Source organism: Astatotilapia calliptera, chromosome 10 (genome assembly GCF_900246225.1).
Source record: "Astatotilapia calliptera chromosome 10, fAstCal1.2, whole genome shotgun sequence".
Classification (NCBI taxonomy): Eukaryota; Metazoa; Chordata; class Actinopteri; order Cichliformes; family Cichlidae; genus Astatotilapia; species Astatotilapia calliptera.
In genome coordinates, this window is record NC_039311.1 from 18,588,772 (window position 1) to 18,726,205 (window position 137,434).

Below are 137,434 nucleotides of genomic sequence, written 5' to 3' on the forward strand. Positions count from 1 at the left end.
GTGCGTCTCAACCCCATGCACATGCACACGCGAGCCTTGTGCTTTGCGATGGGAAGAGGGGGAAGGGGCGGTAGTTACACTCGCAGTAGCACAGGAACAGAGCAAGAGGGAGAGACAGAGAAAGAGAGCCAGGGACAACAACAACACATTAGAAAGGTATTGTAATCATCCACAACTATTCTCAGTTGCGGATGATAAAGGATTCAGAAAGTTTATTCATGCAGACCCATATGACAGAGAATGTGCATCTTCTTTTTGTTTTCACGTTTTCATATTTGAATTTAATTGTGTTGTGGTTTGCAGCGTTTTGTGTTGTTTCACTTTAAATTTGTTTAAAAGGAAAAAGCTGAAAATTTAAATAGTTAAAAGTTGAAATGTACATATTTGGTTTTTGTATTATATGTAGGGCTGGGCAAAACGATTATTTTCCTAATCGATGAATCTAGCGATTAATTTTTCGATGCATCGATTAATCTAACGATTCGTTTTTCAATCCGATTCGATTTCGATTCGATTCGATTAACGATTTTTTTCCCCCATTATTTGACTTGTATAGCAATTTCACATTTACTAATTTATGTATATAAATGAAAAACACAAATTTATTCATTTGAAGACCTTTTAATAAAAAAAAAATTGCAAAATAAAGTTATAGAGGTCGTACAATCAATACAATAGAGATAGCATTTAACAAGAAATGAAATGTGCAAACATATATAAAATTAAGGAAAAGTTAACAAAACATTTCAAATAAATAGCAACAATGGTGTCTTTAAACAAACAAAATGTAACATTCACTTTGCTTTCTGCCAAAAAGTGCTCTTCATTCACAAAACAAAATACAATAACATTGTACTACAATCTTCTGTTTTTAACAAAAAATTTAATGTTTTGCAAAACAAATATAACAAAGGAAATCATAGCAAAAAATTAATAATATACAAACAGCAGCAATGGCGTCTTTGAACAAATAATGAAATGACAAGTTACCCCTAAGTAGGACTCTGTGACCAGACTTGTCCAAGCATCAGTGGTAAGGGAGATTTTGGATGTGGCCTTTTTTAGTTCTTTCCTTAGTTTCTCCACTGAAGTTTCATACTTTCTCTCCATCATGCTTGTAAAATGACGCTTAGACGGCAGAGTGTAACCTGGTTGGAAAGTGGTCAGCATTTCTTTGAATCCCTCACCCACAGCAAGTGGTCTCTTGTCTTTTAAAATCATAGATAAGACGCTCTCAGTAAGTACAGCCACCTCCTGGGGGATGCATGGTGTACTTCTTCTCTGACAGTAGTCCTCCAGACTTTTCTGTTTATTCCTGAAATCATAAATCACACACAGCACACAGATGAATTCGAATAATTACAAAATAATTATATGGAAAGCATAATATCAAAATAATTTGATAAGGATCTGGTTGAGATAGATAGATATACACACACACACACACATACTGTTATGCCATGTGGTTTCATAGCATAACAGTAAGAGGTTAATAATAATCCCCAATGTTGAACATATGATATGCAGTAATCATGATGGCTGGAAAAGATAACGTTTAAATAGCCATAGCTGATGGCACCTTTACTGGTGCACTGCTTTCTAGTCATTAGATGGCATAACTTTGACCTCTAAGATCAAGCTGGAGAAGCATTATGTATTAAAACAGCGTTCAAATAGGATTAAACACATTAAATTTGACAAATCAAGAGTTCATTGTCATTTTGCTTTTGCAAGCACTTTAACAATGTTGTAATAGTGTCCACGACGGCTACGTTTAGCAGGTGGTGCATTATCCTTGTTAACATTTCTCCTGCGGCCAATTCGCTGTCTCACATTTTTGTCTTTCGCCGATTCTGATAATCAGCCTGCGTGCATTCCGACTCATTTTGCCAGCATGGGCCACAAACAAAAAAACAATAACAACTAAACAGCAGCTGCTATATGTTACTGCTAAGCAGCTTAAATGAGTTTTGCATTTACGGAGGTTGGGTGTTTATCTCTGTGTCTATGAGTGAGTGTACGTCTACGTGGGGGGGTCTGGATGAATTAACAGGTAAAAACTAGCGTTAGAAAAAAAGTTGAAAACTTACGGTGGTTTGTCCTTTGCAGAAGCTGCTCCTGGATGCAGTCGTTTGAGGTGCTGGTGCATAGCCGTCGTGCTTTTATGATAGGCCATTTCCACCTCACAAAGCCGGCAAACGACTGAATCACTTCCTTTTCTGTTAAAATATCCCATACTGTAGAACTGCGTGTTCGGGTGGAGTGATTTAAGTTGACTGCAACTGCCTCATTCATGATTCCGCTAGACCGAAGGCCGAGCAAGATGGCGGCGTGATGAGGAGTGTCTTTTCGAGCTCTCAGCACTAGAAAGATATAAAGCATTTTTACAACGCTTATTTGACGTCTTTGTAACTTTCAAGACTTTTTTGAAGATCAACGCACTAAACCTGCTAAACCTGAAACCAAATTCTGCAACAACAACATGTCGAAATCTGCTCAGAAAAGGCTGAGTAACTCGGGCAAACCACATGCAACTAGCATGCTAGCTAGCGACCATAGCTACATAAGAGAAATGGAGTGTCAGCAGATGGTTGAAGAAGAATTTCCACCCCTACCAGTTACGCCTTCCAAGCCTCCAGTGGCTAAAAAACCAACACTGTCTACCAGTCACTCTGATGACGATTCCCTGAAAGCTGATGCGGTCAACACTTTGATTAATCTGATCAACACCAGAAGTGACGCAATTGAAGAAATGGTAGGAACAGTTCGTACGGATTTAAAGGACATAAGTGATAAGATTATGGTCATTGAGAAAAGGGTTGAGAAAAACGAAACGCTTACACAGAAATGTGACGAACGCATATCTGAAGTTGAACGCTACAACCGCCGTTGGAATCTGAGACTGTATGGGGTACCGGAGTTGGAGAAGGAAGATGTGCGCGCAAAGGCGATTGGGATATGCCAAACGGTTCTACCTGCGGAGAAGGAAAAGTTTTCAGAGGTCTTAGACATCGCTCATCGAGTGGGGAAACCAAAACAAAATGACCCGAGACCCAGAGGGATCATCATCCGGTTCATCTCAAGAAGAATTCGTGATGCGGTGTGGAAAGCTGCCAAGAACAATACTTTCCTTCAAAATAATCATCTGAGGTTTACTGAAGACCTGACGAGAGAGGACAAAGAAAACAGACTGAAGCTGTGGCCCATTATACAGAAAGCACGTGAAGAAGGGAAGTCTGCTTACTTTATTGGAGGTCGAGGCTTTGTAAATGGTGCTGAAGTTCACACATAAACTCTTCAATATTCCCTGACCCTTAGTTCTTCTCAGGTTTGTTTACAAGGTGTTCTTTATATTGATGTGCCTGATATTTGTAGATATTAATAGTTGGCTGTCTAAATTGCTCTTTGGTGTTAGCAAAAAGCCAAATTACTGTTAAATAGGTAAAACTTTTTTTGTTATGCTTTTATTAGGCGTCTAAAGTTTTTTTTTATATATATATATTTACTCTATACTGTGAACATTCTCATATTCTAGTGCTGATCTCAGTGTTAGGTTAAAAAGTTTATCTTCGATTTACTTTTTAATACATATCTTTTCTTTGTCAACTTGTGTTCTTTGTTTTTTGTTTCTATTAATGCTAGGGGTCTTCGTAACAACTTAAAACGTAAAGCCACTTTTCTTTATGCAAAGCAACTTAAATCTGACTTTGTGTTTTTGCAAGAATCTCACTCTACTATCGACGATGTTAGTTTTTGGCGATCTCAATGGGGAAATTCTATATGGTTATCTCATGGAACTGAACGATCAGCTGGGGTATCAATCCTAAAAAACAGATATAATGGGGATGTTTTACATACAGAATGTGATTCTGCAGGTCATTACATATGTCAAGGCATAAGATATAATGACTTAGTCTTAATTGTTACTAACATATATGGGTTTAACACGAAGCTAGAAAATGATCATTTATTTTTGACGATTGAAAAAAAAATATCTAGCTGGTTAAATAAATTTCCAAATGCAAAATTATTACTAGGTGGAGACTTTAACTGTATTATGGATGCTGAATTAGATAAATTTCCTCCAGGACATTCGAAAAGAATTAATACCACGTTGAAGGCTGTTATGGTACGCCTGAAACTTACAGACATTTGGAGATTCAAATTTCCTCAGTCCAAAATGTTTACTTGGTGCAACAATTCTAACTCGAGACATTCAAGGATAGACTTTTGGTTAGTCTCAGAGAGCTTTGACAGCAATAGCATAGATGTAGGTGCTTGGCCTTCTCCAGCAACAGATCATAAAGCCATATATATTAAAATAAATCTAACTTCTTTACCTAATTCTTCTGTTGTTAAATTTACATACTGGAAACTCAACAGCTCATTATTACAAAAAGACGATGTGAAAAAGGATCTTAAAGAACTGATCTCAAACTTTTGGTCTATAGCTCAAGAAGATTTAAAATATGGTAATAACTGGGAATTATTAAAATTTGAAATTGGCAAATATTTAAGAAAGACTGGCAGCCTTAATGCAAAATCCAAAAGATTGGAGGAAGAAAATATAATCTCTCAAATCACACAGTTATCTAATAAACGAATTGACACTTTAACTGAAGAGGATAAAATGAACCTTGCTAAATTACAAGATAAATTAGATCGTTTATACACAGACAAAGCAAAAGGCGCTTTTATCAGATCAAGATCTAAATGGCTTGAAGAAGGTGAGCGTAACTCCCATTACTTCTTCAGTTTAGAAAAGAAACACTCAAGTATAAATAATATTAGCAAATTAATGATAAATGGAGTTATAACAGAGGATTACAGATTAATCTCTAAATATTGTAGTCATTTCTATAAGGAACTTTATAGTTCTACATTTTCTCAGGAAGCTGCAAATCATCTCTTAGAATCGCTGAATGTCAAATCTATCAGCCAAGAAGAATCTATATTATGTGATCAACCCATCTCATTAGAAGAAGTCAAAGTTGCAATTGGGCTATTGAAAAATAATAAATCTCCAGGTACGGATGGTCTTACTGCTGAATTATATAAAACTTTTTCTGAAGAGTTGTCTCCCTTTCTTCTTGAGGTATTTGCAGAAAGCATAGGAAACCAACAGCTTCCCACTACGATGAATCAAGGTCTGACTACATTGATCCCGAAGCCTAATAAGGACCTATTAATGATTGATAATTGGAGACCGATTAGGTTGCTAAATAATGATTATAAAGTATTTGCTCTAATTATAGCTAACAGACTTAAGATGGTTCTTGACTCTGTTATTGATGAAACACAATCTGGCTTTATGCCCAAAAGACACATAACTAACAATATCAGATTGGTTTTAGATGTTCTGGATTATTCTGACCTCATAGATTGCAATGGTTTCATATTATTTTTAGACTTCTACAAGGCCTTCGATACGGTGGAGCATGAATTTATATTTCAAGCTCTGGATAAGTATGGTTTTGGCTCTTACTTCTCTACAGCGATTAAAACATTATACCATAACAGTAACAGCAGTATTAAATTAACAAACGGTACTTCACCCAGATTTAACATACAAAGAGGGATAAGACAAGGCTGTCCCATTTCTCCATACCTGTTTTTGTTAATTGCCCAACTATTGTCTAACCATATGAAATCAAGCAATGTAAAAGGTATATCGCTAATTGGCAAAGATTTACTCATAACACAGTTAGCGGATGACACTACATTATTCCTAAAAGATGAACATCAAATCTCTATTGCTATTGACTCAATCTCCATATTTTCCAAAGCTTCTGGATTATACTTGAATATTCCTAAATGTGAACTTATGGCGATAAAAGACTGCTCGAAAACAGCTTTGTGTAACATTCCACTTAAACAAGAAGTTCGTTATTTAGGTATCATAATAACCAAGAACCAGGAAAGTAGAATAACTCAAAATTTCTATCCTATTCTAGAGAAACTCAAACACAGATTTAATCAGTGGCTCTTAAGAGATTTGTCGTTAAAAGGCAGAGTATTAATAACTAAAGCAGAAGGCATCTCTCGTCTTACATACGCTGCATTGGCATTGCACCTTGATAAAAAGCTTATAAAAGAGGTTGATAAGTTAATTTTCAACTTTATCTGGAAAAATAGGACACACTACATTAAAAAAACAGTTCTTATGAACTCCTATGTCAATGGAGGAGTTAATGTGTTAGATTTTGACACTTTAAATAACACATTCAAAATAAATTGGTTGAAAAATCTAATTACTAATCCTACTTCCATTTGGAATGCTATACCTGTGTTCATGTTTTCTAAGTTAGGTGGCACTGAATTTTTCCTTACTTGTAATTTTGATATTGATAAAATCCCTTTAAAAATCTCTGCTTTTCATCGTCAAGCTTTTTTAGCTTGGACCCTTATTTACAAGCATAACTTTAGTCCACACAGTTATTATATCTGGAATAATAAGGATGTTTTATTTAAAAGAAAATCTCTCTTCTTAGATAGTTGGTTTAGGAATGACATTGTTTTAGTCAACCAATTATTTGACTCAAATGGTACGCTTTTCTCCTATGAAGAATTTTGTTTACACTTCAATTTAGCTATAAATCGTCATGATTATACCAAAGTATTTGGCTCAATACCATCAGGGGTTTGTATGCTGTTTAAGAATCAACCTAATATCACTTCATTCCACAGGCCGTTGACATCTCCCATACAAACTTTTGTTGGCAAGATTTGCTTTTCTAAGCAATCTAAAAACAACAATAAATCGATTAGAGCTTTATTTCAGAGTACCATAACCACGCTACCATATGTTATTTTTTGCTGGAACCGGCTGTCAGATGGTATTATGTGGAACGAAGTTTGGAAACTCCCTAATCAGTTTTTAATTACCAACAAAATTAAAGATATTTCTTATAAATTAATACACAGAATTTATCCTTCTAAAGATTATCTTCGAAGCAAATTCAAATTAGACATTGATACAAGCTGTAGCTTTTGTAAAACTTCCAAGGAATCTACTATACTATACTATACATCTTTTTTGGTTTTGTAACCTTGTACAAGATTTTTGGCAGAGTTTATGTGTTTTTATTTCAGAAAATATATTTAAAGGATTTGTACTGTTTTGGAAATATGTTTTGTTTGGTCTGCACAAACATCAAAAACAATTCAATTTTGATAACAGATATATGATTAACTTGTTACTTTTAATGGCTAAATTTCATATTCACAAGTCCAAATATTTAGGAAGACATCCCTCTTTTTATGTATTCTCCTTTGAACTTGTACAGTATCTTAACTCTATTAAGAACTCCACTAACCCAAAAGCTATAAAAACTATTGGTGTTTGTGAAAAATTTAAGATCTTTCAATCACTTTATTCTTTGGCTTGATTAGTTACTTTCCCCCTAGCATGTTTATATTGTTGTTTTTGAATACTGTTCTTGTATTTGTTTATCTATGCATACAATTCTTCTGTAAGTACAACACCATTATTGTAATACTGCTTAATTCCATTTTGTATTGTACTGATGTTTAAATAAAGATTTGAGAAAAAAATAAATAAATTCATGATTCCGCTACTCGCTGCCGCCATGTCTTTTTTTGAAAGTGACGACGCATCGACGCAGATTTTTTTGCGTCTACGTAATCGATTACGTCGACGCGTTGTCCCAGCCCTAAGGCAGGTCTCCCCATCATGATGGTTCTAATGCTCATAAGTATTGAATTGTATGGAAATAAATGATTGTTGATTGAGCATTTATACACCGAGTACTGTCCTTCCTTCAGCCCAAAGATTCAAAGAATTGGGAGATTTCAACAGCTCCCAATATACATTGCGGCGTGACGTCAACTCCAAAGACCTATTAGCGTGAGCTTTACTTTTGTCTATTTTAAATTATGTAAATTTTGTAAATTATGCAGTAAATTTGGTGACTAATGATTGCAGGAAACATTTTTAGAGTTCTATCACAGCAAAATCTCCAGTGTTAAATTGAGTGTTAAATTAACACTTTTGACAGTGCTATATGTGTAAAAGTAACCTAGTCAGTTTTGAAGATTAACAATGACTAACACTGAGCAGTGCTGATAAAATCAGCACTGCCATTGTTGCACACACTGTGCATATAGTTATATTTTATCGTTATTAATTAATCAAACATAGTTTTTTCACCCAACAAAATACATTGTAACAGCAGTAGCCCGATATTAGACAGAACTGTCAGACGATATTAAACAGAAGATTCAGCTCTGTAGAGTTACAATGAGGTAGTTCATTTCAATTTGTAGATTCAAGGTGCTCTTAATATTTTTGGCCGCCAGATGTCAGTAAAGTAAAGAGAACCGTGTTGAAAAGCTTTGAGTAATTCGTTTTTTAGTACAAGAGTCAGTAGCTTCAGAAATCTTCATTTGCCGATCACAAATAAACTTTATACTAGATCTAATCACTCCATTCAGAAATGGAGCATTAAGTTCTTCTAGGGAAGAGCCCTCCTGTAGGCAGACCATCAGGCATTTATATTCCCTTTAGGTCTGAAGTGCATCGTTTTAGCTTCTGAATCTTTAAGACAAGCGTGGTTTGCGCAGGTGAAAGTCAGGAGTATTCCTTCAACAAGCTGTTGTTAGCATAAAAGTGTAGTGTTGCAGTGCTTGTGTCAGTTACTAGTGTAGTGTTTTTATCTTACAATATAAAGACTAATGCAAATATATTTGATCTGAATTAGAGAAATGTGAATATATCTTCACACCATTACAAGTACACGTGATTGTTTTTCCTTACATTTTCACACATATATTTACATTTATTCTCAAATGTACTGATAAATATATTAAAATGTATTAAATGTGCATAAATTCCTAGATTTTCTTTCAGTGTTCTGTAAAATAGAAGTAAACAACTGTCTCGAAGAAAAAAATGCAAAAAAGCCTGCAGTATTGCCCACAAACATAATTCAGTATTATTTGTAATTAAAAATTTTATGACAACATTCAACAAAAAAAACAGTCTCCAGTCTAAACTAAATCCTTTTGGTAGTTACTGTTTGACACAACAGATGTGTTGAAGTACAGAAACTGACACTTTGTCAACTCCGACTTATCTTCCACGACTTAAAAACCTAAAAACTTTGTCTTTTTTAATGTATCATTTGTAAACTTAAAAACACACCGAGTCAAGTCTTTGTTAACATCTTGTCATTTTATTCTAAAATGGGAAACTCTCAAATGATGAGTCTTTTTATAAAGTCATTCATAATATGTTATTGACCGTTTTCTGTAATATTTCTTTTTGGCCTTTTTCAACTTTTTATTCAATAGGCACAGTGTAAAGAGGACAGGAAAGCAGGGGCAGAGAGAGGGGAAGACATGCGGCAAAGGGCTGCGAGGGGACTCGAACCTGGCTGGCCACTGGCATGTGATTACCCGCTTAAAGCTAACCGGTGCCCTATTGAGTCGTTTTAACAAAAACAAAACAAAAACAAGCAAACAAACAAAACAAAAAAGACACAAAAAAGAGATGCAAAAGATTATTTTACATGCTCAAAAATATTATTTTCATTTGAGATCAATTTTACTTGTAAACAATCAATCAAATATATTTATATTAAGAACGAAAAAACAATTCCATGATCATCAATTTTGAGTCAATTTAATAAAGAGATGGTAATGAAATATATACCATAGACTTAAACCAGTGGATACATAGTCAGAAATCATAGCAGTTTACCAAAAAAAGTAAACGTCTGTCTCCAAGCAACAGAGTAAATAACAAAAAGAATAAATGAAAAAAAAAATAGGAAAGGTGGTTATAATGGTGTAGGATACCTCAAAATACATTCAGAAGCAAGTTACACAATCAAATTGTAAAGATTTCTATCCATTTTAATCAGATTTTATACTTTGTTAATCTACTCATTCCACTGACAAACTTAAGGTGAAAACTATCATAAAACCTTTTTCTTATTTCCAAATAACTGCTCGATGTATGAAAATAGGCCTTATTTTAAAAGCGATAAGTAAGGCCTTGCTTACACAGAGTTGGAGTAATGTTTTACTCAGTTCCATTTCTGCAGAAAAAGGAGCTGCAGACGAGGCCTCCTCCCAGGAACAGAAGGACGGTGGTGAACCAGCCAATGTAGAGCGCGGCTCCCAACTCCATCTTTCTACGTACCCCAAGATCAGGACCATAAGTAGACTGGGTATGATGAAAATAATCATTGATGGTGCTGGTGGTCCAGCTGACTGGTGTGAGAAAAAAGAAGCCTGCAATGAGGAAGGCAATTCCAGAAGTCAGAGCCATATTGCTCCTATGCCTTTCGTCTGGCACAAAGTTCATAAAATTTCTCCCAGCCGCACCAAGCAGGATCCCAAGGACCTCAATGATAATGGCAATGATGATAAGTGCTCTGGCAGCGTTCATGTCTGCAGGTAACCGTATATACTCGTTCCCCATGCAATGCATTTGACCTATTGGTAAGATCACACATGTCTTCCATAAACCCTCCACAATGCACACGAGCATGTTGTAATCTTTGAAGGCTGTCATGATTCTCCATGTGGGGAGAGCACAGCTTATAATGCTTCCCACGAAGGCGATACAGGCCAAAGCCAGGCCTAGAAGCTGTCTTTCGCAAGCCACCATAATGAAGCTCTGTGACTCTCTCCAAGGACCAAAGATGATGTGTTCAAAGGAGGTTCACAAATTTATCTGAAGAGCTCAGAAGGAAGTGGTTATCATTTCATCTTTTTACTCGGAATTTGACTGTGGCTTCCTCTTTAACTGTGAAAATGCAAGTAGTATTTGATTGCATCATACTAAATATGAATTATGAAAAATGCTACATCTTCATTACAATTATAGTTGTATTGTTAACTTTTTAATATTTAGAACTTCATGACAAACTAGTCACTAAGTAAGTTAATTCAGTGCAAATAAAGAAAATGTGTTCATTATCACTGAAATGTGTGAGATTTATTCAAAGAAGATAGTAACATAGAGTTTCCAGGAAGAATTTATATCTTTCAGAGTGACTTTATTGATGGTTGAGGGTCAACTTGTTGAAAAAAAGTTTGAACAATAAAGTGTGTTACATGGAGAGTGGCCAAAAGTTCCCTGGCTAGATGCTGATTTTGATTCCTAAGCAAAAAGTGCAGCCTAGCCTTGCTCAAAGCCCATAGAAAATGTAAACCAAGTACACCAATGTAACTTTCTGAGTGTATTGGCAAACCTGGGCTACATTTTTCATGGGATTTCGCTTTGCTGCATGATCATCAGACAAGCAATCATCTGTGGGCCAGGAGTGGTAATTTATGAAAAAAAAAACCCTCAAACAAACACTAATCTTCATTTTCAATAAGTTTAATAGCATTTATTACATCATAGACAAAGTATTGCCCACAAACATAATTCAGTATTATTTGTAATTAAAAATTTTATGACAACATTCAACAAAAAAACAGTCTCCAGTCTAAGCTAAATCCTTTTGGTAGTTACTGTTTGACACAACAGATGTGTTGAAGTACAGAAACTGACACTTTGTCAACTCCGACTTATCTTCCACGACTTAAAAACCTAAAAACTTTGTTGTCTTTTTTAATGTATCATTTGTAAACTTAAAAACACACCGAGTCAAGTCTTTGTTAACATCTTGTCATTTTATTCTAAAATGGGAAACTCTCAAATGATGAGTCTTTTTATAAAGTCATTCATAATATGTTATTGACCGTTTTCTGTAATATTTCTTTTTGGCCTTTTTCAACTTTTTATTCAATAGGCACAGTGTAAAGAGGACAGGAAAGCAGGGGCAGAGAGAGGGGAAGACATGCGGCAAAGGGCTGCGAGGGGACTCGAACCTGGCTGGCCACTGGCATGTGATTGCCCGCTTAAAGCTAACCGGTGCCCTATTGAGTCGTTTTAACAAAAACAAAACAAAAACAAGCAAACAAACAAAAAAAAAGGCACAAAAAAGAGATGCAAAAGATTATTTTACATGCTCAGAAATATTATTTTCATTTGAGATCAATTTTACTTGTAAACAATCAATCAAATATATTTATATTAAGAACGAAAAAACAATTCCATGATCATCAATTTTGAGTCAATTTAATAAAGAGATGGTAATGAAATATATAACATAGACTTAAACCAGTGGATACATAGTCAGAAATCATAGCAGTTTACCAAAAAAAGTAAAGTCTGTCTCCACGCAACAGAGTAAATAACAAAAAGAATAAATGAAAAAAAAAATAGGAAAGGTGATTATAATGGTGTAGGATACCTCAAAATACATTCAGAAGCAAGTTACACAATCAAATTGTAAAGATTTCTATCCATTTTAATCAGATTTTATACTTTGTTAATCTACTCATTCCACTGACAAACTTAAGGTGAAAACTATCATAAAACCTTTTTCTTATTTCCAAATAACTGCTCGATGTATGAAAATAGGCCTTATTTTAAAAGCGATAAGTAAGGCCTTGCTTACACAGAGTTGGAGTAATGTTTTACTCAGTTCCATTTCTGCAGAAAAAGGAGCTGCAGACGAGGCCTCCTCCCAGGAACAGAAGGACGGTGGTGAACCAGCCAATGTAGAGCGCGGCTCCCAACTCCATCTTTCTACGTACCCCAAGATCAGGACCATAAGTAGACTGGGTATGATGAAAATAATCATTGATGGTGCTGGTGGTCCAGCTGACTGGTGTGAGAAAAAAGAAGCCTGCAATGAGGAAGGCAATTCCAGAAGTCAGAGCCATATTGCTCCTATGCCTTTCGTCTGGCACAAAGTTCATAAAATTTCTCCCAGCCGCACCAAGCAGGATCCCAAGGACCTCAATGATAATGGCAATGATGATAAGTGCTCTGGCAGCGTTCATGTCTGCAGGTAACCGTATATACTCGTTCCCCATGCAATGCATTTGACCTATTGGTAAGATCACACATGTCTTCCATAAACCCTCCACAATGCACACGAGCATGTTGTAATCTTTGAAGGCTGTCATGATTCTCCATGTGGGGAGAGCACAGCTTATAATGCTTCCCACGAAGGCGATACAGGCCAAAGCCAGGCCTAGAAGCTGTCTTTCGCAAGCCACCATAATGAAGCTCTGTGACTCTCTCCAAGGACCAAAGATGATGTGTTCAAAGGAGGTTCACAAATTTATCTGAAGAGCTCAGAAGGAAGTGGTTATCATTTCATCTTTTTACTCGGAATTTGACTGTGGCTTCCTCTTTAACTGTGAAAATGCAAGTAGTATTTGATTGCATCATACTAAATATGAATTATGAAAAATGCTACATCTTCATTACAATTATAGTTGTATTGTTAACTTTTTAATATTTAGAACTTCATGACAAACTAGTCACTAAGTAAGTTAATTCAGTGCAAATAAAGAAAATGTGTTCATTATCACTGAAATGTGTGAGATTTATTCAAAGAAGATAGTAACATAGAGTTTCCAGGAAGAATTTATATCTTTCAGAGTGACTTTATTGATGGTTGAGGGTCAACTTGTTGAAAAAAAGTTTGAACAATAAAGTGTGTTACATGGAGAGTGGCCAAAAGTTCCCTGGCTAGATGCTGATTTTGATTCCTAAGCAAAAAGTGCAGCCTAGCCTTGCTCAAAGCCCATAGAAAATGTAAACCAAGTACACCAATGTAACTTTCTGAGTGTATTGGCAAACCTGGGCTACATTTTTCATGGGATTTCGCTTTGCTGCATGATCATCAGACAAGCAATCATCTGTGGGCCAGGAGTGGTAATTTATGAAAAAAAAACCCCTCAAACAAACACTAATCTTCATTTTCAATAAGTTTAATAGCATTTATTACACCATAGACAAAGTATTGCCCACAAACATAATTCAGTATTATTTGTAATTAAAAATTTTATGACAACATTCAACAAAAAAACAGTCTCCAGTCTAAGCTAAATCCTTTTGGTAGTTACTGTTTGACACAACAGATGTGTTGAAGTACAGAAACTGACACTTTGTCAACTCCGACTTATCTTCCACGACTTAAAAACCTAAAAACTTTGTTGTCTTTTTTAATGTATCATTTGTAAACTTAAAAACACACCGAGTCAAGTCTTTGTTAACATCTTGTCATTTTATTCTAAAATGGGAAACTCTCAAATGATGAGTCTTTTTATAAAGTCATTCATAATATGTTATTGACCGTTTTCTGTAATATTTCTTTTTGGCCTTTTTCAACTTTTTATTCAATAGGCACAGTGTAAAGAGGACAGGAAAGCAGGGGCAGAGAGAGGGGAAGACATGCGGCAAAGGGCTGCGAGGGGACTCGAACCTGGCTGGCCACTGGCATGTGATTGCCCGCTTAAAGCTAACCGGTGCCCTATTGAGTCGTTTTAACAAAAACAAAACAAAAACAAGCAAACAAACAAAAAAAAAGGCACAAAAAAGAGATGCAAAAGATTATTTTACATGCTCAGAAATATTATTTTCATTTGAGATCAATTTTACTTGTAAACAATCAATCAAATATATTTATATTAAGAACGAAAAAACAATTCCATGATCATCAATTTTGAGTCAATTTAATAAAGAGATGGTAATGAAATATATAACATAGACTTAAACCAGTGGATACATAGTCAGAAATCATAGCAGTTTACCAAAAAAAGTAAAGTCTGTCTCCACGCAACAGAGTAAATAACAAAAAGAATAAATGAAAAAAAAAATAGGAAAGGTGATTATAATGGTGTAGGATACCTCAAAATACATTCAGAAGCAAGTTACACAATCAAATTGTAAAGATTTCTATCCATTTTAATCTGATTTTATACTTTGTTAATCTACTCATTCCACTGACAAACTTAAGGTGAAAACTATCATAAAACCTTTTTCTTATTTCCAAATAACTGCTCGATGTATGAAAATAGGCCTTATTTTAAAAGCGATAAGTAAGGCCTTGCTTACACAGAGTTGGAGTAATGTTTTACTCAGTTCCATTTCTGCAGAAAAAGGAGCTGCAGACGAGGCCTCCTCCCAGGAACAGAAGGACGGTGGTGAACCAGCCAATGTAGAGCGCGGCTCCCAACTCCATCTTTCTACGTACCCCAAGATCAGGACCATAAGTAGACTGGGTATGATGAAAATAATCATTGATGGTGCTGGTGGTCCAGCTGACTGGTGTGAGAAAAAAGAAGCCTGCAATGAGGAAGGCAATTCCAGAAGTCAGAGCCATATTGCTCCTATGCCTTTCGTCTGGCACAAAGTTCATAAAATTTCTCCCAGCCGCACCAAGCAGGATCCCAAGGACCTCAATGATAATGGCCATGATGATAAGTGCTCTGGCAGCGTTCATGTCTGCAGGTAACCGTATATACTCGTTCCCCATGCAATGCATTTGACCTATTGGTAAGATCACACATGTCTTCCATAAACCCTCCACAATGCACACGAGCATGTTGTAATCTTTGAAGGCTGTCATGATTCTCCATGTGGGGAGAGCACAGCTTATAATGCTTCCCACGAAGGCGATACAGGCCAAAGCCAGGCCTAGAAGCTGTCTTTCGCAAGCCACCATAATGAAGCTCTGTGACTCTCTCCAAGGACCAAAGATGATGTGTTCAAAGGAGGTTCACAAATTTATCTGAAGAGCTCAGAAGGAAGTGGTTATCATTTCATCTTTTTACTCGGAATTTGACTGTGGCTTCCTCTTTAACTGTGAAAATGCAAGTAGTATTTGATTGCATCATACTAAATATGAATTATGAAAAATGCTACATCTTCATTACAATTATAGTTGTATTGTTAACTTTTTAATATTTAGAACTTCATGACAAACTAGTCACTAAGTAAGTTAATTCAGTGCAAATAAAGAAAATGTGTTCATTATCACTGAAATGTGTGAGATTTATTCAAAGAAGATAGTAACATAGAGTTTCCAGGAAGAATTTATATCTTTCAGAGTGACTTTATTGATGGTTGAGGGTCAACTTGTTGAAAAAAAGTTTGAACAATAAAGTGTGTTACATGGAGAGTGGCCAAAAGTTCCCTGGCTAGATGCTGATTTTGATTCCTAAGCAAAAAGTGCAGCCTAGCCTTGCTCAAAGCCCATAGAAAATGTAAACCAAGTACACCAATGTAACTTTCTGAGTGTATTGGCAAACCTGGGCTACATTTTTCATGGGATTTCGCTTTGCTGCATGATCATCAGACAAGCAATCATCTGTGGGCCAGGAGTGGTAATTTATGAAAAAAAAAACCCCTCAAACAAACACTAATCTTCATTTTCAATAAGTTTAATAGCATTTATTACACCATAGACAAAGTATTGCCCACAAACATAATTCAGTATTATTTGTAATTAAAAATTTTATGACAACATTCAACAAAAAAACAGTCTCCAGTCTAAGCTAAATCCTTTTGGTAGTTACTGTTTGACACAACAGATGTGTTGAAGTACAGAAACTGACACTCTGTCAACTCCGACTTATCTTCCACGACTTAAAAACCTAAATACTTTGTTGTCTTTTTTAATGTATCATTTGTAAACTTAAAAACACACCGAGTCAAGTCTTTGTTAACATCTTGTCATTTTATTCTAAAATGGGAAACTCTCAAATGATGAGTCTTTTTATAAAGTCATTCATAATATGTTATTGACCGTTTTCTGTAATATTTCTTTTTGGCCTTTTTCAACTTTTTATTCAATAGGCACAGTGTAAAGAGGACAGGAAAGCAGGGGCAGAGAGAGGGGAAGACATGCGGCAAAGGGCTGCGAGGGGACTCGAACCTGGCTGGCCACTGGCATGTGATTGCCCGCTTAAAGCTAACCAGTGCCCTATTGAGTCGTTTTAACAAAAACAAAACAAAAACAAGCAAACAAACAAAAAAAAGGCACAAAAAAGAGATGCAAAAGATTATTTTACATGCTCAGAAATATTATTTTCATTTGAGATCAATTTTACTTGTAAACAATCAATCAAATATATTTATATTAAGAACGAAAAAACAATTCCATGATCATCAATTTTGAGTCAATTTAATAAAGAGATGGTAATGAAATATATAACATAGACTTAAACCAGTGGATACATAGTCAGAAATCATAGCAGTTTACCAAAAAAAGTAAAGTCTGTCTCCACGCAACAGAGTAAATAACAAAAAGAATAAATGAAAAAAAAAATAGGAAAGGTGATTATAATGGTGTAGGATACCTCAAAATACATTCAGAAGCAAGTTACACAATCAAATTGTAAAGATTTCTATCCATTTTAATCTGATTTTATACTTTGTTAATCTACTCATTCCACTGACAAACTTAAGGTGAAAACTATCATAAAACCTTTTTCTTATTTCCAAATAACTGCTCGATGTATGAAAATAGGCCTTATTTTAAAAGCGATAAGTAAGGCCTTGCTTACACAGAGTTGGAGTAATGTTTTACTCAGTTCCATTTCTGCAGAAAAAGGAGCTGCAGACGAGGCCTCCTCCCAGGAACAGAAGGACGGTGGTGAACCAGCCAATGTAGAGCGCGGCTCCCAACTCCATCTTTCTACGTACCCCAAGATCAGGACCATAAGTAGACTGGGTATGATGAAAATAATCATTGATGGTGCTGGTGGTCCAGCTGACTGGTGTGAGAAAAAAGAAGCCTGCAATGAGGAAGGCAATTCCAGAAGTCAGAGCCATATTGCTCCTATGCCTTTCGTCTGGCACAAAGTTCATAAAATTTCTCCCAGCCGCACCAAGCAGGATCCCAAGGACCTCAATGATAATGGCAATGATGATAAGTGCTCTGGCAGCGTTCATGTCTGCAGGTAACCGTATATACTCGTTCCCCATGCAATGCATTTGACCTATTGGTAAGATCACACATGTCTTCCATAAACCCTCCACAATGCACACGAGCATGTTGTAATCTTTGAAGGCTGTCATGATTCTCCATGTGGGGAGAGCACAGCTTATAATGCTTCCCACGAAGGCGATACAGGCCAAAGCCAGGCCTAGAAGCTGTCTTTCGCAAGCCACCATAATGAAGCTCTGTGACTCTCTCCAAGGACCAAAGATGATGTGTTCAAAGGAGGTTCACAAATTTATCTGAAGAGCTCAGAAGGAAGTGGTTATCATTTCATCTTTTTACTCGGAATTTGACTGTGGCTTCCTCTTTAACTGTGAAAATGCAAGTAGTATTTGATTGCATCATACTAAATATGAATTATGAAAAATGCTACATCTTCATTACAATTATAGTTGTATTGTTAACTTTTTAATATTTAGAACTTCATGACAAACTAGTCACTAAGTAAGTTAATTCAGTGCAAATAAAGAAAATGTGTTCATTATCACTGAAATGTGTGAGATTTATTCAAAGAAGATAGTAACATAGAGTTTCCAGGAAGAATTTATATCTTTCAGAGTGACTTTATTGATGGTTGAGGGTCAACTTGTTGAAAAAAAGTTTGAACAATAAAGTGTGTTACATGGAGAGTGGCCAAAAGTTCCCTGGCTAGATGCTGATTTTGATTCCTAAGCAAAAAGTGCAGCCTAGCCTTGCTCAAAGCCCATAGAAAATGTAAACCAAGTACACCAATGTAACTTTCTGAGTGTATTGGCAAACCTGGGCTACATTTTTCATGGGATTTCGCTTTGCTGCATGATCATCAGACAAGCAATCATCTGTGGGCCAGTGGATTTTGTAACATAAGACTTTACTGTGACGGTGCTGACTAGTTATGATTTGGTGGTCTTTCTGAAAAAAGGTCTGAATAAAAAGGAATCTGATTTGTGAAATCAGGGGCTTTTGCATGCAATGTGTGCAAATGTGTGTGAATAAGAACCACATGTGGTCGTCTTTGCTCCAGTTTCACTGTGGCAACATGAAATGCTCTGAACAATCATTAATCTTTTTAATTTCTTTTTTTTTTTTCTCCTTGTTTGTACTGTTTATTGTTGTATGTTACTTTTAATCTTTATGTTTATGTTTTACTAAGAGTTTTCTTCTTTCATTTCCCTCCTGAATTCCCCTCTTTGCCCCTCTGTGTCTCTCTACGTGAGTGTGGTTTTGGTTCCTCTTTCTGTTTGTTTGATTCCTTCCTTCCTTTTGAACGTTAGACCCACATGTAACTTACAAAGACCTGAGTCTTTGTCAGGTTGTCAATGTTTTCTCATGCTGATGTTAAACGTGGGGGGAGAAGGGTTAAGAAAAAAATGAGTATTGTTGAAAAGCCATCTTTTTTGATGCAAGTTTTATATTAATGTTACTGTCAGACATTATTGAGATGATAATTCAGTCCAGTATTGGCTAAATTACTTGTTTATTCCCTTCATTCATCACTGGTTTTAACTAAAAGCTTTTATTAATGCAGAGCATCGTTATCAGTGAAGGACTGCAGCAGTGAAGACAATTCACGAATCAACATGCTGAGCTGAAGTTAGCTACCCCATAAAAGTGGTCAACTTTAAGAAGAAATAAGTCAAAATCTTATGAAATTAGAGAAACTTTGGGTTAGTATCTTTCCCAGGAAAAATGCAAAATTCATGCAGACTGAGAGCAGGCAGGGATCAAACCACCAACTTTCCAGCTCCAGTAGAATTTGGCATATCAACATTACAAATAAAAATAATAAAAATAATTATAAAAGTGCAACTTACATTACAAATAAGTAAAGTTTGTACAACAATACAACATGTTTGGTTTCCTGCATGTGTTTTCCAGAATCCATTTTGTTGTCAAATTTCATTACATTGTGCATTAGGTGCAAATTATAGATTTATGTATTGACTTCCTTGTACGGACGCTGGCAAAATCAGAGTCTACAGACAGACCAAAATGTTTCGGTCACAAGACTCTGAGGAATATTTTCAATTGGACCTTTAAATCCCCCACCACCACCAACCCCGCATGCAATTTTGTGCATCCCCAACCAATTGACATAGATTACCTGTCTAAGAATCTGATTTCACTGTTAGACTGTCAGACCTACCTACTTGTCTTGAAGAAGAACTCACTCATAAGCTAACTTTCAATGCTGCTGAAACAGTAAAATTAAATTCAGTTGTTCATTTATAGGAACATCAATTTTCAAGGCAGTCGGTCAAAAAACAAAGTTAAAGAGATCTAACCGTCTAGAATTAAATATTCAGCAGCAGTGCAAAGATGATTGAGAGCATATACACAGACCTTCTCCAACACGCTGTATGAAAAGTGGAGTTTGCTAATTACATGTGATGTGTGCAATTCCTTCTTTTGCTTTCTGAGTCTGCTGCTTCAAAGTCTTCTTACCCAAACACTTAGGACCACCACAGGTGGTCAGGACTTAAGACACAGAAAAGTGGAATTTGGACAATAGCATGAGGCTACACCTTTTTGGAAGGCTTAGCATAGCAGAAGAGTTGGATGAAGGCTATCAAATTATCAGAATAAAGCACAACAAAAAAATCACATCATGTCTAGACTCATAGTAGTAGAAGATACTTGCCCCAGTTTGACTTGTGTTGAAGTGTTTATGTTTATTTAAAATTTGTGTAAATATTTATGTTTTAAAGGGTTTTGTTTTTCCATAGCAAACATTTAAAAAATATTTGTGCTGATTTAAGATTTGTGCTTTTCTAAGATGCTTTACATTGTTTGACCTGTCGTTCACTCGCCAGCCAGCTAGCCCTGGTTTAGAAACACAATCAGGTACTAGGTCACCTGTCCACTCAACAGGATGTATTACTCCTGTCATGGGCCTGGGTCTGAGGACCCATGGTTCATGTGTGCGTTATGGACTTCTGTACTTTTGCAGGTCTGTTTTGGGACTGGCAGTCCCCGCTGGTTTACAGACCATGTTTATTTGTTGTGTCCTAAGATAAGATAAGATAAGATAAGCTTTATTAGTCCCACAAATGGGAAATTTGTTTTGTCACAGCAGGAAGTGGACAGTGCAAAAGTTATATAGCAAAAATTAGAATACAATAAGAATAAAATATTGTACACAACTGTACAGAATAGAATAAAATAAAATACTATATATGTCACAATACGGCTGTGTGCAGGCAAGAGTAGGACCCAAACGCAAACTCACAGAGTCAAAAGGTAAACTCAAAAAAAACACAGCTTTATTGCTGGCGTGAAGTGGGACATGAAAAACAATACAAAATAAACTAAACTGGGAAAACTAAAGCACAAGGAGCCACAGGGAAAAATCACACAGCTATGAGGGAGGACGCAACACTGACAAAGAGAAACACAGAGCTTAAATACACAGAGGGATAACGAGGGAATGAGACACAGAAGGGGAGCACAGCTGGGAGTAATCAGGCTGGACGAGACAAGGGAAGCAAAACTAGAAACACTCACATGAGACATGGACCTACAAAGTAAAACAGGAAACACACTGACTGGATTCTAAACATGCAACTTAACAGCAACAGGGGAGACAGAACATAGGAACCTGAAACATGGTACAAAACATCACAGTGGACATAACATGAAACACAGGGAATCCATATGACAAAGCCAAAGAACTAAACCTATGATAACCATAACTGAAATCTAGGGAAACAGGAAACAGTACAACAAAGGACTGAAAACATAATCCATAATATAAAAACACAAGATCTCTTCAAAATAAAACGGGAAACATGAGAGGCACACATGACAATATAAGACAACAGACATGAAACACATGAAGGGCAAGGGAGACTTCACAGGGGTAGAAAACACAAGAGGGAACTAATAAGCAAATGAACATAGGAGACATAATGAGCTTAAACATACTATAAACATCAAAATGAACTAAAACTCAAAACACTGGGCCATAAGACCCAGGACCGTGACAGAGCCCCCCCTTCAAGGGCGGATTCCAGACACCCTAAAACCTCGAAAACCAAAAACAACCCACCAAGGGTGGGCGGCGGGGGTCCAGGACGGAGGGCCAGAAACAAGGCCAAAAAAACAAAATGTCCATCAAAATCACAGGAGCGCAGGGAACAGTTCATGACTCCTCAGGGGCCGACCCGGAGGGTGACGGTCCAGAAATTCATAGTTCATGTGATCAGGGGGCCGGCCCGGAGGCCGACGGCACAGGAGTTCATGGTCAAACAGTCCAGGTGGCCGACCTGGACGACAGCAGCACAAGAGTTCACATGGTTCAGGTGGCCGACCAGGAGGCCAACGGTCCAGTAGTCCATAGTTCACGAGCTCAGGGGGCCGACCCGGAGGTCGAGAGCACCACAGGTCACAGTGCAACAGTTCAGGCGGCCGACCCCGATGGCAACAACGTCCAGCTGACGGCCCAGAAAGCGGCCGGCGATTCCGAGGGGCAAAACGTGGCTTGGGCGGCGGCAACACAGCCGCAGGACCAGGCGAGGCCGACACAGAAGCAGAGGCTGAAGCTGGACCAGGCGACGGCGAAGCAAGAGCTGAGGCCGAGGCTGGACCAGACGAGGTTGGACCAGGCGAAGCACAGGCTGAAACCGGACCAGGCGAAGCAGAAGCCGAAGCCGGACCAGGCGAAGCAGAAAACGAGGCAGAGGCTGGACCAGGCGTAGCAGAGGCTGGACCAGGCGTAGCAGAGGCAGAGGCTGGAACAGGCGTAGCAGAAGCAGTGGCTGGAACAGGCGTAGCAGAAGCAGAGGCTGGAACAGGCGTAGCAGAAGCAGAAGGTGGCTGGACGGGCTCCTCGGGCCCGCCAGCAGACATGGCATGAGGCCGGAAGGGCTCCTCGGGCCCTCCAGCTGACGTGGCGTGAGGCCGGAAGGGCTCCTCGGGCCCTCCAGCTGACGAGACGTGAGGCTGGTGCGGTTCTCCTGAACCCCCAGCTGACGAGGCGTGAGGCTGGATGGGCTCCTCAGGCCCTCCAGCTGACGAGACATGAGGCCGGATGGGCTCCTCGGGCCCTCCAGCTGACGAGGCGTGAGGCTGGTGCAGTTCACCTGAACCCCCAGCTGACGTGGCGTGAGGCTGGTGCGGTTCACCTGAACCCCCAGCTGACGTGGCGTGAGGCTGGATGGGCTCCTCGGGCCCTCCAGCTGACGAGACATGAGGCCGGAAGGGCTCCTCGGGCCCTCCAGCTGACGAGACGTGAGGCCGGAAGGGCTCCTCGGGCCCTCCAGCTGACGAGACATGAGGCCGGAAGGGCTCCTCGGGCCCTCCAGCTGACAAGGCGTGAGGCTGGTGCGGTTCACCTGAACCCCCAGCTGACGTGGCATGAGGCTGGATGGGCTCCTCGGGCCCTCCAGCTGACGAGGCATGATGCTGGACGGGCTCCTCGGGCCCTCCAGCTGACGAGGCATGAGGCTGGACGGGCTCCTCGGGCCCTCCAGCTGACGAGGCATGAGGCTGGACGGGCTCCTCGGGCCCTCCAGCTGACGAGGCATGACCAGTAGGTGCAGAGACCACCGGCTGAACAGAAGGCTGAGCAGGTGATGGAACTAATGACTGAGCTGAACAATGGGGAGCTGGCTGAGCTGCACAGTGGGCTAAGGGCTGAGCTAACGGAAACACAGGAAAGTGAACTATGGACTGGGCTGCTAACAGAGCTAATGACTGAGCTATAGACTGAAAAGCATGCAGTAGTGATGGTGGTGTCGGTTGCGGACTGAATTCTCCTGAGCCTTCAGTAGAAACAGGAACGGGTGCAGGCACCTGCTGGACACTAGCCACTCCCACCCGAGGAGTAGGTACGGGTGCGGAGACGGGCTGTATCCTGGCTGACCTCACCCTGGGGACTGGCATGGGTGCAGGGGTGGACTGGTTCACAGCCCCCCTCACCCTGGAAGCCGGGACAGGCACCGGCAACGGCTGGGCAACTGCCCTTCCCACCCGAGGAGCTGGTACGGGTGCAGAAACCGACAGAGCCTCAGCCGGCCTGGAAACCAGAGCAGGGACCAACTGGACCTCAGCCTCCCTCACCCGAGGAACTGGTACGGGTGCAGGGGTAAGCTGGGCCCGAGCCGCCCCGGGAGCAGGAACACGACCAGGCAAAGGAGCGGGCTCAGCAAAAACAGTCTTAGAAACGGCAGGCTTAGGGTTAATATGTATTGGGTCAACAAAAACAGACCTATCAAAAATGAACTTAGCATTCTCCCCACCATGTTTTTCAGTCTTTGTTTTAGCAGGTTTGGACGTCCTCGGGTTAACAGTCTTAGAGTGAGCTGACTTGGGGATGACTGAGCCGGACTTGACAAAACCTGAACTGACAGAACCTGAACTGAGTGTTTGAGACCTGGTGACATTGCTCACAGTGTTTCCTTTAAAAGCATTTACAGCCTTTGGCGAGTGCTTATTGTCTGTGATTTCTCCCTGTTCAGAGGGAGCAAAATGAAACAACCCTTCCCAGTCTACGTCATCATCCAAAAGGGAGATTCCAACAGTGTCTGGGGTGAGTTTATTGTTCTTTTCAGTTATGGCTTCGGGTGGGATATGTGAAAGGCAGTCATTATAACTCACCCCCGGGGGTTGCTCAGCAAGTGAAAAGTGACGGCGGCGTGAGCGTCGCTTCCTCTGAGGTGAGGAAGCTGACGGGGCATACAGCTGAGCCTCTGACGTGCGGGATGGCAATGCAGAGGCTGGAGCGTGAGCATCCGAAGAAAAACGGAACACTCCCATCTGAAGCGGCCGAGGCTTGGGTGCGAGCGGGGCAACAGGCGGAGGCTTTTGGCAACTTCGGGGACCTCCAAAAGCCAGCCGAGTTCCGCGGAATAAGTGTTCATAATCCGGAGCGCGCCACGGCTTCCAGCGGAGCTCCTCCTCCAGCTGGGCGAGGGCTGCCTCCTGGCGCTCATACAGCTGAGAGCGGTTTGCTGGGTCCATTGTCTGGTTGTGTCCTTCTGTCACAATACGGCTGTGTGCAGGCAAGAGTAGGACCCAAACGCAAACTCACAGAGTCAAAAGGTAAACTCAAAGAAAACACAGCTTTATTGCTGGCGTGAAGTGGGACACGAAAAACAATACAAAATAAACTAAACTGGGAAAACTAAAGCACAAGGAGCCACAGGGAAAAATCACACAGCTATGAGGGAGGACGCAACACTGACAAAGAGAAACACAGAGCTTAAATACACAGAGGGATAACGAGGGAATGAGACACAGAAGGGGAGCACAGCTGGGAGTAATCAGGCTGGACGAGACAAGGGAAGCAAAACTAGAAACACTCACATGAGACATGGACCTACAAAGTAAAACAGGAAACACACTGACTGGATTCTAAACATGCAACTTAACAGCAACAGGGGAGACAGAACATAGGAACCTGAAACATGGTACAAAACATCACAGTGGACATAACATGAAACACAGGGAATCCATATGACAAAGCCAAAGAACTAAACCTATGATAACCATAACTGACATCTAGGGAAACAGGAAACAGTACAACAAAGGACTCAAAACATAATCCATAATATAAAAACACAAGATCTCTTCAAAATAAAACGGGAAACATGAGAGGCACACATGACAACATAAGACAACAGACATGAAACACACGAAGGGCAAGGGAGACTTCACAGGGGTAGAAAACACAAGAGGGAACTAATAAGCAAATAAACATAGGAGACATAATGAGCTTAAACATACTATAAACATCAAAATGAACTAAAACTCAAAACACTGGGCCATAAGACCCAGGACCGTGACAATATACAGTAGAATAAATATAATAAAATATACAATAGGATAAAAATAGAATACAAATGCTTTATACAACTGAGTAAAAATACAACTTTGTCAGAAAAAGAGTATTGCACTGGGGTACAAGCTGGCCCTGCGGATTCAGTCTCTTCCTGTCCCCGACAGAGATGTTGCCACCCCAGCAGACCACACCGTAAAAGATGGCTGAGGCCACCACAGAGTCATAGAAGGTCTTCAGGAGTGGGCCCTCTACTCCAAACGACCTGAGTCTCCGCAATAGGTACAGTCTGCTCTGCCCTTTCCTGTAGAGGGCGTCTGGATCATGAGTCCAGTCCAGTTTGTTGTTCAGATGAACACCAAGGTACCTGTAGCTGTCCACAGCCTCAATGTCCATACCTTGGATGATCAGTGGTTGCAGTGGAGGATGTTTGTGCCTCCGGAAGTCTACCACCAGCTCCTTGGTTTTACTGGTGTTGCTCTGGAGGTAGTTCAGCTGGCACCAGTCCACAAAGTCTTGGATCAGTCCTCTGTACTCCTTGTCGTCCCCATCAGTGATGAGGCCGACTATTGCAGAGTCATCAGAGAACTTCTGTAGGAAGCACTGGGTGGAGTTGTGGGAGAAGTCTGCAGTGTAGATGGTGAAGAGGAACGGAGCTAGAACCATTCCCTGTGGGGCCCCCGTACTGCAGACGACCCTGTCCGACACACAGCCCTGAGTTCTCACATACTGTGATCGGTTGGTGAGGTAGTCCAAAACCCAGGTAGTGAGGTGATGGTCCACTCCAGAGTTCTCCAGCTTGTCCTTCAGGACCGAGGGAAGAATAGTGTTGAAGGCACTGGAGAAATCAGAGAACATGATTCTCACAGTGCTTCCAGCGGTCTCCAGGTGTGCGAGGGAACGATGTAGGAGGTGAATGACGGCATCATCTGCTCCAATGCCAGGCTTATAGGCAAACTGATGCGAGTCCAGTGATGAGCTCACCAGGTGCCGAAGCTGAGCCAGGACCAGTCGCTCCAGGGTCTTCATCAGCTGGGATGTCAGAGCCACCGGCCTATAGCTGTTGAGGTCCTTGGGGCGAGAAGTCTTTGGCAGTGGTACAACACAGGAGGTTTTCCAGAGCTGTGGAACTCTCCCCAGCCTCAGGCTCAGGTTTAAGAGGTGCTCCATCACCCCACACAGTTGGTCCGTGCAGGACCTGACGACCCTTGAGCTGATGCCATCTGGGCCAGCTGCCTTCTTGGCTTTAATCCTCCTCAATTCCCTCCTAACCTGGGTGGTTGAGAGAGACAGGCTGGAGCCTTGTGTTGAATGTGTATTGGATGCTGTTATTGGGGGTGGGGAGGAGTGAGCAGGGTGAGTAGAGGAGGTATGAAGTGTCTGAGGTGTCAGAGGTGAACAGCAGTAGTGGGGGTGGGTGAGTCTGCAGCCGATGTTGGAGACTGCCTCATAGACGAATCAAATCTGTTGAAGAAATGATTCCGTTCATTTGCCCACCTCACATCCCTCCCAGGCAGAGAGTTCTGATGTTTGTGGCCCGAGATGGTTCTGAGGCCTCTCCAGACTTCGCCAATGTTGTTTGGCTGAAGCTGGTTCTCCATCTTCTGCCTGTAGCTGTCCTTCCCATTCCTTATCAGTCCCCTCAGCTCTCTGCACCCTTTTCAACTCCTCTTTGTCTTTGGATTTGAAGGCCCTCCTCTTCTGCTTGAGGACAGCTTTAATTTCTGGGGTAATCCAAGATTTGTTGTTGGAGAAACACTGCACAGTTCTAGTAGGTACGGTGTTATCCACACAGAAATTAATATAGTCAGTAATGCATGTAGTAAGGCTGTCGATGTCCTCTCCGTAGTCGTCACAGATCACCTCCCACACAGTCAACTCAAAACAATCCTTAAGAGCCTCCTCGCTCTCCTCCGACCATCTCTGTACTGTGCGGGTGGCTGATGGCTCCCTGCGCACTAAGGGCTCATACACAGGGACAAGGTGCACCAGGTTGTAGTCAGATCTGCCCAGGGGAGGGAGAGGTGATGCCTCTCTTCTGCATTGGCATACAGTAAGTCCAGTGTGCTATTGTCTCTGGTTGGGCATGTCACATACTAGGTGAAGGTGGGCAGTGTGGAGTCCAGTGAGACATGATTAAAGTTATGAGAAGGGTTGGAGAGAGTCACAGGCTGCATCCGCGTTGGCTGAGGGGGGGGGGGGGAGACATACGCTGTTATCACGATAACATGCAAGAATTCCCAGGGCAGGTAGTACGGACGCATGCTAACGGCTAACAGCTCAATGTCTCTGCTGCAGAGTTGTTCTTTCACTGTGGGTTAGGGTAGGGTCCCCCTCCTTTCCTCTTACCGCTGTCTCTTGTCTTGTCTGCTCGCGGCAGCTGGGATTCCATGATGCTACATTACCAGTACTCCCTCTGTGACCAGGTTAGGGACGTGAACTCATCCATCTTATTGGGCAAAGATCTTACGTTTCCAATAATACTCGTTTTGAGCGAGGGAACCCCACAACCACAACCAAAGCAGACATGACGCCAGACCACCAACCTCTGACTCTCTCCCCCACCGATGTAGGAGCGGTGCTGAGCAGGATCAATGTCCACAAGGCTGCACGTCCTGATGGCATCCCCGGGCGTGTTCTCAGAGCGTGTTCTGGGGAGCTTGCAGGAGTACTCACAGACATATTCAATCTGTCCTTCGCCCACGCTGTGGTACCGGCCTGCTTCAAATCCACCTCCATCGTCCCGATACCCAAAAACTCCAACCCATCTTGCCTCAATGACTACCGCCCAGTAGCACTCAACCCCATCATCACTAAGTGCTTAGAGCAGCTGGTCCTAGCACACTTCAAATCCTGTCTCCCCCCCACCCTGGACCCCCACCAATTCGCATACCGCCAGAACAGGAGCACAGAGGATGCAGTCTCCATCGCACTGCACTCTGTCCTCTCACACCTGGACAACAACAACACCTACGCCAGAATGCTATTTATAGACTTCAGTTCAGCATTCAATACAATCCACCCCTCACAACTCATCAGGAAACTGACAGACCTGGGCATCAGTTCCCTCATCTGCAAATGGTTACTGGACTTCCTAACCAACCGCCCCCAACATGTCCGGCTGGATAACCACTGCTCATCTACCATCACAATGAACACCGGTGTACCACAAGGCTGTGTGATAAGCCCTTTCCTCTACTCCCTCTTCACCCACGACTGCAGACCTGCTGATGGTTCCAACACCATCATTAAGTTTGCAGATGACACCACGGTGATTGGCCTCATCAGTGACAACGATGAGGCCGCCTACAGGGAGGAGGTGGATCGTCTGGCTGAGTGGTGCGACACAAACAACCTGCTGCTTAACACCGAGAAGACCAAGGAGCTCATCGTGGACTACAGGAGGAATGCTGACCCACATTCACCCATCCACATTAAGGGGACGGCTGTGGAGCGTGTGAGCAGCTTCAAGTTCCTGGGAGTCCACATCTCCGAGGATCTCACCTGGACGACCAACTGCTCCAAGCTGGTCAAGAAGGCTCACCAGCGCCTCTTCTTCTTGAGGACTCTGAGGAAGAACCACCTGTCCTCAGACATCCTGGTGAACTTCTATCGTTGCACCATCGAGAGCATCCTGACCAACTGTATAACAGTCTGGTACGGGAACTGCTCTGCCTCGGACCGGAAGGCGTTGCAGAGGGTCGTGAAAACTGCCCAGCGCATCGCCGGAGCACCACTTCCTGCCATAAAAGACATCTACAGGAAGCGGTGTCTGAAAAGGGCTGGGAAAATCATCAAAGACCCCAGTCACCCATCACATGGACTCTTCACCCTCCTGCCCTCTGGGAGGCGCCACAGGAGCCTCCAGACTAAGACCACCAGGTACCGGAACAGCTTCTTCCCCACAGCTGTCAGACTCCTGAACTCTGCCTCCTGACATCTGACCCACGTTAACACATGGACTGAACATACACACACTAAAGCACTTCTGGATGGATGCAAACTGCATTTCGTTGCCCTGTACCTGTGCATGTGCAATGACAATAAAGTTGAATTCTATTCTATTCTATTCTATTCTAATTACAGAAGGAAGAGATGGTCGATAACGTCTCCTTCTCCTCATGTTCTCTGTCTGTGTTCTGGTCTCTCTGCAAGTCTGGGCCCAGAGAGTGGTGTCCCTGTCATGGGGCTTGTCGCACCTGGAACGCTATCACACACCTGCAGCTGATCAGCCTAATCTCAGGAGCAGTCTTACCAGAGTGGCTGAGCACCTCTCAGTGCTGGATCATTGCAAGACTTCCTGTTAGTTTCTCAGCAAGTCAGCTGAAAGGGTGAGTCTGCCACTATTGTAGACTTTCAAACAGCTGCCTATGTGAACATATGGCTTCAAAATAATCACTTTTACTTTTTCTATGTTATGACAACTATCATAACTATCATTTTGGATAGGCCTTTTTTGGGAGGTCATTTTGGGACGGTCTAGCCGTCCCATTTCACAATGTCCGTCACCAGCTGGACACACCCCCACCCAGGGTTCGTACGGGTGCTTGAAATCCTTGAAAATGCTTGAATTTTAATGTTGTCTTTTCAAGGTTTGAAAAGTGCTTGAATTTCAGATGTGGTGCTTAAAAGTGCTTGAAAGTGTAACTGTATTTCATTCACCACAAATAACTATCTGACTGAATAGTTTTCTTATCAGATATAAAAATAAAATGAGTTGCAAAAAGCAAAATTTCCCCGCCTGGGCTGCCTTGTACCTCTGTTTCAACATGTGACCCCGTCCCTCCTTCGGACAGTCGTTGATGAGTGCGCTAACATACCTGTAGGTTGCTGTTTTAATGAGTGTTTGATGGAAAAAGACAGTCACATGATAGGTGAGTCCTAGTAAATAATTTTCCAGTACGTGTACGTTACACATGCTATTTTTTAAAATTATGATTATTTTGCTAGCTATCAAACTCGCTGGAGCAATGATTGAAATACACTGAGTGTGATGCAGTATGGCAGTGCTATTATGGAATATGTTGTGAACTTAGCTAACATTACTTAGCAGTAATATGAGTTACTTTGCTCAAGTGAAAGCTTTAAACATTAGCCCGATACATAACTAGCCTACTTAAGGCTTTCTGATTAACCCTCTGGGGTCGACGGGCCCAGAGTCTCCATTTCAACTTGGGTCGAACATGCGGACTTCACAAAAAAACAGCTAAACATGAGAGGTTTTTAGACAAAGTTTGTGTTCTCCATTCTTTAAGCACCAGTTCGAGTACCGTTTAAGCACCGGCACCGTTTCAAAAGTACCGTTTTGGCACTAGTATCGGGTAAAACCTAAACGATACTCATCCCTAGTGTTATCAAGACAATAATTCTTAAGAACACAAGTTAATAAATGTGCAATTACTAAGAGTTGTGTGGTTTTTATTTGTCTACTGTCACTTTTGATTTCCTTTGCCTTAAGGATTACAAGTATCCAGGCTCAGGAGAGGGAGTCAGTGGGAAGCCCACTGCTGCTACTTGGCCCATCGCAGCCACTTAAAAATGTTATTGTTTGGCTTTTTTCAGTATTTTATTTGTTCTGGCTGAGATTAAAGTTATAGTTTTTACACAGCTGAATAAACGTCAAGCAGACAACTGATTATCAGAAGTGTGAGACGCTCGAGAATATACTCCGGTGTCCTGTTATATTTTAGAGCACGGAGCAGACGGCTGAGTTTATTAAACTCCACCGAAACAATCTGCAAATTTCATTAAAATTTAATAAACTATCATCTTGTCTTTATTTTTAGTTAGCACATACCTTAAACACTTAAAGCTGTAAGCTAATGATAGTTACATAAGAGCAGATGCATGCTGGTGCTATAAGCTGTACGCTTTACGTCCAATGGATGCATGATATGATTAGTCGACTAATGGCAAAAATAATCGGTGACTAGTCGACTATCAAAATAATCGTTTGTGGCAGCCCTAAAAGTACTTCACAGAAACTTGGCTCCTCCAGAAATTCTCTGAATACACAGAAGGGCTACCACAAATGATTATTTTGACTAGTTACCAATTATTTTTGCAATTAGTTGACTAACCAGATTATGCATCCATTGGACATAAAATGTACAGCTTATTGCACCAGCATGCATCTGCTCTTGTATAACTATCATCCGCTTACAGCTTTAAGTGTTTAAGGCATGTGCATCATAGTTTATTACACTTTCAATGAAATTTATAGATGCCGAGGTGTGCATGTTATTGGCTTGGTGACATTTCATCCATTCGAGACGAACATGTTGTTTAGCAGTACTGTAACGTAACGTTTACAGCTATCAATACGAGTAAGTAGCTCGCTGTTTACGCTAATGTTGGCAGTTAACTACCCAGTTACGTTATCGAGACAACTGTACCACTTTGTCGTCAGAAGCCACGTAGGTCTCTTCAGTTTTATTGCTTTTTAAGCAATAGTCTTCATGGACGATGAAGTCAGAGGCCCGTTTCTTCACTTTGTCAATGAATCCTTTACTGTTTTACGTGTGTCATGAGATTTTCAGCCTTGGTACACGTCTCTCCTGACTTTATTTGCTTGACTGTTTTGTTCATTTTCAAGCACCATCAGTGTAACAGTGGTGGCTTGGTTACAAGTATGAAATAAAAGAAATGGTTACAGAGGTAACACTAGTTCTATGAATGAAGGTCAGTGAACCAGACTTAACTGAAAATGAGTTGGCACAGCTGTATATGTGCTATATTAACAGGAGAGTGGTTAATTTGGTATTTTATTTCTTATAAACAAGTCACCCACAGGCTGATGCACACAGTGGCATTTCGTGCTTCATTTGAAAAACCACAGTAACGTCATCTGTTATTTCCTGACAGAAAAAAAGTGCAGCAAATAGTTTTGAAATACGGTGGTGTGAAAAAGTGTTTGCTCTCTTCCTGATTTCCCTTTTTTGTCAATGTTTGGTAGACTTGTAGTCAAGACCGCCTAAACCGAGACCAAGACAAGACCAAGTCGAGGCGAGACCAAGACCGCAACAAAAAAAAGTCTTTAAACTGCAGCCAGATGCTGCTTCGTTTACGGCTGTGAGGCATATTGATGTGTTTTCGCTTTTCCACAGCTCTCCTCACGGCTGTCTACTGTCTCACTCACTTACTGAGAGGACAGACACATGCTCCACTTGACTGTCGTGTCCATCACCCTCTCTGTTTTTCATGTAATGATAATATCCTATATTCTCGCATATGATTGGCCACAATATGGAGGGACTGGAGCATAGCTGAGCCAATGTCCGAGAGCTGAGCAGCGAAAGGAAATTAAGTGAGGAGCCGGCTCTCACTCAATGGGAGTCGACTATTCTGATTCACTACAAAGCACTCTCTAAGCACGGCTCTTAGACCTGACGCTTTTGCGCATGACACATTATCGAACGTTACGTTGTGTGTCATGGATACTGTTGACTCCGGAAGCGGAGGCAGACATTTTATACACCCAGGGCTTAGTCCTAAAGGGTAGTATGCATGTGGGATTTAATATGCTCTTGTTGAGGAGTACTTGGTGAGGGCTAGTTCTTTTAGGTTCAGCAGCTAACAAGATGGTGTATTGGTCAGGATACAGGAAGGAGGACAACAGGCTTCCACTTTGCTGGATTGTCACCGCCAGCTGTTTTATTGTCACCTAGATGCTCAGTGTTGCCAGCAGTCTGTAGTAACAAACAAGTTGCCATGAGTATATAAATATATACAGCAATAGCTTCACTAAGATACATATAAAGGATTAAATGAAATAAACCAACATATGCATCTGAATATACACATAACAGGACATATATAATTTGAACTATGCCAATCTTACATCTCTTGCTCCAAACACAGAAAGGACACAATTAAACACAGTGAGAATGTCATACATAGCCGAAACATCCACTCTAACTGTAAACAAAGGTCTTTGGCGCCATCGTGTGGCCGAATAAAATTACTACATAATGGCGGCGGCCGGCGGCACATGCTTCGAGTCACGAGATGAACAAATGCGGTGCTACAATGCGGTAGAATGTAACTAAAGCCGCGGCCAACATCAGAATCGGAAAATAAACATATTCAAGGAAACTTACTTCCAGTCATGAACTCAACACTCGGAGCATCACCGTGAAGGATGGCAACCAGGAACACAGCTTACGAGGTAAACAGAACTAACACTGAAAGAAATCTCCCCTTCTCGAGTAGCATCGCGATACCCCCAACTTCTGCCTACGTCATTTCCTACGACTCCACCCCACACAATATTGCAGAACATAGACATAAAATCCCAGAGCCTTTTATACAGCCGCCCCCAAATGTGGTTACACATTTGCTCCCCAAAAAAGGCTCCCTAATCAGTTGTGGGAGGCGACTTGCTATTCTTCTCAGTATCGCTGTCTTCCGATGGCACGGCAGGTAAAACTACCAACCGAGCAACTGGTCTGGTGTAAACACGTCCATTAACGTTCACATCAGCAGATCGGACAAGTCCATCATCACTACGATGAACCTTAATCACATGGCCTATTGGCCACAAGGCTCGAGGCAGCTGTAGATCTGCAACCATAATAACTGCCTTTTCCAGAAGGTCAGGAGGAGTTGACTGCCACTTCTGCCTTGCCTGTAAGCCAGGCAAGTATTCCCTGATGAATCTTGCCCAGAACTGATCAGCAAGAATCTGTGGGTGCCTCCAACGTCGCCGACTGAGGTTCTCTGTCTCCGAGTAGACCACCTGGGGCAGTGATCCATCAGGCCGCCCCATAAGGAGACTATTGGGTGTCACAGGGTCTACATCGGCTACGTCGGTGGAAACGTAGCCTAAGGGCTTTGCGTTAAGGATCAATTCAACCCCCAGCAGGACTGTACGGAGTACCTCCTCGTGAAGAGGTTGGGAACCCACACAGGTGCGCAGAGCTGTCTTCACTGAACGGATTTCCCTCTCCCATACACCTCCGAAATGTGGGGCTGCCGGGGGGTTGAACTGGAATCTGATCTTCTGACGGGCGAGCCTCCCTTGCAATGTCTCTGACATGTTGGCAAAGGCTTCTCTGAGTTCTCGTTCTCCCCCTTTGAAATTGGTCCCACAGTCAGACCATAACTCTGCCGGTGTCCCTCTTCTGGCTATGAATCGCCTCAGGGCCATGAGGAACGCATCCGCGTCTAAGCTACTTAGGAGATCAAGATGTACCGCCCTCGTCGTCATACACTTGAAAATGATTCCCCAGCGTTTCTCGTGACGTCTTCCTACCTTCACAAACATAGGCCCGAAACAGTCAACACCGGTTGAGTAAAAGGCTGGTTTGTACAGTCTAAGCCGAGCAGCTGGAAGGTCAGCCATGTTGGGAACAGAGGGTTGTGCCCTCCATCGCTGACACTCAGGACAGGTTCGCTGGTGCTTGCGAATTGCCTCTCTTCCACGCAGTATCCAGTAAGACCTCCGCAGCTCCGCGAAGACCCGTTCGGGGCCTGGATGATGCAGATCAACATCATATTTCTGGATAAGCAGGCGTGTGAAAGGGTGTGAAGGATCCAAGACAATCGGAAGCAATATAGGTCCGTCCAGACCTTCTAGGCGTCGCAACCGACCCCCTACTCTGATGAGGCCGGCTGAGGTATCCAGTTCAGGTGCCAGGGTAAGCAAGCGGCTTCTGGATGAGACAGGTTTCCTTTCTGAAAGCAATCTGATAGTCCTCGGCACTAGATCGCGCAGTCGAGAGTCCCTGACCACAAAGCTCTTTAACAGTAACATCCAAGAGCTCCTGCCAAGTCTTGCACGCCATTCCATCCTGACAGGTAGGTGTGGAGGTGATAGAGGTTCCACAGAAGACTGTTTTCCGGAGCTCAAGTTCGTCATTACTGGGCTCGGAACTCGGGTTCTCTGGCCATGTGTCAGGACTGTTGAGCAGAAAGGGTGGTCCATTTGACCACCGATTAGGCACTTTGAGCTCGGCCAGAGCCTTCCCTCTCGTCAGGTCATCTGCTGGATTACTCTCTGAGTCTATGTAGTGCCAAGTACAGTGTTCCGTCAACTCCTGTATTTCAGCTACCCTGGCTCCTACAAAAACCTTGTAGCGGCAGGACTGTGAGCTCAACCAGGTAAGAACAGTGGTCGAATCAGTCCACAGGACTGTTCTTTCAATCGCTGAGGTGAGTTCCTTATTCAGGGTACTGGCCAGCTGCGCTGCCAGCAAAGCTCCGCAGAGCTCGAGGCGGGGAATAGAGAGAGCTCGTTTGGGGGCTACCCGGGAGCGAGCTAGGATGAAGGTGAGGTGAACTTGCCCATCCTGTTCCACAGTCCTCATATAAGACACCGCTCCATAAGCTTTCTCAGAAGCATCCCCAAAAATGTGCACCTCACGGATGGCCCCTTTTAAGTTAGCACTGGCAGGAACATAGGCGCATGGGAAGGTAAGGTGAATGAACCCCCCAAAGTCTTCGAGTGTTGTGGAGGGGCATGAAACGTGTTTCCATCCTTGGCCACAGGGTCCTTTTTTTTTTTTTTTTTTTTTTTTTTTTTTTGTGTGTCCCGTTTGGATCTATAGCCATCAGAATTGTTGTCTTGAGGCCAAGAAAGATGCCAAGCGGATTTATTTTACCAAGTGGATCATCATGGCCTTGCCATATTGGTCCATTTGATTGACCTTTATTATAATTATGAATTTATTTTATTTTCAGTTGCAAACGGGACAGACATAACTGTGGGATAGGACAGGGGGAAAGAATGAAAGAAAGAGGGGGAGAGAAAGAAAGAAAACCAAAGGGGAGAAGAGACGGTGAGAAGGGGGGGAAGAGAGAAAAAAAACAAACAAACAAAAAAAAACTCCTGGGTCACCTGTATGGAGAAAAAAAAACAGAGGAGACAGCAAACAACAAAGAGCAACATAATAATAGAAAAAAAAAGCACCATCACAATAAACTAGCTAGCCATAGATATCAATAGTTACTAAATAATAAACGATATTGTGCAACACTCAAGATAGACAGCGCACAGTGTGCTTTGAGGCAGCAGCCAAGAAAGCTGTAGTCCGCGTCTGTGAATACCCATGTGTACACCTGTGTGCATACCTGTGTGGATCAGCATGCTTGCATTCCAAAGGTTTCTCCATGTAATGATCTGCTAGGGAGTGTGGGGAGCCACAGCCCTGTCCTCTATGGTATCAAGCAGGTATGGAGGAGATCAAAACTCCAGACATCCAGAGGCCCCCAGAACACAAGAGACCAAGGAAGACCCACAGAGGGGCAGCTGCGCCACTGTCCCAGTAAGAGCTAAGGAGAGTCCCAGATGAGGGCTCATTCAGCAGCCGCGGAGCAGAAGCCAGGGGGAGTTGCAGTGACGCGCCCGTGAGCTCCGCCGGCAGCCAGCTGTGCCTGAGTGACCGAGCCCCAGGCCGAGAGGCCGGGGGCACCCCACCTCTGAAATGGCCCGAGCGAGCCCCAATAAGCGGCCGCCAAGGAGTGAGCCGGTGTGTACCCGGACACCCACCCCCAGATACAAAGAACCACCAATGCACCGACACCTGAGGGAGTCCACCACCGGCAGGGGAAGGTAAGGTGAGGTAAAAACTGAAGCTCCACCTCCCAGTCGGACCAAGCTTGCAGGAGGGTGGAGGGAAGATTCGAGTCGTCCCAACCATGCTTCTTATCCCATAACTGCCTGAGGAGGAGCTTGGCCCGAGTGGTGAAGGGTAACAGATAGCCCAAAGGGTCGTACTGTGAGGCTAGGACTCTATAGATGTTTCTGAGGGTTGGTATCTCATAGGACACGGGCCTGTGCTTATAACCCAAGGAGTCTGTATTCCAGTCCCAGCTGAGCCCGAGCGTGGTCTCTAGCGGGTTGGATTTGTTCTCGGCTAGCCACAGATCCAGACTCTGTGATCTAGCTTCTGGAGGCAAATGGCTCAGGACACTTGGATCATTACAAGCCCACTGACGTAGCTCGAAGCCAGCTGATTTCAGCAACTCTCTTAGCGGATCCACCAGATCTCTCGCTTCTTCCGGTGAGCCAACACTCTGTAGGCAGTTGTCTACGTAGAAACACCTCTCGATGGAGAATCTCAGGCTGTTGTCAGGCTGTGTGTGCTCCATCACGTGACGCTGCAGTGCGAAGGTGGCGCAGCAGGGGCTTGAAGTTGTCCCAAATGGCAGGACCTGCCACTCGAAGACTTTGGGGGGTTCATTCACCTTTAAGTCCCGCCAAAGGAACTTCAACAGGGGCCGGTCTTCAGGGAGGAGCAGTACCTGATGGAACATCCCCTTGATGTCTCCACTCACAGCTATGGGGTGTTCACGAAACCTGACCAGCACCCCCAGCAGGGAAGCCCCAAGAGTAGGGCCAGGCAACAGGAACTGGTTCAGGGACTGTCCAAGGTATTTTATGGGAACAGTTAAACACCAGACGATTCTTCCCGTTATGACTGACCAGATGATGCGGTATGTACCAGTTCTCCTTGGGCGAAGCCTCGTGCGTAACTTCCTTCACGGCTCCTGATTGGATCAGCTTCTGCATTTCTGCCCTGTAGGAATCAGCCCGACTGGGATCCTTTAACAGGCGCCTTTCTGTGCTTCGAAGCATGGGCATGACTGATTCCTTTGGTGCATTCAGTGGCGGCATCTGTGGGTGACGGAGTAGAGGTGTAGCATACCTGGAGACTCCATCGACCATCCTGCGAGTTGTTCTTGCCTCGAGTAGGGCCACAGCCTGCTGATCCTGTTTCAACCGAGTGACCTCTTTCTCGGATCGGTAAGGCACCACGTCCACCTGCCAGAGCCGCTCCACATGTTTGAGCAACTCGTCTGATTGGGCGGATGTATACAGGGATAGGACAGGCTGGGTCTGCCGCCCCATGAAAAAACTTGGCCCTTGAAGGGTCCAGCCAAGCCGGGTGTGGACTGCTGCTGGGCCTCCAGGTGGGCCGAGGCGGACTGGTTCTATGGGAGTGATCAGGTGTGGCTGGTCTGAACCAATGAGAAGCAGCGGCTTGGCTTCCTTCAGGGCAGGGACCGGGATCCCATGCAGGTATTTGTACTTCCTTCTCAGCTGGTCGATAGGATAGGTATGGTGAGCTAAGTTGAGATGATCAGCTGTAAACGCTCTATTAATCTTGTAGTAGGATCCAGGGTTGGTAGCAGCAGAGATGCGGAAGGATACGGTATGTCCATGAAGCATCTGAATGTCTTGGCGGACGGTTCGTAATGGCAGGTCCTCTGGGATGCCTGCCAGACCAAGAGTCTTTGCAGCAGCAGGGAGCAGCATGGTCCTCTCTGAACTGTCATCAAGTATTGCATAGGTGTCTAGAGTCCGCTCTCCATGGCTCAAAATCACAGGTACAATCTTCAGCATGACACGATTGCAAGCCCCATGGCGATCAAGGTAGAGTGAACCCGAAGCCGAACTGGTTAGGCAGCTTTCCTCCTTTGCAGCCATGCCAGTGTTGTTTCCTTCTGTCCTGGCATTTACCTCGTGAAGAGCCAGCAGATGTTTACCCTGGCAGCAGCTGCAGGGTTTCTTTAGCGTGCACTGAGCAGCTAAATGAGTTCGGGCACAGCGCCAGCATCGTTTGTTGACCTGTATCCAGTCCTTTATTTCCTCTTTGGAGAGCTTGGCTACATCATCACATTGGCTAAAATAGTGTTCTGTGCTCTCACAGTATGCACAGTAGGCTTTGTTCTTGACCTTCCCTCTAGCTCGACTCTCCTTCCCTGGTGGAAAGGTGTGTTCTGATGGCCCCTTTAGGTTATGTAGGACTGTCACAGTTTGTCGGCCTGGACGGGTCTCAGCCTTTACACTGGTCCTTTCTCTACTGCTTCTTACACCTGCTTGGCCGTCAAATCCTTGACACCAGGACTCCTGACGAAGCCATGCAGATAGGCCGTACAGAGTGTAGGTGCTCCTGGGCTGCTTAAACTGGTGTCGACGAAAATCAGCTCTCTGTTCAGCAGGAAGCTTACTTATTAGTCGGGCAACGTGGGACCCACAGTTCAACTCCACTTCTCCTTCCAGTCCTAATGTTTGTAACAGCCCAACTAGTGACTGCACCTGAAGGGAGAACGTTTGGAAGGCTACTGTGTCACCTCGCCTTATTTCAGGACCATCTAGGACACTTGCTATCTTTCTCAAGGCGAGCTGATGAGGTTGTCCAAATTTGTCGTGGAGGGCTGCCATGGTGTCAGTATAAGGCTTGGGTGAGTTCAGGTAAGCATCGGCAATAAGTCGAGCTTCATCTAGTTTGAGGTGGTCCACAAGTATCTGATACTTGAAGAGCTCAGTAGCATTAGGAGGGAGTAGGTTCTCTCTACAGGTTTGGGCCCCCTGTACACTAGCTCAGCCGAAAGAGGAGCAGATGGGTTGCTGCTGTGCCCACTGGTTACTCCAGTGACAAGAGAGGGGGAACTGGCTGGAACAGGCTTGGTTGGGAGCAAACCTGCCTTACTTGGTGTCCAGCAGGGGGGTGGCACAGAGTGTTGTGGAGGGGCATGAAACGTGTTTCCATCCTTGGCCACAGGGTCCTGATATGGGGTGCAGCGATGACTCGGCAGCGAAGGCTCACCAGCAAAATATGCTGTGTGGGGTAGAGGGTGATACTGTACACCATCATCGGAGTATTGTTCGTCAACCTTCATTTGGGAGAATCCTGTGTGCAATTCTTCCACCGGTTCAGGCCATGGTGGTGGGTCGGGCCACACCTCCTCATCTTCCTCCTGTGGCATTGTCTCAGGGGTGGTGTATACATCTCCTGAACCGCGCTTGGGGGGCTGACTGGTGCTATGCTGTGAGGCAGTCAGCTGAGCCATATCCTTCCTCAGCAGGTGAGCCACTTCAATCAGCTCTCTGAGGTCACTCTTTTCTTCCTTCAGTTCTCTGAGGCCCTCCTGTAAAACTTGCTGTGATTGGAGTAGCTGTTCTCTTTCGGCCTGCAAGGCTCTGAATTCTGTATGAAATGTGTGTATTGAAGACCCTGGCCAATTGGAAGGTGCAAATTCAGGTGAGAGGCTCCTATTAAGGTCCACATCTTGTTCACTTCTTCCCAGTGGAGGGGGTGTATTGTAATAGGCCCCATCCCTGTCGCTGTAGAGGGATGGCGTATGGCTATACTGAGGCTGAACTCTGTCAAAGTCAAAGTCAACTTTGTCAATTCTGCCACATGTACGGGACATACAGAGAATAGAAACTTCGTTACTCTCAATCCCTAGATAAAATAGAAAATGAACATTTAAATATAAGAGTGATTAAAAATGCAAGTAAAATATTTTAAAGTAAAAAAAAAATTAAATAATATAATACAATTTTACATATAACAAGAAAGCTATACAATATACAATATAAGGGTAAATGACATTGAGTGCAAACCAGGCAGAGTAGTGCAAATAGGTAAATAGTGCAAATGGAGATTTGGTAATGTACGGTATGAGATAGTGTAACACAAAGTCTTATGAGGTAATGGCAGTCCAATGCTCCACAAAGTGACTGGTAACTGGTGCAGGCCAGTGAGTGAGTCAGAGAGTGTGTGTGTGTGAGTGTGTGTGACAGAGTTCAGTGAGACCGTGGAGGAGAGAGGGGAGAGGGGGCAGAATCGGGAGGGAGTTAAGCTTCCTGACAGCCTGATGGATGAAGCTGTCCTTCAGCCTGCTGGTCCTGGCCTGGAGACTCCGCAGTCTCCTCCCCGACGGCAGCAGCTTGAAGAAGCTTTGCATTGGGTGCGTGGGATCAGCCGCTATGCAAAGGGCTTTTTTAGTGAGACGGGTGCTGTAAATGTCCTGGAGGGAGGGGAGAGAGACACTAATGATCCTCTCTGCAGCTCTCACTATGCGTTGGAGGGTTCTATGACAGGACGCATTGCAGGCTCCAAACCACACAGTGATGCAGCTCGACAGGATGCTCTCGATGGTGCCTCTGTAGAAAGTGTGCATGATGGGGGCTGGTGCTCCTGCTCTTCTTAGTTTGAGGAGAAAGAAGAGACGCTGCTGTGATTTCTTGGCCAGTGCTGTGGTGTTGTACGTCCAGGAGAGATCCTCTGTGATGTGCACACCCAAGAACTTGGTGCTGCTCACTCTCTCCACAGACGCTCCGTCAATGGTCAGAGGAGCATGTTGGGTGTGCATTCTCCTGAAGTCCACAACAATCTCCTTTGTCTTCTCCACATTCAGAGAGAGATTGTTGTCAGCACACCACGTGGCCAGGTGTCTCACCTCACTTCTGTAGTCGGTCTCATCCCTGTTGCTAATGAGACCCACCACCGTTGTGTCGTCCGCAAACTTGATGAAGAGGTTGGAGCTGTATGATGGAGTGCAGTCATGGGTCAGCAGAGTGAAGAGGAGGGGGCTCAGCACACATCCCTGCGGGGCCCCCGTGTTTAAAATGATGGTGCTGGATGTGTTACTGCCGACCCGTACTGTTTGAGGTCTTCCGGTGAGGAAATCCAACAGCCAGTTGCACAGTGAGGTGTTGAGCCCCAGCTGGACCAGTTTTTGAGTGAGCTGTTGGGGGATTATAGTGTTGAATGCTGAACTGAAATCTATGAACAGCATTCGAACATATGAGTCGCTTCTTGTGTGAGGCTGTGGGGTATCCCACTGCAGCATTTCCCTAAAGAGGTGGCCTGTATAGTTAACATCAAAGTCCTCAAACCGGCTTGGTCGACGTGTATGGGGTTTAGGCCTTGCATCAGGACATGTCGCTCCATCTGGCTCCATTTTGATAGCTGCTCCGGCTCGAAGGACCAATGTTGAGGAGTACTTGGTGAGGGCTAGTTCTTTTAGGTTCAGCAGCTAACAAGATGGTGTATCGGTCAGGATACAGGAAGGAGGACAACAGGCTTCCACTTTGCTGGATTGTCACCGCCAGCTGTTTTATTGTCACCTAGATGCTCAGTGTTGCCAGCAGTCTGTAGTAACAAACAAGTTGCCATGAGTATATAAATATATACAGCAATAGCTTCACTAAGATACATATAAAGGATTAAATGAAATAAACCAACATATGCATCTGAATATACACATAACAGGACATATATAATTTGAACTATGCCAATCTTACATCTCTTGCTCCAAACACAGAAAGGACACAATTAAACACAGTGAGAATGTCATACATAGCCGAAACATCCACTCTAACTGTAAACAAAGGTCTTTGGCGCCATCGTGTGGCCGAATAAAATTACTACATAATGGCGGCGGCCGGCGGCACATGCTTCGAGTCACGAGATGAACAAATGCGGTGCTACAATGCGGTAGAATGTAACTAAAGCCGCGGCCAACATCAGAATCGGAAAATAAACATATTTAAGGAAACTTACTTCCAGTCATGAACTCAACACTCGGAGCATCACCGTGAAGGATGGCAACCAGGAACACAGCTTACGAGGTAAACAGAACTAACACTGAAAAAAATCTCCCCTTCTCGAGTAGCATCGCGATACCCCCAACTTCTGCCTACGTCATTTCCTACGACTCCACCCCACACAATATTGCAGAACATAGACATAAAATCCCAGAGCCTTTTATACAGCTCTGTTTTAAGTTTTGTTCAAAAAAGAATGACTTCATATAGGAAAAAGAATATATTACATATGCAGGAGACCTTAAACTAGTTTTATAATTAAGCAACGAGGCAGAACAAAGTCGGGTCTGTATCACAGGGACTAAACCAGACTAAACTAAACCTTCAGCCAGAACCAGAACTGATCCAGAATTAATTAACTTCCGGCCCATCATCAACTCAGCGGGAGACTTCCCTGTTGTGGACTGTGGTGTGATTCTGTAACTAAACAGAGCCCTGTTTAACTTGGTTGCCAGTGTGTCTCCAGTACTCTTTTTCATGAGTTCTTTGAACGTTTGCACTGCTCTTTCTGTTAACCCATTGGATGCTGGGTGATATGGAGCGGAGGTGACGTGAGTGATTCCGTTCTTTGCCATGAACTCTTTAGTTTGTGCCCTTACAAAACACTGGGCATTATCTGAGACCACCATCTCAGGAAGGCCGTGCGTGCTGAAACAGTTTCTCAGGCAGTCTATGGTTGCAGCTGCTGTAGCGGATGGAACTGGATACACATCTAACCATTTGGAGTGGGCGTCCACTATTACTAAGAACATTTTACCCAAAAACGGGCCTGCATAATCGATATGTATCCTTCTCCAGGGCTTTTCTGGCCACTCCCAGGGGTGTAGCGGTGCCTCTTGCAGCCTGTGTCTATGTTCTTGACATGTACTGCAGGACCTCACCTTGTCTTCAATGTCATTCTCCATATGCGGCCACCACATGTAGCTTCTGGCCAGACCCTTCATGCGGCTCATTCCTGGGTGTGACTGATGTAGCTGTTCCAAAAGGGGGCGTCGACCTCGTTCTGGTATCACCACCCTCGCCCCCCACAGCACACACCCATCCTCCACACTCAGCTCCTGTTGTCTCTGTCTGTAGGGCTGAAAATTAGAATGCTGCGTAGTGGGCCATCCTCTCAAAGCATACTCACGCACTCTGGAGAGTATGGGATCTTTGGTTGTGCATCTTTGCAGCTGCTCAGATGTCATCACGCCCTCCTGGTCCTGATCTACCATCAACACTTGGTCCTCAGCTGCCACCTCTTTAGGGAGGTTCTCTGGAAGAGGGAGACGACTCAGACCATCAGCATTACTGTCATTTTTGCCTTCTCTGTATTTAATGACATACTCATGGGCTCTTAATAACACCACCCATCGCATGATCCTCTGTGACGCCATCTGAGGGACGGCCTTCAACTCATGGAACAAACTTATCAATGGCCTATGATCCGTGATAATCATGAACTTCCTGCCATACAGGTACTTATGAAAATACTGTACACCAAATATTACAGCCAATCCTTCTTTATCCAGCTGTGAGTAGTTCTTTTCTGCTGCATTCAGGGTACGCGATGCAAACCCAATGGGTTTTTCCTGACCATCTGGCATGCGGTGAGCTAGTACTGCTCCCACTCCATAGGGGGACGCATTGCAAGAAAGAATTAAATCCTTTTGCTCATCATAGTGTACCAATACACTGCTTGACTGCAACAGTTCTTTTGATTTGCAGAAACCTTCTCCTGTGCTGGTCCCCAACACCATGGTTCCCCCTTTCTCGGAAGCTTGTCCAGTGGGGCCAACAGTGTGGACAAGTTTGGCAAGAACTTATTATAGAAGTTCAACAACCCCAAATAAGCTTTGAGCTCTGTCACTGATTTTGGGGGTGGCGCCTCCTGCACTGCTTTCACTTTTGCTGGCACTGGATGTAAACCGGTCTTATCCACCCGATGTCCTAAAAATGTCACTTCCTTCTCCATGAATTGACATTTGCTCCTTTTTAAGCACAGGCCCGCCTCCTCCAAGCACTGCAGCATTCCATCCAGTGTTTGAAGATGTTCTTTGTCATTCTTTCCCGTCAGTATGATGTCATCCAGATACACTGCGACATTGGTCAGACCTTGCAACACACTCTCCATGGTGCGCTGAAAAATGGCAGGACTTGAACTCACACCAAATGGCAACCTGGTGTATGTAAACAAACCCCTGTGTGTGTTCACTGTGACATACTTTCTAGATTCCTCATCAAGTACAACCTGTTGATATGCGTGACTCATATCTAACTTGGTGTATTTTTCTCCTCCCGCCAGCCCCGCTATCATGTCCTGATACCTGAGGTGGCAATTCAGCCATATGATTCATGTTACAGCAGCTCATGAGTGAATGAACATGCTGGAATAAAAGTACTTGTAGAAGTGCATTTTTTTTTTCAAACAGTAACATTTACTTAAATTTACTTGAGTAGGGTTCGGGGTTGCCACTTCAGCATGCAGTCAAGTTCTATACTCTATACTTGCTAATGACCTACTAATTTTGTTCAAGTGTGTTGCAACGGGAACACATGGAAACATTTCAGGATGCCGGCCATCGAGGACTGGAGTTCGAGACCCCTGTTCTACAGTCATTGACTAGCATTCTCTGTGCCGTTAAGATTGACCATTGGTTAATGAGAGTCATGTAACTGATGCAAGCCAGATCCTTTTAATTAGAAAAGTTATGATTTTGTGAAATGTTATTGTTGAGGAGCACGGCCAGGACTCCACACACATACACATTAAAAAGGGTGCAGGTGCTCAAGCCCCTTCTGCACGCCACCCCACCTCCACTGTATGCACTTGCACCTGGCTTTGTTTTTCATCAGATTTCACTTTGCTGCATGATCGTCATGCAATCAACTGTGGGCCAGTTGATTTTGTAACATTTAATACACTGACTGTGCTGACTAGTTATGAATTGGTTATCTTTCTGAAGAAAAGCTCAAACTGTATAAAAAGGTATCTGATTTGTGAGATCAGGGGCCTCTGCATGCAATGTGCACAAATGTGTGTGAATAAGAACCACCTGTGATCCTCTTTGCTCCAGTTTCATTGTGGCAACATGTATACTTTGCAGAAACAACCGTACAAACCAGTGACCACAAGTACAACATGAAATCAAACCATTTACCACATGCTTAGAACAAGTGTTAATCTTTTTAATTTCTTTGACTTTCTTCTTCCTTGTTTGTATTGTATATTACTTATATATTAATTATTGTGTTTTTATTGTAACCTTTACGTTTATGTTTGACTAAGTTTTCTTCTTTTGTTTGCCCCCTGAATTCCCCTTGTGGGATTATAATATTATTTTATGCCATGTTAGACCCTTAATTAAAGATTGCGAATTATTATGTAGTTTTAGTTTGCATTATTCTCCTGAATTACAAGAAAGTGATAACTATTGCATTTGTTAAACTGATTTGCATTACATTAGACTGCTGATTTATTGTGAATGAATGATATTGTTTTATGATGCATTATACTGCTGAGTTATAAGAAATACTGTTCGCAGAAAGTCATCGCCTTATTTGTCTGATTAGAAGAGAACAGAACATACTGGAGAGGTTTTCTGCCCCATCTCAGCAGGAGCAGATAAACAGGGAGCCAAGGTCGTAGCTTAGGCGCTGTGTGAGAGAAAGAATGTGAATGTTTAGGCTTTTATGATTAGGTGGAGGCCACTAGAGGCTATAAGTGTCACGGTTCGGCATGGCAAACCGTGGGAGGTGTGGGGAAGGAGGACCCAGGCGCGGTGCTTTGTGTATAAACAGTGCGTTTATTTACAGTGATGGAAACAATAACAGTAAATCCCCGTGCTCTCCCGTGACTCCCGTGTCGTGTCTTCCCAAAAAGTCTGTGCTCCGTGTTCTCCGCTCCCGTGTCTCAGCACCCCTCGTGCTGGCTGCTGTCTGGCGCTCCACACTTCTCCTGGGGACACAATAGACGCAGCTGTCAGGACACATATAGCCGCGGGCATACACACACACTAACTTAGTTCAACTGGATGACTAACGTGGAGTCTCATGGAATGATCCCGCATCGGTGGGAGCTCCAAGACTCTCCTAAGTAGCTCCCCCGACGAGCCCTGATCAGCGGCAGGTGTGTAGCTTCGGGTGTGGCCAGTCCCCTAGCCGGGCAACACCCACCAGGCCTGAAGGCGCCTGTAAACCAGTGTACATACACACCTGCACCCATATATACACACACACACACATCTACAAGCATGGAGAAGAGCAGCAGCAACACCAAAAATACATATAATATCGCCAGTCCATGACTGCCCAGGGATCCTGGGTCGCTCAGACCCAGGACCCTGACAATAAGAGTTTGATCAATGCTCCACCATTTTGAGATCTGATGCTGTCTGCGTACGGTGTCCATCTCCCACGCATGTGATCATTAAAATCATCGTTTAACTCAACCTGGCCGGACCAGTGTTGTTATTGTGGTTTTTCCTACCCTCTGTGCCCCTCTACGTCAGTGTGGTTTTGGTGCCTCTGTCTGTTTCCTTCCTTTAGTTTAAATGTTAGACCCATATGTGGGTTTCATTTTTAGTGTTTTAGTGTCTTGTGGGTTTCTATGGCCTGATTCTTTGTCAGGTTGACAATGTTTTCTCATGCTGGTGTGAAACATTGTGGAGAAAAAAGTTAAGAAAGAAATGAGTAATTTTGAAAAGCCATCGTTTTGTGATGGAAGTTTTATATTAATGTTACTGTCAGACATCACTGAGGTGCTAATTCAGTCACCTATTTGTGTCAATGGAAAATTGTATTTAGTAGTCAGTATAATCTTTTAGTGATATAAGTTTGCTTATGGTAGGATGCTGTTTGTAGTTATTTGGTAGTGACAGGATGTGTGATTTTTAGCAGGCTTGGTTCACCCCCACATCCTGGGAGCATGGGAGAGGTCGTACCTTGTTTTATTGTTTTAACGTAGCTATGTCTGTTTTAGTCTAAGTGCTTTAACTGCTGGACTTCCTCACCGTGCCATCTAGGGTGGGGGAGACTACCCTCTTTATGACCAAGGATGTACCTTTTGTGCTTTCATGTTATATGACCCTTTGATCAACACACTCACACACACACACCACACACACATACGTTGAAAGGAGTATAAATAAAGACCGGGGCAGTTCTCTCACTGGAGTCTCTTAGAGTGGAGGCTGCCCTTGCTAGCAAGAAGTTCTGTGTGTTTCTCTTCTCTGAGTCTTTACTGTAGAAGTGTTTTAGAACATTTTCCCTAACAATTTGCAAAATTATTTGCTTATTCCCTTCAAGAATTTGGCATATCGCCATAAAAATGTATTCTAAAAATACTGTACTACATATATTAAAAAAAAAATTTGTAGTTTATACAATATGTGTGGTTGCCTGCATGTGTCTTCCAGAATCCATTCTGTGGTCAAACTTCATTACATTGTGCCCTAAGTTCTTGGAAATAATAGATTTATGTATCAACTTCCTTGTATGGATGCTGGCAAAGTCAGAGTCTCAGGACAGGCCAAAATGTTTTCATCAGAGTCTGAGGCAAATTTTCATTTGGAGCTTGGAATTTGCCCCTCGGCATGCAATATTGTGTGTCCCTGACCAATTGACACAGATTACCTGTTTTATTTAAGAATTTAATTTGATAATTCAGTTAAACATTGTCAAACCACAGGTCTGCTTGTCTTGAACAAGACGAACTTACTTCTTAGCTAGCTCTTAACTTAGGCTAGTAACTTGATTCTGTTCACCTGGATGAAGTGATTTCAGTGGGAGAAATGCTTCATCACTTATCTGCAGCTTTTCTCTTCCCGTTTTCCCTCCAGAACCCCATTCCCTTACAGAGATTGTTTGCTCATAACTCATAAGCTGGGGAGGAAATGGTTTCTCACTAACTCAGAAGATCATCATTTATCCTGGAAAAATAGTTTGTTGCCCCTGGAGGGGCAAGGGTACCTAGACCTGTTACACCCATCCTGCTTTATGGCGTAGTATGTCAGTTAGCTGTGAGTAAACTACAAATAACGATGGCATCTGGACATTTCATAACATGAAGCTTCTGCCTAAGTTTAATAAGAAAGATCTGCAATCACCCATTGCTTGCTTGCATTTTCCCTTCCCCTTCACAGGCTAACAACCTCAATACTAACATCAGTAATCTTCTGAAGGGTCTTCTTTAATTATGTAAAAAAAAATTAAATTATGTATTCTCCCTTCCATATATGTCCAATCCATCTCCTCCCCATCTTCTGCCCATCTACGAACGGCTCGTTGTTTAGCGTTGGTCTGCATGTAAGACTGAGGTTTGTATATGGTCAAGAATGGATAAAGGTAAATGGCCTGTATTTATATAGCGCTTTACTAGTCCCTAAGGACCCCAAAGCGCTTTACATATCCAGTCATCCACCCATTCACACACACATTCACACACTGGTGATGGCAAGCTACATTGTAGCCACAGCCACCCTGGGGCGCACTGACAGAGGTTCTGGTTAAGATGTCGTTGTCAACTGGATTTAAATTTTACCAGAAATTACTCATTTTGTTAAAGCTTCCTGCTTCATTGTCTGTTTAGCGTATGATAATTTTCTTTTGGCATGAGGTGTCTTTTACCTGCTTTACTACATTTTTGGGACAAAAATATGCACAGGTGGATATATTTTTCAGTAGCTGTATAAGAGTAGTGCAACAACATTTTAGGTGCGGCTGGCAGTGCGGCTAGCTTTATTGTGACTCACTCCACAAGCGAGTGACTCACTTAACCACAGTGTGGAAAAACAAGAGGATGTACTCTGCATCACGAGTGGGGGGAGTAGTCAGGCACAGGATGCCAGACAGAACATAACCCATAACAACCCATCAAAACTTGCCTGGAAAAAAAACAATAAGCCATGGAAGCACAATAACAATGTGCAACCATGTATAAGTATTGTAATTTTCATATAATTATTTCTTTATTGAAAAAATGCCAATAGGCATCAAAATAGAAAATATTTTTGATACACACACACTGACCTGCTATTGTAACACGTCCCTAGTGAGAAAGGTTCAAGGCTCTTTATTTGTCACATGCATTGCTATACAAGTATAACACACAGTGAAATGTAACCTGACACGCTCCTCGACATGTGCAAAAATGGGGGTGGGGGGGTGTTAGAGGAAGAACATTACCGGTATATATATAGTATATACATTAGGTGAATGTGCAGTAGTAGCAGCAAGCAGGTGAATTCTGTACATTAATAAGAATAGACATCTGACTATTTTACAGAATAGTCAATATAAACATATTTAAAGTTTAAGGAATTTGAAATGTACATTGTGCCTGGAAGTGTCTGGAAGAGAGTCCTGTCTCAGTCAATTATAGATGATGTGAGAGGGTGGGTGTGTGTGTTTAGGGCCCGGATGGCTTGGGGATAGAAGCTCCTCTTGAGTCTCTGTCCTTGCCTGGATGATGCAAAACCTTCTACCGGATTGCAGAAGTTGGAACAGTTTGTTGCCAGGATGGGACGGGTCCTTCAGTATCTGCGCTGCTCTAGTCCGGCATCTCCTGGTGTAGGTGTCCTGAAGCGGGGGGAGAGCAATCCTGCAGCAGTGTTCTGCTGTACCTATCACTCTCTCATGGCTCCAACACCATTGTGAAGTTTGCTGACGACACAGTGGTGTTGGAGCCATGGGTGGCCACACAGTCTGAAGTGTAGAGGGAGTAGAGCAGTGGCGAGAGGACACATCCCTGTGGCGCTCCTGTGTTGATGGTGATGCTGTTAGAGACGCATCTACCCACCCTCACCACCTGAGTTCTGCCAGTGAGGAAGTCCAACACCCATGCACACAGACGGCTGTTGAGTCCCAGATCCCTCAGCTTTGTGAACAGTCTGCAGGGCACTATTGTGTTAAACGCTGAACTGTAATCAACAAACAGCATTCTCACATAGTTACCCTGTTTCTTGTCCACGTGGCTGAGGGTGGTGTGCAGGACGTGGACGATGGCATCCTCTGTGGATCTGTTGGGTCGGTAGGCGAACTGCAGCGGATCTGTGGTGTCTGGGATGGAGGAGGAGATGATGTTCTTCAGCAGCCTCTCAAACACCTTCATTACTACCGAGTTCAGTGCAACTGGACGGTAATCGTTCAGGGATGAGGGTTTGCTGTTCTTGGGCACAGGGATGATGGTGGATCTTTTGAAGCATGTGGGGACCACAAACTTCACCAGGGACTCGTTGAAGATGTGAGCACACCTGCTAGCTGGTCAGCACAGCAGCGCAGCAGACGGCCAGTGATGCCGTGACCTTTAAGTTTTGAAAGAGGAGTGAAAGAATCCATTTATGTCCACTGTGAGCGACCATCTTTGAACAGTGGCGGTGGTTTATGACACCAACTGTCTGCCATCTATAATCCAGTTTTAGATGCATAATCATCGGAACTCTGTGAGCCAATTGATCTGCTAACATTAGAGCTTAAAGTGATTTTGCTTGCAGTTTATGCCTTGGTGACCCTGAAATTGAGTAAAAAAAAGAACCTGATTGCTTCTGTATGTAATGCATTCATATAATGTGTGCATGCAGAATGTATTTAGAGGGAAGTGTTTGTCAGGTTATCATCGTTGCATGGTATTACCGACTATTTATAAAAATATATTAAAGAAGCAATTAGTATTGTTGAAAAGCCACATTTACCGACGCAAGTTTTTGTGGGTGTATTTTTGTGTTCTTTTTTTATGGGATAGTGGAGCACAGATGATGCTCCGCACAAAGCTGACAATGGCAAAGGCCAAGACTAGAAGCTGTCTTACACCAGCAGTCATAATGAAATTCTGTTGATCTATTGTACAGAAGGGCTGGTATGTAAATGAGATGTACAGTATTTTATCTACAAGAAAATGAGTTGAGCAGTAAGTGGTCTTTGTGTTTTTTACTCTGAGCTTCCTCACTCACCCTCTGAACACACACAGTAAGAAAACTGTACATTTTGCAGTCAAATACTGGCAGCAGGGTTCACAGTAAAATGTCTTTGATCGTTTACTGTATGGCCGCTACAAAAAGCATTATAAAGAAAATTTAGTAGAAAACTACTCAAAACCCAAATTCTAATAATAACTGACAAAAGTTTGCTTGGCAGCTGGTATGCAAATTAGTGGACTTGGTTGGTATAGCAAAAAAAAAACAATGCAGAATGAAGAAGATTATTGCTCTGGATTTAAAACATATTTATATTATGCATTGCTACTACCAAGGGTCTGTTTTGTTGTTATATTGTTAATCTGATCCTTATGAAAAAATAAAGAGGAATCTCATTTGCCTCAGATCTTTATACATGTGTGAGTTGAGTGGTCTGTGTATGTGTGTGTTGCATGTGACTGATGTGTGCATACAGAATATATCTGAGAAGCAGGTGGTAAATAATGAAAACGATTTCCTAAGTAAGAACCAGTTTCACTGAAATGTGGCTTTTGGTTTAACTTCTGTCTGTGTCTCTGTGTGACCTGCCCAACCAATTCCTCTTTCAATCCATTTCCTGTCCTATTTTGACTTTTCTAGATTCAAGATTTTTATTTGCTATTTGTGCACAGGACCAACAGTTCATGCACATTTGAATTCTTGTGCAGAGCTCTCCAGGTCAAGTTAAAAAATTAAATTTTTTGCAAGGTAAAAACAAAGGAACTAAAAAAAAAGAAAATAGAAATAAAGCAAAGAATGGAGTAATCATAATATTTACTATACACAAAAACACTGTACAGGGTTGATAGAAGGTGTATAATACACTTCCTAGTATTGCACACATAATATTGCACATTTTCACAAATCTGTTTGAGTGAGTATATTGCACATTAATCCCATTGTACATTCGTACATTCAAAATGAGGTGAGGTAGTGTTGTGTTAATTTAAGAGTTCAGTGTTGTTTTCTTTTTTGTTTTGCCATCAGTCTGACTGTTGCGAGAAAGAAGCTGTTGAAAAACTTGTTCTGCGTGTAGCGCCCCTGACTGTGTACTCCACTATAGCCGGGTACGCCCTGAGTTCTAGTTATCTTAAACTTACTTAGTTGCCCTCAGTGCAAGTTCCCCTGATTTACACAAGTATAACACACAGATACACTTTTACCTTACTTTGAACTATAGCTAAGAAACAGTACTAGACACAAAATCTTATGTTTAAACCAAGCAGGTTTACTGAATGAATTGGTAAACACCTAATAAATCAATAAAGTAAAAAGTCTCTTGCAATGACAAAATATAACAATAATAACAGTTACACAGTTCTTTACTGTAATGGGCCCCACACACACACACCCTCTCACACCACCCAGTTTCCCAAGTCCCCTCGGTGCAGGCCTGGATCGATGCTAGGGTGCGTAGGAACCAACGGTCCTAAAAGAAAACAAAATGGTGCTCCTACCTGGAAACCTTAGTCTTTTGTCCACAATACACTCACGGCACACCGAGAGGTTCGTCTCTTAGGTCGCCGAGCTGCACGCTTACTCCTTTTAAGCAGCAAACCTGATCGGCCCGCCTTGGCAGTCAGTAGCCTCCCACTCCGTGCAGGTCAGGTGACGTCCAGCGAAGTCCGCCTTTATGGCTAACTCCAATTAGCCAAGTTAGCACGCCGCTAACTAGGGATATTTCGAGGCAACAGTGCAAACCAGTCCGGGCTGCACCACCTCACAGTCACGCTCTGTTACTCAGCCGTGGGATGATTTATCCTCACTGTCCATTGGAAAAAAGTCTCTGTAGACGCTAGCCGCATCTCGCGCACGCTTTTCTCTCTCCTCTCTTCTCTCATGGCTCCCTCCGCTCTCTCTGCTCTCTCCTTCCGCTCGCTCCCTTTCAAAGTAAAAGCACCTCAACACACTTCCTTATTACTACTACAACACAGTAAAATGAACAAGAGAACTATTCAGATATATCCAACTGGAAATAAAACTTAGCCCCATAAAATATACCCGGGCTACATCCTCCCCCTTCTAATCGTCTGGATGTCCTCATCAGACATCTTGCAAGGCGACTGAAAACAAATAAACAAACAAATAAAACTCCACACATCTTGAATGTATAACAGACACTCTTAGAACTTCACTTTTTTTTTCATTTACGCATTCCCCAACTTTATCACAACCCCTCTGTGAACAATAGTAATAGGTTGGTCACTAGCCTTCCCTTGTTCATCGTAGGACAGTCTCAAAACTGGCTTTATTCTTCTCTTCCCAGTCGTCCCTGACCTAAGGCATTTGCTGACCTCTTTCCCAATACTCCGTCTTCCCCTAGACCTCTTTGAGAGAGGTCTTTCCTTCTCCTCTTCTGACTCTGTATCGGTGTTCTTTACCTCACCAATGTCATCTAATTCCTCCTGAGACTCTTCGGCATTGCCCTCAGATAGAAACATAGCTTGAGCGTCATCCTCCGATGCCAATGGAGAATTGTCACTAAATGACTCCTCCCTCAACACTTTCTCCACACAGTCTCTGTACCAGGCATGTGGCCTCTAGTATTCTACATCTGACGATCCAGACGACTCCCCAGTGTCTTGACTCACGTCTCTGCTTTCTACCCTCTCTTTTCCTTTCCCCATCCTGCGAGTCTGTGGTCTCGCTGGCACTTCATCTCTGGCCATGCCTTCTGGCAATCTCACTTCTGTCCCAATCGGTAACAAATGATCTCTGTGTAGGGTTCTCACACTACCTTGACCTGTTTGTGGCTTCACCCTATACACCGGTAGGTTGGGCAGTTTTCCCACAATCACATGTGTTACAGCGTTCCATTTGCTTTCCAACTTATGTTTCCCCTTCAACCCCAGATTCTTAAGGAGTACCCTGTCTCCCACTTCCAAGGCTTGGAAACTGACTCGTTGATCAAAAGCTCTTTTGTTTCTCTTGTGTACCTTATCAGCAGCTTCATTGGCTAACTGATAAGCTCTCTGCAAATCCTGTTTCAAGTTCGTCACATACTGTGAATGAGTCTTCTCCTCAGCTCCATCAGGAGATGCTCCAAAACAAACATCCACGGGAAGCCTAGCCTCCCTTCCAAACATCAAAAAATAGGGAGAATACCCTGTGACATCGCTCTTTGTGCTACTATAGGCATGAACTAGCGACCCTACATGCTGACTCCAAGTTCGCTTCTTCTCATTCTCTAGTGTTGCTAACATTGACAACAAGGTTCGATTGAATCTCTCGGGTTGCGGATCCCCCTGGGGGTGATAGGGACTTGTCCGAGACTTCCGTATACCCAATGACCGCAAGAGCTCGCGGATTAATCAGCTCTCGAAGTCTCGTCCTTGGTCAGAATGAATTCTGGCAGGCAATCCATAGTGCACAAAATATTTGTCCACCAACACTTTGGCAACCGTGGTGGCTTTTTGGTTTTTGGTGGGGAAAGCCTGTGCGTACTGGGTAAAATGGTCAGTTACCACCAAGACATTACCTATCCCCTTGGAGTCTGGCTCCATAGACAGAAAATCCATGCAAACCAAGTCCATGGGACTCTTGCTGCTCATCTGGTGCAAAAAGGCTGCTCTCTTGTAGGGTGTTTTATGGGTGACACATACCCCACAGTTTTTGACATACTGCTCCACGTCATTTGCCATTTTTGGCCAATAAAACCGATCTCTCAGAAGGTTGTGGCTCTTTCTATTCCTAAATGTCCCATGTCGTCATTGTGACAAAGTGGCTAGGACAGAATTCATTTGCCATTTGTCACTTGCGTATATTGTTATTCTGTGTTCTGTTATCCTATAGTCTATCATAATGCTTTAATGTAAACACAGCACACGTAACCTTAGCTCTACATACTATCCCGGGTCTGTTTGTGGTAGCATTGGTTATATTTATGTCATCTGTGCAAATGTACTTAAAACTAAATGTCACTTCATCATTAATTGATTTGAATCTTTCATTTGTTTATGTAGTTTGGTTATACTTACCATTGTGTGTTCCTTTGGACAGGTCCTATGTGTAAAACAGGTATGTGGGAAGAGCCGCCCCAGTACTTCCTGATTTTATAGGATATGATGTCACTGATCATGTCAATTGGGTGTAACCAAATGAAGGGGTGTTTATTTTGTGTAAAATTATTTATTTCATTTAAAATAACCTCACGAGTCAGATTAGGTGAAGAGACTTTTGCTGTGGTTTAAGAGACTTTTCAAACTGTTTAGTTGGGTGAATGAGTTTGTTAAGTGGGAAAAATGATTTTATTCCTGTTTCTTTGTCTAGACTGTGTTATTTAGTCTACCCTGTTTTCCCAATGGTAGAGGTTAATGAGATCCAGGTGTGAGTGGAATTCTATATAAAGCAGGTGAGATTTTGACTCACGGTTTCTTATGTTTTGTGAGATAATTGTTGAAGGGCGACGCCAGAAAATAAAGAACACTTAAAAGAAACTTGAACGGTCTGCAGATGCTGTCTTCCTATCACCTTTCATGCTGCTTATGTTATGCTACTTCACAGTCATGAGTAGACCGCAATACCTGTTCTCTGTATTGAGAAGGCAACACAAGCTGGTACAGCTCATCCCCAGACTGCTTTCGGGTTGTCCTGTAAAGTAACCCATCTCTCATGACAAGTTTGCTGGCCTCCCACCTCATTAACACAAACTCTGGGTCAGAATGGATACCTTTTGGCCAAGTACCAGTGTTCAGCGCATCGATCACTCTGCCTAGGGCATGGTCTGTTCTTTGAGCTTGTCGCAACTCTGGCCTTGACACCTGCCCTACTTCTGACAGACTTAACTGAGTAGCATACACAGCTGGAACACACTCGGGAGGTGCCTCCAACTGATCGATGTATCTCGCATTGCTCTCAGTTGCATCATCCAGGCATATTCTCTTACAAATAGACTTTACGCCACTTTGAGAGACCTGATCCCATTCTGTCTCCTTCAAGTCATCAACCATGTTTCTTGATAACAAATCAGCATCTATATTAGTCTTGCCAGACCGATACTGAAGATTAAAGTCATAACTAGCTAGAGCCGCGAGCCATCGGTGCCCTGTTGCATTTAGCTTTGCAGTGGTAAGGACATACCACTGACATACATCAGTGCGCACAGTAAACTTTGCGCCATACAAATAGTCATGGAATTTGTCCACGACGGCCCATTTCAAAGCCAGGAACTCTAACTGGTGCACTGGGTACCGCTGTTCGGGGCAGCTCAATTTCCGGCTGGCAAAAGCCACGGGCCGCAGCCCCTGGGGGTGCTCTTGGTACAACACGGCCCCAAGACCTTTCAGACTGGCATCCACATGAAGGGTGTATGGCTTGTTTACATCGGCAAAAGCTAGCACAGGGGCAGTGGTCAGACACTGAATGATGTGGTAAAAAGCATCAACACACGACTGATCCCATCTACTCCCAAAGGGCTCTGATTCCTTCAAGTAGGTCTTTCCTTGTCCTGCCTGGCCTTTCTTACTGCGCTGCAAAGGGGCATAGCCTTTAGTGAGTTCTGTGAGTGGCCTTACAATGGAAGCATAGTTAGCTATGAAGCGGCGATAGTAGCCGCAGAACCCCAGGAAAGATCGCAGGGATTTCAAATCTGTGGGCACCGGCCATTTAGTAACCGCTTCTACTTTACTCGGATCGGGGGCAACACCCTCTGCAGACACAATGTGTCCCACATACTTCACTTTCGGCTGACAGAACTGGCACTTATCCAATGAGAGTTTTAATCCCACTTCTTCCAGTCTGTCTAGCACCTTCAAAAGTCGCTCCTCATGTTCCTCCAGAGACCTGCCAAAGACTATTAAGTCATCGAGGTACACTAGTACCTGCAGGAGGTTCATGTCCCCTACTGCCTTCTCCATCAATCTCTGGAAAGTGGCGGGTGCCCCTGTGATACCTTGGGGCATTCTCTCAACCTGATAGAAACCCAACGGACAAATGAACGCGGTCTTTTCTTTGTCCTCCTCCGCCATGGGTATCTGGTAATAGCCACAGCGAAGGTCCAGGACCGAGAACCACTTACTCCCTGACAAGCAATCAAGTGCATCGTCGATGCGGGGAGTGGTGTACTGATCAGGAATGGTTCGCCGGTTTAGGGTTCGATAGTCAATGCACATCCTGATACTGCCATTTTTCTTTCTGGCAATAACGATGGGAGAGGCATAAGGACTGCAAGATTCCTTGATAATGCCAGCTTGCAATAGGTCTTGTATGTGTCTACGCACATCGTCAATGTCAGCTGGTGCAAGACGCCGTGACCGTTCGCGGAATGGTCTGGAGTCTGACATCCGAATGTGATGCTCTACCCCCCTTTGCCAGACCAACATCCCACTCACTGAGGGAAAACACATTAGCCCTCTTGGACAACTTCTGTCGGAGCCGCTCTTTCCATTCATTTGGCAAAGGTGAGTCGCCAAAATTTATGAGAAGGGGATCTAGCTCTCTATGATCTTTCCCCTTTTTTGAACAGCCTTCAACTGCTGCAGTTACAGTATCAACCGTACACAACTGACCCATAACGGTCCCTTCTGGGAGAACGATATCCCGGGAAGACTGATTCTGCACTGCCACAACAAAATGGTCTACCTCCAACGCAGAGCTAGGCAACACCATGGGCTGCAGCAGCACGCCAGATGGCAACGGAATGGTTGGGGATGCTTCCACCATTAATATGCCTTTGCTGAGAGGTTCTTCTAGCTCCACCCGGCATATAGCATGACAGCTTTGACCGGCCGGGAGTGACAGGGAGCTGGGCCCAATCCACTTCACCCAGCCTACTCCACCCTCATACTCTACAGGGATCTCCACAGGAGCTGGTGGGGTTAAAACTCCAGCTGTTTGGCTTACAGTCTGCACGCTACTCACGCCTACAGTGTCCTAGCACAAGGTGGCCAATCTCTGGAAAAGGGAGGCATTGGTGCCTATGATCATGGGGGTCTGATCTGGACCTCTGGAGTTGGGACAGATCAAAGCTAAGACCGAAATGGTCTCGTGACCTCCTTTGACTTGCTCAGGAAATTCCACATCCACAACGACATAGCCGAGATAAGGGTAACTAGAATCACTCAAACCCCAGATGGCCAACAAAAGTTGCTTTCTTTATCACTGGTGCTACCTGTCCGTGCAGAGTTCAGATCAGACCTGGACGGCTCCACTCTCAAAACTGGAGAGAACACAACAGACCTTTGCTCTCTGGCGTCCAGCTTCTGCTGCAACCTTTTAACCCGTTTTCTCAGTGCAACCACTTTGCCATCTGCTGAACCCTCTACACCGTCAGTCTTGCTTGTTGGAAGAGGCTCTGCAGCTTCTCTTGGTGCGGGGCATCACTGGTTTACCACGGATGAGACCATAGACTTCAGTTCTCGAATCTCAGTTTTCAGATTCTGAATTTCAATCTGTCTGTTATCCTGTTCTGATTGTGCTTGGACTTTGTGTGCTACCAGATGCAATTTAGCCCAGGAGGCTTCATACTCCTCCTCACTTCTGATCTCACTTAAGAGCTCTACAAAACTGGGTGGGGTTTCTTTCCTGTCTCTCAGCTTGAGTTGCACTAACATCATGTCGGAGTACACGGCACCCCTAAGGAGCTGTTCTACTCGGGCCCTATCAACACGGTGGGCTTCAATTCCACCACAACTCACTACCCTGCTCAGCGACTGCTCTAATCGCCTCAGAAAGTCGGATAGTTTTTCCTGTGGTTGTTGTTGTAGTAACCGAAAAGCAAAGTACAAATCCTCACCCGTCTCAGCACTGCCAAAAGCTTTTGTAACAGCTTCTAGACATTGTTCTGGGCTAATATCAGGATCAGCTGTCCTCACAGCTTTCACCACCGCTAGTGCTGGACCTTTAAGACTCTCAATGATTCTGCGCCTCTTTTCTTTAGCAGAACTGTCACTCTCCTCCACCATTAGGTGTGCTTGTTCAAGCCACTGTTCGAATGTCTCTTCTCCAACTGGTGTTGGTATTGTGCCTGAGAACATTCTGAGTCTACGATAACTACTGCCTTCACTGGAGGGTCTCTCCATCTTTGCCAACAAATCGCCCACAGCACGGATTATTGACTCTGCAGAGTTACCATTCTCCTGTGCCTCTGTCCCGCGTTTCGATTTACTCTGGGAAAAATCCTCACGAGGCGAAGCTTCAGCAGTCACTATGATGGACCACGGCTCACCAGCCCCCGTAGGATACACTTCAGGTGGGATTCTTGTGGCATCTACTTTCTCTTTGGCTTCACACAGGACAGTTAGCCTATCAAGCGCTTTGTTGTATCTCCAGCCTCTGACCCGCACGCGACCCAAAGCTTTAACACTCTCCAAAGTGTGCTCTATTTGGTCTATCTCCACTCCTTCGGGAGTAAGCACCATCAGTGTGTGAGCCTCATCTAAGGTCTCTCCACGACTCCATTTCTGAAGCTCCTCGAACAACTCAGAGTGCATAGCTTGAACATCCATGACCAAACAATATCAAAGTTACTGCTTTTATCTCAAAATACACGTGCTTGGGAACTTCAGACTGAAACAACAAAATATCCCAGCGGTGCCTTGGTGCAGGCCTGGATCGATGCTAGGGTGCGTAGGAACCAACGGTCCTAAAAGAAAACAAAATGGTGCTCCTACCTGGAAACCTTAGTCTTTTGTCCACAATACACTCACGGCACGCCGAGAGGTTCGTCTCTTAGGTCGCCGAGCTGCACGCTTACTCCTTTTAAGCAGCAAATCTGATCGGCCCGCCTTGGCAGTCAGTAGCCTCCCACTCCGTGCAGGTCAGGTGACGTCCAGCGAAGTCCGCCTTTATGGCTAACTCCAATTAGCCAAGTTAGCACGCCGCTAACTAGGGATATTTCGAGGCAACAGTGCAAACCAGTCCGGGCTGCACCACCTCACAGTCACGCTCTGTTACTCAGCCGTGGGATGATTTATCCTCACTGTCCATTGGAAAAAAGTCTCTGTAGACGCTAGCCGCATCTCGCGCACGCTTTTCTCTCTCCTCTCTTCTCTCGTGGCTCCCTCCGCTCTCTCTGCTCTCTCCTTCCGCTCGCTCCCTTTCAAAGTAAAAGCACCTCAACACACTTCCTTATTACTACTACAACACAGTAAAATGAACAAGAGAACTATTCAAACATATCCAACTGGAAATAAAACTTAGCCCCATAAAATATACCCGGGCTACATGTGTGTGATGATGCTGTCTGCTCTGTTGTGTCTCAGACTGTATGTACAGTTTTTGTGTCTGAGCAGAGGGTGAGCTGGATGGTGTGGTTCCCTGATAACTCACTCTATTCTTTTTCGGCAGTGTTTACAGAGAGTCCGTGGAAGGAAGTATTGTTCCTATGATCATCTCCGCAGACTTTTTGAGGGCCTTCATCTCTGCTTGTGTGGTGTTCCCATACCAGACAGAGAGCATTCTCAGCACACGCATTACAATGAGTCCTCTGTAGGCCTGAGTGAAAGGGTGGTAGTTCATGCCAGCTTTCAAAGCCGAATGAAACAAAGGGGGTGTCCAAATTCATAGGCTGCATCTTCCTGAGGCCGCATTTGTAGGTCAATTACGTCACAGTGATGCGACAAAGGCTGTCCAAATTCGTAGACTACTCAATATGCCCCCAACAAATGTGTCCTCCTTTTCCCCAGATTTGAAGATTGGGTCGGGTGTGTCCTCGTTGCCCACCATATCCCAGAATTCATACCACGGACAGCCAATTCCAGTTTCCAACATTGGCGGAAGATACTTAGCTTTAATATTACTCTAATTACTCTTTCTGGGTCACAAAATAAACTTTGAAGATATTTTCAGGCAAGACTGTAGCTGTGTAAACTTCAAATATCTGCTCTGTTTATCAAGACATCACATATTTACAAAAGTGCTCTGACATTTTTAGAGACGTCTGTTACCCACCAGCTCAATAGCTAACAGGGAGCTCGAGGATCACTAGAACCGGTGAGAACAGCGATCTCCCGGCACATCATTTTCAAACCCCCCGTGGTCTTTTGCTACTCAGGTTAAACATGATATATAAGTCACTTAGATAACTTAAAAATGTTATTGTTTGGCTTTTTTCAGTGTTTTATTTGTTCCTGAGTAAATCGGTTTGGCTGAGATTAAAGTTATAGTTTTAACATAGCTGGAAAAAACGTCAAACAGAAAACTGATTAAACAGAAGTATGAGATGTTCGAGAATTTATGGCAGTGTCCTGATTTATTTTACATAGTAAGTAGCAGAAGGCTGATTTATTAAACTCCACGGAGACAGCTGGTAATGCAAATGTGGCACTATGTTAAAGACAGAGACATGAAAATAGTAGCCCCCCATTTTATTTGATGCTCAGAGACATTTTCTTTTAGTAAGGCCACTGCAATGTAAGTTTTACTGTTGTATAAGTTCCGCCAGCAGAGGGCGCTCGGTCCTGTACGCATCGGTAGCTGACGCTACAGTAGAAGAAGTAGTGTCAGTGATGAAGAGGCAGCGTACGGCCTGCGCGCCAAAGATAACTGATTGCCTTATTTCTCTGTTTTTACAGGTAAGCTGGGTGGTTGATAATATAAACAGATGTTATAAAAGTGACAGACAGCAGTGGCGATTAATGATAAATGTCTTGTTTGTGGCGAATGTTAAGCTAAAGAGCTAATTTCCAAGTTGGTCCAGTTGTTAGCCTGTGCCGATCAAAGTGTTAGACTGTACCGAAACTCTGTGAGCTCGGTGCAGGTGTATTGTTGGGTTAAAGCCACAAGATATATATTTTGCACAATAAGAGAAAGTGTGAATTGCTTTATGTTTAGTTCATGAAGAGTGAATGCTATAGAAATATGTTAAGAAAAACATTTATTTGAAAGAGATCTAGTTTATTAAATACAGTTAAGAAGACAGGTTGATAAATAGATTAAAACAGTAGCAAAAACAAGATAAAACTGTAATGAGTTCACTATGTTGTTCATGTGCATAGTAAAATGTATTTGTGTAATTTAACCAGTTTACAAAGGTGGTGCATGTGAATGTGAAACTGTATAAGTTACTTGTATAAAGTAATGTCAGCTACAGTAGAAGAAGTAGTGTCAGTGATGAAGAGGCAGCGTACAGCCTGCGCGCCAAAGATAACTGATTGCCTTATTTCTGTTTTTACAGTTTTCTGTAAAAATAAATATGTTGCACGGGAGATGAGTTGGCCCATCATTTCAACAGTGTAACATATTTTGGCGAGCCAGCCAGGAGGTGGCGCTAGTGAGTCAACACCATCACCAACCACCTTCTTTCCCAAGAGACGAACCTTCAACCAAAAGAAATGGAATCTCTGCAACCTCTGCGTGACGAAGTGAGTGCAGCCTTGTGGCAGTTGGAGAGAGAGCATCTTGTGGATGTCTGCAGGCGACTGAAATGTTCCGGCCTGGACAGCGCAGAGTCTCACAGCAAGACCAAGAGGACACTCATCAGGTTGGCAGAGGGCATGTTTGATGATGTGGAGAAAAGTGAGGAAGAGGATCAAGTGAAACAGTTTTATAAAGACATTGCTGTATACATCCAGAGACTAAGCAAAGGGGAGAGTCAGTCAGAAAGGGAACCCCAAGGCATAGAGTCTATGCAAAAGAAAGATCTTGAGAACACCGCATGTGCTACTCCAGTACATATTGCACATTACTCACCCAGAGCCCGACCAGAGGCAACGTGAACTCTTCAAGAGGTAACACTGAAGAGGGAGTTTAAAATCTGTGGGCAGATTGGAGAGCATGGGCAGAAGGACAGGCTATCCTATCTCAGCTTGATTCGCCAGATTGAGAATGGGAGTGAAAAAGGGCACTCGGAGACTGAAATTGTGGAAGCGGTAATTAGGGCCATTAGTCCAGGAACACCCCTAAGAGACATGTTGGAGATTAAACGTGGGTTAACACTTAGCAAACTGCTCACCATATTAAAGGGACACTATAGGGTAGACAGCCCCACTGAGCTTTACCATCAGCTCCTCAATATCTCCCAAGAGCCCAAAGAAACTGCTTTAAACTTTGTATTTCGTGCCATTGAACTTAAAGATAAGTTGTTATGGAAAGCGGCAAATGAGGAGACAGATGAACTGTATAGCAGAGCCACCATCCAGCGCAAATTCCTCCGCTCCATTGAAACTGGGCTGCTCAGTGACTCTATCAAGTATCAGCTACTGCCCCCCCTAAACGACATAACCATAACAGATGAAGAACTGATTGAGAAAGTCAATGAAGCTTCAAAGCTAGAAAATGAAAGATTTGAGAAACGGAAAAGGTCCACTGCAGCCAAGATTCCCAGGGTCCAAGAGCTCCAAACAGAATGCCAAACAGCCCTGACATCTGCTCAGAGCCCCTCCAAACCCAGAGAATCCCCCGCTACAGTGGCCATGACAACAGTGAAAAATAAAGAGACTAAGTCAGACACGCAGCAGATTATAGAAGAACTACGTAAAGAGATGAAACAAATGTTTATGGCTGTTATGGAAACCAGTCCCCGCCCCATGGCACCAAAGCAACGAGAAAAAGGCTGTAAAAAGTGCAAAGAAGAGGGGAAAGGAGAGAACTGCCTGCACTGTTTCAAATGTGGGCGAGAGGGCCACTACTCCCGTGGATGCCGAGCACCGAGACTGCCATCGGGAAACGGGGAGGGACTACTGAGACGGGACCAACAGTAGTCCAAAGCCCACAGTCCCATAATGAACAGTCAAGCCCACCAACATCCTCCAAAGAAACTGCAACTGGTGTCCCATCAGCGATAACTGAGGTTCACTATCTACCCCCTCAACGGAAGTCACGGTTAGTAAGCCTGGTGGGAAACAGATGTACTGTGAACTGTTTTATGGACAATCACCCAGCTAAGGTGTTGTGGGATTCAGGGGCACAGTCCAGCATAGTAAATGAAAACTGGCGGCAAAACCACCTCCCTCACACAGTCGTCAGACCTGTTTCAGAACTGTTAGACAATGAGACGCTCACAGTGTTTGCTGCAAATGACACACCCATTCCCTACATTGGTTGGATAGAAGTCAGCTTCAGACTAGGCAGTGATTTGTCCCCAACCAGTGAGCTGCAAGTTCCAATATTGGTATCCAGTGACCCGGCTGTGGCCAGTGATCCCATCATTGGCTACAATGTCATTGAAGCTATCGTGAACCAGGAAGAAGTAAAGACCAAAGGAGGAAGAAAACAGCTAGCACACTATGTGAGTAAAGCATTTGAAATAACTGTACGCACTGCACATAATGTTGTCAAGCTTGTGCAGAACAGCAGTGAAGGCCCAGAGACAGGTGTGGTAAGGACTGGTGTAAGAAGAGTGCCTTTGTCAGCGAACCAAGTCACTACAGTTTATGTACGGGCACACGTTAGTTCACATGCCCGGGGCCAAGACATGCTCTTTCTACCTGATGGAGCTGACCCACAACCAGAGGGCATAATATTCAGTGATGTACTGGTGAAAATCCCAGACAGAAAAGTACCATATGTGCCCATCCCTGTGACTAACACCACAGACCACACCGTTTATCTGGAGAGCCGTAAAGTGATTGGATACCTTGAACCAGTAAAGACTGTATACACAGCTGGCATCCAGACTAAAGTAAATGAGCTGACACAAGAGAACAAAAATGGTACAGAGCTAAAGTCACACAACCCGAGTAACACACAGACACGAGAGAACCAACAGAGACCAAAGTCATGGGACCCACCAGTGGATCTCCAGCATCTGGATGAAAATCAGCGAGCGGCTGCGAGGAAGATGTTGCGAGAGGAATGTGAGGCGTTTGCATATGACAGTGACGATGTCGGCTGCATACCATCCCTGAGGATGCATATAAGCCTCCATGACACAAATCCTGTGAAAAAGACTTACATGTCCATCCCAAAACCCCTGCACAACGAAGTGAAAGAGTATTTGCAAGACCTGCTTAACAAAGGCTGGATCACACCATCACGGTCCCCCTACTCATCACCTGTGGTGTGTGTCCGCAAGAAAGACGGCACTCTCCGCCTTTGTTGTGACTTTAGGGAGCTCAACCGCAAGTCAGTCCCAGATCGCCATCCAATCCCAAGGATCCAAGACATGTTGGATGCTCTGGGCGGGAGCTCCTGGTTTTCTGTGTTAGACCAGGGTAAGGCGTACCACCAGGGTTTCTTGGATGAAGAAAGCCGCCCCTTAACCGCCTTCATCACACCCTGGGGGCTCTATCAGTGGGTACGCATTCCCTTTGGCCTGAGCTCCGCACCCGCCGAGTTCCAGAGAAGCATGGAGCACTGTATGGCAGGCCTCAGAGACACTATCTGCCTCCCATACCTGGACGACAACCTGGTGCACAGCAGCAGCTTTGATGAACACTTGGAACATATCCGCCTTGTCCTCCAGCGTTACAGAGAGCATGGTGTTAAGCTGACCCCAAAGAAATGTGAACTGTTCAGGCGAAGTGTGAAGTTTCTGGGAAAGCTGGTAACAGGTGAAGGCTACACAATGGACCCGGCAGAGTTGGCCCCGGTAATGGCGTTAAAGGAAAAGACACCTGCAACCGTCGGAGAGGTACGTCAAATGCTTGGTTTCCTCTCTTATTACAGGCCTTTCATCCCCAACTTCTCCCGTGTAGCCCATCCACTCTACAGCCTGCTCAGCCCTCCATCTTCTGAGAACTCTGGTCCAGTCTCAGCCGACAAGTGCAAAAAGGAAGTGAAGAAAAGTAAAGGCCACTTACCATCACGGGCGCCCGTCCAGTGGACAACCTCCCACCAGGAGACATTGAACCAGCTTGTAGATGCACTTACAAGACCCCCCATTCTTGGGTACCCCGACTTCACAGAGCCTTTTGTGTTACATTGTGATGCATCACAGGTTGGGCTAGGTGCTGTTTTGTATCAGCGGCAGCAAGGCAAGATGAGAGTCGTAGCATATGGCTCCCGCACCCTGAGTCCAGCAGAGAAAAAGTACCACCTGCACTCTGGCAAATTAGAGTTTTTGGCTATGAAGTGGGCGATTTGTGAACGTTTCCGGGATTATCTGTACCATGCCCCATCGTTCGTGGTGTACACTGATAATAACCCACTAACATATGTGCTCACTACTGCGAAGCTTAACGCCACAGGTCACAGATGGGTCGCGGAGCTGGCCAGCTACAACTTCACCATCCGCTACCGTCCAGGCAAGACCAACGCAGATGCTGATGGGCTGTCGCGAATGCCGCTGGACATTGACAGCTACATGAAGAGCTGTACAGCTGAAGTTGGACAGGAAGCCATAAGCGCATCAATGGAGTCTGTAACGGTGGAGGAGAGAGACCCTTGCCAAGGCGTTGGAGTTATCCAGGTGAGTGCTCTGAAATTAATCAAAGATTCTGACACTACCCAGTCTTTTACACCAGACCAGATACGCAGAGCCCAGGAAGCAGATGAAGTTCTGGCAAGAGTGCTCTGGTATAAGTCGCTGGGTAGAAGACCAAGTAGAACTGAGGTGAAGTCAGAGCATCCTGCAGTAGCTGCACTACTCAAGCAGTGGTTGAAGCTTCACGTCGACCAGAATGGTGTCCTGCGTCGCCAAACATCATGCCGAGAGCAGCTACTGGTCCCTAAAGCCTATCGTCCCCTGGTTTTTAAAGAACTCCACCAAGACATGGGCCATTTAGGGGTGGAAAGAACGCTCGACCTGATTCGAGACAGGTTCTACTGGCCGCAAATGGCGAAAGAGGTTGAACACTTTGTTACAGAAGAATGTGAGTGTCTTAAGAAGAAGAAACCGAGTAAGCAGACCCGTGCACCTTTGTCCTCGATCCAGTCCACGTACCCATTCCAGCTGGTGTCCATAGACTTCCTTCACCTGGAAAAGTGTAAGCAGGGCTACGAGTATATACTTGTTATCATGGATCACTTCACGAGGTTTGCCCAAGCCTATGCAACGAAGAACAAAGCAGCTAAAACAGTCGCTGACAAGCTCTTCAATGACTTTGCACTCAAGTTTGGCTTCCCGACCAGACTACACCACGACATGGGCAAGGAGTTTGAAAACAAACTCATGGCAAGACTGAAAGAACTCTCTGGTATCCAGGGCTCCCACACGACACCCTACCACCCACAGGGTAATGGACAGGTGGAGAGATTCAACCGCACCCTGCTGTCCATGTTGCGGACCCTGGAGGACAAGGAGAAGGATGATTGGAAAGAGTCGCTAGCTAAAGTCGTCCACGCGTACAACTGTACGAAGAATGAGGCAACAGGCTACGCCCCATATTACCTCATCTTCGGACGTTCCCCACGCCTGCCCATCGACTTGCTCTTCAACCTAAAAAGGGATGAAGCTCATGTGGACTATGATGACTATGTTAGCTGCTGGAAAAAGAGAATGCAGGAGGCGTACACAGTGGCTTCTCAAACTGCTACCAAGGAAGCTGCTCGAGGCAAAGCGTACTATGACAAGAAAGTTAAAGGGAGAGTTCTTCAGCCTGGGGATAGGGTGCTCCTCCGAAATCTCACTCCTCGTGGTGGTCCCGCGAAGATCCAGTCCTTTTGGGAAAACCAAGTCTACAAAGTGAAGGAGAGGAAAGCAGATGACAGTCCAGTGTATGTCATCAGCCCTGAAAATGGCCAAGGCAGAGATAAAGTGGTGCACAGAAATCTCCTACTGCCCTGTGACTTCCTACCAAGTGAGAAGCCATCAACACAGACTGTTCAGCCCCAAAAAGACTCTCCGACTGTGACAAGGAAGAAGTTCAGACCTCCGCGTAGACAGCAGCAGCCAGGGAATGGCGACACATCGGATGATGACGACAGTGGCACCTTCCAGTGGTACCTCAGGCCGGTTCCAGGGAGACGACAGAGGCAGACTCCGCTTAACCCTTTGGCAGAGTCCTTCCAGCCTCATCTGAGTCTCCACTGTCAAGAAGAGGATTTGCCACTACAGAGCGAAGAGGATTTGCCACTACAGAGCGAAGAGGATTTGCCACTACAGAGCGAAGAGGATTTGCCACTACAAACTGAAGAGACTGGGCCTGGGCAGATCCAAGGCCCTGACTCTGACAATGACAGGCCATTGAGTGGTGATGCTATGACTGACATTCTAGCTGCAACTGGTGGTGAGACTGACTCTGTGAGGCAGCGGCCTCAAAGACAAAGACAGCAACCAACGGTACTGAGCTATGACACTTTAGGTCAGCCAACTTTGGTTCAGAGGAACTGTACAGTGACTATGGCTCAGGTTATTGACTGTAATGGCTTCTGGAGACCATGGGCTGTGGGAGTGTGTTAAAACTATGGTTGAATAGATGATGCACACAGAAATGTCAGGTGACATTTAATTTTGTGGGGGAGAGTGTGGCACTATGTTAAAGACAGAGACATGAAAATAGTAGCCCCCCATTTTATTTGATGCTCAGAGACATTTTCTTTTAGTAAGGCCACTGCAATGTAAGTTTTACTGTTGTATAAGTTCCGCCAGCAGAGGGCGCTCGGTCCTGTACGCATCGGTAGCTGACGCTACAGTAGAAGAAGTAGTGTCAGTGATGAAGAGGCAGCGTACGGCCTGCGCGCCAAAGATAACTGATTGCCTTATTTCTCTGTTTTTACAGGTAAGCTGGGTGGTTGATAATATAAACAGATGTTATAAAAGTGACAGACAGCAGTGGCGATTAATGATAAATGTCTTGTTTGTGGCGAATGTTAAGCTAAAGAGCTAATTTCCAAGTTGGTCCAGTTGTTAGCCTGTGCCGATCAAGTGTTAGACTGTACCGAAACTCTGTGAGCTCGGTGCAGGTGTATTTTTGGGTTAAAGCCACAAGATATATATTTTGCACAATAAGAGAAAGTGTGAATTGCTTTATGTTTAGTTCATGAAGAGTGAATGCTATAGAAATATGTTAAGAAAAACATTTATTTGAAAGAGATCTAGTTTATTAAATACAGTTAAGAAGACAGGTTGATAAATAGATTAAAACAGTAGCAAAAACAAGATAAAACTGTAATGAGTTCACTATGTTGTTCATGTGCATAGTAAAATGTATTTGTGTAATTTAACCAGTTTACAAAGGTGGTGCATGTGAATGTGAAACTGTATAAGTTACTTGTATAAAGTAATGTCAGCTACAGTAGAAGAAGTAGTGTCAGTGATGAAGAGGCAGCGTACGGCCTGCGCGCCAAAGATAACTGATTGCCTTATTTCTGTTTTTACAGTTTTCTGTAAAAATAAATATGTTGCACGGGAGATGAGTTGGCCCATCATTTCAACAGTGTAACACAAAACTGAAGGCTAGACCATCCAATTTCAAAGCTGCTCACTTCTGGTCTACCCAGCCTTCGGAAGACCCGGCCCACATACACCGTGAAAGCCGAGTCCTCGAGAGGATGCAGCCTATGAATTTGGACACCCTCAAAGCCTTTCCTGGGCTTTTTTCACTGTTGCTATGGTGTTGAGATGGTGATGGTGTTGGTCAAGTTACTTGAAGAAAGTAATTAGTAACTTATTACTAATTACTTCTCCAAAAAAGTAATCCCGTTACTCTACTGATTACTTATTTTCAAAATTAATTAGTTACTTCGTTATCTTTTAAAAAGACAATACATAATCGGAATATGTTATAAAGCAACAGACCTTTCAGCCCAATTTTATTTTTTCTGCATAATCCAACATATAAAGTTGAATCAAATGGAAACGTCTCTTTTTACAAATAGTTTTATTAGTTTTAATCTTTTAATTTTATGTACAATTTTATGTACATATGGAACTGTCTTTGACTTGAAGAAATTCTTTAACATTTAAACCTATTTCCTGCATATTCCACCATATAAATTAATTTTTTTATGTGTGTTTACATTTAATCTTTCAAATAGATGCAAGTAAAACACAGCAAAAAATAAAAAATAAAATCAACAATTGAGCCCTGTTGCTCTTAAATCTATTTTCACCTGTTTAGCACGAGTGGGGTCAGTGGAGGTTTGCCCGCTGCCGGTTTGCCTGGCGCCGCAGTGGTCATGTCAGCGGGGGAATACGGGGATTTCTCTGTGAATTTCACATTCCTGTGGCTGCTTGTGTAACCAGTGTGATTCTGCGTTGTGTCTGATAAAAAAGGTAAAAGAAAGAAAGACCTCCAAGTAAATAATTTGCCCACTCCAGTTCCTCTCCCACAGGGGAATTGTAGAAAAAGGGGCTGGCATTTATTTTTACATTAAACATAAAGTATGCATTTACACGAAACATATTTGACATAAGATAAAACAAAAACAACAACATGAAATCTGACATACCTGATAAAAAAGGTAAAAGAAAGAAAGACCTCCAAGTAAATAATTTGCCCACTCCAGCTCCTACGACCAAATACAAACAGTGGGGAAGAGGGTTAGCTCAACCCACCACAGCTCCCAAGCTAGCAAGGAGTACATATTCATGCTAGCATTTATGGCGCCTAAAACACATTTATGATACACACATACTACACACTTATAACATCTTACAAAAACAGGCTTAATAATGACAATAACTGAACTAAAATCGCAATCATAAACATCAGGGTGGCTAAATATGAATTATGTGTGTTTTAAGGTGTTGGAAAGAAATGACACCCACCTCTCCCACAGGGGAATTGTAGAAAAAGGGGAGAGGCAAAAGGGGTACACTGTATTTATAGTATTGCACCAAAGAAGAAGAAGAAAAGAATGAGGAGGGGCTCTAACTGATAATGAACACAACTACAGGTTTGGAGGTCCTAAAAGTCAGGTATAAAAGGAGAAGTTTGGGGGTTTAGAACACATTTTGTGTAATTATAACAATGTGATTTATGACTCTGTTACACTTGTTAGGTGCTTGCTGAGATTTTAAGTAAAATTTTATGCTGTAGAAAGAAGTTGTCTTCCCATGCGGCATGTACAATGGATGCTAATTTTTGTCACTTTTTACAGAATCAAATTCTGTAAATCAAGTAATGTCAGTACTTCCATGCTTTAAACGCTGCATGATCATACTCTCTTCCAAAGTCCATATTATCCATTGTTGATCTGCACACATAGCTGGACTGGCCATCGGCCCACCGAGCATTTGCCCGGTGGGCCGATGGTGATTTTTCGTTTTTATGGGCTGATGATTTTTTTTTGTAACAGTATAAACAATAAAATGTGGTGGATTGGCCAGATGGGCAGATGTGTAAAAATAACTCGGTTCTTTGGTGGTGGCAATGGCGGAGCTTCCACAGAGGCCAGCAGGTGGATGAGGGAGAGGGGAGGCAGGAGGAGGAGAGACCCGAGGCGGCTGCTGGTCCGAGTGTCAGGTGAACTGAACTTCAAGTAAGAGGTTATGACCTGCAGTCTGTCTGGGTCAGATATAAACCAAGTTTAGGTGGAGTTTATTTTCGTTGTGCTGACTTTTTACAGTCAGTTATGTCAGTTACAATAACTCATTAGCTACAATGACGGAGTTTCTATACTGCTGGGTGGGTGCTATGTTACTGATAGTGAACTTTGTTTTATTCATAAGGTTAGTTAATAGAGTTGCCAACCGTCCCGTAAAAAACGGAATCGTCCCGTATTCAGAGAAAATATTACGCGTTTCATATTGAGCTGAGAAGAGACGCAATTTGTCCCGTACTTTAGCTACAATGGAAAAAGATTCAAAGCTGGAGTTATTCTGTGTCTTTACGCTGTCAGCTGTCTCTTCTCTCATTCTCTCCCCCTCCCTCTCCTGTTGCTACTTGAATTATGAAACTGATCAATGATCAGCTGATCGGTATTTCTGAAGCAAGTCCCGTCTCTCAGGTTTGTTTATCTCCCACTTTATGCCAGAAAGAGGAAACCAGAGGATGTCGCGTTAAACAACAGCAGCACGTTTAAGCTTGATCAGCTGTTGTTAGAATTTATTTAATATTACTTTCTGAGATCATCTGATGTTTGGTGGAGCCACAGCTGTAAAAGCTGCTGGTCATGATGTCGGTTTGGATATCTGGTGAGAGGGAAACATGAAGATGAAACCAGGAGATGTCGTTATTGAATCATCAGAGCTGAACAGGTGATGGAGAAACAGGTTTACCTTTTAGGTGACATGAATGAGTTGAAGGGAAGTTATGAACTGTTTCTGAGAGACAAATAACACCAGGATCCTTTTGTAAGTAGCTGATAACTGCTGGTAACTGTGCAGGGGCGGGTCTAGCAAAGTTTGTGCCAGAGGGGCCAGGTAGGGCATTAAAAGGGAGAGGGGGCACAAAGAAATACTTTTCTTTCTTATTCTTATTTAAAATGTCTAGCTTTTATTAAATAATTATCCAAATCTTAAAACCAAAGTTTTTATCTAATGTATAGAAATCATACATATACCAACAAGACAGTGTACATCACTGTCACAACAGCGTTTGTTTTCATTCAAAGGTTTTATGGCTTTTCCCATAATACCTGGTGGGCGGGTCTCTAGTCGAAATGACCGAGCCGATTTTTTGTCCCAGTCCAGCCCTGTCTACATATGCCTGTTGCTGCCATGGGCGTCGCATATACTTACGTCATTGTCATCAGACACTCTCACAAACAGAATCAGTAATTAGTTACGCAGCATGCTTACGGGAAAGTAACAGTAATCTAATTACATCTTTTGCAATAGTAATCTCTTACATTTCTTGTTACTTGAAAAAAGTAATCAGATTACAGTAACGCATTGCTGCCCATATCTGGTTGAGAGTCCAGCTCAGGTTTGATGATACCTGCAGTCCCACCCAGGATGGTGGTGCCATCAGCGTATTTGATGACAATGGAGTTTTCCTGGGTGGAGACACAGTCATAGGTGTACAGGGTGAAGAGTTTGGAGCTGAGACAGCAGCCCTGTGGAGATCCAGTGCTGACGGTGAGCTCAGCAGACACGTGACCTCTCATTCTCACTACTTGTGGTCTGTCTTTCAAAAAGTCCAGAATCCAATTACAGGTTGGAGTCGGGATGTCGAGGTCTGTCAGCTTTAAATATTTAAATATACGTGGGACTACTGCCTGGGATAGTGACAAGTTTAAGATATCAGTGTACACACCAGCTAGTTGTTCCCCATAGGCCTTCAGTACTCTGGGGGATCTCCATCGGGTCCCACAGCCTTGTGGGTTTTCTCCTTTTTGAGAGCTTTCAGAACCTGTGTGTGTGTCACTTGGAAGACAGTGTCTGTGGGGTCACAGGGGGGCTTTCAGGGTGTGTCTGTGTTCAGCTTGTCAAACCTGGCATAGAAGGTATTGAGGCTGTCTGGACGGGTGGTGTCTCAGGGGCCTGTAGTTGTTGTGGTTCCCCTGTAGTTTGTGACAGCTTAAATTCTCTGCCACATGCTGCGTCTGTTGTTGTTGAGGTAGTAGCCTACAAGTTGTGTTGAGTGGTTTGCTACTCTGATGGACTTCTGCAGTTTGTAGCGGACTCTCTCATACTCCACACGATCTCCTACATTGAAAGCCTTCCTCCCTTCTCAGATTTTCAGTTTAATGTCTCCATTAAACCAGGGTTTTTGGTTGGGGAACCTACGCACAGCCCTGGGAGGGGCACAAATAGACGTACACCAGTTTATGTAGCTGCGCACAGTCTTTGTGTATTAGTGGATGGTTAGTTTATCAAGTGGTTTTTGTGTTTAGTGTTGCAGTGTTTTCTTGTTTAGATATGCACGTGAATGACTTTTGTGCTTTGAGATTTATCTTATTTGTACATTCTGGGTTTTTTTTCCTGCCATCATTGTGTGTGGTCGCTGTTGTTGTGGTGGTGCTGGTGATGCTGGTGACATTTTATCTTAGTTATTTGACTTTGCAAATTACACTGAACATGTCGAAAACCACAACAACTGTCATGGTTCCTTGAGCCAGTGGGGTTTTTTTTACATTCTAGTTCTGTTGTTATCCATCTTTCTGGGTCCGTTTCCTGGTTGATTGTCCCTTTTCCCTAGTCATCATCTGTTTTTTTTTTCTCTCCATGGCTTTCTGCATTCCCTGTCTTGTCTTCTCATGCCTTGTCAGGCTAATACGTCTGTACTCCTGGTCCCCATGTTTTTTCATTTTTTGTTCCCATATTCTTTTTGTTGTGTTTCATCCTTTTGTCCTTTCAGTCTGCCATGTCCTCATGTCTGTCCATCCCCAATGTCAACTTTACATATCTTAGTCAAGTTTCAAAGTGTGTGTGCTATGTCCTCTTTTATTTTGTCAGCCCTCTGTTTCACGTGTGTATGTTCAGTTTTGCTCTCCCTGTCTCGTTAATCAAATGTAGTTCACCTGTGGTCCCTGGTGTGCTCCATCTCCCTGATTACCTCATGTGTATGTAAGTCCTCAGTTTCCCCCTGTTTTTTGTCACATTGTTGTCTTACATACTCTTAATGCTGTGTGCATCCTGATCCTTATCCTAGCTATAGTACTTCTTACATTGTATTTTATTCTCAAGTTCATAAGCCCCTGCAGAAAAGCTATGTAAAACTCATGTTTAGTCTCCTGTCCTGCACTTGGTGTTCTCAGTCTGTACACAGCCAGTTCATGACAACAACAAACAAACAAGTCCCCAACCCTATGAGGTGACAAAACTTAGGGGAAAAGAATTATACGAATAAATGCATAATTATTACCCCCATCTGCGAGCTCATTTGTTGACATGCTTACATACAAGTTAAATGGCTGCTAAACCCTATAAAAACTAAAAAAAGGCAGTGATCACTATCGGCCTCTCTTGATTTTTATTACCACTATTCATTTGAAAGCTCAGTTTTTATAACCTTACGATGTAACTATAGTTAATGTTTGAGTATATTGAATAAAATACTTTTGTCATCAATCAACAACAGAAAATATTAAGTTTGTGTAACATGTAAAAATGAGTTTCAACATCCTTCCTGTTTGAATTGAGACCATTCAGACAGACAAGGGCAACCCCGTAGCATATGTTCGTATCGTGCGCAACAGTTTCTGGATTCTTGTGGCTTCGTGGGAGAAGAGGTGTGTTTGCCCTCGACTGTGTTCAGTGAGTTAAGTAAGTACTGAATTCTTAATAGATGAATTACAAGTTATATTTGTACACTCTAAAATGTCATATTTAAAAAAAACTGAAATTTGATGGTTTTAATCGTAATTTAGCAGAGTAGAGCTGTTGTTGTTTTTTTAAGTTTAGCTAGCCGTTTCTTTTAGCTAGCAAACGTTCCTCACAAATAAAAGAGTACAGATACAATTAAAACATGTCACTTGTCAGGGTACATTTGGTTAGCTGATAGACTATGTCGACAGCAGAGCATGTTCAATTTGAACCCGTATATGTTCAAATTAACCGGTCAGTAGCTGCCTGCATTTTTATCATGGTGTCAGAGTAAATTCGTGTTTCCACAAGATGGTCTCGGGTGAGGTAACTAATTACTGACAGAGTAAAATGTGGTGAATTTATCCCTGACTAAAAGTATTTCTATCAATTGTGTTGATGTTCTAAGCTCGACTGGGAATTCTGCCTGAGATTAAAGTTGGTTGACCTAGCAAAAAAACCCCAAAAAACAATATTGTGTGTGTGTGTGTGTGTGTGTGTGTGTGTGTGCGCATACGACTTGCATTTGCTTTCTGTAATTGTAAGCATAATGTAAAGTGTGGGATTGTGGCATGTCCACAGTGGTATTTAAATAGTTTAAAAGAAATTTCTCTTGCACATTTGGATTTGACACCTTATTACCGTACAAGTTTAAACTGCAGTCTGTAGATGTCAATTTTAAAATTCAATTTTGTTCAGTCTTTATGATTAATCTTTTTCAGTGTTGCATTGTAGTGTTTTAGAGAAGGTTTTATACTTAAAATAGCTTGTTAACTCAAAAGCTTCAATAATTCTTTGCATTACAAAAGGTTGCAGTAAATTTCAAAATGCATTGGACTTGCAAAATTTGCAAGTTTGAAACATCAAGAAGGAATGAGCTCTTAAAGCATTACAGGCTTAAACATAGCCATGGTGGACTGTTTATGCCTTGCCTGTACTGGGATTGTAACTGCTCATTTGAACATATGCTTCTCATAGGAACCGAAAACACACTCCTCACTCATTGGATGACTTCAAGCCTGAGCTGATACAGCGGTGTGTCAGTCGTTTGAATGCAGGAGATGATCCTCTTGAGGAACATAATGAAAATCCATTGTGTGAAGATGTAGCAAATGAAGAGGATGAAGAAATTGGGGAATTGCCTAATTTAATTGAGAAACATTTAGCCCACCTACTACTAAAACTGGAAAGTATATATAATGTACCTCGCAGGTGTATTGATGAATTAGTTGTTACAGTTACAGTTATAGTTCATGTCATTCTCTGATTCAGGTCCTATTCATCAAAAGCACAATTGTGCTGTTGATGAAATTTAGGTTACATTTACTTTTAGTCACTTTATCCTATTGCTAGCAAAGTGGGCATTTAAAGCAGGCCAGTGTGTAACAGTTTAAATTGAAGTTACAAAGATTAAATCTTTATTTCTTTTAAAAACATATTTAAAATCAATATTTGGCACAATGCAAGTCACATAAATGTAATAGTTTTGACTTTTCACCTAATAAACTGTAAGTTTAAGTTTTGTTTTGCTTTTTTTATTCTCCAGAGTTCGGTGGAAATGAAGAGAGAGGTCGCAATCCGTTGCCTGAAGGTGTATCTGAAAGAGAAGGAAGAGGATCTCTTCAGAGAACAGCTGGTAGGTGAATCTCGCATTCTTTTGTGTTTTATTTTTAAACGGCACATAAAATGCTGACATGTTTCCATTTAAACTACCTACTTGCCAGGATGGTGAACAACAGTTCCCAGAAGAAGTGGTAAAGATTGTAGTCACCAGACGTGCAGCAGTGTCTCTCAAAGCTGTCGCTAAAATTGTGATTGAAGGAACAACAGTCCTGGAAGACCTTGATGTGCCCAGAGTGTGTGCCTTAATGATGGGGCTTATATACACTCTCAATCTGAGCTACCCAAAACAAGTAAAGAACACTAGAGGTATTTCTGGAACTTGATGGGCTTAAACCAGTCCACGGGTAATGTCTGTTAAGTGCAAACTTCTGTCATGAAACGAATGTGAATTGGACTGTAGTATTCCGATGTGCCTCTTACGTTTTTGTATGCAGTCTCAGATGAGTGTAGTTTTGAGAAAAGTTTGTAATACATATAATCTTAGCTTTGGATTGTTCTGTTGTTGAACATTAAAATCTTTTGTCATTTCCTTGATTCTGCGACAAGTTGAACAAGTTGATACCAATTTATGTTAATGTTAACGTACATGAAGTACTTTTTTTTTTTAGTCATTTATAATTAAAGGGCTGCTGTAATGTTTCATTTATGTTGTATTGACACAGAAGTGTATTACTTTGAAAATGTTTTGTAATAAAATAATCAATTGGAATAAGTGAAATGGCTTTGTGTGATTTTTAGAAAAGCTACTATAGAAACCTAAACTAATTGGCATGGATAATTGTGAGTAGGATATATGTAAAAAAGTTCGTTGGTGTAACTCAAATAATGTAATTTCTCAACTTAATTTTACCAGAAATTTTAAATTAATATTAGGTTGAATAAACTTAATTATGCTTGTGGAGGTCAAGGTAAATCATGTTGGTTTGTTAAACAAGTTGAGTTAGCCAAACCTAAAAATTACTTGCTGAATTTACTTAATAATATGCAAAATTTGTAACTTAAAAAGCTGAGTGGAAATTGTTACCTTACTTTTTTAAGTTGAGGCAACAAAATATTTTTTAGAGTGTACAGCCCAGCCCATGCAGCAGTACATTTCACGGATAGTGGTCACTACAGTGGACAGCTATTCAAAGGCTGTTTTCTTGTATTTGTGTCAGTGTTGACTTTCACATAAACCACTACATTGGACACTGATGCGTCATTCCATACCCTGCCACCTACTGGTCAACCAGTGGACATGTGTAAGTGGCTCTTTTAAAAGCTCATGTTTTAAAAAATGAAGTTCAAAAATCTTTTTTTATGCCTAAAGATGAATAAAAATACTTGATTGAGGTTGTCATATTACATGCATAAAAGGGTTAAACATTACAAACAGACAGGAGATTAGAAGACATATTGGTGTCATATCCAGCATTTCACAATTATTGCCAATGAAATGTTGCACGGTGCAGCATCTCCTGATTGTGAACGAATACAGTATGACATCATTTTCAATTAATGTGTCAAAGTAATTAATCAAAATATATTGGGTTTAACTATATACGTCTTTTTTATTGTAAAAAATGTAGCTCTGAGGGAACTAAATATTGAACAGAAAATATATTGTAACATTCTGCAATCTCAAATACAAATTTCACAAAGTAAATTCTTGAAGAGCAGAAAAAATATTCATTTTCAAATATATTATTATATATTATAAAAATATTAATATATTCTGGAACTATGAGAAAAGTGGTAATCATCATTACAGTATTGTGGACTTATTGCTTTGCTGATAATGAAAAACTTCAGGGGAGTTCATGATGACAAAAAGCTCCAAACACAAACACAAACACAAACTCCAAGTCGAGTTTCTCCTTTTGTTTTTGTGAACTCAGCAAGCTTGACTTGAAGCTGCAAAAGATTAAACAAAAATGATAATATAGGGAAGAAATTTCTCTTTTAATTTTCTTTCTATTTAATTCTTTAGCGTTCTGCTCAACCAACTGGCAGAGCACATTTTCAGGCCCTATATCTAACTGAGGCTTTCACTGAAATTTGCCTACCTTAATGAGTCTTTTCTACGAATTGGTTTACATCTGTAATGACCAAACAATCCACCAGAAGGCACTGTGAATGTAAAAGGTTGGCTCTTCTTATCCCTCTCCCAACCAGGAAGTCAGAAACAAAAAACCATCCAACATATTTTGAATGTTTTTGATGAAACTAAGGTAGGACAATATAATTTTTTGATATATGATAGTGTTAGAGGACTTACTTAACAGATGTATGTCACTGGAAAGCATTAAAAAAGTGAAATTAAATGTTTAATAATTTTTTTAAAAACTGGTCAACCAAACAGTTGATTTGTCACTTTATGGTGCTGCTGCTAACATAACCTAAATGTTATTAAAATTGATTATTTGCCATAAAATCAGAACACTAGACCCATTTTGTTTATCTATTGCTGTTGATAAATCACATTAAGTGTTAGCACAGCAAGAATATGCTGAAATAATTTCCTCAGTAAGTCATTTTTGTAACTTTCTGAGTTAATATTAGTAAATTTTGTAAAAATCAAGAATAGCATGTGGAAATCGCAAATATTACAACCAATTACCTTTTATTCAAATTACAGTAGCTGGTAAATTAATATTACTAAGTTGTCAAAAATACAATTTCATGTTTAACAAGTACTGTATGGACGCTAAACAATTATATATGGCAAAAAATCACATGGTCCTGTGGCATGATACTCATGATACCATCCATCTTCTACCACAGTGTTTTTGAGGTCATGGTTTCATATGAAGCCATAAGAGCTGGCACTCTCCACCAGTATACTGCCAACAAACCAGATGAGTGGGGCTTTAAATTGTTCTGCCAAGCAAGTTCATCTGGCATCATCCATGACTTGCTGCTGTATCAAGGCGGATCTACATTCTTCAATGCTCCCCTCAGTGAAAAGGAGCAGAAGCTACCTCTAAGGGGCCAAAGTTGTAGAAAAGTTTCAGCTTGGTCCAGAACTTGCACACCTCCTTGGGTGTCAGGTGCATTGCTACTATATGACCAACCTGCACTGGTGGAGCTCCCCTGAAGGCAGACAAAGACCTGATGAAGAAGGGCCATGGAGCCTGTTATTACAGGTCTGATGAAGGTCTGATTGCAATAAAATGGTTTGACAACAAATGTGTCAACCTCCTAAACAATGCCTGTGGGTTCATGCCTCTTTGATTGGTCAAACGGTGGAGCAAAGAGTCCAACGCAAAGATCACCATTTCATGCTCATCACTCATCCCTGTATATAATTAGCATATGGGAATTACAAGTTAAGGAGATGGCATATTCCACTGTTCGGATACATCCTTGACTTGAATACTACAAGAGGGACTGTGCCCTACTGGACCAGAAACCGATGGCTCTCAAAAGGTTTCCACCTGGCTGTGTCTGAACCAAGTTAACAAGCCAGCATCTAGAGTTGGACAACCATAATTCAGCTCTCCAAGACCACAGAATAAATGCTACACCCTAAGACCCCAACGACCGAAACCACAAGCAGATGTGCTTGATTTCCACTGTTTTTATTTTTTAAAACGAAAATGATTTTGCACAGTAGCAGTCAATCAGAAGTGGACTGAATGTGAGCATTTTGTGCTGTTGCACATTTTTCACAATTGCATAATAAAAACAATATGCATTTTGTTGTTTGATATAATACTTTCCTTTGAATTAAAACAGCAATGTTCATTGGCATGCTACTAGAAATAAACTGTATCAATGCCCTGAATAGTTTTTGTTATTAATTTAATTATAATTTGCCCCTTTATTTGATTTTTTTGCATGACATTTCATACGTTTACCATGAAGTGACATCTCAACCATTTGGTAAAGATCAATATTTTAAAAAGTACAGGGTCTATTGAAAAAAAAAATTGATTGTGGTTATTGCTCACCCAAGTCAATATGAAATGCAAACAAAAAAATTTTCCATTGCTGTTTTCTTGGTGTGGACCTCAAAGGGTTAATCAAACATTTCATACCTCAGCTGTCTCACTCTTACTATAGCGTTCTGCAACTGTGACTAACGTGAGGAGGCTTGGCTTTGGCTGCAGGTATTCCTGTATCCTTCTCAGCATCACACATGTGGGGACCATAAAACAGTTCAATAATACTTCTTCCTGAACTTTGCTTCCTCACAAGACCAAGCTGGCATCCTATGTTACACAGTTTTATCCCCCTGGATTAAGAAACATTTACACCAAAACATATTTTTGTTTTCTGATCCTGCAAAACGACTGAGATGAGCAAAGCCCAGAGAACACAAGATACACAAGACCCAACATTCAGACTCAAACAGCCTTCATAAATGAAGCGCACCATGTTGGTCCAATACTAGATAGTATTATAGATCATATTACTGTGTATAAATAATAACCACGAAGCAAACTTTGAATATGCTGAGCATGAGGTCCCATCAACAAACTGTAAACAAACATCTACCAACTTCTGTATTGGAAGAGGTCATGGCTAAAAATAGGACTGTTTCTCCGATCAAGGATCTGTGGAGTGTGTTAAACTGTGGTATAGGCAGCAGTCATTGAAATATTACAGTCCAAAGCCAAATGCAGAGGAAAGGGCAGCTCATACATACCAGGCCTACTGAACTACTCCACCTAGAAAGGAGAGGAGGGCTTCCCAATCCAGCAACAGCAGGTGACACATCATGCCAGAAATTTCTACCATGCAAATGGCGCAAGTCAAAGATCAGGTCCAAAATGACCAACACATCAAACATTCAATGCATAGCTCTTCTGTTGTATTATGTTCGGCCGGACAGCGAGTGGTAAACCTCACATCCCAGTACAAACAGGAGACACCCCAAGCAAGAGGTCTCTAAGTGCAGAAACAAGTTGGGTTAAGCAGACGGGAAATACGACTGCCAGTGAGCACAGAGCAATGACTGTAGAAATCAGATAACAGATTTTCTACAGTCATTGGCATAAAGAGGCAGTTCACAGAGCCTTATATGCACAGCGCACCTGCTTGCAATAGGTCAGCAGATTCAAAATGCTGCAGATCACTCATTGAGAGCAGGTTTAAATCATCCTGTTACATTATTAAAACCTTTCCCCCATGAAAGAGAGAATTCTCTTGCTGTTCAAACAGGGTGTGTGAAATGCACAACGCTGAACTGTTGCTGCATTTTCAATATAGTTAAATTTTATGTGTAATCCACCTGGTTAGTACAACCACATGCGTCAGTTCACTTCAGTTGCAGTTTTAACATGTTCATTTCCACAGAAAATGAGCACAGTGGGTAACAATTACAGATCACCTGGGTTACCTGTGGTTGTTTACATCCTCTGAGTGCCTGCTGATGTTTCTAGTCGCAATGGTGGGTATTGAAAATTTGATCTGTTTTCAAACAATAAGAAAGCATATAGATGTACAGTATTTTTTGGATATCAAGCACGTGAAGCACACTTTGTAACCAGTGTCTAATACATGTAGGCTAAGGGAAATTAATAATGTGAATAGAAAACATGCACAGAAAGTGTGAGAGTTTTAGTTTCTTTTTTAATAATTAATAAAGACACTATGCTGTGTGTGCAGTAAACATGAGCATTGGTCAGTTATAAAGGGATGTGCAATGTGTGTAAAACGTACTCCATTAGCTTAGGGCTATTGTTCCACATGGTTTTCTCAGAAATGTATGTGTCTTTGTCAGGTTGTTGTCATTACGTTTTCTTGTGCTGACCTTCATGCTTTGATTTATTTTATTTGCTCAAAGATTTGTTATCATTGTGCAGACTCCTCTTTTAGTTCTTCTTCTTCTTCTTATCATTATTATTGTTGTTGTTTTTAAGTTGCCTTTCTGACTGACTGCAAGTACAACCTGAGTTTCTTTCGGTGATAGAGTTAAACAATCTAGTTTAGAAGATACTAAATGTTTATAAGTGTAAATTGTAGATTTATCTGTCAGTGTTAATTAAATTTAATTACTTATTTAATTAAACAATATTTTTGTTCAAGTGGAAATCTAAAATGAATGCCATGAATACATATTAACAAATGTACTTAAAAACAATAAACAAATCTGTGCTGTACTTGTTAATATTTGTTTTCTTCAGGTCTACTTCAGTCTTTTAAAGATAGAAAATATGTCCCGAACAAAAATATATTTTCAGAGTTTTTATTTAGGCTTTTGACATTAAAACAGAGACAATGGCATAAAAACATTTGCAACATGTGATCTCTCATGAGAATCCAATAGAGAATTGAGAAAAATGAATCTTAATTTGACCTAAATTGTATTGTATACAATCAAGTAATAAGAGTTAAAAACAACAACAACAACTCAAAAGAAAAGTATTCAAAGAGTAAATGAAAATCACATGATCATCTATATTGAAGCAGTTTTTCAAAGAAATAGTTATCAGGCTTAGACTTAAACCACTTGATACACATTCTATAGGAATATTAGATGCACAGCGTAATAATATCACAGGGGGAGGGGGGGATAAAAGAAGAACGTAAGTTACACACTCAGTGCTAACATTTCTCCTTATTTTCATTACATTTCAGGCTGTATTATTGTTCTGAGGGGAAAAACAGAAGATCATATTTATGAAATAATTATGAAAACATTTCTTTTGTGGCGGATATCTAAAAGCAAGCCTTACATAGGTGAGATAATTAATGCTTTACACAGAGTGAGCACTGAACTACTCAACTGTACATTCAGTATGACGGTATCAGGAGCAGGCCTCCTCCCAGGAACAGAAGCCCAGTAGTGAACCAGCCAATGTAGAGTGAGGCTCCCAGCTTTATGCTGCCACTACTGTCATGTCTGAACATGTAGGACTGACGAATGGTGATGTTGGCCATCCAGCAGACAGGTATGAGCACCAAGAAACCTGCAATGATGAAGACAACTCCAGAAGCAAAGCCCACTTTGCGTTTTTGCCCATCATCCAACATGAAGTTAATGCGCTTGTTCCCGGCCACACCAAGCAGGATTCCAAAGATCCCACTGAGGATTGCGATAATCACGAGTGCTCTGATAGCTTTCATGGTGTCATCTACTAGTTCTGGAACTACAACTTCATACTCAACGCATTCCATCTTGCCTGTGGCGTATATTGTACAGATTTTCCACAAACCATGCCATGCCCCATAAATTCCATGATGGTACACAGTATTAATGAAGACTTTCCAGGCAGGGAGAGCACAGATCATGATGGTCCCCAATACACCGTTGATGGCTAAAGCCAAACCCAAAATCTGTCTTCTACCAGCATCCATAATGAAGATCTTTAATCTGTTCAAAACAGTAAGTTGGTGTGTGCTTCAGAGCTGCAGTAATTGATCTTGTTAGTAACTGCTCATCAGGCAGGGTTTTATGCATCCTAAACACTAAACGCAAATGGGTTGTGGCTTTCTCACCCACTTGGGGGTGTGTCCATATGAAGCCTGTGTTGAGGCCCCTTATCATTATCATACATCTCTCTCTCTCTCTCTCTCTCTCTCTCTCTCTCTCTCTCTCTCTCTCTCTCTCACTCTCTATGCACTACTAGAAGGAAAAAAAACTAAATAAATTTGAATTTAGACTTAAATTCAATTTTAAGAAAATAATTTGGGGGTAGGACTTAAAAGACTTAACATTTTTAAAATTAATTGATTAACAAAGACCAGAGAACTAATTTTATCTCAGTTGTTCTTCTGGCTGAAATTTGGTCCGTTTACAGCATCCTGACATGTGATTGCATTTGTCCCTTACCTCTGGGAACCAGGGGCGTTTTTAGCCCATTTTTGGGTGTGCTGAAGCCTCCCCAAAATGAATCAAAGCACCCCCAAAGATTTCTTACTTTTTTATTGACAATATTTACTGTTTGCATGACACACTACTAAAAATATAAAAACCATAAATTCATACAGATTGAGACGTAATATTTTAACAACAAGAGTATAGATATCCCCCCCTCCAAAAAAAGAAAAAAAAGAAAAAAAGAATGGTTTGTTCCAGCTCGCTCTCCCCTGCTCTGGCTCTATCTCTCTTTCTGCCACAGCGATGGTGGCTGAGACGCAGCGGAGCGGAGGTGTGAGTGCCTGGCTTAAAACAAGACATGTTAGCTGTATTTAACCTTCAGTTACTCTTTATATAGTTGGGTAGGAGTCAGACCATGTTTCTTTTTAGCTGAAAAACATTACACCAGGTAACCTGCAGTGTTGAAAACGTGTTTTCCATCAATGGTGGAGGTGGTGGTGGTCAATGGTAACTTTTGTGTCCTGAATGGGAAATTGATTTGCAGTATGTCCATACAGTAATATAAAAATAAAAAAAAACACAACACAAAAAATATAAGCCCCGACAACACAACCTAAATTTTATCATCAAAAAAAAGTGCAGTGTGCAATGGCAACAACACTTATGGTTTAGTGTTATTAACCATGATAATAGCAGTAGGTACAAAAGACAATCTATGTCTCTTTGTCTTCACTGCAGGCTGTATAGGAATTTCTTTTACTTATGTATTAATCGCATTAATTTATTGTATAAGGCTTGGTGCCACTGAATTTTAACAAGTCTCACACTCATACATTAAGACAAATGGTGGGGGTAAGGAAGTTGGGGGAAGCAGACAGCTCCACAGGAAGAATCTTTTGTCTCTTCGAGGACTCTGGGAGGTCGCAAGGGAGTGTGAACCTTAAGGTGTGAAACAGCTGTGTACTGCCTTTTGTTCCTGAAGAAGGTATGTAACTGTGAGCCATGCTAGGCTCAGTGAGACTCTGCTGATCGCCTGCCCTGCGGTCATGCAGGCTCTCCACCAACTTGGTTTTCTGTTCTTTGTGTGTTTGGATTAAAGAATGTTAGCTTCCGCTCACCGCTTGTCTGCAGGCTTTATTTAATGGAAAACTTCCACAACAAGGCACTTTAGAACGACGACCTGATGGAAGCAGTTGAAAATCATTAAAGAGGGAGATTATTGGATGATGGGGTGGGCGCAGTCTTCTCTGCGCTGGGGTCGGGTGGGCTGTTCCGGACTCTGTGGGGCGGTGCTGCTGCTGTGGGCGCCGGTCCGGATGGGTCTGGGCCCCCTTGCCCTGGTGCGTTCCAGAGTGTGGGGGTGCCTACTGGAGTCAGGGGGGGAGCTGGCCCCAGGGAGGGAAGAAAGAGAGGGGCCGTTTGCCCCTCTCTTTCTTCCCATCCTCAGCTGCCTCCCTCTTCCCGCTCCACCACACCCACACACACACACAGGGCTTGGGGTGCAGGTGTGTCACCAGGGTGCAGGGGAGGCACTCCCCCTCTGTCCCCTTTTGGTCGCCTGTGCCTCAATTTTATTCTGCAACCTAGACATCCACATTACTCATCCTCTCATGACACATACATATAGGGCCTTCTGGACGCTGTACAGGGAGTGCAGAATTATTAGGCAAGTTTTATTTTTGAGGAATAATTTTATTATTGAACAACAACCATGTTCTCAATGAACCCAAAAAACTCATTAATATCAAAGCTGAATGTTTTTGGAAGTAGTTTTTAGTTTGTTTTTAGTTTTAGCTATTTTAGGGGGATATCTGTGTGTGCAGGTGACTATTACTAATTATTAGGCAACTTAACAAAAAACAAATATATACCCATTTCAATTATTTATTTTTACCAGTGAAACCAATATAACATGTCCACATTCACAAATATACATTTCTGACATTCAAAAACAAAACAAAAATAAATCAGCGACCAATATAGCCACCTTTCTTTGCAAGGACACTCAAAAGCCTGCCATCCATGGATTCTGTCAGTGTTTTGATGGTTCACCATCAACATTGCGTGCAGCAGCAACCACAGCCTCCCAGACACTGTTCAGAGAGGTGTACTGTTTTCCCTCCTTGTAAATCTTACATTTGATGATGGACCACAGGTTCTCAATGGGGTTCAGATCAGGTGAACAAGGAGGCCATGTCATTAGTTTTTCTTCTTTTATACCCTTTCTTGCCAGCCACGCTGTGGAGTACTTGGACGCGTGTGATGGAGCATTGTCCTGCATGAAAATCATGTTTTTCTTGAAGGATGCAGACTTCTTCCTGTACCACTGCTTGAAGAAGGTGTCTTCCAGAAACTGGCAGTAGGACTGGGAGTTGAGCTTGACTCCATCCTCAACCCGAAAAGGCCCCACAAGCTCATCTTTGATGATACCAGCCCAAACCAGTACTCCACCTCCACCTTGCTGGCGTCTGAGTCGGACTGGAGCTCTCTGCCCTTTACCAATCCAGCCACGGGCCCATTCATCTGGCCCATCAAGACTCACTCTCATTTCATCAGTCCATAAAACCTTAGAAAAACCAGTCTTGAGATATTTCTTGGCCCAGTCTTGACGTTTCAGCTTGTGTGTCTTGTTCAGTGGTGGTCGTCTTTCAGCCTTTCTTACCTTGGCCATGTCTCTGAGTATTGCACACCTTGTGCTTTTGGGCACTCCAGTGATGTTGCAGCTCTGAAATATGGCCAAACTGGTGGCAAGTGGCATCTTGGCAGCTGCACGCTTGACTTTTCTCAGTTCATGGTCAGTTATTTTGCACCTTGGTTTTTCCACACGCTTCTTGCGACCCTGTTGACTATTTTGAATGAAACGCTTGATTGTTCGATGATCACGCTTCAGAAGCTTTGCAATTTTGAGACTGCTGCATCCCTCTGCAAGATCAAATCAAATCAAATCAAATCAAATCACTTTTATTGTCACATCACATGTGCAGGCACACTGGCACAGCACATGTGAGTGAAATTCTTGTGTGCGAGCCCCACAAGCAACGGAGATATGCAAAACACAACAACACAAACGAGCAAAATACAAGAATGGCTAATCTGAACTAATAAATATATGTACAATATATAATAGTGTATGCATTCCTGGATGTGTATACTAAATATTATCCTACGTGTGTGTGTGTGTGTGTGTGTGTGTGTGTGTATACACATTTTTACAAATTAAATAGTAAAAAAATAATAAATAAAATATATAAAAATATACAGAGTTGAATATGTGCAAAACAAGTGGCATTTATATACAGTGTGGAGTGCATAGTGTTGAAGTTCCAGTAGTGAAGCTGAGGTGTCTATGAAGTGTTCAGCAGTCTGATGGCCTGATGGAAAAAGCTGTCTCTCAGTCTGCTGGTACGGGACCGGATGCTGCGGAACCTCCTTCCTGAGGGAAGTAGTCTGAACAGTTTATGGCTGGGGTGACTGGAGTCCTTGATGATCCTCCCCGCTTTCCTCAGGCACCGCTTCCTGTAGATGTCTTGGAGGGAGGGAAGCTCACCTCCAATCAGAGGTGTGGACTCGAGTCACATGACTTGGACTCGAGTCAGACTCGAGTCATTAATTTTATGACTTTAGACTTGACTTGAAAAAATGTTCTAAGACTTGTGACTTGACTTGGACTTTTACACCAATGACTTGGGACTTGAATTGGACTTGAACCGGTTTACTTGAAAAGACTTGATATTTTACCCCAAATATAAAATTTAACATGCATATTATATGGAGATTGAAAATGTGACGTCATTCACGGGTAGAACCGCAAAGGATTCTGGGAACTCGTGGCAAGCGGTACTAGCGCACGCAGGCTTTCAATTAAAATCAGTCACACAGCGATAAAAAGAAACACAAAAATGTCAAGAAGCTGTTGTATTATTAACTGCAATAGCCGGTCGCATGACAGCCACGGGAAGCCGACGGGTAAAGAGATCGGTTGTTATCGGATTACGTCGTTGAAGAGAAATTGTTCGAGCCATGTTTCCAAAGTAACAAAGAGGCGACTGGATTGCAGCCATTCAAAGATCAAATATAACGTCCTAGAACACTCCAGCTCACAGGTTAGTCTGCTCCAAGCATTTACACGAAGGTCAGTCTGCTGTTGTAGTTAATACGTCATTTTTCTTAACATAACTGGTGATATAGGTTACAAGCAAGTCTGGCGCTGAACAGAAATTGTCGCGCTATGCTCCTTTATTTATTGTGCATAAATAGTAAATTATCCTGACACAATATTGCGTTTCGCTTCTGTTATTATGGTACACTGACAAAAACACATACTTTTATTCACAGGATAAAACAGGTTTTTTGTATCACTAATTGTCCAGTACGATTACAGCATACAGTATTATTGTCACTGCTACATTTCTGTGATGCTACCAGAAATTATTTCCACTACTAATTAATTACCGTTGAGCTCAAAGGTTATATTAATAAACGGTTAACGAATGTGTATTTATGAAGACGATTTGTGAGACTGGTAAACTTATGATACGTACGATGGTCTTTCGTTCTACACGGTGCATTTCAAGGTCCTGCACCCATCCGTCGGTAAACTGTACCTGGGCTTGTTGCAGTGACCGGAAGTTACTAAACTTCATGAGTGTATGCACTCACTCCAAGAACCGTATAATTATAAATATGCATATAAATATGCTAAGATGAGATAGCTGACTTCATCTAACTAGCAAATGTTTTCCAGGCTACGTTGGTGATACAGTTTTTTTTAATGTGTATGATATTTTTGTCATGCGATTTTAAAGCTGGTCCTACAAGCGCATCCAAGAACAACATGCAGCTTATCTCAGAACTGTCGGTGAAAATTATTCTTGGAGCTAGGTTTAATTGAGCTGCATTTTAAAGAGGTGCAATTTCACAATTTGTGTATATTTTCTAAGTTCACTATTTTGTATGTGTTGAGAAAAACACAGATTTTAAAATTACATGGTCTAATATTTACATTTAGCATAACTGCAACATTATTTTTTCGTTTGTTTTTTTTAAAGACTCGAAAGGACTTGAAATTCAAAGTTTCAGACTTGTGACTTGACTCGGACTTTTACACCAGTGACTTGAGACTCGACTCTGACTTGCCTGACATTACTTGAGACTTGACTTGAGACTTGAGGATAAAGACTTGAGACTTACTTGAGACTTGCAAAACAATGACTTGGTCCCACCTCTGCCTCCAATTATCCGTTCAGAGCACCGCACTACTCGCTGGAGAGCTTTGCAGTTGTAGGCGGTGCTGTTGCCATACCAGGTGGTGATGCATCCAGTGAGGATGCTCTCAATGGCACAGTGATAGAAGGTCCTGAGGATGCGGGGGCTCATGCCGAATCTTTTCAGTCTCCTGAGAAAGAAGAGGCGCTGCTGCGCCTTCTTCACTGTTTTGTTTATGTGTACTGACCACGTAAGATCCTCAGCCAGATGTACTCCAAGGAACCGGAAGCTGCTCACTCTCTCCACAGCAGCGCCGTTGATGGTGATGGGGGTGTGTACTTCTCTGCACCTCCGGAAGTCCACTATCAACTCCTTTGTCTTTGCGACGTTGAGGGTGAGATGGTTGTCTTGACACCAGTGGGTCAGGGCGCTGACCTCCTCCCTGTAAGCCGTCTCATCACCGTTGGTGATAAGACCCACCACTGTAGTGTCGTCCGCGAACTTCACAATGATGTTGGAGTTGTTAGTGGCTGTGCAGTCGTAGGTGTAGAGTGAGTACAGGAGAGGGCTCAGTACACACCCCTGTGGAGCACCAGTGTTCAGTGTGATGGGGGATGAGGTGATGCTGCCCAGTCTGACCACTTGGCGTCTGTCAGACAGGAAGCTAAGGATCCAGCTGCAGAGGGAGCTGCTCAGTCCTAGATCCTGCAGTTTCCTGTCCAGCTTCGAGGGAACGATGGTATTGAATGCTGAGCTGTAATCTACAAACAGCATCCTCACATACGTGTCTCTCTTCTCCAGGTGTGACAGGGCAGTGTGTAGTGTCAGGGCTATGGCATCATCAGTGGACCTGTTGTGGCGGTATGCAAACTGTAGAGGGTCCAGTGAGTCGGGTAGTGCAGAGCAGATGAAGTCCCTGACCAGCTTCTCGAAGCATTTGCTCACGATGGGGGTCAGGGCTACAGGTCGCTAGTCGTTCAATGAGGAGATGGTGGAGGATTTGGGTACAGGGACGATGGTGGCCATTTTGAAGCAGGTTGAAGATGTGTGTGAACACTCCAGCCAGTTGAACCGCGCATGACTTGAGGACGCGGTCGGGAATCCCATCCGGACCAGTAGCTTTGCGCGCGTTCACCTTCCTGAAGCACTTCCGCACATCCTCCTCAGACACAGTGTGCGCACTGACGTCATCCGCGGTGCGCACACTGTCCGGTCTCATGGTGTTCGCTGTGTCGAATCTAGCGTAGAATACGTTTAGATCCTCACACAGAGAGGCCGTAGTCTGCGGTGTGCTGGTTTTCCCTCTAAAGTCTGCGATCGTGTTTAGTCCCTGCCACATACTCCGAGGGTTGTCAAACTGTTGCTCCACCCTGTCCCTGTACTCACGTTTGGCTGCTTTGATCGTCTTCCGGAGTTGGTAATGTGCGTGTTTGTAGTCCGATGTGTTCGCGGAGGCAAAGGCGGTGTTCCGTGCCGCCAGTGCCGCGCGAACATCTCCATTAATCCAGGGTTTTTGATTTGGGAAGGATTTAACTGTTCTGGATGGGACGACATCTTCCACGCATTTCCTGATAAATCCACAGACTGAGTCTGTGTACTCATCAATGTCTTTAGCGGCCACGTTAAACACTTCCCAGTCTGCGTGATCAAAACAGTCCCGCAGCGCAGACTCCGATTGGTCCGTCCAACAGTGCACCGCCCTCCTGGTTGGAGCTTCCTGTTTCAGCTTCTGCCTGTAGGCGGGCAGGAGCAGGATGGAGCAGTGATCTGATTGGCCGAATGGGGCGCGGGGGAGGGCTTTGTACGCATCCCGGAAAGAGGTGTAACAGTGGTCGAGTAGCCGGTTTCCACATGTGTTAAAAAGAATGTGTTGATGGAGTTTTGGTGAGACTTTCTTCAGGTTTCCCTTATTAAAGTCTCCGGCTGTGATAAACGCTGCCTCTGGGTGTGCGGTTTCCTCACTGCTGATCGCGCTGTACAGTTCCCTGAGTGCACGGTCAGTGTCTGCTTGTGGGGGAATGTAAACAGCCGTAATAATCACTGCTGTAAATTCCCTCGGTAGCCAGAATGGCCGGCACTTAATCATCAGGTACTCCAGGTCCGGTGAGCAGAAGGATTTGACCGGGTGCACGTTCGCATAATCACACCAGCTGTTGTTGATCATGAAACACACACCACCGCCTCTGCTTTTCCCAGTAAGATCCTGTGACCTGTCCGCGCGGTGCACAGAGAACCCCGGCAGTTGTATTGCGGAGTCCAGTACCTTGTCCGATAGCCAGGTTTCTGTGAGGCAGATCACGCAGCAGTCCCGCATCTCTCGCTGGAATGAGATCCGTGCCCGAAGCTCGCACAGCTTGTTCTCCAGAGACTGCACATTAGCCAGTAATAAACTGGGTAACGGTGGTCTGTTAGTGCGCCGTCTCAGTCGAACCAGAACGCCAGATCTTCTCCCTCTGCGTCGGCATTTGCGGCCTCCAGGGACAGGGAACAAAGGCGTCTCAGGTGAGATGAATGGGGGGTCTGCAAATGGAGCGTCCGTGTTGCAAAACTTGAACTCCGGAAAGTTATAAGAAAGACCGTCTTTTATGTCCAGTAAGGTTTGTCGGTCGTACACAAGGAGACAAGTGCTGCTCGTGAAAAAATAAAGGAAAAGTAAAATTAAACACAGAAGAAAGCCGTTGCTTGGGGGAGCTCGCGACGAGGCTGCCATACTCGGCGCCATCTTACTTGCTTTTTTCTCACTATTTTTGACTTTTCTGAGCCTGTCAAGTCCTTCTTTTGACCCATTTTGCCAAAGGAAAGGACGTTGCCTAATAATTATGCACACCTGATATAGGGTGTTGATGTCATTAGACCACACCCCTTCTCATTACAGAGATGCACATCACCTAATATGCTTAATTGGTAGTAGGCTTTCGAGCCTATACAGCTTGGAGTAAGACAACATGCACGAAGAGGATGATGTGGACAAAATACTCATTTGCCTAATAATTCTGCACTCCCTGTATAACGTGCCGTTATACAGTGTCCACAAGATGGTCTGTGTATTCAAACCCACATAGGCGCTGGTGCCCTACCCTCATTTTTAAATGCATATAGACACTGAGAGTTTTCGGGAGGAGCCATGCTGCTCTGTGGCAGGAAGCACCATGCCCTCCTGTGTTTTAAATGCACTTTAGAACAGCACGCAGCAACACTACATATGAGCAGGTGGAGGGAGGTTCGGGGTCTTTACACCCCCCCGTTCTGTTAACCGTCGGGGCTGGGGGGCTGGGAGGAGGTTCTGGCCGTCAGATTGGGGTCTGGGATGCGGGGCCTCCCTGCTACTGCAGATAAGGAGGCGGTCTGCTTTCCTCCACCCCAGAGAGAAGGGTTACATCTCCTGGGTCCGGGTGCAGTTTGCCCCTCTGGAGGCAGGGGTACCTGGAATTGGGATATGGAGTATGTTTGGGGAGTGTGACTTTGTGTGCAGTCTCTATTTGTGTCTGTCTCCACGTCAGGTGAGTGCCAAGTATTTATTTGTGTATATGGGAGTGGGAATGCACGTTTGTGTCTGCGTGCGCCTGTTCGTCTGTGTCTATATGTCAGCTTGGGTCTTAGACTCCACCTCTCTGTGTACATCTCAGGCTCTCCAAGGAATGGAGGCCTATCTCTCCTCACCACACTCCCTGCCGGTGGTTGATGCCCTCAGACGTTGGTGTGTTGGTGGTTCTTGGTGCCTGGGGCTGGGCGCTCATATGTACCGACTCACTCCTGGTGGCCGATTGGCGGGGCCTGGCACCTGTGGCCTGGCTGGGTCCCTTCCGGGGGGTGGGGTGCCCTCTGGGCTCTGGGCCTGAGGCCTGGTCCTCTCTGGCACAGCTGGCTGCCGGCAGAGCCCGCGGGCACGCCACTGCAACCCCTCTCCTCCTTGGGTCCTCATGCTCTGGGGCCTCTGGATGTCTGGACTACACAAAGGCAAATGTGTCCGACAGTTAAAGGTATAAGAATATGGAATTCTCTTCGAGATAATCTCAATCTCAAATATGCACAGTTTTAAAATGTGTTAAATACTTAAAATGATAAATCAGTATGAAGAACACAAAATTAATTTGGGCTAAATGTGGAAGGAACAATATTTCTTTGCCATCTAGTAGTGTTGTATATTGTTGATTATACTGATTTATTGTTTAGTTTAACATGTCTTGATATGTAACAATGCAAGAGTGTTTTTGGGGTTGTTGGCGCCCTCTTGTAGGGATAATTAGATTTCAGATAGGGGGCAGGTGCTAATAAGAATTTGTTCTTCTTCCTGTTCCTTTTTCACCCATGAGTGCAGTGTTATATTAATGGGAAAGAGGATTTGTATGTCGGAAATGAAATGCAGTTTAAAGTAATAAAGTTACTTTTCCTAGTAATTAATTACTTTTATAATACTGTAACTCAGTTACTAACTCAGTTACTTTTTTGTTGAAGAACTAGAAACTGTAACTAATTACTTTTGTTTTTACAACACATGTAAAAACAAACACACATTTAGTTTTGTTTTTTTAATTATACTGCACTACAATTATACTGCTGCTGGTGTCTCAGCTTGCCCAGCTCAGTCAGTGTAATCGGGAGATGGACACAGCCAGATTAAAGTGAGAGTCTGCCAGAGATTGAGGTAATCAGTTTTCATCAACAATAGCAGACTGTGGCCACAAGATGGCAATAATGTAAAGGTTAGATGTATCTAAGGAGAAAGATTGCTATACTTTGGTCATTTCTTCTCTCTGCCCTTGGAGGAAATATTGTTTTTCCTACACTGTAAAAAAATATTCCGTAGAAAAACAGAAAATGTCCTGGTAATTTTCTGCCAGTACATTTTCTGTTTTTTTACGGAGGTTTGACGGACCTTTCTGTAAATGATAAAACGGAAAATTCTGTAGATTTACAGTATACTCTCTGTACTATTTACGGACATTTCCTTCAGCTATAAAACAGAAAATTCCGTTTATTCACAGTATATTTTCTGTATCATTAACTGATATTTTCCGTTAATAGAAAAATTGAAATTTCTGTTTATATTACTATTTCCAAGCACTTCTTTTCACTGTAACTCATTAAATATAGTTCTTTATATCCTTAAACGTACATTTCTATGCAATTACAACCTAGTACACCATGTACTCAAAAATTCATAAATTAAAACTTAAATTAATTTGTGCTTCGTACACAACAACATTGGTACAATTAATGTTAAATATTCTTTTATTCTCCTTAACTCAAACACTATACTTAAATATAATGACAGCATCCATCTTGTCATAAAACTACTAAACAGCTGATACATGAACAAAATAACTCACAAGCTTTCAAATTTGAGCATTTTTATTTCCTTGAAATCAGGTTGCCCTCATGTAAATGTGTTTATTTACATTCATTCAAGTGGCTACCAAGTGTTTTCTTCAAACAGGACACCTGACAAACAAAAAATGTCATATTTAACGACATGTTCACATTTAATAATATCCAGAGTACCTTTTAGTTAGAATCACTGCCTTGTGGTAGTTTTGCCTCAGCCAAATGGTTAAGGTGTGGTTTACATCCATCTCTGTCCACTTATGATACAGTATACACATGTAGTCAGTTATAGCCAAACACCTTTGATTACTGAATTGCATTCACTTCATTAATGAAGTGAATGTAATTCACATTTGTGTGAACATTTGTCTGAGATTAACTCTTTGGGCTCTTTACCTTACAATATAACATACTTGAGTCAAAATTTGTTGACTGTTTAAGTGGTGCCACATGAATACAACTGAACAGATCTAAAGAAGATGTTCCTGAACTTTGGGTTTATTCGAACAGGACTGATGGATAACCACAGGACTTTTCCCCATATGATAACTACAACACATAATAAATTAAGACAGATTACTGTCCCAAACTTAAAGATAAAAGTGTATTTACGGGACTTGTTTTGTCAGTGAGGAGCAAAGTATAATTAGAAGTGCTTGTTCTGATGAAAAGTTAAACTGTAAACAGCAGCATAGTGAATAAGGATCTGTGTCCACGAATCCTCAGCAGTGACAACACTTAAACATCATAGTTCAAAATCCTTAATGCACACCTTTTTCTCCACGGTGTTCAAATTCTCTAAGCTGGTTAAGTAGAGGAAAAAGTCTGACATATTTCATGACCATTAAATGTTAGACAAGGCTCTGAAAACGAGGTTACAGTTACAAACAAAAACCTCTGCTTGTGCGCACAGACCCTAAATCACAACAAATAAGACAATAGTAAGACAAATTACTACAAAGTCTTGTTACCGCTCTTCATATAACAGTGTGACAAAGTCCTGAATGCAGCCTGCATGTTAGTACATCAAGGTCCATCTGAGCTTTAAGTAAAATACACTCAGCTTTTCCTTGGATTTTAAGAGTTGCTCAGTTCATACAGGAACTGCAGCAGTCGGGATTAACGTGTCGCTGTGTTGCTCCTCCAAATCAGCCATTGAGACTAGTCGCAATTTATTCTGAGGAAAAAAAGAGAAACAACAAGACATTTTTAAAAAGTTTGTATTTTTATAATTTTTTTTTACCTAGAGCATAAACCACATAAACAAAAAAAGGATTAGGGCTGTGCGATATGACGATATATATCAGATTACGATATAAAAATGTCTATCGTTTCATATTATACACTATTCTTTGTTTTGTGGTGTTGCAAAATAAACTGTTTACGGCAATATTTTTTTCATGGTTTTGATGGTCACTGTAGTTGCTATATTATTTCTTAAAGTTCTCTCCTTCTCTTATACTTAAAATAACCACACTATGGACGGACAAGTGACTGTTTTTACGCGTACTTTCGTTACCAACAATGAGGATAAAACCATCGTGTGGCTCCGCCGTCCGCTTGTTTATTTTCCACATAAACCTTTCACAATAAAGCTCAAGTTTCTGTTGAGACTTTTCAAACTAAACTGAAATGATATACATTATTCTCAAACATAAAATTTCAGAATATGCATCAAACAAATGACCTCAAATAAAAACATCAAGTAACTATAAATGGCGCTTACAGTCACCACGCAGATGAAGGCACAGAGAATACCAGCATGGCCAGCAAGGATGAGGCAGAACCAGAAGGACCAGTCAAAAGAAATCGAGGACCTTATTGTTAAATGAGGGGCTACCTCTGTAGCATGGACATGGTTTGGTTATGAAAAGTCTGACACGCCCCAGAAAACTGTACTATGCAAATTATGCCACAAACTGGTCCCCACCACCACTCGAACACGACAAAGTGTAAAGTGTAAAGTGAGCTTGTTAGTCCCCATAGGGAAATAGTTCCTCTGCATTTAACCCATTCACCCAGTGAAGCAGTGGGCAGCCACCAGTGCAGCGCCCGGGGAGCAGTGTGAAGGGACGGTACCTTGCTCAGGGGTACCTCAGGGTAGCCGTTCAGTGGAGTCGAACCCCCGACCTTCCGATCATGGGGCCACCACTCTACCTACTGAGCTATCCCTGCCCTCCTTAACCACCTACACAAGAATCACATGAAAGAGTTTCGAGAGAGTTTACGAATGAAAAGCAAAAAAGAGTCGTCAGGTGCTCAAAATAATCCTTAGACTCAAACGTTAGAACAGGCTTTTCCTTGCAGCACGCCGTCTAATAAATACTCAGAAAGAAAATGGCGGCCATTTAAACTCATGTCTAAAAATGTATAGTTTCATGCATCGGTCAAAACACTCGACTCCTGGTACACGACGCCCAACTGAAAACATTTCACATAAGTCGAGTTGCCCGAGAATCACAGAATTTACAGAAAATGCACTATTTTGTGATATATATCGTTATCAGGAGAGATACGTCTTATATTGGGATATGAGACTTTGGTCATATCACGCAGCCCTACAAAGGATTATAATTCACGTAGAGTTGCATACACATAACACCATTCTGTTGCAACAAAAGCAGTTTATAATTAAAGTAACATACATACCTTGAAAAACTAAATCAACCACAACATTAAACTCACCTTGTGTTTGTAGAGAAGGTGATCAGGGTTTTTCTTCATTTCCTGAGACCAGCTGCTCTGGATCATCACCAGCTTGTATCTTCATCTTTTTTTTCACTCGGGGAAGTCTTTCCTTTTCTTGGCCATTGCTCTGCACTGGAAAACCAAAGTGTGTGATCAAAGGTGAAATAAGGGATATTTTTCCACTGCAGGACTTAAAGTGCTTCAAGTAGTGATAGCTGTTGATCCATTTCTCAAATAATCTGTAAGGATCTGGATTTTTAAGAAAGATACAAATATCTCTGCTTATATTTGGCTAAAAGCTTGATATAGACAAGGCATATAGAGCCCCTGCACACCAGCACTGCGCTTACATTATAGTTCAATCAAGAAATAGTTATTATTGATTTATTATTGAATTTTTTTAGTAATAATTTTTAGTATTTAATCACATTAGCACAGTGGGGTGACAAAAATATTCCACATACAAGAAATGCTGCTCAGCATTTCATAAATTACATTTTCAACAAATGTTGGAGTAAAAACACAGTTACAGGGAAAATGTGTCTGTCTGTAAATATTAACTAAACATTTCTATGTGCTACAAAATAGACATACTGTAATTGTAAATGTGCTGAGGTGAAACTATACTTTCAATAATTTTACCACTACAGTCTGTTAACCACCGAAATAATCTATGCTGGTCAGCTAGCTAAAAGTCTTTACTTTAGCAGCCCAAATCAGAGGCTAACATTAGCATTTGCTAGCGTCAGCCAGGAAGGTCTGAGGCTTAAACTAGGGTTAGTGTAACTTTGCCTGAAACCCTTTAAAGTGTACAGTAGAGCCAACTGTAAAACACAGGTATTGATACAGTACTTATTAGAGTCCTAGAATAATTTCTAGAACCATGAAGTTCTCACTTTTTTTTATCCACATCGCTGACTTTCGCTAATTAGCTAGTTAGCAGTCACAGCTGTGTAATACCCAGAGAGACACAGACAGCTAATTATAATATTTATGAAAACTGGTTCAGCCACTGAAGGGCAAAACTGGTGGTATCACAGTAAAAATTATTTTAACATTAATTAACATAAAGCTTAAGTCATGTTAAACCTAAATAACAATTATTTTAAAAAATGAGTCAGCAAAATATTCCTGACTTGTCTGGAGACAGCCGAAACCAGTTAACAAATAAATTAACAATTCTTTCTAAATAAAAACATGGAGTCTTTTGAAAAACATTATTTTAATAAAACGAAACATGAGTTTTAATACTTACTACAGAAATTTGAAGGCAGTTTCTCCAACTTCAGAATCCAAAATCCAGATGAAGCCTGAAAGAAGCCTAATGGCTGCTCTTGCGCTTACTTTTCCCTCCTTTTCAGGTTCTTTTTCCCACAATGCATTGCAGTAGTTGAGAAATACAGCAAAATACCTGTAAATGACTAATACGGAAAATTCCTTCACGTTTATACAGTAGATTGTACTGTATTTTTACGGATTTTTTTTACAGTGTACTTTGTTCTTCCTGTCTGGATGCGCGCTGCACGCCTGGTTGCACACATTATTTCAGCAGTACTTGGAGCTTGGAGCGGAAAGGCAGCATGTTTTTTGGGAGGAAAGGTTTTATTCATTTGATAATATAGGAATCATAACACACACATACATTAAGCAATCAAATAAATCAGCAAATGAATCACTTTGGCTGCTTTATTTCTGCCTTGATTATGGGTGAGATTGTGTTATATTATGAAAATTAGGATATGACATGTAAAACTTAGTAATTTCATAGTATTTCCTTAACTCTAGAGCCACCATGATTTAATTGGCTCGGTTTGCATTTACCATACCTCTACTAATTCTTTAAAATTTGATAAAAATCTAGCTCCACGGTAATGAGCAGTAAGCATAAGACCACTTAAGGACGTTGGGCATTCAAGTCTGTTTATGATCACTGTTTCAAGACATTCACATCAGTGACCTGCTGGGGAAAATTATCTCCACCTCCGTCATTTCTGTTCCTCTTTACACAAAGGAGCAGATACTGGCCCTGCCGATGAGTTAAGGACCTTCTACAGCCCTGCCCAGCTCTTATAAAGCAACTGTCTATCTCCTTGAAACTCCACTATTTTCTTTAGGCTGTGCTGGGAGACAAAGCAAACCTTTTGGCAATGGCACATATTGAAGTGGCATCCTGAAGGAGCTGGACTAACTGTGCAACCTCCTGTAGGCTCCAGGTATTCCTTCATGCTACCATAATGACACTGACCTTAGCTGAATGCAAATCTAGTGAAAAACGAACAAACGTAAAAGTTGAGGAAGGAAAAATATCAGAGGCCTCCACCTGAAAAACTGTTTGCTGTTTTAGGGTTGCGGCTTGAGGAGGAACAAATAGTGCAGTGGACGTCATCAAGTAATGATGCCATGCGTTTGCTATTTAGTTTAATTTAATAATGAAAAACACACTGTTAAGACAAGTAAAAGAAGCTTGATGCATAATGATACAGAATCAAATAGGGTCATTTGGCTTGTACTTCACAATAATCACTACAGTAACTGGATAGTGTTAATTACTGCATGTGTTATGTTTTCTATGTGTTAAAGTATACAAGCTTTGGCTTGGTTCAGACTAATTTAAATAATTTCATCAAAAGTTGAAACATGAGGCTTTGAGCAGATGTCCATGGGCCCGCCAGGGATTTTTTATTTAATTTTTTTTTGTGACACAGCACTACCATGCACCTACTTTGAATTGTTCAGTTGAAAATGAAAATAGTCCCTCCCTCTTCCCACTCCACCACAACCACCCACACATGCGGGGCCTTGGGGTGCAAGTGTGTCACTAGGGTGCCGGGGAGGCACTCCCCCTCTGTCCCCTTCTGGCCGCTTGTGCCTCAATTTCATTCTGTAACCTAGACAGCCACATTACTCCCGCTATGATTACACATACATATAGGGCCTTGGGGGTGGGCACGTTATATGGCGTTCAGAGGACAGTGTGTGTATTCAACCTCACCTCTGGTGCACACTTTTCTATTTTAAATCCACAGACCTTGAGGGCTCTCAGTAGACCTGCTGCTCTCTGTCAGGAAGCACCATGCCCTCCATGCACTTTAGAACAGTATGCAGCAACACTACACCAGCGGGCAGATATAAGTTTGGGGTATTCACACACCTCTGTTCTCTGTTAGCCATCCGGGCAGAGGGGCGGAGAGGAGGAGTTGGCCGTCCGATTGTCTGGGATGCGGGGCCACCCTGCTACTGTGAGGCCGGGGGAGTCTTCACCCCGGGGAAATGGGTAGCATCTTCTGGATCTAGGTGGGTTTCCCCCCTGGGGGGGGGGGGGGGGGGGGGGAGCTGGGGGCTAGAGTATGTTCAGGGAGTGTAATTGTGTGTACAGTTTCTTTTTGTGTCTGTCTCCACGTTGGGTGAGTGCCGAGTATTTGTTTATGTGTGCATGAGGATGGGAATGCACGTCTGTGTCTATATGTCAGGTCGGGTCCACCTCAGGCCCTCCAAGGTATGGAGGCCTATCTCCCCCCACCACACCCCCTGCTGGTGGCTGATGCCCTCAGGTGTCGGTGCGTTGGTGGTTCTTGGTGTCTGGAGCTGGGCGCTCAGGTATGTACCGGCTCACTCCTGCTGCCTGCTTGGGGCTCAGTACACTCTGGCACAGCTGGCTGTCGGCAGAGCCCGCGGGCACGTCACTGCAGACCCCTGTGGCTTCTGCTCCCTGGCTGCTGTGTGACCCCTCGTCTGGGGCTCTACTCAGCTCCTCAACCGAGTGTGACACGGTTGCCCCTGTGATGGTCCTCCTTGGGCTCTTGCACTCTGGGGCCTCAATCTGCTGCTTCATGCCCTGGGGGACGGGGGACGGGGTGTATAAATGAATTATGCTAGCTTGGACACTGCTAACATAATGGACTGTGTTTGTTTTTTTGTTTTTTTTTATAAATGGGGCTCCCACACAAACGCCCCTGCCCCAAAAAAGGCATATACCTTTGACGTTGCATGACGAACACCGTATTCCTTGTCCACATGTTAACGCAAAAACTGAGTTTTCGAATATCTCCAACCTGACTGGAGTGTTTTTTTTAATGTTTGTTTGTTTTTTTTAAAGTCTCTGTTTTCGGTAAATCAAAATGCTGTTTTTTGTGGACAAAAGGCCCAAACACATAGAGAAAGCTGCGTTATCAAAACTACCCATGTAGGTGTGGATGTAGTGTAAAAGAGTTAGTAGTTTACCTCTAATTTGTTGCAGTTTACTTTTATTTGTTTAATTGTTTACTAAATGTTTGAGGTGTGAAATATATTGCAATGGAGTTAGTTGCTTTCTCACTATGTTTCAGTATTATTTTTACACGTCCACAATGGCTGACAAGTTAATGTCACAGGCGGTCAAGTTTCTGCAAAACCTCAATAGACTGTATATTTCACATAACAATCAAATTAACTTCCAAGAGCTCCCATGCTTTGCTGATTACAGAATACTACTGGATTTTTAAAATACAGCCTTCTTACTGTAAAACTGTGCTGCAGGTTTTACAGAAATTTGTTGCAGTGCTCCTTTTTTCAGAGGAAAGAACAGGACCCATATTAATAAACGAGCACAGAAAAAGAAAGCGGAACAGGAGCTGAAGTGATTCATTTCCATTCTTTGGAAGTGAATCACTTCAGCTTTCAGGAGGTGATAATCACTCACCTCCTGAAAGCTGCACTTGCTGGATGCCTTGAACTTCCTGATGCCAGTATACCAACTCCTCCTTCAGAAAACTCCAACATGATAATGGCAACTATACCAGCACGAACAAGTCCAAGGGAGCGTACTCCACTCTACATTTAATATGTAGTTATAAGGGCGTAATAGAGTGCTGTGCAGAATTCTGGAGCCACATCTCATTTTTCTGTTAGAAGTTGTCAATTAGTTTTGCAGCTGGTATAAAATAGTGATTGCATGCTCCTACTTAACATTCTGGGAGGCTAAACAGTTGTAATTTTCTTTTACCATTAGTGTTAAAGAGGTTGTTTGGTTTGTGGAAGCTGTTCAACTCAGCTTTCAAGTCTGGATAGACAATGGTCAAATGAAAGTTAATGTGTAGGTTTATTATACCTGTTTACTTTATTAGGCAAGTCTGTTTCCTCTATCAGGGAAAGTTTATCAGATAACAACTATATTAGGTTCAGCTTTGACAAACTAATCAGTATCCTTAATAAAGCAGGCCATTAAGTCAGCTCCATTGTCCAGGAAAGATTATTTAACTCCAAGGTTTTTCAGCTTTTCAGGCACTTCTGGTCCCATTTATGTGTTATTTACATTTTTTAAAGCAAATTCAACAAATGCAGCTCCAGTTTCTGATTCATTCGGTGCATCCCATTCTGCTTTTACATTAATGCATGGTACATGTTTTCACAATACAATGCAGTTGAGCTGGGTCAATAAAATAAAGCTTCAGACATTTCAAATGTTTAAAGCAATGGCAGGCAACAACCTTCAAGCTTTCAGCATTGAAGTTTTTAATAATTATGTATGCCGGTGTGCCCAGCCACTATATTAGATACATCAGTTGCAGCTTTGGCACCTATCTCCTCCCATACTATTAGTCATAGCGACATCATTCAAATACTAAAATGATTAACTTAGTTTTGCGACATATGCTTCTGTAGACAGAGTTTTGGCATATATTTTAAATCTCAAAGATCACAAATGCCTGCAGAAAATGAAAGACTTCATATGTCAGTCACAGCAAGTGGTATGGTAACTCAACTTTGGGTTTCAAGCCAAGCTGTTCTTTCTGCCAAGTTTCTCTTTTACATCACAGTGGGTTCTAAGGAAATTTGAGGATGTGTCTTATCTAACACGTCCTTTAGTTTCCATAGAACTGAAGAATGTTTAAAGAGGTTTTTATCTCAGTAAACCTGTGTGAAGTGTGTTATTCAATAAGCTGTATTTGACTTTTGATGGTGTTTTTGCACATGCCTGGATTACTTTACTAATGTTTTGAATTTACCTTTACACATCAGTCATCCTGGTCCCCTTGCAGAAAAACAGCCCCAAAGCATGATGTTTCCACCCCCATGCTACAAAGTAGATATGGTGTTCTTTGGATGCAACTCAGCATTCTTTCTCCTCCAAACACGGCAAGTAGAGTTTTGGCCAAAGCGTTCTATTTTGATTTCATCTGACCATATGACATTCTCCCAAGCCTCTTCTGAATCATCCAAATGCTCTTTAGCAGACGGGCTTGAACATGTACTGGCTTAAGCAGGGGGACACGTCTGGCACTGCAGGATTTGAGTCCCTGGCGGTGTAGTGTGTTATTGGTAACCTTGGTTACTTTGGTCCCAGGTCTCTGTAGGTCATTCACTGTGTGGTTTTGGGATTTTTGCTCACCATTCTTGTGATCTTTTTGACACTCTGGGGTGAGATCTTGTGTGGAGCCCCAGATTGAGGAAATTATCAGTTGTCTTCCACTTTTTAATAATTGATCCCAGAGTTTACCTATTGCAGATTCAGTCTTCCCAGCCTCTACAATTTAGTTTCTTGTGTCCTTCGACAGCTCTTTGGTCTTGGCCATAGTGGAGTTTGGAGTGTGACTAAGCTTGTGGACAGGTGTCTTTTATACTGATAACGAGTTCAAACAGGTGCCATTAATACAGGTAACGAGTGAGCTGGACGATATGGAAGTGAAGTTGGACTTGATTGATTTGTTTCGCACGACCTCTGTAAGTGGAAGTTATCAGGCTGTTTTTTGGTTTTTAAGGCAGACCCATTTTTTTTTTTGTCATTTCGGTCCGCACTCCATACCAGTTGGTGGCGGTAATGCACCATTTTGCTGTTTGCCAACCGCCAGTAAACCCTATACAGAAGAAGAAGAAGGTAAGGCGTGGAGGACAGAGGATCCTCTAAAAGAAGAAGTTACAGGTCTGTGAGAGCCAGAAATCTTGCTTGTTTGTAAGTGGCCAAATACTTATTTTACACCATAATTTGCAAATAAATTCTTTAAAAATCAGACAATGTGATTTTCTTGATTGTGATTTACAGGCCTCTCTCATCTTTTTTTTTTTTCCCAATTTTTATTTTTCAAATGCCAGACAGTCATAAAGCACATAGGTACACATAGAAAAGATAGTCTCTTCTTTCTCTTTTTTTTATAACATTCAGAAACGTAAATAACATAGATGGCATGAATACCCCCCACTCCCTCATAATAATTTAAAGATGAATATGTTATAGAAAGATGGATTAACCCGTTCAAAAGACAAACAAACAAAAACAAAACAAACAACAACAAAAATCAACAATAAAGTGCTAATAAAGTGCTAGTACTTATCCTTATAGATTAATATTACCATTAATCAACATTAGTTAATATTAATATTGGTGACTGCTTGCTCCTCGGTCAAAGCAAATTAATAATGCTGGTATATCTTAAATGAAGTACTCTTATGAGGTGGTACTGCCAGCAATAGCAGGAAAATTTGTGCACGGTCATGTGTTGGACTACAAAAAGATTTCTGGTGCTGGTAACTTTTCTAAGTATTTAAGTAATGGTTTCCAGTAAGTAAAAAATCTATCCGACGAGCGTCTGAGGGAGAATTGTTTGCATCTTCTCCAATTTTAGAAGTCCAGACTTTGTTTAACGGTGGCTGAGATGATTTCCACAACAACAAAATTCTTTTTCGGGCAATAAGAGAAGCAAAGGCAATAAGGTTATTTTGGATAGCTGTGATACGAAGGTTATTTGGTGGTTTGCCAAAAATACCAATATGTTGAGTCGGAGTTAGATTTATACCTAATATATCTGAAATTGTTTTGAAGAATTGATGCCAAAATTCAGACAGCCTGGGGAACGCTCAAAACATGTGAGTAAGGTTGCAAGGTGTCTGTGAGCATCTATTACATTTATCATCACATTTATCTGGATATAATTTTAACATTTTTTCTTTACTGTAGTGTAGTAGGTGGAAAACTTTAAATTGTATTAATGAAAGTCTGGCACAACTAAAAGACGAATTAATGGCCCCTACAGCTTCCTCTCAGAAAGACACATGTGGAGTTGTGACTCCCATTTCATCTTGGTCCTATGGAAAAGAGATTCGCTAGGTGGAGAAACTAGTTTGTAAAGGTAGGGAATATGGCCCTTTGACAAAGTCATCTCTCTCACATCTTTTTAAGTGGGAGAACTTGCACAATTGGTGGCTGACTAAATACTTTTTTGCCCCATTGTATCTATAGAGTAACTTCTTATTATGCTCATAGATTTAAATTACTCAAGTATTATAAGTTGTTATGCCAGAGTGCCAAGCATGTTTCAGAGAAATTCTAACAGTTGCATCCTTCCAGTTCCACAAAATGTCATTACCATGGTGATTCACAGCTACGCAATTGAAACAGCTGGGAAGAACTGATAGTTAACAGCCTACTCTCTGGGATTTTGATAATGGATATACAGTATGGGATATACAAACATGCCAATATTTTTGAGCCAATTATCTGTGTTTCAGCAAACTGGCATACACCTTTGGTTAAATTTATAAGGCACACTTATGTGGCTAATAAAGTGGCCGCCCATTTTATTAAGTATGCCATTGTGCCTAGCCAATGTTTACCAGTGGCTTTACTAGAATCATTTAGTGAAAATCCAAGTAAACATAGTCCACAAAATCACAGTATCAAAGTGAAATGTTGCGAGGCCATAGTATAGGCTGTCTGTTGGCTGCCCACACTAAGCAGATCTAGCCCCACTGTGGGTCTAACAGTGCAGGGCATGGATGTGCCCTACATTTCACATCGGTACCAAGGCCCACAGTGGGCTGCCCGAATGTTGTTAAAAAAATAAAAACAAACCAACTAAAGAACAAGAAGAGCTACTTTCAGTTATTCCCTCATTCACAAGGGGTTACAACAGGTAAGCCATTAGGTAACCCAGCTGCCTGCATATTTTCTTTGAAGTATACTATTTCTTGCACAACCCCCAAGGGTTTTATGTCTGCTTCCAGGGAAAGAGACTTCAAAGGGTTCTTTCACATATTATGCAAGGTTCTATACCACTGCGCCATGAGCTCACTATTAAAAACAAACGACAAATTTTAAAAAACAGCCATCATATCTTATCAAACGAGTTTGTCTTAGTAAGTGGAATGCAGCCTGATAACTTTATCTTAAGTTCTTTTACAGTATATCATAAGTATCCAGGTTAACTTCCTTTTACTAATGTTTTGAATCAGCTCCCTTTGCTCGGCTTCATATTCCAGGAAATATAGTGATGGGGTTTGGTGTGTTTTCAATTTCTCTACAATAGTCAACTTCATTTGGCCAATAGCAGTTTTTCCCCTTTCAGGGCCCTATGAGGGTTTTCTGTGAGCAAGCCCTCTATGGGTTGCACATAGAAAACCCTCATGTAGACCCAAGTGGTAGAAATATCATCTTCTAACCCACAGAGGGGGCAATGAGGGTTTTCTGTGGGCAAGCCCTCTATCGGTTGCCCACAGAAAACCCTCATGGGTAAGTTGTGAACTGCTGTTTTTCTTTTGACTAGTGATTTAAGTTACTGACCTTTAAAAAAAAAAAAGAATAAATATATATATATATATATATATATATATATATATATATATATATATATATATATATATATATTCTTTGTGGAATAATGTAGTAAATTACCAGGGAAAAAATATGAATATCTGATTCCTCATGCTCCCCAGCAAATGTTAATCCCATCCCATTCATTTTAATTTTACTTTCTCTGTGTCATGGGTCCGGGGTCTGTGATCCAGTGAGTTGAATTGTTTATTATTTATTTGCCACATTATTACTGTCGGTGTTTTGGTTTTGAATTTCTAGGTCCTAGGTTTTGGTCCCTTTGCCCCCTCATGTTGCTCTGTGCTCCCTCTGTTCTGTGCCTAGTCTACCCTGCCTGTGTGTTCCTTCTGTTCCAGTGTAGTCAGGTCTCTGTACAAAGTCCATGTCTCTGAGTCTGTCTCTTTGCATGTGTGCTCAGTTTCCTGTTTTATTGTGAAGGTCTGTGTCTTATGTTAGTGTGTGTTGTTTCCTTCTGCTTGTTGCTGGTTTGTCTGTATTGTCTCCGCGAGTCTCCCTGTTTCCTGTGCGTTCCTTCCTGTGTTCCTCTGCATGTCATCCCGTGAGTTTTGGCTTCAGTTTCATTTGTTAGGTTTTTCCAGTTTAGGTTATTTCTTACTTCCTTTCCTCGCCATCTCCACTTTTGTCAGTAGTTTCTTCACTCATAATTAAAAGCTCACTCATCCCATCAATGTCAGTGCCTGCATCTTGGGTCCTGATTTTCACACCCCACACGGCTTGCCCTGGCAAACCGTGAAACTGTAAATGTTAGATTGCCTAAATGTCTACCCCCCTGTCTGCTAGATGATGCAACAACACTAGCAACTGTCAGTACGATTTAATCAGCAGCCACATCCATTAACATTCGCTCCCCCCGAATGATCTATGGTTTGCCAGGTTTTACTTTTGTGGCCTGGAAAATAGGCCCCAGAACCCTGAAATGATGTTAGTACTCATTCACAAGTTTTACCTTTACTTTTAAGAAAAGAACCCGAAAAAAGGAACGTTCATAAAATTAACTTTAATTGCAGATAAGCTTTTTTAATTGAGCAACTTTAGCTGGAGTAACATAAACAGCTCAACAAGACAATAACAATGAAAACATCTTGATCATCTTAAAATGTATAAAAGATTATGAAATTTAAAAATAATCAAGTTTAAAATGTTGCTAAATATCTACTACTGGTCTTGATGTTGTTGTAGAAGAGAAGAGAGAGAACACCTTAGCAACAGATGGAGTCTCTTCCTTACCAGGCAGATTGATGCACATTCAAAGAACTCTGTACAAAGTTCCCAAAACTTCCTCGAAGTTCCAATCCAACATGGTGGCAGTGAGCAGAGTAAACCCCCAAAATAGTCAATCCAATTTATAATCCATGGTGGTTTGGAAAAAGAAGGTGAAATCTTCTGGGTTTCTTGCAGAAAATCCTAACTGTGAATTCCAAGGTCTTCTAATTCTCCACTCAACAACACTGCAACAAAAAACAACTTCTTCTATCTGCATGGGATTTTTATACATGTTGTTCTCATCTCCGTTTCCCCTCTTTAACCCCACCATCAGCCCACATGACATTCACATTGTCCCAAAGATAAGCCACACCCTTTTGTTCCCTCTATAACCTTTCAGACAGATTAACTAAAGAAAAGTTCAATCATTCATTAAAATGGTTACTTCAACATGATTTCTCAATAGCTCAATCACATATAAACATACTTTTTCTCTTTATGACTGTGTTATGACTGTGTATTTGACAATCTTACACACTCACAAAGAAAGAGCCAAGGATGCACTATAGTCATAACAATGCTCCCACAATCTAGGTGAAAAAGCAAGGCATCAAAATTATTTCATTACTCAAACAACATATTCTTACTCCTCATATTGATTAGATTTATTCTTCATTATACTATGATCAGAATTAAGCATGATTAACTATTAGCAAAAACACAAGTAAATAAACTCAGTTTTAACACTTTTCCGTTACAAAGGCCGAATGTTGCGTCCTTCTATTCACTTTTTGGGTAAAGATAAGCTGGGGGATTTCAATCTTTCAATAAATTTTTTTGGCTGCTCTTCTTTTCTTTTCAATTTGATTTCCCCCTTCAACTTTGGCCAGGATTTCAACTTGCTCCTCCAGGCCAACAATTTTCCCGACCAGCCTGGAAGCAAGCAAGTCACCATGACTCTCAGCAGCTTTAGCATGAGTCTCAGCAGCCGTATAAGCAACCAACCAATCAACTGGAAGGCATGAGAAATTAAGCAGTACCAAAAAATAACCTTGAGAAGCCACTGTGCAATAAAAATCAGTCCTTCTGGGGTGACATTGCTGATGGGGAGATCAACTGTGGACAACAAACACAAGCAATGACATTTAATATAATAATCCTTTATTGTGTGTTTATTAACAGCTTTCCTATAAAGCACATCACACTATGATTTGAATTGAATCAATTATTTATTGGGAATAATCATCTGAATGCGAGTCTGGTAGGTCCGATCAGCAGGTGGAGTGAAACACCAAGATTTTTCTTTAGTTTTACATTGAACAGAACATCTTACTATAGATCACTTTCTACATTTAATATTACTTTTTTTGTTGTTTGCTTATGATTTGTTTTGAGACTCATTCTTACATCCTCACCCCCTGCTAACGTTCACCCGCACCAGTTTGAAAATCCAGCATACAGAGGATGCAGTCATCACAGCTCTCCATCAGCTCTTACAAAACTAGACCAGAAAAAACATCCAAGTGAGAATGTTGTTTGTAGATTTGAGCCTAACCCAACAATCTGGGCTCAGTCAATTTGCTGTGCATTGGGATACTGGGTTTGAATCTTGAATCTTTTCTTTTTATAAAAAAGTAAGGCTCCAAAACAGCAAAGAAAATTCAATACTGCAGCAACAGGCCTAAGTGAATGTTAAAGGCTGTGGGGACACAGTCCTTCCTCTGCCAGTCACAATAGCAGTGCTATTTCTGAAATGTCTAAATTACCCTTTTGTGCAGAAGGAACAAGTCTTCCATCTTTACATACAGCCTATGCTTTGTTGGTGCTATCTAAGCATCTGCTCCCCAGAGCCTGGTGAGTGTAAATGGTAGGTGAAGGGCAATGCCACTTTTTGAGCATGTCTAAAATTAAAACTTCATTGTAGTTTTCTAGTCACTGGCCCATCAGAAAAAAACATCCTTACCTTGAATTTCATTAGCCTTCAGGAATTGTAAGATGTACTGTAGTACTGCATTTAGATGATTAGCCACACTTTCAGCAACCACACCTATAACCTGAAGGAAATCCTGGAAGGTGGGGAAACAGGGGTTAATAGAAGTAAAAAGAAAAAAAAAAAGAAGGGGGTGGACAGATGGAGACATGGTAAGTTACAGCCTAGATTTACCTCATTTATACCTCATATTGCTTGCATTTACTCAGTGTATCAAACAGCATCTACTCATGTGAATTGTCAGTTTGATCTTGTTAGACATATACAGTAACTGTGGGCCAAAACAAACACACAGTTATCTATGAAGAGGGGTTACTGATATTCCATTTAGGAATGTCCATAGTCATTAAATCTATATATGCACACCATGCATTAGCAGTGGGGTCACAGTTTGCCTCTGCTTTTTTTCACTGAGACACTGATAAAACAGGAATGGAAATTTCTTAAAAACCATGTTGTCTTTTCACATCTTTATATAAACTGGTGATTTTGGCAAAGTATAATTTTTTCTCTCCAGCACACATTATGTTTGCAGTGTTCCATTTACAACTCCCTTCAGCCAACATGGCCCTGCTCAGTGCCACTGAGTCACATGACTCCAGGTAAGCTAAACATGCCAGAGCAGGGAGTAGGAGTCAGAGCAAAGTGAGAAATCCTACCTGAATGATGGCCCTTTGTTTGTTTAAAAAAGTGTGTGGGCTTAATGTCGACATTGATAAACTTTTATTATCCTTACTTTTTTTTTTCTTTCTCAATTTTATTATCCTTACTAATCCAAAATAAACTGGATGAATGACTCAATCAATTGAAAAACAATCCAAGGCCTTTTTGTTTCCATTCTTGGACCCAAACAGCAACATTCAGAAGCAAAAGGTAAACTAGAAGGCAGCTGTATTGCTCAGTAAAGTAACAATGCAGGTCAAAACAACAAAATTTTAAACTATAACTCTTCTTAGAAAAGCACACGAGGGACACAGTACATGTCAAAGTGCAAGTGAACACTCTGCTGAAGTTGCTTATTAGCACAAAGCACCAGAGACAAAAGACGGCCAAAATAAAACAGGAAGAAGCAACACGCTGGAACAGACACGAAGAGGGAAAGATAAACAAACACAGAGACAAATCAAAACTTGATTCTCAGAATAAAGAATTAAACACAAAAATAATTCCAACTACAATGAGAAAAAAATAATACAGAATCATAGCCTGAAGAAAAACTATACAAAATTAATGAATGAATGAATAAATAAATCAATCAATGAATATATAGAGATAGTTTTTCTTTAAGATAGATAGATATAGAAAGATAGCAGCTACCTTCTCCACCGACAGCAAAGTCTGCTCCCCTACTAGCCTGCCCAGGTAGGTCCTTCCCTGCCAGGCCAAATCAGCCACGGTTGCCCGAATCTCCCGCATCTTCTGGGGTCGACCCTCAAACTCTGTTGCTTCCAAAACTGCAAGCACGAAGAAAACCAACGCAAAAAGTCTGCTAAAATGCCCTCGTAGGCAACAGAAGAACATTGTCGATATTGGCTTTATCGCTGACAGCTAGTAAATAAAATACACCTCTTAATAAAAAAGTATGCGATGCGCCACACTGACGTTAAGGCACCGTTCTGACTGTAAAGCACTTTGAGGTACAACACAGGTGTTTGGAAACCCTCCTCCTAACTGTAAAAAAAACCTCTGAATGCCCGCCTCTTTTTTTATCTTCATTTTCCATGTCTGTAATCACCTAACGTTTATTCGACCAATTTGAGTTAAGAGAGATATCTGCCATCTGCTGGACCGAGTCTGAAACTACCTTTTGTTTCTCTTACACACACACACACACACACACACACACACACACACACACACACACACACACACACACACACACACACATAGATCTATATATAGATATATATAGATATATATATGCAAAAGTAAAAACTTAGATTAAACATTTGTACTGCAAACATGGCTGCTTATTTGAATCATGTTACTTTCCTGATTGACAGAAAATGATGTGATTTCTGCTGCAATACAATTTTCCTAAGCGTACAAATAAAATATCTAATTTGTTGTTTTACCCGGGGCACACAAAGGAGGTGAAAATCTTTTTTCTTGTTCTCAATAGCGGGTTGTGCATTTAAAGTAGGACTTGCACAGGGCAGCTGTTGGAGTACCTAACCTCACAGTCATTGTCATTCATACGAGGACGGGAGCTGCAGAGGAGGCCTCCTCCCAGGAACAGCAGTCCTGCAGAGCCCCAGCCGATGTGTGTTCTTGAGAGCTGCAGTAATTTATCTGCATGAAAGGAGTCAGGCAGGAAGTGGTTTTTTAGTTGCTTGTAATAATTAAAGGAGAAGTTGACTGCGTCTTCACTTCATGGTTACGTAGAAACCCTGAAAGCACTGAAAGTAGGTTGAAATATAAAGAACAGCTTAGAGATAACCGCAGTCCAAACAGCAAATGCCACAAACGTTTGTAGCAATGGTTTGATGCTCACTTTACTTTTTCATTTCAAGCTATGCCTAGAAGAGAAGAGTAATGAAAAAGTAACAAAGAAAATAAGACGTCTTACTTTGGCTTTACTTTTATTCGATTTTTGTTTTGAGGATTTATCATTAAAGGATGATTGTGTGTCTTTAATAGACTAATAATCAGACCTGGCACTAAATTATATTCTAAACTGGAAAAGAAGTGGCCTCATAGTGGTTCCTGTATTTTCCCCCACTTGCGAGGCTTCACCTTGCAGATATTCTGTGTCATTGCTATTATTCTTCTTCTTATTATTATTACTACTTTTTAAATTTTCATTTCATTTCATTTGTACATAATGTGAATTCCTAAAAATATTGTTAGTTAAAATAACTACAAACTAACATATGATTAAAAGTCCAAAGCTAATTTTAGCAAGTTAAGTGTTTAATCAAGCCCTTCCCCATATCATTATAATGAAAGTAAAAGTTTTGGAATTGAAATCACCCACTACACCAAGGGTAAATGAGCCGTTGGCCACTGCTGGAGCGGTCGCTTTAGTGTTCAATTAGAACAAAAACAAAACAAACAAACAAGAAAACACCAACACATAATTCCTAAAATGTGGTGTTTGTGTGTGTGTTTTTTTAAAATATAACAAGGCAAAACTGCAAACATGAACGCTGATTCTTTTCCTCCCTCCTAACTAACTGACGCCTTTCATTGAACTACCAAATAAACACACTGGTACTCTCTTTCTGGTCAGACTGCGTCAGTGCTGTTGGGGGGGGGGGTGGGGGGTGTAATACATACAAGTAAAATTAAAATGAATGGGATGGGATTAACATTTGCTGGGGAGCATGAGGAATCAGATATTCATATTTTTTCCCTGGTAATTTACTACATTATTCCACAAATAAATATATATATATATATATATATATATATATATATATATATATATATATATATATATGTATATATACATATACAAGAAAATGTAATTTTAGAGTGTTTATTTATCGGATAAAATAAGTTAAATGTCACTGTTATTACTGTCCGGCCGGAAACAGCGGGGGTGTCCAAATTCAGAGGCTGCATCCTCCTGAGGACCTGGCCTTTGCGCTCTAAGTGGGCCGGGTCCACTGTTCCCCTCTGTGTGAGTTTGGACCTTTCTGGCTTACTTTGCAGGCTGTGTGTTTTTCTAAATTTTTACTTTCCTCATTTGTTCTTTTCCAGTCATCACTGCCATCTGATTAAGTTTATATGTTCCGATAATTGCTTTCGTTTCCTTCGTTTAATCACCACTGGTTTTTGGTTCCATCTCCTTTGTATCACACATCAAAAGAAATAAAAATGACTGTGTGTTTGACTTTATTCAGGGTGATAAAATTTACCAGAACTGTAAAAAGTGTTGGACATTTGGACCCATTTTAAATTGAGTAGTTTTAACCAAAGATTTGAACCATTATTCTAACCCTATAAAACCTGAACCATGACATAATTGGTAGAATTTTTTAATGCTGAGTCTCTTCAACTTTGTGACAGAATTTAAAAAAAAGAAATTTCATAAATTGCATTAAGTTCGATAGATGCTGAACACGAAACAAAATAACTAAGTATGTTCTAATAAAACTTGGAAATAAGAGCTAAGTGTGGTAGCGTTGTCTTTCATCTTTCATCTCATTCTTGAATAAAAAAAGTCTACAAAACTCATTAGTCTTTCAAAAAGGGAGAAGTCTATAAACACAGACTTGTTCGCTCATTTTATTTCACCTTTTGACAAAACCCCCCACCATGATAAAAAACAACAACACATGAAATCACCTGCTTGTAAAAATGCTTGATAATTTTTGCTGCATATGCATTACAACAAACACAAAACAAATACAATCTGAAAACTATTCAGCTAGAAAATGCAAATCTGTGACATGATCATTAATATTGAACCAGTTAATTACAGAAAGACTAAAATTCATGTACTACAAACAAACCAATAAAAACACAGAATATATTTTTAAACTGATTTCAATTTAATTCGCATCTAGTCCCATAAATATAAGAAATACTCCATAAACTGAAAACACGAATTACTTTTTACTCTGTTTATTATACTCTTGAAAAAAAAAGAGTGGCTATGCTAAGATTAAAAAAGCAAACACATGATCTTACATGCTTCTAATGTTTACCTTAATTTCATATTACATATACATTATAAGAAAGACACAAAAAACAGAAGAAAACTATTCAACAAAAAAAGAAAGACCAGTCAAAGATGAGGCCTAGACTTCTAGACTTTAATCACTGACTACACAGTCAGATTTCATGGCAGTTTCTAATGCACATCCTTTGAATTTCCTAAAGAGCCCAGAAAAAAACTCAGTGAGAATAACCTATATAATATATATTACACAGCATGAACAACAAAGAAATGTGAACTAAATCTCTATCATGGTGTAAAATATCTTAGAAAATGTATTGTAATTTGTTGTATTTGAATCTCTTTAAGCACACAAAGAGATTCAAAACACTGAACTGTGTTCCCTCAATATATTCTGGATGCAAGTAAAAAGTAAGAAGTAAAAACTTCAGTAAAGTTAAACACTTGTACTGCAAACATTGCTGCTTATTTGAATCATGTTACTTTCCTAATTGACGGAAGTACGATGTGATTTCTGCTGCAATACAGTTTTCCTAAAGCGTACAAATAAAATATCTAATTTGTTGTTTTACTCAGGAGAAAAACAGGAGATGAAACTTTTCTTGTTCTCATTAGTTTTGTATTTAAATGTAGGACTTAAACAGCACGATGGTTGGAGTACCTAACCTCACAGTCAGTGTCATTCATACGAGGACGGGAGCTGCAGAGGAGGCCTCCTCCCAGGAACAGCAGTCCTGCAGAGCCCCAGCCGATGTAAAGCGATGATCCCAGCTCCCTCTTCTGAGAAGCGGACCAGAGTGGGTTGTAGAAATCCTTAATCATAGCGTGGGCTGTCCAAGTTACAGGGATTAGGAGCAAGACACCTGCAATGATGACGATAACCCCAGAAGCTATAGTCACATTGCTATTTTGTCTTTGATGCATTATACAGTTACTGCACCTGTACCCAACTACAGCAAACAGGATCCCAAAGAACCCTAACAGGATGGCGATGATGATGAGCGCTCGGGCAGCCTGCAAATCTTGAGATAAGGCCAACTCCGAATCATAGACCTTACACTGCTTCTGGCTCGTACTCTGGACCACACAGCTCATCCACAAGCCCTCATGGATTACTTGAGCTGTGACGATGTTGGTACCAATGAAGGCTGTCACTCTCCACATGGGGAGCACACAAGTGATGATGCTCCCCAAAAAGCCGATGATAGCCAAGACCAAACCCAGAAGCTTACAGTCAGCCATCGTGATGAGATCTGCTGATCTCTTCAAAGAGGAAAGATGGTGTGTTCTTGAGAGCCTCAGTAATTTATCTGCATGAAAGTCAGGCAGGAAGTGGTTTTTAGGTGCTTGTAATAATTAAAGGAGAAGTTGACTGCATCTTCACTGATGCATGCAAAGTTACATATAAAGACCAATCACTCCCCAAAAGAACATTTCATACAGAAAATCTGTATGTTAGATATTAGCAGATTTAAAAAATCAATCAATTAATCATTTGAAAAAGATATGGAGTTATTTATTGGATGACCCACACAGACTTTTCAAGAAATCTGTGAAATGGTAAGCGGACTGATTCTTCTTTTCTACTTTCCCAGAGCACTCAAAGCGCTTCAGACAACATGCCTCTTTCACTCATTCACACAAGCACTTTTTTCTGTTCTTAAGTGCTTTCTAACAGTCACACACATTCAAAAGTGCAATGGATGCATCCCCTTGCGTTAGATAACTTTCTGGCATTACTCCATAACTCTGAGCGCTGTTCCCAACATCAAACATTTTAATTGGGTCCTTTTGACAGTTTTAAGGGCAAAAGTCAGATATCAAACATACTGCAGACAGAAAAAAATGAATCCTCCTGACAGCTTTGTCAGGTTTGCTGCCAGGGGTGGGCTGCTATATCTGTTAAAGAAGGGTTTTTCACAACTTTGGCAACTGGAGACAGGCAAAAAGTGTCCCCGGTGCACTCTCAGGTGGTCAAAATTTGTTTACTTCATGGGATAGAGATGGGTGCTTCATCACTTTCTGGCAGCGGAGAGGCTTCCAGGTGTAGCTCAGTGGGGCAAAGTTTATTTAACCCTTTGTTTGGACTGGTTACCATTGGCCATAATACAATCAAAGGCTACTTATTAATCCTAATCAATACATTTCAGACAGTATTGATCACATATGCTCATTCAACAAGTAGCACCAACTTCATTAATATACTTGTGAATAATATTTGATCTAAAAGTGTGGGTCTAAACATCCAAGTGTAGGTATGTATACAGTGTATACGAGTACATATGGTGACATAGTACATATGTGAGTATATGTTCAGTGTAAACAGGTATATATGTCATGGTTGATTTCCATCCTCTACACCGAGAGTACACTGTTTATACTGTCTTTATATTGGACACTCTAAAGTTGGTATGAAGGTGGAATTCAGTGAATGGATCTCAGCATCATCACCTAAAATTCATATGAATATCTGCTGCACTTGATGTAACACAACTCTGACCCAACTCTCCGCACAGGTGATGATGCTCCCCAGAAAACCGAAGATAGCCAAGACCAAACCTAGAATCCGCCTACAGCCAGCTGTCATGATGAAGCTAAGCTGATGGTTTTTCTTGAAAGCTGCAGAAAAGACTTCTGCAGGAAGTGGCTGAATCTGGGTTCCTCACTTAAGCATTACATTTTTTACTTTATACTCTGAACCACATCTCTGTATAACCAACCTGAGTGCCTTCTTGGTAATTACCATAGTGTTAAACTACAGATTATCTGTTTCAAATTATCAGTGTGACGTTGTTGGGTTGTTCAACTTCACAACTCTATAATTGTGAAGCTTTCAGACTCCCAATCACCACACCACTGCCTTTGTGTTTGTAACATCATCATTTGTTCCCTTTTCTCTTTTTGCCTCACCTCACCCTTTTCCTCGCCTTGCACTGCCACAATGTCTTTGCTTCAGTTTCACTGAAATGTGAGATTTATTGACAGCAGATGGTAATGTTAAGTTCCTGGAAAGGACATATGGCACACATGGACTGACATGTTGGTGGTTTGAATGATATCAGGTTTATCTTTATCTCGGGAAGCCCTCTTTGCAATTTGTTGCTCCGTTCCCTGTTCAGCTTGTGATCATTTTGTTTTAGCATGAGATAGCATACAACTATTACTCACTTTACTGAATTGTAGAGGGGGACATCCAAATGCTCTGTGACTTGTGTCAAAGTTATTTGATGAGTACATTAGTTTCAAATTAGTATATAAAATATGTGAACACTACTTTTCTGCATTTACAGTACAAAACAAAAAGTATAGCAAAAACAAAAATCCTAAACAGCCACATTAGCAAATGCAGACCTTGATTAATAAACAAATTTAAAAAACAAATAAATAAGCAAAAAAGAAAAATATTTTCAGAAACAGACAATCAGATAAGACCGTGCAACTAAAGATAAATATGTGTATTATAAAATATTGTGTATTGTTATGACTGTTTGTTTTTTCTTTGCTAAAGAAAGGCATAGTTAAACCTGCTCCACTGTATCTTTTTGATGCTTACACTTACACATCCAACTGCTACTACATCATTTTAATATTGAAAATGATCTATACCAAAATGTGTGTGTTTCCTTCCACCCCTATAAACAAAACATCAAAATAGTAAAAAAAAAAAAAAAAAAAGGTAAACTTTCTTTGGAAACAGACAAACAGCAATAAACAAATTAGATCAGTCAGTCTTCACATGTAAATGCTGGGTTTGATTCTAATCTGTTGAAGCGTGAAACATTTAGCAGAGGAAATAAGCACTGAAAGTAGGCTGAACTATATAAAGAACAACTTAGAGATAACCGCAGTCTAGTGATGGGATTTCTGGCTCTTTTTAGAGAGCCGGCTCTTTCGGCTCCGAACCGGCTCCGAACCGGCTCTTCTGGTTTTTTTGTTGCTTTAATTAATTTCTTATTAACAATAATATAAAATTATGCACAATAGGAATTACTAATGTAAAAAAAAGTGGTTTTATTTATATATGTTTATATATAAATATTTATGGTGGCCTCTTGAGACAAAACACGTACAAACTCCAAAACACATTTCTAGCGTTAACTGAACTTCCAAAACAGAGCTACCCAGATCACTCAAATTACACAATTGAAAGCATATGTGTATTGTTTGTGTATTTATACACAAGCACTGTATATATTCAAATAATTTAAAAAAGAAAATGTTCATTTACCTGTTACTACCACACACCAAATCGGGTCGTTGGTACTTCCTGGCTTGTGTAGCCACTAGGTAACAAAAGCTCAACACTGCCCCTAGCATCCTGGAGCACTTCTGTTGTGATTTGTACGTGCTTTGGAGTTTGCACATGCTTTGTCTCTAGGGGCCACCGTAAATATACTTTTATTTATTCACTCCACATTAAAATAAATAAATCATATAAGACAAAAACCAACTATTCACAGTTCAACTTTTAACTAATTAAATTTTCAGCTTTTTCCTTTTAAACTAATTTAAAGTGAAACAACACAAAACGCTGCAAACCACAACACAATTAAATATAAATTAAAATATGAAAACAAAAAGAAGATGCACATTCTCTGTCATATGGGCCTGCATGAATAAACTTTCTGAATCCTTTATCATCCGCAACTGAAAATAGTTGTGGATGATTACTATACCTTTCTAATGTGACCCTGGCTCTCTTTCTCTCTTGCTCTGTTCCTGTGCTACTGCGAGTGTAACTACCGCCCCTCCGCCCTCTTCCCAGCGTAAAGTACAAGGCTCGCGTGCAGAGTGAAGCGGAAAAAAAGTGCGAGAGAGAGGGTGAGAGAAAGAAAAAAAAAACACAGCTCGCGATAAGGAGCCGGCTCGCGTCGTCCACGTCAAAGATCTGGCTCTAAGAGCCATTTTGGACTGCCACATCAAACAGCAAAAGCCACAAACGTTTGTAGCAATGGTTTGATGCTCACTTAACTTTTTTTTTATTTCAAGCTATGCCTAGAAGAGTAATGAAAAAATAATAAAGCAAAGAAAAACATCTTACTTCAACTTTTATTTGATTTTTGATTTGCGGTTTTCTCATTAAAGGATGATTGTGTCTTTAATAGACTAATAATCAGACCTGTTTGGCACTAAATTATATTCTAAACTGAAAAAGAAGTGGCCTCATGGTGGTTCCTGTAGTTCCCCCCACTTGTGAGGCTTTGCCTCGTAGATATTCTGTGTCAACAATATTATTATTATTATTATTATTATTATTATTATTATTATTATTATTATTATTATTATTATTATTATTACTTTTTGGCTTTTCATTTCATTTGTACATAATGTGAATTCCTAAAAACATTTTTGGTGATTAAATCACTACAAGCTAACATATGATTAAAAGTCCAAAGCTAATTTTAGCAGTTTCAGTGTTTAATCAAGCCCTTCCCGGTGTCATTATGAGGACTGTGAAAGTTTTGCTTTTTAAATCACCCACTACACTAAGGGTTTCAAACTGAAATGAGCCGTGGGCCACGGCTGGTACCGTCATCTCATTGGAGGGCCACTTTAGTGTTCAAGAAGCATAAAAACAAACAAACGCCCACAAATATTTCTGAAAACGTCGTGTTTTGTTTGTTCTTTTAAATTTTGATTATTGTATAACAAAACAAAACTGCAAACATGAACACAATTTCTTTTTCTCACTCTTAACTAACCGAAGCCTTTCATTGAACTACCAAATAAACACATTGGCGCTCTCATTCTGGTCAGATACGTGGCAACACTTCTGCTATAATTTTGTTTGTATTTAACAAAATAAAAATGCAGACATAAATGTACACGTTAGTTTTTGACTGTAGTGAAAATTGTTTTCTTTAGAAATAAGTCTCTCACTACTGAACTAACACTGTGAATCCCTCAACAGGTTTGTGCTCTCTGCTCATATTGCATTCATATTAATTTTTTTTCTTTTTAAGAACTTATTTTAACATTGCACTCAACAACAAACAAACTCTCGTAACAAAAAAAGTAACTTCAAGTACCAAACTGCATTATATTTCGTCACGTCGATATATGGGCTGCAAGTACGGGTGACGTGTGCCACAAGTGGCCCCCGGGCCACATGTTTGAGGTCCCCGTATTATACTGTATTCCATTATCAGACTATTTGTAAACAAAAAACATGAAATACGTCTTTATGAGGGCACACACTACTGTTGGCTATACTATTATTGTAGCACAAAGTACCTTGAGGTACCTGCATAAATAAATACAACTGAACTGAATTGAATATTTCTCTCTCCCTTGACCCACTCTTTATGCAATAATATACACAACTCCTTAGTATCTTATAAATGAAGACATAAACACAAATTGTAATCAGACTCTTTATTTAGATGTTTGAAAATAAAGAGCCACTGCCATCAGATGCAACGAAGAAATGTCTGCTCTCACATGCTTGTGAGTAAATTTAATGTACATTTTAATGGTACATGCTCACACATTAAACAGACAAGCAAAAACCAAATATAAAAAGAAGTATTTAAAAACAGCAAGTAAGACAATAATCCAAATCACTATCAATATTGAACCAGTTTAATAAATCATAGATTTAAACTTGTGGCTGCTCAGTCAGATTTTACAGAAAGTTTAAATACACAAACTTTACTACTCATCCAAATCACACATTTAAGTTTCAAAGAGCTTTTACTCTTTCTAATTAACTGTTTTTTCTTTTTACAAGACCCTGATTTACACAGAGGGAGGTTGGGGGTACTTAACATCATAGCTAGTCTCCTTTTTGAGTGGCCAGGAGCTGCAAAGGAGACTTCCACCCAGTATCAGCAGCCCTACAGACACCCACCCGATGTGGAGCGCAGCTCCCATTCTGTATTCTTCATTGTAGGATTCATGAGCTATGGTGATTGTGGTCCAGCAGACTGGTATGAGCACCAAGACACCTGCAATGATGAAGGCAATTCCAGAAACAAAGGCCTCTTTAGTCTTTTGCCTTTCATCCTGATCATTGGTGGTGCAGTTGCCCCCTACCACACCAAGCATGATGCCAAAAACATTGATGATGATGGCCATGATGGTGAGCACTCTGGCAGCCTTCAGTTCTTGAGGTACATCCAGAGAAATATAAGCTTCACATGCTGTCCTGTAGTAATAGTAATAGTCCTGACTCTCACAGTACTTCCACAAACCCAGCCCATTATTCTGAGCAAATTTCCAAGTGGAGCCGATGCAGATGGCCATGCATCCAAGAGAGCCGAAGATGGCAAAGACCAAACCCAGAAGCTGCCTTCCACTAGCCTTCATTATAATGATTTCTTGGCGTATTCTTGAGAGCTGCAGTAGCTTATATGTGAGCAAAGAGCTGAGTGGGAAGTGGTTTGTAGGTGGTTTTTATAACCAGAGATGTCTGTAGCTTCCTCAATGAGTATTCACATATTTAAAGTTTGCTGATTATTTAGTACTACCCTTTAGCTAAAAAACTGTTTCTAAATGAAACATAGTGTTACAGAGATGCATGTACCAAAAGAGGCACAAAGATATAATTGCTTATTTTATCATTTGAAATATTTTGAAAAAGCTCTTTTTTTAGTCGAATGATACTAACTGTTCTAAATGAACTGCTATATGTCCCCAACAGATAATAGTGGAAAAAATAACACTACTTCAGGGGTACTTTAGTTTCACTGTCAACTTTTCATTTATTAAGAATTGAGGTGATAAAACACAACCAAAATCAAATATTTTTCACTGAAAAGTGTGAAATTTATTCACAGCAGATGCTAAAGTAGAGTTTGAAGGAAGAACAGGTGATTTTCAGAGTGACTTCACTGTCTCTCTGGACTGGCATGTAGCCATGTGTGTGTGTGTGTGTGTGTGTGTGTGTGTGTGTGTGTGTGTGTGTGTGTGTGCGTGCGTGTGTGCGTGTGTGTGTGTGTGTGTGTGTGTGTGTGTGTGTGTGTGTGTGTGTGTGTGTGTGTGTGTGTGTGTGTGTGTGTGTGTGTGTGTAACGATCTGGAAGCAAATCATGTGTGGCGAGTTAAGGACCCAGGAGCAGGCGACACAGGAAGACAGGAACTTAATGAAAAGTGAAAACATGTGCCAGGAGTAGAAATAACTCAGCAGGAAAAACCACGACTAAACTAAGTAACAGAAAACTAAAACATAACAATACAACAGAAAGAAATCATAAACTTAAAATGCTGGGTCGAATGACCCAGAACCATGACAGTGTGAATATCAGTCTTCTTTAAAGAGAAAATGAAAACACTAATGGATTCTCACACAAACACTTTCCTCGTGTTTGACAGGTAAACACACTCACATTATAGACATTGTAGACTTCTAAGTATTTATAAAAAGTAACCAATCTAATGTGGTAACATATGCTACTATATGTATGATTTCCACCGATGTACGATCTACAGTAATTTCTTTATTTTTGTACAAGTTTTCCCAAGCTTCTCCAATCCTGCTTTAAAACTGGAAATGCCACATTTCCCTGTGGGTAAACTAATAATAACAGTGTTGGTATAATTGAATATATTATAGGATAAGAAAATGTTATAATTTAATTGTTAAATATGAATTAAACATTTCACAACACATTTATTTAGAAAAAGACAAACAGACCATCCAGTGTCTTTTTTTCTATGTTTGCATTCAGAGGTGAAAAAACACCAACATCTCACACACTGAGGTTATAATTTGGCATGCAAAGGCAAACTACTACATGTTTTTAAAGTGGAAAAAAATATCTACGCAAGAATTTTTGTGTTTCCCCTCACAACTAGAACAAAACATTAGCATTAAACAAATGTTATCAGTCTTCACATGTGAATGCTGGGTTTGATACTAACATGTTATTTCATTTCATTTAGCACAGAAAATGTGTGCAGAAAGTAGGTTGAACTATTTATAGGACAACTTGGAGATAGCAGCTCAATGTTCTGTGGCAGTGGTTTGCTATTTAATGTCAGTTTAGTTTAGCTTTGCCTAGGAGCACTTTCAAAGTAATAAAGAAAATCAAAACTGACTCTTCTTTCATATGATTTTTAATTTGTGGTTTAATGTATTACAAAATAACTTTCTTTAATGTTGAACTAGACTGCATATGCAACTACATTTATTAACTATGATGAACATGTGTTTCCTGCAGTACATGTAGCCTGTTGCTTGAATGATAAAGCGTAACCACAGACCGACACACACGTATACAGACACTAATTGCTTGGTTTTTACAACAAATATTTTACACTGTAAATTAGAAATGCAAAAAATGAAGCTCAACAGTGTTGTCTTTATTAAAAATATTTTCCTCTCCTCTTGATCTTCAATGAAAAAAAACCTTAATTCTCATTAGTCTTTTAAATCATGAGAGATCTACATAAACACAAATACATTCTGATTATGTTTATTAAACCTTCACAGAAAAAGATCCATCATGATCAGATAAAAAAAGTAAATATACACCATCACTTATAAAATTTTACTGGCATGCAATCTTACATAAAGAAGGAAAAGAAAAGAAAAATGAGGACACTATTCACACCGTGGATACAAATCAGTGACAGCAGTTCAGTGATGAAAGAGTAATCACAGACCTGACCTACACTTAAAACATTGGTTTCCCTGTCAGACTTTTTTGAAAGTTGAAATGAAGAAGACTACCTAGAAAAACCCCTGTTTCTATACCTATGATATAATATAAAAAGAGACTAAAAGAAATATTTGTTTTACACAATTACACTGCAAACATTTTTGCCTGTTTTGGTCACATTCCATGCTTTATTTTTTTACTCAGTCAAGAAAAATACAGTAAAGCTTTTCTAAAACATTTCTCTTGATCCCTAGAGACTGTATACATTTAAATGTATTTAGTTTATAGAAGTATTTATATATTTTTACACAGAGCTAGGTTTGGAGTATTCATTCTCATTACTGCGTGAACAAAAGAAGCAGAGGAGGCTTCCTCCCAGTAACAGCAGCCCTGCAGATGCCCAGCCGATGTAGAGTGAGGCTCCCATCCATGGAGGTCCGTAGTAAGACGTTCTCGCCATGGTGAGAGTTGTGATGGTGCTCCAGCAGATTGGAATGATCACCAGGACACCTGATATGATGAAGATAATTCCAGAAGCTATAGCCACTTTGCTATTTTTCCTCTTATTTGACACCAAGTTGGTGCAGTTGCCCCCGACAACACCAACTATGACTCCAAAGATCCCGACAATGATGGCGAAGACGATGAGCACTCTGGCAGCCTGCAGGTCTTGAGGTAAGGCCAGCAGAGAATCATAAGATTTGCACTCTGTTGTTGGTCGTGGATAGTAATGATAATCAAAGTTACAGGACTTCCACAAACCCTCTGATTTCCTCCACTCAGGGGATCTCCATGTGGGGAGAGCACAGCTTATGATGCTCCCCAGGACTCCGAAAATGGCCAAGACCAAACCTAGAAGCTGTCTCCCGCCAGGTTTCATGATGAAGTTTTCTTGAGCTCTTCAAAGAGGAAAGACAGTGTGTTCTTGAGAGTTGCAGTAATTTAGAAAAGAGCTGGGCAGGAAGTGGTTTTTATGTGTTTTTCATGATCAGAGGAGCTGACTAGTTTCCAACTCACTAATCATGCTGTTAAAGGAAAAGACAGATTGTTGCCTTTAAGCTGAAAATGTTCTCTGAAGGAAACCCAGACTCTCAGAGAGAGTAAAAAGTATAATTAGAAAAAGGTTGCAAAGGAAATCGCAATTTTTTGTTAATTAAATCTAAAGAAAATTACAATTGGATTATATTTTTTTAAAATGGTCTGTGGCAATCCTGGTTTAAGTTAATTACATTAAAGTATTTAATGATTCAGCATTTTGTGACTAAATACAAACAAAATCAAACATTATTGTTTCCTCATGAATAGAGGAATATAAATTCCTTCATTCTCACTGAAATGTGAGATTTACTCATAGCAGATACTGATGTAGAGTTCCGAGGAAGAAGATGTGACTACAGATTATCTTCATTACCAGTAGATACTTGTAGTTCAGTCACTGATATGTAGCTGCAACGATGATAACAGACTCATCTTCATCACCGGATGTTCTTGTTGCAATTTGTTGCTTTGTGCCTGGTTCAACTTGTGATCATGTGTTTTAAATGAAGTGGCATGTCCTTTATGCTCAGTTTACTTAAATTTAGAGGGGAACATCCACATGGTCTGAAACTTTTATTCAGTGCAGTTTACTCATCTGTTGGCTCGTACTCAGATGAGATCATCTAATGATCTTATGTAATCCATGTGCTTCTGTGTGCTCTCATTGGATACGTTTTAAAAATCTTCTTCAGGAACTAAAGTTGGTTAATGTGATATGTCCAATAAATTTCTGTCATAAAATTGTTTTTATTGAAACTATATCATCTATACTCAACCTATTCAAGATGTACATGGTGAGATTAGTTGTCTCACCCACACAGAACAACCAAAAGTAAAGGAGCTGCCAGTATACAGGGTCTCTGACTGTCTGTCTTTCTTTACTCTCATTTTGTGTTTAACTCTCTTTTCAGTTTCAGTTAATTTAGTGATTGATAGATTTAATTGTATATAGGTAAACTGACGATGGCCGAGGCCAAATCAAGAAACTGTCTTCCACCGCTTCAAAGAGGAGGGGTGATGTGGTCTGAGTGCTCCAGTTATTTAACAGTGAGCGGCAGCTGAGCAGGAACTAGTTTTTATGTGGTTTTCACACTTGAAACCACTCGAGTGGCTTCCTTACTCGCTCGCTCACATTGCATGAGAAAGCACACATTAGATTGTACTGATGCTGCAATCTCCAAGCCACAAATTAAATATAGATATATTACTTAAAACATGTGAATACCAATGTTGTTGACAGCCATACGGCACATTATAAAATATGACTGTCATTTAAAATAGTTTTGACTTCTCTTGAATTATGGATAAAAGAAGAGCCGAGTATGAGAATGCAGGTAAAAATAAGACCTTTGTGCAATAACTTTTCTTTTGCATGAGAGTTGGAAAGAGTTCACTTAGCTCTCAGTATCTGCACATCGTGTGAAAATGTCATTTACACTTTATGCTCTCGTTGCACTCTTTATAGGATCTCAAAGTGTATATATTTACACATGCAGCCTCCTCTTCTCGTGTTGGTTAATTGGACTCTCACCACCATATGTGTAAATTTAAGTGTGAATGGTTGTCTTCTGTATCTGTGTTAGCCCTGTGACAGACTGCCCAGGGTGTACACTGCCTCTTGCCCTAAGACAGCAGGGATAGGCTTAAAGCCCTCCTGCAACCCTGAAAAGGATGAATGGAAGGATGGACATAGTGTGTCCTTGAGAGCTGTAATTTTTATCTGTGAGGGAAGATCTGAGCAGGAAGTGGGGTCATACGCTGTCAATTTTTCAGTCAGTGTTCTGCTTCTTCATAAATAAAAACCAGTTCATAAGCAACTCTCCCCACAAATTGTCAACATAATATTTTCACCACAAAAATATGTGTTAAAGGACCACTGCGGTACCCAGATGTCAGAGAGAACTGCCAAAACACGTACATCTGTAGAGGGGGCAATCATAATGAGGTATTTCGTAATTTGCCGATTCAAGCTGCTCTTCATATTTTTTGCCACCAGATGTCACCAAAGAGGACTGTGTTGAAAATCTGTGAGTAATTCGGTGCTTCAGGAAGCTTTATTTGACCATATCTACTTAGCCTTATACCAGATTTAATGACTCCATTCAGAAAAGGTGCAGAAAGTTCTTCTCAAGCAGGAAGACTCCTGCTGTGGGCAGACCAATGGAACAGAGCAAGTTTTACTGTAAATTTAAACCTTAAACTACAAAGTGAGCTCAGCGTAACCAGGGTAACTGTCAATTATCTGGGTTCACTTTCCCTAACGCTGGCAAACGGGATAAGCAGTCACACAAAGTTGGATATCAACTTGCTAATTTTAACCAGGGTTTTGCTGTGCTTTTCACATTAATTTGTTTTTTAAATCAGAGACCGGAAGAAAAATGAAGGAAAAGACGAAAGCGTTTGTATTCCTTTTTTTCCTGTCACAGTTTTAGTTTCTGAATCTTTAGGACGAGCACGGTTTGCGCTGGTGAAATTCAGGAGAATTCCTTCAAAAAGGTGTTGTTAGCATAAAAATCTGGTGTTGCAGTCTTGTGCTTGTGTCAGTTACTAGTGTTTTTATTTCACAATATAAAGAATATAGGGAAATATATTTTATCTGAAATCAGATAAATGCGAATACATCTTCACAGCATTACAAGTACACGTGATTGTTTATTTTGTTTGTATTTTCACACATATATTTACATTTATTCTGAAATGTACTGGTAAATATATTGAAATGTATTAAATATATATAAATCCTTATATTTTATTTCTTGTTGTGTGTAACTGGAGTAGAGCTAAGCAACCGTCAGCAAAAAGCCTGCTGAAACGGCTTTGCGGTTAATGAGCTTTGCGTTTAGCCACTTTAACAAAAAAGGAACCAAAAAGAGAAATAAAAAAATACACATCATTTTACATGCTCAGAAATATATATTCTCATTTGAGATAAGTCTTACTTGTATACAATCACATAAACAGATGATACTAAAAGATAAAACATAGACTTAAACCAGTGGATACAGAGTCAGATTTTATAGCATTTTTAAATGCACATGCTTTGTATGATTTTACACAAAAAAGGAACGTCTCTTTTCATACAACAAAGTGAACAACACAAATAATAAATTTTTAAAAAATGCAAAGGTGGTTATAATGGTGTAGGATACAACAAAACGGATTTAGAAGCAAGTTACATAACCAAACTGCAAAATTCTTCTTTTTTAATCTGATTTTATACTTTGTTAATCTACTCATTCAAAGGACAAAGTAAAGATGAAAACTTTCAGAAAACCTTTTTCTTATTTCCAATAGACTGCTCGATGTATAAAAATAAGCCTTATTACATATGGCCTTGCTTACATGGTAAGAGTTGGAGTACTTAATGTTTTAGTCAGTTTCTGCCCTGCAGAAAAAGGAGCTGCAGACGAGGCCTCCTCCCAGGAACAGAAGGACGGCGGTGAACCAGCCAATGTAGAGCGAGGTTCCCCACTCCATCTTCCTAAGCATCCCATGGTGAGGATCATAAGGAGACTGGGCAGGATGAAAATGATCACTGATGGTGTTGGCTGTCCAGCTGACTAGTATGAGAACAAAGAGGCCTGCAATGAGGTAGGCAATTCCAGAAGTCAGAGCCATTTTGCTCCTTTGCCTTTTAATTGGCACAAAGTTAATAAACTTGCTCCCAGCTGCACCAAGCAGCATCGCAAGGAGCTCAATGATAATGGCAATGATCATAAGTACTCTGGCAGCCCTCAGCTCTTTAGGTAATGGTATGTGCTCGTAATCCATACACACACCAAAGGATGAGCTTTCTGCGAATTCACATTTCTTCCACAAACCCTCTCCACAGCAGGAGTACACTGTGGTATCTTTGAAGTCTGTTATGATTTATCTTTATATATTCATATTTAAATTAATTACTTTTTCAAAGTAACTTGCCCAACACTGGATGCAATACATTTAAAAATCCAAACAAAAGAAAACAAACATTTTTAATTGGCTTCTTTCAGAAAAACAGCCACCAAAAAGACATCTTTAAAAACACTAAGCAAAACTCAAAATGCCCAAAACATGATCTCATTCTCTTATTAACCGACAACTTAATGTGACAATTTTACTGTTACAATACAATCATACCTAATCAAAAAACTGCAAACAAATACTGCAGAAAGGTATTCTCAATGCAACTGCAAATGAATAACACAATCAATATTGAACAGTTTAATAAAGAAAAAGTCAAAGATCAGATCTGGATTTAAGATACACAATCATATTTTATAGAGGTTTTGAATGCACATGCTTTTGATCTTTACAAAGATAACAGGAAAAAAAGGGAAACTGTGTCCAAATTCTTATAGTAAATAGCATAAACAGTAAACATAATAAGAAAAACTGTCTGGTATAAAATACAACAAAATATATCAAGAATTAAGTTACATCCACAAATTGCCGAAAGTTTTTCCTATTTTAATTACATTTTAAACTTTCTTGTACTACTCATTCAACCTTTTTTTTTCTTTTTAACAGACTGCTGGATTTCAAAGCTTAGGTTAATATGAGTAACTAAGTAACTGCTCTTTGTAAAAAAGACTATTTACAAAGAGTGAGGGTTGACATACTCAACATCTTGGTCAGTTCCATCTCTGCAGATAAAGGAGCTGCAGAGGAGGCCTCCTCCCAGGAACAGAAGTGCTGTGGTGATCCAGCCAATGTAAAGCAAGGCTCCCGGTTCACTCTTTACACGGTCACCCTGCAGAACATAGGTGATGGTGATGGTGGTCCAGCAGACTGGTATTAGCACAAAGAGGCCAGCAAAGAGAATAGCAACTCCGGAAACCATAGCTATTTTGCTCTTTTTCATTTCATCTTGCACAAAGTTGATGAATTTGCTCCCAACAACACCGAGCAGGATCCCAAAGACACCAATAATAATGGCAATGATGATGAGCACTCTGGCAACCTCAAGGTCTAGACTTATATAGAGTCGTTTTCCATATTGTTTGCACTCCACATGCTCTGCACTGACGGTATCACAGGCTTTCCACAAACCTTCAGATTGCACGTTGTTCGATGATTGATGGTCGACTTTATGCACTGTCCATGTGGGAAGAGCACAGATGCTAATGGTCCCCACAAAGCCAATGATGGCCAAGGCCAGGCCCAGAAGCTGTCTTTCACAAGCCACCATGATGACGCTGAAGCACCTTTACTCTTCAAAGAGTAAAGGTGATGTGTTAACAGGAGATTCAGGAATTTATCTGAAGAGCTGAGAAGGAAGTGGTTATCATTTGGTTTTAATACTCAGAATTCTACTGTGGCCTCCACGGTTCCTGTTCACACTTCTACAGGAGATGACAGCTTTTAGTGTTGCCTCTGAGTTGAAACTGGTTTCTAAAGAAAGTGACACATAACGGCAAAAAATAGCACACAGAAGAACTAATAATAATTTGACTTTGAAAAATGCAAGTAGTATTTGATTGGAACCTACTAAATGTGCATCATCATTGCTGAAAAATGCCACATCTCTGTTACAATTTTAATCTCAGTGTTAACTTTTTATTCACTTTATCACAAAGTCACTAAGTAAATTATTTCAGTGCAAATAAAGAAATCAAAATTTGTTCAGGATCACTAAAATTAGTGAGATTTATTCACAGCAGATTGAGCCTTGTGTTGTTATATTGTTAATCTCAATCCTTCTGAAGAAATGCTGTGTTTAAATTAAAGTGGAAACTATGATTGAGAACTTCATATACATGTGAGATCAGTAGTCTGTGTGTGTGTGTGTGTGTGTTTAATGCATGGAAGTAATAATTGCATACAGAATATATTTCTGAAGCAGTGGGAGAAAGATGAGAAACAATACCCTGTGTGAAAAGCAGTTTCACTGCAGAATATAGTGTGAGAAATACAACCACACAAAGCCGGCAACACATTAGGCACCAAACCAAACCTTTTCTGGTGTTATATCACGCCTGTTTACTGGCAACAATTGTTAATGTTTTTTAATTCCTTTGATTTTCTTTCACTTTGTTTGTGCTGTTAATTGTTAATTCTTGTATATTTTAATCTTTATGTTTATGTTTTACTAACAGTTTTCTTCTTTCCTTTCTCTCCCGGTTTCCCCTACAGAAAATTAATGATACGAATGTGAATGTCGTGGTCCTGGCTCTTTTGACCCAATGTTCTTCTCAACTTGCTGAAAAAACATTTTAACAAAAAGTCTGTTTCATGCAGAGTGGCCAAGATGCTGATGTTGTTTCATAACCAAATAGTGCAGCCTATAGTGTTAGGGTGATTTTGGTAAAAGTTGTCATTGTACTTAAATTTGTAAACCTTGTCCTGAACTGCATGTTCAGATATTTTTCTGTCCCTTTCTTACTTGTAGGATGGTGGAGGAGGTTATAGCTATAGTGTTTAACTGCAGGCACATTTCATGTAAGGTCCTGGTTTTCTTATTTGGTAAGGAATGTAAGGACACTGTTTTTTTTTAGTTGTCTGGGATCAGGTGAGGAGCTTTCAGCTCTAAGACCCTGATCCGATCGGCTCCCCTTGCAAGTTGAAATAGATTGATCTCTGATTGTCTTGCTTTGTTTATGGGGATAAATCTTTGAACCAGCGAGGCCTGCAAGTGCAGACCTAGTGTTAGGGTTTTTTGTTTGGTTTTTCTGTTTTTTGTTTTTAACAAGAGAGAAGACAAATATACTCCAATTATAATGTAGCGGCACGAGGAGGGGAGGAAAGGATTTGACTGGGGCAGGTTAACACTGAACCTACATCCTGTCGACAGACACCAAATTGTAGCGGTGCGAGGGATTACGGAGGGGCGCTACCTCGGGGAAGTTACACCCCAGGAAAGAATATTAGATTTTGCGCTGCATTCGCAGACTTCACTACAATTAACCCCCGGGATTTGTATCGTCCTGACTATTGACATTTACTGCCAAGGTCTAAACGGTAGGGGTGCAACGATACACAAAATTCATGGTTCGGTTCGATACTTTGGTGTCACGGTTCGATATTTTTTCGATACAAAAAAATATTCATTCTTTTTTAATTTGTCATTTATTAAAATTATAAATATATATTTTAACTCAAAAGTACAGTTTTTATATGTAATGTTGCTGAAACAACAAAGTAATAAAATAAATAAATAAATCTATCTGATCGAGAAATCACTCATATTTGGAAAAGAGAGTTTATTACAGAGAAATGGCTCTTTCCAAAATAAAAGCTATAGTATACGCTTCTTCTGGGCTATATTCTCAGCAGCATATTAAACATATCAGGTCCCCATAAGGAGAATCATGTGCTAATGGCTGTCTAAATGACTCGGGTAAAGTTTGTAGCATGCGTGCTTGTCGTTTTTGTCTGCTTCCACTTTGCACTAGGATGATGTTGGAGTAAATGTGCAGTGATATTCATTGTGTTCCCACTAGTGCTGTCAGCGTTAATCTCATTAAAATGACATTAAAGCCATAACGTCGCAAATCTTCGTTAACGAGTTTCCGCGGATCGCCCCATGTGTGGGGCTGGATGGCGTCAACACGTTAACGATCTAACTGCGTTAACGCACTAGGTCCCACAAATGTAATTGAGCATTGCGTGGCACATCCAACATACTGTTTTACTTTTGTCCATGACGCGCTAACATCAGGGTCATGCTTCACATGAAAACCAAGATAGTTCCATACGCCAGATCTGAATGAGGGTGGGGGAGGTTCAATTTCGGGTAGCATTGAGGCAGTTGCCATGTTGCAACGAGCTTAACTTCTGTCTCACTAGCTTGCGCTGCGCTCAGTGGATCTGCGCTCGACAGTGCAGCCTAGGCGGAGTAGTCGAACGCATCGTAAGAAGAAAAGTTGATAAAATAAGTAAAAAAATTTGTATTGTTCGATACCGATACGAGTATTGTTGCACTCCTACTAAACGGGGTAATTGTATTGGGCACCAGTACCTGGGGACTCCCAGCCTTGATTGCTCTACTCCCTGCTACCTGGCGAAGATTATGCGGATTCGAGTGTGTCCCAGCATTAGCCCAAGTAGTCCTACGTAAAGGGGCTACACCATTCTGGACGTCAGCAATACCTGGCAACGGATTTGTGCAAACTGACACCACAGTGGATGTTAAGGGTTCTAGCTAGCCTGATCTACGTGGGCGAGGAGTCTCCAGTCTTGGTTGGCAATTTCTTGGGGCCAGATTAGGTTCAAAAACCAATAAAAACCACTCACAACCTTGCATAGGTTCCTCTATAGGGGCAGTTTCTAGTAGTTGAACTGGAGCACTGAAGGGACAAAGGCTCTCAAATTCCTTCTTTAATTGTGAACAGCGAACATGTTTCACGTGACTCGGATTATCTACCAGAGCAACAGTGTACATGGACCCATTTTGGTAAGGGGCCTCAAGCACTTTATACACCACTTAACTCCAAACACCCTGAATTTCATGACGGCCTCTAAGCCCAACTTCCTTCAGGTAAACCAACTGACCTTCTCGCAGGGGAGCATCCTTTACACACTGGTCGTGGCACGTCTTACGCCAGTTAGCTGCAGGGATTTGCTTTGGTCGGGATGCCAGCAAATGACCCACATAAACATTAGGATGGGTTTGTGCATCTTTAGCCGACTCCTGGCGCCACTTTTGGATGTCTCCATACATCCCTAACCAGTATCACCATTGAGAAACCACATCTACTGTTCTCCGAACACCCTGATAACCGTACTACAAAACCTGACCCTGAAGGGATTTGGGCAACAATACCTGTGGCGCCTCTCCTCTCCTACGATGACGCCATCCCGCTCCACTGACCTACGCCACTGCCTGGCCAACCCGAGAGCCCGCCTTGAAGTGCGACCACGCTCCTTGGCATCAGGCCACCATCTCGGTTTCCAATCAAGGGGTCAGTCTCCTGTAAAACACGAAGGTCAGACAATGCATACCCAGGGAAGACAGAGGTAGTGGCTTGAACAGCAGGGGTTAGTGGTTTCCTACCAATAACCTGGGGCAAAGGGTCAGGCACCACAGGCTGTGAGCCTAGGACGCCCCAACCGAACCTCGACTCAATGGTTCACCGGGCGGAAGTTTCCCTGAATGGAAGAGCAAGCAACATTACTTGAACAGGCCTGCGCTGGATTGCGTAGGCATAACTGTGGGCTCGCCAGGGCACTCTCTGGCAAAATGCTCAACCTTCTGGCACCGTCTGCAAATTACGGCCATATTACAGGATATGGCAGGATATGGTTAGGATAAGCACTATTCAAAGCAGCTCCTTGCGAGCTAATTCAACTGCTCTTGCTGACTTTTAACAATCTCTTTTAACTCCTGTAATTCAGATTCATAGGCTGCAATACCTGCCGGACTACCTCTAAAAGGGACCTCCTGGACAGTGTGCTGAAATCCTAACACCAGGGGAACCGAGTAACTTCTATCCTTCCCGCCCCCTGGCATACCTTCACGCTCCCATAATATAGCCTCATATTTGATTTGTCTGTGCTCAAACCATCTTCCCCTAGATTTGAGAATCATAGACTCTAACTGCTAGGTTGAGATTAAATTAAGTTCAGTTTGTAAAGTTAATCTTTGTTTATACAGATCTGGAGAGGGGGTTGTAGAGTGTTGCTCATCCAATTGCGAAATAAGGTGTATCAATTCAGATAGATGTTTCTGTTTTCTAGTATATGAACAGTATGATATAATATTGCCCCGTAAGAATGCTTTTAAGTTTTCACAAACTGTACTGTAGGCCATGCCAGGCGTAATGTTTGTTCTTATAAAGATATCAATTTGTTTGGAATGATATTCCACAAACTCTTTATCTGAAAAAAGAAGAGGATTGAGTCTCCAGGAGTACACAAAGGGATCATCCGGGAAGCTGAGTTCCAAAACAAGTGGACTGTGATATTACTGTGCTATTGTATTTACAAGTCTTGAAGCAATTTTTTGTCGAAAAAAAGTAATCCATATGAATCTTTTCTCTGAGGAGCAATCTAGTGCTAGATCCGTAACAGTATTCATGGCTCTTCCAAGGACCAATTGGTATGTATCAATCTGTGGAAGGGAAGAAAGTAACTGAAAATTTTTGAGTTATTCCCATTCGGAGCACTCAAAAAAAGTGAAGTATTAAAAAGGAATCCTGTCACAACTACATAGCGACCACCTGGGTCAGCTGTTGTGTGAGAGACTATAAATGGAATATTCTTATTGATCAAAATTGCTGCGCCTCTGGCTTTACCATTAAATTTGGAATGAAAAATGTGTCCAACCCAACTTCGTCTTAATCTGGCATGGTCATTATTCTTAAGGTGTGTTTGTTGAAGAAATGCTACATTTCAGTTGACTGCTCGCTGCAGTCTCTGAGCAGCTAGCCTTTTTTTTTTAGCAGACTGCTTAGGAGGTATTTCACTTCAGGATAAGCCAAAAAGACGGAAAAAACAACTACTAAAACAATGTTGACTTTCTTAATAGAGCTTAAGGAATCTCTGAAATCGGGCCACAATAGGTGAACCATAAAGTAATTTAACAAATAACTGGGACCTCGTGGTTTGCGCGTCTACTCCATAACGTGCACCTTACTCCGGCTCCAACACATCAAATCTTGAAGCGTGGGATACTGTTTGTCTTTTTTATTTTTACTTGTGGTGTACTGTGAAGGTACGCTCTGTAAGGCTGCATTTTTAGCCTGAGTATGAATCTCAAAAAACACTTCCTCCATTGAGGAGACAAAACTATTCACAGTAGATTGGCTTAATCCTGCTGCCCTGAGCTGTGCAACAGCAGAGGCACACATATCCAAAGTGCTCTTATTTGACCTTTTCAACTTTTCAGATGTTGTGGGTGTTTCTTCTACATTAGTTGACATCACCTCCCCTGTAATGCTAACTTCTTTAACTTCCACATCAGGCTGTAGATTAACATCAGTGTCAACCTGTTGGTCAAAAATAGTTAACATGTTTGGTATTTAAATGTTTTCTAAAACCTGTGGTTTGGATGTTGTGAAGCAGGGTGTTGTAAGATGTGCCAAAC

The 137,434-nt window shown here is 41.6% G+C and overlaps 10 protein-coding genes, 1 long non-coding RNA gene and 1 pseudogene across 11 annotated transcripts; 1 reads left to right on the forward strand and 11 right to left on the reverse strand.

Moving 5' to 3' along the window:
* Nucleotides 1-9,520: 9,520 nt before the first annotated feature.
* On the reverse strand, nucleotides 9,521-11,307 carry LOC113030870 (claudin-4-like). The gene has a single exon (XM_026182629.1). It carries the CDS (start codon nucleotides 10,634-10,636, stop codon nucleotides 10,046-10,048), a length of 591 nt encoding a protein of 196 aa, XP_026038414.1. The 5' UTR covers nucleotides 10,637-11,307; the 3' UTR covers nucleotides 9,521-10,045.
* A 654-nt stretch (nucleotides 11,308-11,961) lies between these two features.
* Nucleotides 11,962-14,410, reverse strand: LOC113031143 (claudin-4-like). Its single transcript, XM_026183073.1, has one exon. The coding sequence runs from the start codon at nucleotides 13,087-13,089 to the stop codon at nucleotides 12,499-12,501; it is 591 nt and encodes a 196-aa protein (XP_026038858.1). The 5' UTR covers nucleotides 13,090-14,410; the 3' UTR covers nucleotides 11,962-12,498.
* A 4-nt stretch (nucleotides 14,411-14,414) lies between these two features.
* Nucleotides 14,415-16,213, reverse strand: LOC113031145 (claudin-4-like). The gene has a single exon (XM_026183075.1). It carries the CDS (start codon nucleotides 15,540-15,542, stop codon nucleotides 14,952-14,954), a length of 591 nt encoding a protein of 196 aa, XP_026038860.1. The 5' UTR covers nucleotides 15,543-16,213; the 3' UTR covers nucleotides 14,415-14,951.
* A 654-nt stretch (nucleotides 16,214-16,867) lies between these two features.
* On the reverse strand, nucleotides 16,868-18,641 carry LOC113031144 (claudin-4-like). Its single transcript, XM_026183074.1, has one exon. The coding sequence runs from the start codon at nucleotides 17,993-17,995 to the stop codon at nucleotides 17,405-17,407; it is 591 nt and encodes a 196-aa protein (XP_026038859.1). The 5' UTR covers nucleotides 17,996-18,641; the 3' UTR covers nucleotides 16,868-17,404.
* Nucleotides 18,642-59,165: 40,524 nt separating this feature from the next.
* LOC113030959 (paraneoplastic antigen Ma1 homolog) lies at nucleotides 59,166-60,293 on the reverse strand. The gene has a single exon (XM_026182771.1). It carries the CDS (start codon nucleotides 60,291-60,293, stop codon nucleotides 59,166-59,168), a length of 1,128 nt encoding a protein of 375 aa, XP_026038556.1.
* Nucleotides 60,294-67,626: 7,333 nt separating this feature from the next.
* Nucleotides 67,627-70,017, forward strand: LOC113030725 (uncharacterized). Its single transcript, XM_026182406.1, has 2 exons — nucleotides 67,627-69,386; nucleotides 69,988-70,017. Exon 1 carries the CDS (start codon nucleotides 67,685-67,687, stop codon nucleotides 69,065-69,067), a length of 1,383 nt encoding a protein of 460 aa, XP_026038191.1. The 5' UTR covers nucleotides 67,627-67,684; the 3' UTR covers nucleotides 69,068-69,386; nucleotides 69,988-70,017.
* A 14,088-nt stretch (nucleotides 70,018-84,105) lies between these two features.
* LOC113030960 (claudin-4-like) lies at nucleotides 84,106-86,004 on the reverse strand (annotated as a pseudogene).
* A 9,817-nt stretch (nucleotides 86,005-95,821) lies between these two features.
* On the reverse strand, nucleotides 95,822-99,276 carry LOC113031258 (uncharacterized). Its single transcript, XR_003273704.1, has 2 exons — nucleotides 98,385-99,276; nucleotides 95,822-96,876 (listed from the first exon to the last, which is right to left on the reverse strand). It is a non-coding gene; the product is annotated as an uncharacterized LOC113031258 (long non-coding RNA).
* Nucleotides 99,277-115,919: 16,643 nt separating this feature from the next.
* Nucleotides 115,920-120,045, reverse strand: LOC113031184 (claudin-4-like). Its single transcript, XM_026183134.1, has 2 exons — nucleotides 120,019-120,045; nucleotides 115,920-117,100 (listed from the first exon to the last, which is right to left on the reverse strand). The coding sequence occupies exon 2, from the start codon at nucleotides 117,030-117,032 to the stop codon at nucleotides 116,427-116,429; it is 606 nt and encodes a 201-aa protein (XP_026038919.1). The 5' UTR covers nucleotides 117,033-117,100; nucleotides 120,019-120,045; the 3' UTR covers nucleotides 115,920-116,426.
* Nucleotides 120,046-122,528: 2,483 nt separating this feature from the next.
* LOC113030018 (claudin-4-like) lies at nucleotides 122,529-123,098 on the reverse strand. Its single transcript, XM_026181046.1, has one exon. It carries the CDS (start codon nucleotides 123,096-123,098, stop codon nucleotides 122,529-122,531), a length of 570 nt encoding a protein of 189 aa, XP_026036831.1.
* Nucleotides 123,099-125,695: 2,597 nt separating this feature from the next.
* Nucleotides 125,696-126,283, reverse strand: LOC113030995 (claudin-4-like). The gene has a single exon (XM_026182812.1). It carries the CDS (start codon nucleotides 126,269-126,271, stop codon nucleotides 125,696-125,698), a length of 576 nt encoding a protein of 191 aa, XP_026038597.1. The 5' UTR covers nucleotides 126,272-126,283.
* Nucleotides 126,284-130,973: 4,690 nt separating this feature from the next.
* Nucleotides 130,974-131,864, reverse strand: LOC113031016 (claudin-4-like). Its single transcript, XM_026182847.1, has one exon. It carries the CDS (start codon nucleotides 131,597-131,599, stop codon nucleotides 131,006-131,008), a length of 594 nt encoding a protein of 197 aa, XP_026038632.1. The 5' UTR covers nucleotides 131,600-131,864; the 3' UTR covers nucleotides 130,974-131,005.
* Nucleotides 131,865-137,434: the final 5,570 nt, after the last annotated feature.

What these genes read in the sequence shown, in the direction of transcription:
- LOC113031145 (XM_026183075.1), bottom strand. Translation starts at nt 15,542, where the DNA reads ATGGTGGCTTGCGAAAGACAGCTTCTAGGCCTGGCTTTGGCCTGTATC.
- LOC113031184 (XM_026183134.1), bottom strand. Translation starts at nt 117,032, where the DNA reads ATGGCTGACTGTAAGCTTCTGGGTTTGGTCTTGGCTATCATCGGCTTT.
- LOC113031144 (XM_026183074.1), bottom strand. Translation starts at nt 17,995, where the DNA reads ATGGTGGCTTGCGAAAGACAGCTTCTAGGCCTGGCTTTGGCCTGTATC.
- LOC113031143 (XM_026183073.1), bottom strand. Translation starts at nt 13,089, where the DNA reads ATGGTGGCTTGCGAAAGACAGCTTCTAGGCCTGGCTTTGGCCTGTATC.
- LOC113030959 (XM_026182771.1), bottom strand. Translation starts at nt 60,293, where the DNA reads ATGGATGTTCAAGCTATGCACTCTGAGTTGTTCGAGGAGCTTCAGAAA.
- LOC113030725 (XM_026182406.1), top strand. Translation starts at nt 67,685, where the DNA reads ATGGATCACTTCACGAGGTTTGCCCAAGCCTATGCAACGAAGAACAAA.
- LOC113030018 (XM_026181046.1), bottom strand. Translation starts at nt 123,098, where the DNA reads ATGAAGGCTAGTGGAAGGCAGCTTCTGGGTTTGGTCTTTGCCATCTTC.
- LOC113030870 (XM_026182629.1), bottom strand. Translation starts at nt 10,636, where the DNA reads ATGGTGGCTTGCGAAAGACAGCTTCTAGGCCTGGCTTTGGCCTGTATC.
- LOC113030995 (XM_026182812.1), bottom strand. Translation starts at nt 126,271, where the DNA reads ATGAAACCTGGCGGGAGACAGCTTCTAGGTTTGGTCTTGGCCATTTTC.
- LOC113031016 (XM_026182847.1), bottom strand. Translation starts at nt 131,599, where the DNA reads ATGGTGGCTTGTGAAAGACAGCTTCTGGGCCTGGCCTTGGCCATCATT.